Raw genomic sequence first — 144,179 nt, 5'->3', positions numbered from 1 at the left:
TGCACATGATATAAATGGTTTCTTATAAGAACACCCTTAGAGATAAAACCATTTCCTTTATGATGCCAACATACAAATCACTTGAAGTACTCTGACATACAGCTTCAGTTTCCATGATGTTAATACAAAATAATGAATCTGTGAATAGAGCCTTGCCATTGAAAACAATAAACATTCCATACAAGATAACAAATACAAAGCCTTTAAAATATGAGATATTATTACACCTCCTGAGGTATATCATGTAATTCTTTGCAACATGAGGTTGAAGTGTTTTGCTTTCTTTGTATCCCAATTGTGTGGAATAATATATTATGGTACAGCCATTTAGTTTAGATGTTGGTGGGACTTTCCTTAGTTGTCCTATTTTCTCTTTGTTTAGCTCAAACATGGCTTGCTTGCGTAGGGCACAATTTTCTTTTGTGTATGAACTATATCCTCCATGTTAAATGTAGAGCTCTCTCCAATTTCTTTACAAGTTGAGTTGTTGGCATATATTTGTTCCACATAGGCATTAACTTTAGTAGAGCTCTCCTTGACTAGATCCTCCACTTGCACATACCATGGATCCTCCAAATAGAAAGTCAAGTACTTTATCCAAGACCATATGGATATGCTAAAAATTTCCCATCAAAATGTTTGACAAGCACTGGATAGATATAAGAAGTGTGCTAATGAGAAACATCGGCTAATCACTTTCATGGAAGGTGAAGAGGTATTTGTAATTATTCTAGAACCTTTAAAAATTCTAAAAACTAACCTTACACCTAATTTATCTCCCATTTATTGTGGCCCATTCAAAATACTCAAGTGAGTTAGAGATATGGCCTACAAACTTTTTTTACTTACTCACTTTTGTATTCATCTGTTTTTTCATTTAAATCATTTATGCAAATGCTTGCAAAAACTTTGATGTTGATCTGTCCCAATGAAATGCTTTGCATTTGGCTTTCCATTGGTCCGTCATTGGAACATCAATTCTTACATACTTTTTAATAGACTTGCGATAAAAACCTACAGATACTAAGAAAATTTAGAGCTCTTTCAAATTTTTAGAAGGCCATTTACGGATGGTTTCCACTTTGAATTGATCCATATGAAGGCATGTAGTTAAAAATTTATGTCCCAAATAGTGAATTTCAATCTTCAAAAAATAACGCCTAGATTCTTTAACATATAATTTGTGTTGCCAAAGAAGATCAAACACTTGCTTTAGATGTTGTAAGTGCTCTTCCTCAGATGCACTGTAGACTAGGATGTCATCAAGAAAACCAATGAGAAACTTACCATGATACGGTTTCAAAACACTATCCATGAGCATCATGAAAGTAGCTAGCATATTAGTTAAACCAAAAATTCATAACATTCAATCCTTGTTCTGAGAGCAATTTTAGGTATATCAACGTCTAATTCTTACTTGATGAAACCTTGACACCAGATTTTTTTTTTTGAAAATATGAGCATGTGTGAGTTTATCAAACAACTCATCTAACCTTGGTAGAGCGAATACTTGTGCTTGATAGTAACCATGTTAAGACCACAATATCCTATGAATATGCACATACCCTTGTCTAGATATTCCACCACTCAACGTGCCAACCATAAAGATTCCTTCCTAGCCTCTGCTGTCGCAACATACTCAACCTTTGTAGTGGAGGAGAATGTGCAATTTTGAAGACATGATCTCCAAGAGATAGCTCCTCCATTACAAAAAAGAAAACATAGCAAGATGTAGACCTCTTGTTGTCTACATTCCATGCATAATCCACATTTATGTCTCCATACAACAATGCTCTCTTTTATAAGAAAAATAATTGAATGTTCCCTCGCTTATTTCTACATAAAATTAAGCATGTGGTGGCTCAAACCTAGATCAGAGTGATCTCGCCTGCACCAAGATCCAATGGTGAGCTCCGAAATGGCTGCCTACTTTCCAATGCACTAATGCTTGGATGCCACAAAGTGAGTGATCTCTACAATGAGCTCCTTGCATCAAAGCAAGCTCTTATATGAGTTGTGAGTGCATGGTGAGGATATGTGTGTGTGTACAGAGAGGAAGGAGATGAAAAGAGGGAGACACTTTCTTGGTGGAGTCTGATTAGTGAGCAATGTCTTACTCACTCCTTATTGTATTGATAAGGAAGAATAGAGTTAGAGTTAGTAGTGTTGTGGTTCAACCCAACTTGGATGGCCATGTAAGTATGAACAAGATGTATGCTCATTTAAAGGTATCAAAAACCCAAATCAAACTTCCTCTTTTTGTGCCCACTAGGAAATCCATAAGCTTCCCCAATAGCTAGTATCAGAGATTTGGCAAAATCCGCTTGCTTCTTAGTGCGTGCACCACCTACTGACAGCCCTAACATCCAATCAAGGCTTTGGATAAGGATCTGTAAAAATTGATTAAAAGCTTAGAATCTTAGCTTTGGGTACTAATATATTTGGTAGATCTACACATTATGGGCTCTTTTCAAAGGCATTAAAGTAGGAGAATCAACAATAAGCAAGATTTGCAAAATCAACCTGGGCAAGATCCAAGGGGAAAATTGGCTAGCTTCTACATAATTTTCCATTGTAGGAAACAATAAATTGTTGTAGCGTTGGAGAGGGGGAAACACTACGCAATGCCTCACTATAGCCCAGGGTATACACAGTGCCCCAATCCACTAGAGTTCACCTTCAAAACTCAACACTATGCGCAAGCAAACCACCGCCTACACACAACCGTATGCACACACACTTTGCAATGCACCAAATTGACCCAATCATTCCACTCTGCCCAATTCACAGCCTTCCACACGCACACAGCCTCTCTCTATCTCCCTTTGCATGACAAACCTTGGGGGGTACACACACCGACCCATGCCCGGAAACACACGCACACAACCAGAGAAGAGAAGGGAGAGGGGGGAATCAACGCCAAGAGATAGCAATGATGGATTCCTTGCATACACACAATCATTTACAACCAATTCCCTACCGGCACAACCCTCGGCTACAGAGCATTATGGCCAAAAAGTCTAATGGCAAAAAAGCCCTTTCAATATCACGTACATCTCCTTTTATAGGAGTGGCTAAAAGACCCAAAAAAAGAAAATAATGGGAGCTTTCCAACTCGTGCACTCAAATTTGAGCTCATTTTAGAATTTTCCTTGAATTGCTTGCATTTGACCTACTCCTTTTGGAAACCCTTGCATGGTGGAGACTTCAGTATGTTTGGTCGCTTGGAATACCCGCTTTGGATTGCCCTCTAGGCCCCTTGAACTCGCCCTTTGGGCCCTTTTTGCATATGGGGCCCCCCTTGGGCTCTCTCCCTCTCATTGCCATGGAACTGCCCTCTTTCTCCCTCTGCCAGCTATCACAAGACACCCCCCTGGCACTAGCGATATCGCTAGTTGGGGGGGGGGGGGGGGGGGGGGGGGGGGGCTTTGCCTCAAAAAACCTGGCCCCTATGGGCGTGTGTGAACTGCCCCAACCACGAGTGCACCACCATGTCATCAACTGCATAGAGCGCCGACACCGACTAGCAACCACCACCTCTGGGTGCCGTCACCAACCCAAACCACCACCGTCGAATGACTATGCCAGCGCGCATGGCCAACACAACGAATCAGCGAGACCGCCATCGCCACTAGGTGGGGGATCTCACCCTCACTCCCTTGTACACTTTCCTACTACCTCACGCTTCCAGCCTTATACCCTGCGACATGCTTCCCTATCAGAAAGCTTTGTTTGCATTGAAGCAATCTTCTCATGCTTGGTATGAGGAATCTTACACTCATTTTGTTAAACAAGACTTTTGAAACACTCCAATTGAGAGCACTTTGTATGGCAAATGCGAGGGTGATGTATTTGTCATTGTTGGTTTGGATGTAGATGATTTTACTGGTCCGAATGAGACACATTACTAAATTTGAGGCTGAATTGAATGTCACTTTCAAAATGAAAGACTTATGGATTTGCATCATTACTTGGGCATACAATTTAAGCAGTATGATGGAGGGATTTCTTTGTGTCAAGAAAGATACATAGAAACATTAGAGACTTACCAAGCACCAAGAAAACTTTACCGAGCGAATACAAAAACCGAGCAAGATTCAAGCAGAACACACACACACACACACACACACACACACACACACACACACACACAGAGTAACACTTTAGTGAACACTAACTAACATCATTTCTTAATAGCAAAGTAAGTCTCCCATTTGGTTTCATCAAGAACAAAACATGATACTTTAGCATGAATTACACTCGTCATTGATGAAGGCATGATTCTTACATGGTTTGTCAAATGTTTGGACATTGTAATATGGATCCTGCACCATCCTTCTAGCCTTCTCCTCAATGTATACATGCAAGTCACTTCAATGAAGTAGAAATTAACACATCAAAGTAAATCAATTGACTTCAAAGAGTGCAAATAAAGTTCTTTCAAAATCATTCAAAACCGCATCAATAGCTAGCTAATTGCTCTCAAAAATTGCGAATGAATATATGTAGCTTGCAAAGGAAAAATATAAGTTACAGAAGGCACTCAAAAAATAACATGTCCATGACTAAAACAAATTAAAATGCCTACAAATGATCGGATGGGTCTATTCTCCTCATCCACCAAATCTGCAAAAGTCGAGGCCTCCTACTTGTCTTTCCCTCTAGATTGGGGATGAAGAAGAGGCAACATAAATGTTGAAATAAAAGCTTGATCACCATCCAATGATGCACAAGCACGTCCCAAACAGAGGCCTGCTTTGAGCGGAGGAGGAGTCCCTCAACCAAGCTTCAAACAAAGGCCCTTTGGCCAACACAAAATCTCCACAAGACTAGCTAAGAAAGAAGATATATGTTGCATACATCTGTGGCATGCAAGCCCAGAATCCACGACTATGTAAGTAGACTCTGGCAAGTAGTTTTGCATGATGGTATATGTAGGAATAATCCCCATACTACAAAAACATAGCATGCTCTTAACAAGGTAAATTGGAGGTGGTGAACCATGCCTATGGATGAAGAATGGCATTGAACTGTCACGCTACAAAGAAACATGATAAATATCTAGAATGACATAAATTAATCATTCTACACACAAGGTACTAAAAATGAAATCAACCTTCTAATGATCTTTGTCAATCAACACTTGTCATGTTACGTGCAACCTTTGTCTCGTGTTGCTTCCCTTTATCACATTGGGTATCCCTTTGTGCATTATCACCAAATGTGTTAGTAGTTGTGGAGGGATATAATGTCCTCTATGCATTGTGGATCTCCCTCTCACAAACAAGCACATAGCCTTGATCGATGTCTATCCACCAAGGACAGTGATCCATCTCCAATCGTATTGGATGATGCATAGTGCGAGGATATATGCTATCCTTGCTATCAACACCCACCCATATCATGCAAGAAAAGGGAGGACTAAAATTTAATCAAATCATTTAAACTTGAACACTTAATTTTTTTCTCAAATTTAAACATGGCTTATACTTGAACACCTGCTTTTGGTCATCTTTAAACATGGAATATAAACACCTAATTTTGTTTAACTTCAAAGATGGCCATATGATGCATTATGGACCAATCATGCTAGCCTTCCGGGACATTTTTGTAAACTATACCATGCCGACGTGGAATAGTTTAGGTCAGTGCCCCCGAATGGTTGCTATTGGAGGTTGGATAAACGGGTGATAATTTGAGGATGATAGGATCAATAAGTGCTTAGAAATATTATGATGGAAGGATTGATCAACTCTTGATATATCCTTTGTCGTGCTCATGCTTTTATCTCAAGACACCACCCTAAATAATCCCACACCAATGTGGGATAGTTTAGGGCAGTGCCCCGAGATTGTGGCATGAGCAGGACAAAAGGGATAGTTGTGCAATTCTCTTAATAACAGAACGGAGAGCCTTTGCATTGCGGGTTATTCCACCTTAAAAAATTCGAGTTCAAAGAAAAGCAAACATTAAAACCTTGATAATTCTTCACTCTCCCTAATAACTCTCATCTAGGGCATGGCCCTAAACCATCCCACATTGGCACAAGACCATCAAGGGAAAAATCCAAGCAAAGGTGCTCATTCTCTCAAAACATTAAGGACCCTCATGATCCATTCTCTTAAAACATTTCAAAGCAATTAACCCCTGGTCATGCAAGACATATGCAACGATAAATGCATTCGAAGTTTAAACAATTCTTCTACCCAGCATGTGCAACAACTCTTAGTCTTTCTCTAGAGCCTCTACTCATATTGTTAGTCTTGCCACAAGCCTTCAACAAGGTCACAAAATTAGTGCAACGAGTGGCTCCAGAGTTCCTCAACAATACATGGCTTTGCTTTACCCTATCCCAGGACGACGCGGAACAGATTAGAGCCATGTCACAAAACTGATATGTGAAGCTACGTTTTTGTTTTTCAAGCTCCATAGACAAAAATAATTCTGCCATTAGCCCTCCTGCGCCGACACGATATTGATTAGGGCCATGTCACAATTTTTTCAAGTGGAGTCACTCAAAGGGGTCTACAACCACTTTGTAAGGATTCCCAATTTCTTGGAAGTGGATGTTGGCCTTTTGGCATTCTTCAACCGAGACGCTATCCACTGAATCTTATGCAAATGGGTTTTATGCCCTTAACCCTCTCACGTCGATGATTCACTGAATAGGTCCACGTCCCAATTGATGTGCATTGCGCAAACTGCGCCAAGTACAGTGTATTCCAATGGGCAAAGAAGTGTTTAGGAAAGGTTTTCCTCGTCTTAGAGAGCGTCTAAAGTCACCACCAACCTAACAAATTGTTTTTGGAGGCCCGCTTGAATTGCTACTCCGGGGAAAAGAGTCGCTTCCGTGTCCTTGAGGATGGCTATGTTCGCTGGCACAACACCATCTAGAAGGTTATCCTAAAGTATATCAAGCTTTGGAGTTTCTAAAGGACATCCCCCCCAGCGATCTGTGCAATACAAGTTGCAAACCCCAATGCCCATTGTATGTACGATGTTAATTGCACCAAGATAAAGATCATTGTACATCAACACTCAATAAGAGACACCATTTGTGCTGAGAGAGAGAGAGAGAGAGGGTAGACATTTTGATGCCTAATCTCAATCTAATGAGGCTATGCAAGAAAATCATGTTGGGTGTCTCTTCTAGGGTCTACATGAGCTTGTTATTTGGTTTCATGCAAATTATTAGCTAGTAGTATTTTGTAGTCAATAGACTTTTGTTTGGAATTGTATCTACTTGTGCTTGCCAGCTAGTAACATGGTGTGTGCGCCATCCATTCAAAGTTTATTTCAGTTTTGAATGAATGTATGCTAGCATATTTTTTAAATTGAGAGAGAGAGAGAGAGAGAGCAGCTAATAGACTGTCCTTGTCTACAATTGGCAGCCAATTTTTTTGGAGCGTATGGGATTGATGCTTGCAAACTGGAGTGGATTCTTATTTGGAAGACCATCTTGGCAAAAGGAGTCCAAAGGGCATCTATGGGAAGGCACCCTTAGCCTTCACGAGCCGGTTGAAAATCAAGATTAGCACCGAGTTTGATGCATTATGCACATTGATGTTGCACATTGCTCTTGCTGTTGCAAGAGTCACTTTCCAAAAAAAATAGGACTAGACAACGTGCAATTGAATAGGCCTTTATTGCTACTCAAATAAAAGGTCGTAGCAGCAATGTAGCCACTTCTCATGGTTCTTCTACGAGTGGTAAATCACCTATTCTTAATGCTTCTACTAGCAGCAATTCTACGAGTGGCAGCAATGTAGCCACTTCTCATGGTTCTTCTACGAGTGGTAAATCACCTATTCTTAATGCTTCTACTAGCAGCAATTCGTTTGGGAATTCTAGTGATAAGGGTAAAAAGAAGATGCATTGCCATTATTGTAAAGCTAATGATCACTTGATCAAGCAGTCTCCTAAGTAAAAGGCCAAAGAGGCTAGTTCCACTGCAAATGCTGGTTCCACTACAAATGTAACTATTGTTGATTCTTCTGTGAAAGGAGTGTGATGCTGATGTTGATGTAGAATGGGCTTTAAGTGCAGTGCACTTATGATCCTAATGTCCATGATGCATGTTTATCAGTTTTTGCAGATGCTCAAGTGTGGTACTTTGATAGTGTTGCTACAAAGCAGAATACCTCTCATCGTGACTTTTTTACCTCTCTCAAGGATGTCCCTCATGGGAATTCAGTCACTTGTGCCTACAATGCCTCTTATCCAATCAAGGGAGTTGGAAAGATTATTCTTACTGCTACAAATGGCAATTATTTCACACTTGTTGATGCATTATATGTACCTGGGATCAAGAAGAATCTCATTACTCCAGGCATGCATGGGTATATTCTCTTAAAGTGAAGGCCAAAGTATTTATGTGCTCTAAACAATTTCTAGCTATGGCTAAAAATGTCTCGAAATGTACTATGGACACCCTCTGTTCCGTTGATCGAGGGTATATGTCTCATGAATTAATGCATCTTTGGCTAGTCATGGGATAAAACACAAATGTATAGTTCCTTCAAAATGCTATTACTGAGAAGAAAAACATGTGACCTTTGGAAATGGCACGATGTATGGTCAAAATTCAAGCTTTGTCGCATTTGTTTTGGCTTGAGGCCATCATGTGTGCCACTTATGTACTAAACAGGTGTCCTACAAAAGCTTTGCAGTCTATGACTCCATATGAAGCATGGCATGATAGAAAGCCTTCTATTGAGCACATGCGGGTTTTTGGCTATTTGGCATATGCTTTGGTGCCACAAACGCAACGTAGGAAATTGATGATAAGGCTGTATTTTTGTCGATTATAGTGCTGAAAGCAAAGGTTACAGGTTGTATCATCCACAAACAAAGTGTATCTTGGTCTCACGCGATGTTGTGTTTGTGGAAGATTCTGTTTAGCCTTATTGTCATGTACTAAAGAGAGTAATGTAAGCTCATAGGACATTTATGGCACTTTGTTGCCTCTTTTCAGTGGTGGAAGCTCGAATGTAGATTCCAATGAGAAAATGTACAGCCTATGGGGGTTTCTGAAAATGTTACAGAGATCAGTCTATTACTAATGTATATGTTCATGATGTACTTGATGACGAAAGGATTGAGAATGATCAGGCTAGAGGTATGCCTAAATGGCTGGTGCATATTTTGCGTGACAATAAATTGGATGCACCCTTGTCTAGTCATACTCGTTCAGGTTCTTGCCATGTATCTTATGCATCAGATTGTTATGCTTTGGCTGTGTCTAGCTTACATGATGTTGAGGAACCTCTTTGTTAGCAGTTGGACATACCCAATGGAGAATGATTGCTCGGCAGGATATTATTTTTTGTAATTATTCTTTAATTGAGAAAAATCGTCATTTTACCTTTGTAAATAGTGGGGCTTGCAGAAGCTTCCAGATTGTATCCCATTTTTGACATTTAGATTGAGTAGATGGTTAAATTGGAACATCAGGGTTTGAGATTGTAAGGTATTTATACCACTTTTGACCTTAATGAGAAGACCTTTTGTCATTTTTAAAAGTTCTATTGGTGTGAGTGAGCGTACTCTGTGTATGAGGGAGAGTGAGAGTTTTATCTTGACGCTACGCGCGCATCGGTGGTCGAAATCGAGTGCTAAGAAGTGCAGCGTGTTGCCCCCGAGGAGAGCTACGCACCAATATCTACATTGCGGGTGTACGCCCTGGCTTCGCGAACTTGACCCACGAGCAACATCTGGTGATTCGGTGAGCATACGTTGTCTATTTTTTCATTTTAGCATATCCACGCGTTCGCATTGAGTAGAGCTACACATTAGGCACTTTAGTTTTTGGAAATGACGACCTGCGAATTTTGACCAGACATCCTACGTGATTTTGCACCAGGTGTTTAGGGTTGGGATTTTGGTTCATGGACCTTAGGGAGAGCGACCTATTGGTGTTAATAGGGTCTCCTTCAAGTTCTGTGGTGTTTCGAGAAGGTTTGATGGGTATTTGGCTCTTGAAAGCGTTGTAGGAAATCTCCTCTTATACACTCTTGAAGGTTGTAGCTTAGACATTGGGTAGAGACCTCTGTAGGAAGTAGTCGAGAGTCGGTCGAGTGTAGGTTGACACCCTATGCTTGCTTCCACACGCTTGCGGGTTGAGCTTCGTCCTTAGCTGACAAATCTTGTTAGGTGAGTTCTCGCTGTGCTGACGTCCGTCGCGGCGTATCCGCCAACATTGGTGCCGCTGTCAGGGACGAAAACCCTAGGTAGGTGACCGAGACTAGTCCTTGAGGATAGGGATTCTCTGGCTTTCCAGAGTCTCATTTTACATTAAGATAGGATCAGAGGATGGAGGACTCTCTAGGTCTTAGGAGGAGTTTAGGGAGCGAGTGTCTGGCCTAGATCCTTCAACTTAGGTAGACTCAAGTAGACTTAGATAGTTTTCAGGTATTAGTTAAGTTGTGGTGTAGAGAGTAGGAGTTGGAGTGGTAGAGGTGGTGGAAGGAGAGCTTGAGAGTCCGGAGAGACCAGGAAGCAACCAAGACACCAATATCGCCATCTCACATGATGAGTAGGAGTAGGGTAAGTAGGACATCATGATTTCTAATCCGGGGCACTTCATGCATGTTATACTTGATGTTAGGTTCATCACAAGGTTGTAAAAGACGGAAAAGAGTGTTTAGAAGCTAAAGTGAAGTTCAAAAGTTTATGTGAGTGTTTCTGAGAGAGCTGCAGAGCATAAGGAGTACTTCTGTCAGAAAATAATTAAATTTTAAGCCAGGAGACATCCTACGCGTAGGATGTCTACAGGGAGTTATGGTGGAAATTTTGAAAATCTGAGTTGACGGATTTATCCTATTTTCACCTGGAAAGTGGAAGTTTGACCATATCTTGACAGGATAAGGCCAAATAGAAAGGAAATTTCCAGACATCCTACCCAAATTGTGCCAAAGGCATTATTTTAAGACCAAAACCATAGGATGGCTACATGAGCATGATCTGCATGAATTATTGAGTGCCTGAGGAAGGTTTCATCTCAATTGGGTGAGAAAATTGGATTTTAAGCAGACTTTAGCATCTTTGACTAAAAAGGGCTAGGATAGCTAAAATTGGGGTCTTTTGAAATCCAAACTAAAATCTAAGCATAGCACTGGGTTGCTGACATCAAGGGGAAGCTATGGCTCAAGTTTGGGGTCAAACAAATCATATAGACATGCTATGCGTAGGATGTGTTCTGTGTGATTTAGCACTCCAATCCAACTTTGAGCATACCAAAGTGATCAGCACCTTAAGAGGAGTCTGTGCTTTGAATTTGAATCCATATTGAGCAGTTAGACATGCTACGCGTAGGATGTCTACTGCATGATAGTGAAGTGAAAAACTGACTGTAGGAATAGCAGGGTGTTGTATAGCTTGAGGCAAGCCTCCTAGTCAATTTTGGTCCAAATTGGAGTGGATTTGACTGGTCAGACCAACACCAGGATGCTGGAACACATTTCTGATCAATTGACCAGCTTATAGGAGTCCAAATCAAAAAGTAAAAACAGCTATGGACTCAGCACATCAAGGGGAATCTATAGTGCAAAATCCAGGCAAAACTGAGCAGGTAGACATCCTACGCGTAGGATGTCTATAGGGGCTTAGTGAAGAGAAAAGATGACTGAGGACATAGAGTGATGTTCCAATTGACTTAAGATTTCCAGAACTTCTTTCAGAAGTGAAATTGGACCTTGTTTGACCTTTTGATGGAGCAAAGACGGAATTAAGACTTTCCCTTTAAATTGACCAACATTCGAGGGAAGTACAGTTCCAGATTAGCAGACCTAATCAAGAACATCCGAAGTGTATAAAATATAGTAGTGGTTGAGGTTAACCCTCCAGTTATACCAATCATTACTAAGACCACCTCTAGCGGTTAAATGCTTTGATTCGATTGCCAAAATTAAACGCTTGTGTACAGGTATATTCAGCGGCAAAGCAAGAAGTTGTGCGGAAACTGATCCTTTACCAGGTGAGTGGTTGGATTTGTGATAAATTGCATTGCTAAGTTTGATGAATTTAAGATCAAGAAGGCACATTCTTAGAGGTCAAAAGGTGGCAGGTGATCAGGGTAGTTTACTGTCCACCGAGGAGAGTGTAACTCAGGTAAGGCTAGATCCATTAGCACCGATTATTGAGGAGGGTAGTGATACTGACACTTCATCAGATAAGTCCTTCTTCATGATGGGTAGTCAACAGCCAGGAGGTTTCTCCAATGAGGGACCAATGCTAGGAGGAATCACCTCCCAAAATCCTCTGAACGATTCCAAGTTCACTATAATCTTCTTACTAGAAGGAACAAACTCTAGGGGAGCCCTAGTTTATTCTGACTATCGAGGACGCAAGTGTATTTGTATTGAGGAAAGACCTACTCAGAGACTGGAGATAATTTGAGTCTATGATGATGGAGATAGATTCCGAGACGAAAAGGGGAACCACTATCTGATAGTTAGTAACCGTGAGGATTACAACAGATATGGAGATAACGTGGCAAAAGGAAAAATGGTTTCAGAAACTCAAGAACCGCCTCCAAACATTGATCGACCTCGATCTCTTTTTATGTATGATAAGAAAACAACCAGGGTCTACCTATAATGAGAATGTGGGAATTTACAAGCATGAGAGCGAGGGAGTAGTCTCTTATTTTCGATGCAAAGAACCCTACCCAAACAAATTAAGCAAAGACAAGGTTCTTTACTTATTCTCTTATGAAATTTCTATGGGGAAGGATATCATTTCTGTTGATAGGTACGGGCGAGAATACAAACGTATTCTCCTAGAGGAGGTAGAAAAGGCAACGGTTCCAGAGACATCAACATATGCCCCCGAAGAAGTGCCAATGGTTACCTATACCCCTAGCAAGTCGAAAAATCCATTTTCAGAAGAGTACGATGCGACCTCACATTCTAACCGACAACAGACATTCAACTACCAAAACCAACCAGCAACCCAACCATCATTGCAGGCATGGCTTCGACAAAGTGCAGCATTAGAACAAGATCGAAACCAAGATGGTTATCCAGCCGCATGAGGGCTAAGGGATTTACAAGAACCACCACTCTATTCACGGTATCAAGGAAAGAGTAAGCCAAAAACTAAAGGGTCAACAGAGCCTGGAAGACAACCCATAGAACGAGTTCGAAGAGATGAACCATGTCTTGCAAAAACCATCAGAAATTATGTTTTAGGGGCACCTCTGGGAGAGGAACCCACCCACTACCGAAGGCCAGAGGAGGTATATCGATTGGGACGAGGAGAACCAATGATGAGATTTGTAGACCATTGTAGAATTAGACCTCTCAGGTGCAAAAATGGGTAAACAAGAAATTCACAGGAAACAGAGATCCTAGGGATCATGTAGTAGCCTTTGTGCATGTAATTAGAGTTGAAGAGGTGTTAGACTTCCCTACCCAATTTGCAAGGTTTGGACTGACCCTAGAGGAGGATGCTGCTAGTTGGTTTGACTCTGTGGAGCGTAGATACTTTGAGTCTATGGAGGAGGTGTTTGACGAGTTTATTGAGGAATTCTCACAAAGGGGAATAGCTCATAATACAGTCTCACAAATCCATAAATTCAAACAGAAAGAAGGGGAATCTGTGCGAAAGGCAGCCCTACGACTAAAAAGATATGTCAAGTTCTGTCCTGTGGAAGAACTGCCAACTCAGTCCAGACTTATGCTTATATTTATTCAAGGATTGAGGAATGCAAATCTCCAGAAGGACTTACATATGAAGAGGAGCACGACGTTAAATGAGTTAACTAAGGAAGCTCTTTACCTTGTAGACAATTGTGCGGTCTACAAAGAGGGTGAATTCAAGGATCTTGACGACGATTCATCCCCACAACAAAGTGGAAGCAAGTCCGCTAAGACAACACCCAAAGGAGAAGTAGCTGTAAGCCAGGAGAAGCTTGTAGAAGAAGTGCTAAAAAAGATTAACCTGTATGCCAAACCTCAGGCTAAACAGCCAAAGTGGTGTGCTATTGAACAAAAATGGACAAACCATGTGACGGAGAAATGTTATTATAACAAGGGATATGTGAGAGAACGACCTTATGCTCCCGAGGCTCAGGTAGCATCTCCTCAACTTCCACCGATGCCTAGGTATCAAGTAGGCAGCCTACCAGGACCTGTAGGTGTAGAAAGACCACAACCAGTGCTGGGGCAGCAACCACCCCTACCAGGATTACGACCAGTCGGCATAAGATACACACCAACAGTAACCACTCCAGAGGAGAAGGCTTTGGTACCTATGCATGCATATTATGAAGATCCCAATGGATATGCTGCAAATCCTCCCTATTATCCACCGGAAGAACCCCCAACGCCAAAACCTTGGAGCATGATGGGAACTGCAAGACCTCCAACAGCTACACAGGCAGCGGGAGAAGGAAGATATAGCTTGGATGAACGAACATTTTTGTTCATAGCCAATGGAGACATGGGCGGGTAGAGACATGCATACCAACAAAGAGGAGCTCAAGGAGCACCTCAACAGCCTAAGGGCCCTTGCTACAAGTGTGGTGGAGACCATTGGCTAAGAGACTGTCCTCATGATGAAATCATTAGAGTCAACACATATTGCACCGAGTGTGGAATTACTCATTTTGATTCCTGATTGCCCTAAGAACCCGAGAAAATGAGCAAAAACTACCTTGAACATGCTGGAAGCAGTGCCTTCCAATGGAGGGTCATAATACGAGACAGTAATACCTATCCAGGCAGTGACACGAGCCTAAGCTCAAAGAATGACGAATGAATCCATAGTTGAAGAGCCAAAAACCGATGCCCCAAGTTCAGAAATGAAAAATCAGAGAAGCACTTGGAAAGCTATAAAGGCGCGTATGAAAGCCAGGAGAGAACGAGAGCAAACGGCTCTATCCGAGGAGTTAAAACACACAAAGGATAGATTAGAGCGGTTAGAGGATCTAACTAATCTAAGCTCACACACTGCGGCAACCATAGCACCCAAGGAAATAGCAGAACCAAAAAGTGCAAGATCAGGAGGATCAGTGTTGGCAGAAAAGGTAAATGAGCAGTTAGACACACTCTTAGAAGTATACGAAGCCAGACTCAAAAACAACCAAACCCAAGAGCAAAGATGGATGACTTATCCATATGCCGAAATAGAAAAACAGAGGTTGGAAATGTGTTGAAAGATTTTGAAACAGCCCAATCATTGATAGAAAACCCACTTGGTAACTTCCAAGTTGGCACGAAGTACCAGCTCCAACCCCTATCAAACCAACTTTAGAGAAACAAGTAGACACAAAGGAGGGACTCACGACTGCCTCTAAGTCTCGGAGAGAACCTATTATAGTTCCAAATACAGCAGATGAGACAATTGATGGTTTTCAGCCTAAAACATTGGTAGAAATGGGTAAGGATTGTAACGGTCTAGATGACCTGTGGAAGAAAATCCGCGATGCCAACGAAGCTAACAGGGTGAGCTACCAAATGAATAGCACGAAAAAAGAGAAAAATGAGATCTTACCTCCCATTGAAGAATTTGAGGCAAGATCACAATTGAACTTTGATATGCATTCACAAGGGGGAGACCAGGGATCAATTAGTTTAGGGCATAGCCAACAGACTCGCTAAAAACTCTACCCTCTTACCTAGGGGAGTATGAAGCCAAGCCTGAGGTGAGAGCAATCCCATCTCAAATACTTTCTTCTAACAGAGTGATAGATTCACAAGGATTGATTGAGTTGTTGTCCACCCCTGTGGCATGCACAATCACATTAGCCAAAGTCCTAAGGCTACAGCCAAAACATGTGGACCACCGTAGGAAAATTCTTAGAAAAATTTGGAGTAAAAGACCCCACCTCGAAGCTTCAAGAAGGGATCAGAGAATTGGACAATCCTCAACTAAACACTAGGCCAGTACCTTTAAACAAGGTTGGAGAATATTGCGAGGGAGAAGATGGAAATACCACACTACTAGTAGAATTCCAAGGAGTAGTTTCCAAAGCTATTCTTGACAGTGGAGCAGGAGTCGCTATCACCACCAAGGAAATCTGGAAAAAATGGGGAAACCGGCTTTGAGAGCTACCATAATGAAATTGCAACTGGCAGATGGGTTCATGGAAAAGCCTCTAGGACTTCTAGAAAAAGTAATTGTCACCTCGTGCAGAATCGATACATTTGCAATAGTCGATTTCGACAAAAAGAACAATTACGAGATCATCTTGGGAAGACCATTCATGAGACAATTAAAGATGGTCCAGGATTGGGGTTACGACCACATATACCTCAGACATGGCGAGACTACAACCAAAATACACCTAAAAGACCATAGTTACAAAGATGTGAACCCCATTACAAAATTTTGCGATAAGGACGGCTGTGATGTGCTACCCTAGTACATGGTAAGCCTTATACCAGCAAAAGATAAGAATGTAGAACCACCAGAACAAGAAGAGTTTTATAACACCTCTGAGCATCTGGAGGAAAATAACGATGCAGATAACGAGTGTTCAAACAGCTCAAGCGAGCGTGGGGAGAAAACAACAAATATCAAGTTTTATGGTTTTGCCAATCAGCACCCTAGACGCCAGGAACGCTATAGGAAAAAACGAGCAAAAAAAAAAAAAAAAGAGAGAACCTGATGCTCAGGATAAAAGATAAAACTCACTATCTAATGCTTGTCAAAGCAGAGGATTGTGTAAAAGACCAAATATCGGGAAGATTCTCAAAAGTTCTAGGGGAAGGAACGCAAGAGGAAATAAAACAAGTACGGAAGACTAAAACAAAAACAAAATCAAAAAAATCTCAACAATCAAAACAGAAAAAACGAAAGACCCAGAGTGGACCAAAATGGAGCGTAAAAAGAAATACCAAGAACTAAAACGGTCGTTACGAGAGATATGGACTACTAAGGAAGAAAGTGATGGTAAGGAGGAGTCAGAAAATGGAATCATGAATGTACCATCCCACTATCAAAAATTCACCATCCAAGAAAGAAAAATCATAATGACACCACCAGTCAGGGAAAGAATAAACCAGGAATCTTACGATAGGCCGGAAAATGCAAAACGAATAGACCTCGTTGCACCAGGCAAAAAGCCTTAGCCGGTCTATATAGCAACTGATTTAGAGCCTGAAGAAGAAGAACTGTTAACACAACTTCTCAAGAAGTATAAATATGTGTTTGCATGGTCCTACAAAGACCTCAAAGGAGTTGATCCGTCGATATGCCAACATACTATTCCGTCAAAATCAAATGCCAAACCTAGCAAACAGCGTCCTTACACATATAATGACACATTTGCTAAACGAGTCAAAGAGGAGATTGACAAGTTGATGGATCTTAATTCATCTATGAAATCGAACGTACAGATTGGGTGTCACCCATTGTGGTTGTCCCCAAAAAGAACGGAACGTTGCGAGTGTGTGTGAACCTCAAAAAGGTAAACGCAGCCACAATAAGGGATAATTATCCCTTGCCGATCACAGAACATGTACTTGAGAGGGTGGCTAGGAAACGGGCTTATTCCTTTCTAGATGGCTTTTCAAGGTATAACCAACTGGCAATTACAATAGAGGATCAACACAAAACAACGTTTGCCACAGAATGGGGAATATATGCGTATGGATTTATGCCTTTTGGTTTAACCAATGCCCTAGCTACCTTCCAAAGGTTAATGACTCATGCGTTCAAAGAATACCTGAGAATATTCTTAGAAATATATATGGATGATCTCTGTGTCTACACTCTTCTACGAGAAGAACATATTGACCATTTACAAAAAGTATTTGAGAAGTGCAGAACATATTGAATCTGTCTTAACCCGAAAAAGTGCATTTTTATGGTTAGGCAAGGCCGCATCTTAGGACATAGTCTCAAGAAATGGCATAACCACTGACCTAGACAAAATCAGAGTCATAGTAGACTTGCCCAGGCCTACTAATGCCAAACAAGTACAATCCTTCATGGGACACTGCGGATATTATCGAAGATTCATATATATGTATGCAGTCATTGCACAACCTCTGTATCGCTTATTAGTCAGTTTCAACTGGACTGAGGAGTGTGAAACTTCATTCCAAAACCTTAAGGAAAACCTTGTATCAACACCTGTCCTTAAAGCACCGGATTGGAAAAAGATATTCCATGTTCACATTGATACATCTGCATATGCAATTGGGAGTATTTTGGCTCAACCTGGAGACGGAACAATGGATTTCCCAGTTTGTTATGCAAGCCGACAGTTAAATAGTGCAGAAAAGAACTACACAAAGAGAGGGTTAGGAATGATTTATGCTGTAAAGAAATTTTGGCATTATTTGCTTGTTCGTAAACAAATTTGTGTTCTTCACAGATCATCAAGCTCTTTTGTATCTAGTAAATAAACCATGCAATACTGGGAGAATTGTACGCTGGTTTATTATATTGCTAGAATTTGACTTCACAGTGGTAGTAAAAAAGGGTAAAACTCATCTACGGGTGGATCATCTTTCAAGGGTGCAAAACGGGGAAGCTCCTGAAGGAGTAGACGATGACATACCTGATGCTTATCTTTTCAATATTGAAATGATACCCAAATGGTCTCAGAAAATTGTTAGCTTTCTTTCCTTTGGAGATACATTTGATAACAAGGAAGACATATCCAAACAACAAACAATTCGACAAACAAAAAACTTCCAGTTGATTGCAGGACGACTGTATCATCTAGGCTCGGACCAGATTCTACGGTTATGTATAAATCCAGAGGAATTCAAGTGTTATCTTGAAGAAGCACACGTCCAGGATTATGCATTTCATTGTTCAACAATGAAAACACACTAGAGACTGAAACAATTAGGGGTTTATTGGCCAACTATGTATGCTGACACACATGCTTATGTTAACAATTGTACTATATGTAGTGCTAAACGACCAGTGGATCACGCGACATTGTTTCAGGTAAATATTGCACCTGCATGGAGTCAATATATCATTGATTTCTTACCAACAAGGACATTTCGTGAAAACATAACAAAAGCGCGGAAAAGGGCTATAGAATTGGAGGGAAATGCTCGAGGATAAGCAACTTCAGCTTGTCAAAGTTCACACCACAGAAAATCCTGCTGATCTACTTACAAAAGGACTTCCCTCAGAGAGCTTTGCGCATTTTCGCAAGCAGTTAGGTGTAGGGTAGTACATCACTTCTTACATCTCTTGTATATTAGCTTGCATAGTAGCTTCTCTCACACTTAAAGTACCACATTGGACTTTAAGTGGGAGGTTGTTGGGGTATAAAGCCCAATGTGGTCGCCCAGGTAAGTGGACGGGCCGCCAGGTATGTACACATATTCTTTTGTTAAAACCTAATAAGAACTCACTATGCTCTACACATTACAGTAGAGCGAGTTCACCATATCGTCGTGCTCTTCTTCTCACACTCTCTCTCGCGTCGCACTTCCGCTCGTACTCTCCTTCAGCGTATATATAATGCACGGGGGAAAAACCTCCTAAAGAGGGAAAAAATGCCCCAGCGGTCCTAGTGTGTTCACACACATCACTACCACATGTATATGGTAACAATTTTTCCCAAATAGTCAGAGAAATTATGGATGAATATAGAGATAGTGTGACAAGAAAACACAGCATTGCACTAAAGGCCTTGCAGGATGCAATGGAAGAAATTTTGGTTCAGCTATTTCATGATGGAGTTGCCTGTATGGCCCATGCCAAGAGGGCCACTTTAAAGGCCACCGATTTAGGTTTAGCCATTAACTTGCAAAATGATAGTTACCGCTATAAGCTTTAGATTATGCCATTGTAACCATACTTTTTGGAAACATGTAATTATTTCATATAATATCAATCGATTGTCTTGTATTATATGTCTCAATTGCACATGTTAAGTGTTGCACTATACATGTGCACTATTCCCTAGGCTAAACACTAATGTTTATGAGACTTGCGTGGTTGCCTAGGACAAGGCATCAAGGGGCAGGGAATGTTATAAATGAGAGTTCTTATATTATAATGAGAGAGATTAATGAATGAGCAAGTTTGTGTATATTCATGTTTATCCCTCTCTCTCACGCCCTCTCTCTAACGACCAACCTCTCTCTCTCTTCCTCCTACTACACATGGAGATCCTGCTATGCATCTCTATATAGAGATGGAGCGGCTTTTAGATGACTCAAGATGGATGGCGAGGCGGTTACACCGGCTAGGTGAAAGCCATTTTCATGCTCATGGCGCGAGTTCAATTCACGATACAGTGCTCAGTAACAACTTAAATGCGACTCACATTTGGATCCCGAAACCAAAGCAACAGGAAATCCCTTCAGTACAACCAACATCGACATGCAGACATACAGTACATATGAAACCGGCAAACCGATCAATGTGGGTGCCAATCAGCAACACAACAATGACAACCGCAAAAGTAGCAATAAATCTACAAAAACCTCCAAAACAAAGCTACAAATGGAAAGCAAAAGAGACAAAGACTCTGGCCAAATCCGCCACGACAATTCTCTCCAAGGAGACAACCATGGCCATGTCGATAGTAGTGGCACACAAAGCGACTTTTGCAAGAAAGACGATCAAACAGAGAGCTGTAGAGTTACAACTTTTACTTGCAAAGAAAATCCGCCAACCAAATCAACAACAAGCAGGAAACCTCGACGGTGAATGCCAATAAGCATCTTCCTTATTCCCTCCTCTTGCACAGCATTGATTTTTCCATGCGTTGACTGAGTATGCATCATATAGTGCCACATTACACGGCCAAGCATTAGCACAATTTTTAACCCATGCATGGCACATACACCGAGGCAATACCTTGTTGTCAGGGAGGACTCCGGCTAGAAGGGGGGAGGCATTCTCACCCAATGGAAAAAAGAGCAAAAAGGGGGCATGTTTTCGACTATTTTAGAGGGTTGTCATTTGATTGCAAAATTTTCTGGACTAACCTAAGTATGTATGCCCTTATACAACATGAATTTACAAGTATATGGGGCCAAACGCCAAATCAAGCCCCTAGGTGTGTGTATATAGGTAAAAAATAGCCATCTTTGGGGCAAAATATTGGTAAAACGGAGAAATCCGCCATAAAAATTGCATGTGAGTGTATATAGTGTTTTGCGGTGATGTTTTTGAGTTATTATGATTTTTGGGGATTTTTTGGATTTAATTTGCTATTTTCTTTTTAATTTTACTAATTATCGACATAAAAACTTCAAAAATATAAAAAGCAGGTGAAATACGATCGTAATGAAAAACAAAAAATATGGGGATAATCAGTGAATATAGGACAACCTATGATACAATGGGGGTGCAATTATGTGAATGAAGCGGAAAGCGTGTTTTGGCCAAATTTTGACCGAAACGTCAAATTTCTCAGAAACTGGGAAAATGGAGTCCAAATCAAGAAATTTTCGAGCCTAAACCGCATCTCGCAAGAAGTTGGGAGCACATGTCAAATTTCATGGAAAGTGGTTCTGGGACCCCGATTATAAGATTTTTTCACTTCATTTAAAGCTCATTTCTACTATTGCCTTCTTGAGAGAGAGCTCTTGCCACCTAGAGCGAACCGGACTTCCAGCGGCTTCTACGACGCGCACGACCACCCGACAGGCTCCATACATGAGAGGTAGGCTCACCACCTTGAGATTTTCGCGTATGTTTGATGTTTTGTCACGGAAACTAGCGTAGGGTTCACAAGGGAAGCGAGCAGTAGAGACCTACAGGTAGAAGTGGCCACCTAACGACTAACCCAAAATCAATGAGGCTTCATCGGCGGCTTACCCTAGCATAGGAGACCACTCTTGGATGCCCAAAGGCGGCGGAAAACCATTGGGAAAAACCCTAACTTCTAGAGCCCTGCAAGAGGCCACCAAATGGTAAATCGGTGGAAAGGCGTCCAAATGCTACCAAAACTCATGGGTAGGAGCATCTCGACATGCTCTACAAGTCTATATAGCCCACATGGCCATAAGGCGACCCAAAGCGGCACTAAGCTTCAGAAACGGCATCAGACACACAAAGCGTCAACTAGCTCTCACGGCCAAACCGCGTGTCCGTTTGCTACCAAACTTCACGAGCGGCTTTCCTAAACCATCAACAACCAAGTCTTATGGTGGTAGACCACCACAAGTCATCGACGACATGTAAACGCAACCAGAGTGATAAATTGCCAAACGGAGCTTCGGTGAAGCCAAAATCAACAAAAACCATATGGCAAGGATCCCCAAGGAACCGTGAAGCTATGGAGACTAACATCAAGAAATTTCATCGCCGAAAAGCACTCCAAGAGTCAGAAAACGGCTAGAGGCTCTGAAATCCAAACAGGGAGTTTCTATCTATCTATTTGACTATTTTGTTGAAATAGGGCTTAAAAGGAACTCAGGGGGGCTCAGGGCAGGCACCAGTAGCACTTCTCATATAACTTTCATCAGGAGACATCCTACGCATAGGATGTCTCAAGGCCATATCTGGGAACCAAACTCAACATCTCATTTCACACACAGCTTGTGAATAGCTTGTACATGCTAGCCACCAAGTTTCATCACATTTGGACAAAAGTTGACCTCATATGCATCAGAAAACGGAAAGTCAGAGCATAGAGGCAATACTGGGTCATAGACCTACCAAAACTAGTCCAAATCACATGAAACTTGCACAATATACTGATGAGCACATTGCCAAGCTAACTGTGGGGTCAGATGTGAAAATTGATGAAATAGACATCCTACGTGTAGGATGTCTAAATGACATATTTGACCTCCAACTGGTATTTTTGAGTTCCAGATGTCTTTATAACACCTTCACAAGCTCATGTATCAAATTTCAAGCCATTTCCATCACATTTCGCCCCCAAAACCTCCAAGATGCACTTTTTGAGCCTAAAAACACTACACATGCTCTTAACAAAACCAATGCTTATCCAAATCAAAATCTAAGAGCAGGGCCATGTTCGACATGCTAAGGGCTACCCCCAAAATCTAAGAGTAGGGCCATGTCCGACATGCTAAGGGCTACCCCCAGAACCAACTTCAAGTCATTTTGATAAAATAGACATCCTACACGTAGGATGTCTCCAGTGTCATTTTAACCTTCTGTGCAAGAACTGACTTCATGGGAACCATTTACATGGTGCAAGAAGCATGTATATCAAATTTCAACCCAATTGAATATCATTTTCCACCTGTTGAGGACATCCTACCCAATTTGTGAGCCAAAAGTCTAAATCTACCCAAAATTGCACTTTTTGATGCCCAAACCACATTCTAATGACATAGCCATGTTGCCCAGGTCAAGGGCCACAAGCCTGGCAAGTTTCACCAAAAACAGAGAAGGTAGACATCCTACGCGTAGGATGTCTACATGATATTTTTTTAGCCAGAAATGTACCTTGAGCAAATGCAGAGTTTCCCTAGTTCCTTTTGAGTTTTATTTTCAATTTTCAAGTCATTTGGGTAGTCAGAACTCAGTTTATCAGCTAATATGTAAAAAACGCTAACTTTGGACTACTGAGTGCAACAGGATCCATGGCAGCCGCAAAATCACCTGCAAAGAAAAAGAGGATGACCATAAAGGACTACTTAGAAGAAGTGGAGCCTTTTGTGATCCCAGAGGGAACCCTAAAGCCCACAAGCACATGGACTCAAGATGATCTGCTAGAGACCAATGATCTGAGAATCTACCAAGGAGTATTCAAAGATCCAGAAGGAAATGCAGTGGAGCTACCCATGATACCACGAGAGCTCAATGAATTTGTCAGGAGCAAGATGGGGGATTACTTGGAGAAGCTGGATCTCCACAACTACTTTGAAGCTTTGCCATCGGGGATTGATATTAAAAGAGTGTGGGAATTTGTAACCACAATCAAAGAAGATGGAGTGGCCCGAGTCATAGATCTGCAAGGCAAGCCTGATACAATGATTTTCATCACAGAGAAGGTGGTGGCAGCCGCATTTGACATCTCAAACAAAGGAGACAGTGTGACAAAGAGGCGAGATGAAGTCAAGGTCTACTCGGAAAAGAAGAATAACTACACATTTGAAGATATTGCAAACCCGAAGGTGGCTATCATGAGTCATCTATACAATCAATACTTCCACATGTGTACAAAGCGGCCACAGAAATTCAGGATGCCACCTGGAGCCATTGCCACCACTTTAACCTGGGCAATGCAGAAGAGCAAACCAAAAGAGATAAATTATGTTGCTTACATCCACAACAATCTTGTGAAGATGAGGAACAGAAACCCCACCTATATTGTACCTAGTGAGCTGATAACAAAAGTTGTCTATGGAGCATTGCACGCCAAAGGAAATTGGCCTCTACCTCCCTCACAAAATGATTGGCTAAAGCTGAAAGATGACAAAGAAGAAGAACCTCCCAAAGCACCCATGGTAGCCACACGATTGAAGCGCTGGTTAGAGACCGTGCTAGAAGAGCCACCAGAGTCAAAGAAGGGAAAGAAACAAAATCTACAAGTGCCAATCAAGGAAACCAAGTCACAGAAAGCGGCACGGCTAGAAATACTGATGGAAAGTTTCAGAGCCGAGAGAGCACTAAAAGGAGATTTAAGCGAGTTGTAGAAGCCATCCCTTGAAGCCATGTCGGGATCATCTTGAAGGGTTCACCGGGATCGGTTCAAAGATTATATCAAAAACTTTGAGATCTTAGATGCTACGGCGGAGAATATCCTGAATATCCCATTTACAAAAGAAGAAGAAGTGGACGAAGTGAGACGGCAGCTGCTAGAAGAGCAGGAAGGCCAAGAAAGAGAGAGAAAAACCAAGGCGGATCGAGATTTCAAGAAAAAGCAACCAACTCCATCGTCAAGCCGGGAATCCAGCCCACCCCCATCACCACCTCCTCTTAGCCCTCCACAAACCCAACAAAAAGAGGAGCTGAACAGAACTGATGAACAAAAGGATTCCAAGCAAGAGAAGAACAAGGAGGAAGAGCAGAAGGCAGAATCTGAGACAGATGAGCAGCCAGATCCAGAAGAAAGAAACTTTAGAATATTTCTTGATCTACTAGCTGCTGGGTACTCTTGAGAAGAGGCAGCTACTGTAGCTTTTGAGTTGGTAAGCACAAAACCCAAGGAATATTTGTAGAGCCTTCGGTTAGTAGCGTTGAAGGAGATGGCCATTGATACAGTGGACCTACAACCACCAACCAATGATTGGGATGTGGTAATGCAAAAGCTAGCCGGGCTCAGAGCAAGATCAATGGCCACTGAGAGTGAGATTGATAATCTCAAAACAAATGAAGTTCTTATCAAAGCTGAAGTGGACTCATTGCAAAAATAGGGCCAAGAAAGCATAGAGAAACAAACAAAGCTGCAAGCCAATCTGGACGCGGCATTACAAAGATGCCAAGAGATGGAACGACAAAATCAGGCAGCCGAACACAAGCTTCAAAGAGCAGAGGAAGAATACAAGAAAATCAGCAAGTCACTGACAGATGCGGAGAAAGAGAGGGACAATCTGACTCTACAACTTGCTAATGAGTCCAAAGAGGTGGAAACCTTGAGGAATGCCAAAGAAAAGGCCGAGATAGAACATGAGGCAAGCCACGATGAAGTGATCGAGCTAAAAGATCAAATGAAAGTGAAAGATCACACACGAACTGTTGCAGAGAAGCCAACCCATTTGGCTCAATTACCCGAAGCTGCCAGGCTTAAAGGCAGGCAAGAGAATGAGTGAGCAATACATGGTGAAAACCATAAGGGGCACCATTAAATTGTTCACTGGCTCGCCTGACCTATCTTGCATCACGCTTAGAAAATCTGTAAAACCCTTCTGGCGGTTTTTGAAACCTTTAAACCTGGACAGGCAACAGACAGTATCTTTTTCTTCCAAGACACATGCAGATGTGCATATGATCTGTCTGCTCAACCTTCTCACGAGGTGATACATGCACTTTATCAGAGAATTATGTCTTTGCCTTCTTATCACCTCCAAGCCTTTGAAGATGCCTTCTACACCGGCTTCTTCACCATCAACACAGAGATATTTGGCCCGACATTACTGGCTTAGCATGCGCGATATGAGTCCCTTCTAAAGATGCGCGAAAGCCTCCACTAAAGAAGCAGCTCTACTACCATGTCTGGGACGACATGAACTAGGAGGGGGGGAGTGTTAGCAGCTGGACACACCCAACGGAGAATGATGGCTTGGCAGGATATTATTTTTTGTAATTATTCTTTAATTGAGAAAAACCGTCATTTTACCTTTGTAAATAGTGGGGCTTGCAGAAGCTTCCAGATTGTATCCCATTTTTGACATTTAGATTGAGTAGATGGTTAAGTTGGAACATTAGGGTTTGAGATTGTAAGGTATTTATACCACTTTTGACCTTAATGAGAAGACCTTTTGTCATTTTTAAAAGTTATGTCTGTGTGAGTGAGCGTACTCTGTGTACGAGAGAGAGTGAGAGTTTTATCTTGACGCTACACGCGCACCGGTGGTCGGAATTGAGTGCGGAGAAGTGCAGCGTGTTGCCCCCAAGGCGAGCTACGCACCAATACCTACATTGTGGGTGTACGGTCTGGCTTCGCGAACTCGACCCACGAGCTACATCTGGTGATTCGGTGAGCATACGTTGTCTATTTTCATATTTCAGCATATCCACGCGTTCACATTGAGTAGAGCTACACATTAGACACTTTAGTTTTTGAAAACGACGACCTAAAAATTTCGACCGGACATCCTACGTGACTTTGCACCAAGTGTTTAGGGTTGGGATTTTGGTTCATGGACCTTAGGGAGAGTGATCTATTGGTGTTAATAGGGTCTCCTTCAAGTTTTGTGGCATTTTGAGAACGTTTGATGGGTATTTGGCTCTTGAAACCATTGTAGGAAATCTCCTCTTATGCACTCCTAAAGGCTGTAGCTTAGACATTGGGTAGAGACCTCTGTAGGAAGTAGTCGAGAGTCGGTCGAGTGTAGGTTGACACCCTATGCTTGCTTCCACGCGCCTGCGGGTCGAGCTTTATCCTTAGCTGACAAATCTTGTTATGTGAGTTCTCGCTGTGCTCACGTCCGTCGCAGCGTATCTGCCAACACTCTTTCTTTTGATGAAGCACAAAATTCAAAAAATTGGATGGCTGCCATGCAATCAAAATATGATGCACCTATAAAAAATGACACATGGAGTTTATGTGATTTTCCTCTTGGCAAAAAGGCCATTGGTATGAAGTGGGTTTACAAGTTGAAACACAAGCCAGATGGTGAGATTGACCGCTATAAGACTTGACTTGTTGCAAAAGGTTATGCACATCAAAAAGGTATAGATTATGAAGAGAGCTCCCACTTGTTGTATGACTACTGAGCATTTTCTATGTGCATTGGAAGCTCATTTTGGTTGGGGTGTACATTAGTCAGACATTGTTACTGCTGAATGGTAACATATTTGAGGAAGTTTATGTAACGCAGCCTCGCAGTTTTGTCAAGAAAGGACAAGAGGTTAAATTGTGCAGATGTAGGAAAGCTTTGTATGGGTTGAAGCAATCTCCTCGTGCTTGGTATGAGAAAGATGACACTCATTTGGTCAAATGAAGCTTTCGTAATAGTCCAACAGAAAGCACATGGTATGTAAAGCATGAGGGGTTGTCTATGTGGATGATTTGTTGATCATTGGACCAGATGAGAGATATATTTTTGAATTTAAGACTGATTTGAATGCTAGTTTCAAGATGAAATATTTGAGGTTGTTGCATCATTACTTGGGTACACAGTCCAAGCTATGTGATGGTGGTATTGCTTTGTGTCAGAGAAGTTACATAGAGACATTGCTATGTAAGTTTGGATTTGAGGATTACAAATCTATTGCCACTCCCATGGAAACGGGTTTAAAGATGAGTCTTCATGATGCTGGTGATCCTGCCAATGTCACTCTTTACCAAACTGGTGTTGGCTGCCTCATTTATGTATGAAACACAAGGCCTGATATTTAGTTTGCAGTCTCACGGGTCAGCAAAGTCATGCATAGCCCAGGGTCTAAGCATTGGAAATCTTTCAGGAGGATTTTTTGCTACTTGAGTGACACTTTACATCTTGGCTTGTTTTATCCCAAGGGGGGATCATTGCTGCCAGATTTACATGCTTTTTTGGACTCATATTAGGCTGGTTGTTTTGACACACGAGTGTCCAACAAGTGGTTTTTGTTTCATGCTTGGTAGATCACGCATATCATGGTTGAGCAAGAAGCAACCTACTATGGCCACTTTCAGTTGTGAGGCTGAGTACAGGGTAGTCTTCACAGCTACGGTTGAGTGTGTATGTCTTAGACGCCTTATGGCTGATTTGGGTGTTGGGCAGGACACTACCAACACTATCTTTTTGACAGCCAGAGTGCATTGGTAGTTGCGAGGAACCCAGTTTTTCATGCTCACACAAAGCACATTGAGGTGCATTACCACTATGTCAGAGAGAGGATCTTAGCGGGAGAGATCAGCTTGGCTTATGTGCCAACACATGACAACCTTGTAGGTCTTTTCACAAAGGCATTGTCTTGTGAGAAGTTCAAAGCTTTTTGCAAAGCTTTGGGCTTACTCCCCTTTGTAGGTTGATCATGTCCTTAGGGCATGGTACTTCCCTATACTCTATGTGTCAGCTCTTGTTCACCACATCACCCAGAGGGGGGATTTGTTACCATATACATGTGGTAGTGATGTGTGTGAACACATTTAGAACCGCCGGGGCACTTTTTCCCTTGCGAGGAGGTTTTCTCCCCGTGCATTGTATAAGCCCATCACTCTAGGGCTATCTTATATTTCCATTGCACACTAAGTAATATACTCTCTGTTGTGTTCCTTGCTCTTCCTTCATCTTCTCCAAGTTGTGTGTGTTTTCTTGCAACCCTAATTCCAACAGATGCAAAGTGTAGTGCCTGGAGTCCACTCCAAGGTACATATACAACATGATAGACCATGAGACACCACCCTTTTCTCCCCAAGCATTTAGAAAATGCAAAGTATAGTTCCTAGAACTTAATCCAAGATGCACAAATACACTTCCTAAAGTTATACATTGCATTACAATCACCAAACCGATTATAGTGTGTCTTCTCAAAAAAAAATGAATACAAGTGCACCATTTATTGGCAACATGCCAAGACTGGGAACCCATCAAATAAATAATCATCCATGAGAGATCATACAAAAAAAAATTGTAGAACCATAAAGTAATAAGAAAATCCCTACTCCATTGAGTGGACTCCATCTTTGAACCAACGACTTCAAAATAAGCTTCATTGTTTTGCAAACAAGGATCAACATTCTTCAACAAAAAATCCTTTGTTTGGACAAAAACTTCTTCAAAAATATTGTGAGCTTTGGCTTCAATTTGGAATGATATGCTTTCAACAAGAACATCCCACAACATTATCTCCATGTTATTAAGAGAAACTTCATTCTTCCTTGACGCAATATGGAGTTCAAGCCACCAAACATAATCTCCTTTTAGGCTTACAATGAGAAAATTCCATAAATTCTTTGCATCATCATGCACAAAAAATAAGTATTAGTTTTCTCAAAATCACATCACCACCACCTTTCTAGCATGGATAAGTGTACAAGCCCCATCATGCTTTACATAGGCACCAATTGTGTAGATAAATACATATATCCCATCACACAACATTGCCTCAAGCGAACATTCATTTAGCATACCATTAGTTTATGCAATAGGCTGATTTACACACACCACATTTTGTTGCTTCAACATTTCATCATGAAGCATCTCATTTTGTTTAGTCGCTACTTCAATTCCATGTGAGACATTATTATCTTCTTCCATTGCAAGAGAATTTACAAAAGCATTGATGACATCATTTTCTTCATCATCAAGAATTGAGAGATTATTTTCATCATGATTTTTCTTCGATGGCTCATCCCAAAGCTCATCAAAGCATTCACTTACTTTAGAGTTGCAAACATTAATTTCTCATCCATCTCGTGATAATCAACAAACAAACCCATGTCATCATCATCATTTACGAGATTAAAAATATGCAATTCTCAAAGAAAAAAAAAAGATGAAATTTGACCCAAAATGCTTTGGTTGATGGTGCCAGATGTGAGTACGGGGATACTCAAGGACTCTCCTTGGCTCATAGGGTCCTCTCTCTTTGCTCCAATCTCTATCACATTCCTACCATTCCTATGTTCATTATGGTCATCATCATCACTTGAGTAATCATCTACCCCCTCTTCGGCTACAATATGCCATGCTCTCAACACTTTTTGTTTAAACCTTTGTCTATGAAGAAACTCATGCAAATGCTTTGCATTTTCTTGCAACTCTGTATCAAGTTCAGTTGCCTATGAGTGTGAGATGTGTTGTCATCATGCTTGCAAAACCATATGTATGCTCTTTATAATGCATCGACAAAGTTGTCTACCCATGCCTTGGGTTTATGCAATTTGTTGTGTACAATGTCATGTTTGAGTATGTAATATTGCTCCAAAAGAGTTAGTGAGCAATGTCGTGCTCTGTGGTCTTCATGATCACCATTAAGACGAGGGCATATTTTGGCACTTTTTCCATTTGTGATTATTTTCCCCGCAAAAAATGCAAGGTTGCCTACATTTTTTCCCATGGCGTCATTTTACATCGATGATGTATTCAAAATAATATAACATACACACGAGTTTTGCAACGAAAAAAATTTCAGACGCAAGGTTTTTTAGCATGCCCTGCTAACGGAATTCGTACACATATTTCTTCTTCTTTATCATGTACAAGCTCCATGGCGAGAGCATGGGAATTGCCTTTTAAAAACTTTTAAAAAATGTATGCCTCACAGCCAAAGACTCTGAGATGCTTGTATGAGGGCATTTTGCCTGACCATACCATCTCTGCCAGTGAATCCTTCTGCAAAACCTTGCTAGGAGATCTATTTATAAGATGAACAGCTGTTGATACAACTTCAGCCCAAAACCCATTTGGCAGTTGTGCATTAGACAACATACTTCTGACCTTCTCTTGTATGGTCCTATTCATCCTCTCAGCAACACCATTTTGAGGAGGATTGTAAGGAGCAGTAAGTTCACGTTTTATACCTTTTGACTCACAAAAGTCCTGAAAGGCACATACTCTCCACCATTTTCAGTGCGTAAGCATTTAAGCTTCTTGCCACTCTGATTCTCCACAAGTGTCACAAACGTTTTGAAAACACTAAACGCTTCATCCTTGTGCTTGAGAAAGTAAACCCATACTTTCCTCGAGTAATCATCTATAAATGTCAAAGAGTAAGAAGCTCCCCCTAGAGATAGGCTAGGCATAGATCCACACAAATCACTATGAACAAGTGCCAACTGTGTATCTCTTCTACTGCTTCTATGCTTATGTGGCTGCTGTGTTTGCTTACCATACAGACAATGTTCACATAATTCAAAATCATTAAATGAAAATCCAGGCAAATAACCAGAACGAGACAAGATTTCCATTCCCTTCTTGGACATATGTCCTAACCGGATATGCCACAAAGAAACGTTCTGTTGCTCGGTTACATTGATTACATTTTTAGAGACATTTGATACATAAATCATGTAAAGTCCTCCAGACTTTACTCCATGTGCTACTGTCATAGAACCCTTGGATATCTTCCACACGTTTTGTCCAAAAGTGGTGATGTAGCCAGCATCATCAAGTAAACCTCTGTTGATCAAGCTCTTTGTAATTGCGGGAACATGTCTCACATTCTTCAGCGTGAAAGAAGAGCCATTCTGAAACTTCAATTGAACATCTCCAACACCTAAGATCTCACATGCCTGCCCATTGCCTAGCCGAACATGATCTTTAGTGGTCACATAAGAGGTAAACCACTCCTTGTTTGGAGACACATGAAGTGATACCCCTGAGTCTATAATCCAGTCACTCAGTGCATTTCCATCAAATGCTGTAAGAAGAGCTGAGTCCATTGTATTCTTCAAGAATTAGATGTCTCGTGACACTAGACTGTCATCCTCTGCAACAGTGCTTGTCACATTTATTTCTTGAATCTTCACTGAGGACTTGTTCTTCTCACCATGGTCTTCAGCTTTCTCTTTGCCTTTTTCTACTTTCCATTCTCTGCAGTCTCTTTTCATGTGACCCTTCTTGCCACAATGGTAGAATTCTATGTCACTCTTGCCTTTAGCACTGCGGGACTTGCTACGAGACTGATTCCTCTTTCCACCTTTGTCCTTTTCTTTGGTCCTTCCCCTGAAAACTAAGGCTCTTCCTTTGCCTTTGTCCATTGTCTTTCTGTTGGTTTCTTCAGTAAGCAGACTGCCTTCTACACCTGCTATGGTCAAACCATCTAGAGGTGCAGAATTACTCAAAGCTGTGCGAAAAGTGTCCCAACTTTTCGGTAATGTGATCAACAGGAACATAGCTCTAACAGGTTCATCAAACTTGACACCTTGAGCTGACAACTGACTGTAGATGGTGTTGAATTCATTCAAATGATTGGACATAGGTGTCCCTTCTTTCATCTTCAGGTCAACAAGCTTCTTAAGCCAGTATACCTGTGAAGTTGCACTCTGCTTCTCATAAAGATCACTCATCTTTGTCCATGCTTCATAAGCCGACATCTCGTCTGCTACATTGAAGTAAACGCTTTCTGCCAAAGTCAGCATAATGGTAGAAAGTGCCAATTCATCCATTTCGCTCCATTCATCTTCGTCCATATCTTCTGGTTTTATCCCCTTGAGTTTTATAGGTTTTATCTGCTTCTTTTGTACCAACACGTGTCAAATCTGCTTCTTCCACAATGGGAAATTGGTTCCATCCAGCTTCTTGATATTGTAAAGAGCAGTGTCCTGTGATCCAGCCATAACTATGCTTCACAGTAGTTTACTTTCCTAGGAAAAATTCGGCAGAGTTTCCCCTGTAAACTGACCTTTGAACCAATATCAACCTGTCAAATGAACCAAGAAAGCTTCAAATTCTACAGAAATTTCGACAGAGTCTCCTTTGTAAAATGGCTCTGGTGTACTCAAAAACAGACCAAAAACAGGTCAAAAAACCACTGTCTCTGTAACACTGTAAGCTGTGGGTAAACTTGTCCTGCACCTGTACTGTCTCTCACTGTCCTGTCACTGTCCTGTAATAAACATAGACTGTGACAATGCCTCAACGGCAGTAAAGCAAAGATGCAATCCCAACTGTCTAACTCACAGTCAATACATCCTAGCTGCCTATCTAAGGGTGCTCGAGGGATCGCTCCAAGACCTGTATCACCGAAAGAATCTCAACATTCGAGAATCCCCCAGCTCAATAAAACCTCACTCGACCCTCAACAAAGGCTGCAATAAATCTGACAATACATAGACTTCCCACAAAGTCATACATCCACAAATTTCCCACTATATGTTGTAACCGCTGCGACGGTTGTTTGCTGCGTGACTCACAGCCAGCAAACCCTCAATAGACATACATCATCTCTGACAATACATCCCATGTGGAAGTACCTGCAATGTCAGGATGAAATCTAGAATATCAAGCAGCAAACACAAGCTACCTGATTAACTAGTGGATGTCGCCTACAGTCTGTGTGTAGGTGCGCCCGTATCGTATGTGACACGCCTCCAAGAACTGTGAGCCGTCCTTCGTTGTGTAGACAGCCACAAATCAGCACTCTGGAAGTGCAGATATCCTCAGCACTTGCAGTCGTAGGCTGAAACCCCAAATTTGCAGAGTCCGATCTGCACCCGCCGAGACCACGTAGTCGAAAATGGTCTACGCAGAACTTTGTCGAAGCCGAACGGTGGCCGAGATGACCTCAGAATGAAATTCTAAGAACACCAAGTCCTTCGGGCTTACCCACAGGATTTGGGGCCGTGTCTTCGCCTGTCAAATCTCACTCCAATCTGAGCAGGTGACTCTAGCTTTCTGCAATGCTGCCCCGAGCCTTGATCTGAGCTCTAATACCAGTTGAAGGAGTACGAACAGAAGTGCGATGCGAGAGAGAGTGCGAGAAGAAGAGCACGACGATATGGTGAACTCTCTCTACTATAATGTGTAGAGCATAGTGAGTTCTTATTAGGTTTTAACAAAAGAATATGTGTACATACTTGGCGGCCCGCCCACTTACCTGGGCGACCACATTGGGCTTTATACCCCAACATACGCCCATCACTCTAGGGCTATCTATCTTTCCAGTGCACACTAAGTAACACACTCTCCATTGTGTGCCTTGAGCTTCCTTCGTCTTCTCCAAGCTGTGTGCATTTCTCTGCAACCCTAATTCCAACAATTGGTATCAGAGCAGGTTGCGTCCTCTCGGGCTTAGTCGCCAGCTGCTCCAACACACGCCTGCTCACTTTCTCTGATTTCAATGAGCTTTGGCAAGCGCTCGTAGGTCGACAAATACTTCGGGAATGCTCTTAGAGGTCAGTCTGCTCAAATTTTTTATTCGGGCTCATTTCGGCCTCCGTTTCCACTCCAGGTAGTACTGCACAGGCTATTTCGTCATTTTGTGCAGAATTTCTATCAGTACCTTTTTTTTCATAACAGGTGCCTTATAGTCTTCTATGGTTTTTGCTATATAGCACAGGTTGTTCCCGCTCCGTTTCTCCTATTTTCGGACAGTTTTCACATCAAGTGCAGCATTTACCATGGCTGACAACAACAACACAGATGTGTTCAAGATGTTTGTTGTTGAGGACAGGCTGGATGGGGACAATTACCCTATGTAGGCTTATATGATTCAACACGTTTTTGTGTCAAAGGGCATCTGGAATATTGTTCAGGGCATTGATGTACGTCCTGGTTCTGAGGATGTAGGCGATGTTGAGGATGTTGCTGGTCTTGCTGCAAGCATTGCTGTTGTTAGAGTTGTTTTGTCTACGGCAGAACAAGCTCATTGGGATGTTAAGGATGCGCAGGCTCATGCATTGATTGTGTTGTCTATGAAGCGCACCATTGTTCCTCACATCCGTTCAGCAAAATCTGCAAAACAGGCTTGGGATATTTTGGCTAGTCTTTATGCAAGTCGCAGTGAGGCTAAAATTGCTTTGCTACATAAAGAGCTCGAGTCGAAGATTATGCATGAGGAAGATGATATGGACACTTTCCTTGCTACTGTCAAGGATATCAATGAGCAACTTATTTCTGCTAGAGAAGTCATTTCAGACAGTTCCCTTGTGCAGACTGTTCTTGATGCCTTACCAGACTTTTGTTAGTACTTGGAGACTTATGACCCAAGAAAATCCATAAGTTGTCAAGTTTGATGCATTATGCACATTGCTGTTGCAAGAGTCACTTTCTAGAAAAAACAAAACTAAACCGCGTATAGTTGAATAGGCTTTTATTGCTTCTCAAAGAAAGGGTGGTAACAGCAATGCAACCACTTCTTATGGTTCTGCTGCGAGTAGCAAAACTTTTGTTCCTAATGCTTCTGTTGGCAGCACTTCGTCTGGAAATTGTGGTAATAAGAGCAAAAAGAAGATGCGTTTCCATTATTGTAAAGCTAATGATCACTTGATCAAGTCGTGTCCTAAGTTGAAGGCCAAAGAAGCTAAGAAGAAAGAGGGTGGTTCCACTGCAAATGCTGGTTCCACTACAAATGCAGCCATTGTTGAGTCTTCTGTGAAAGGAGACTATGTTACTGATGTTGATGCAGAATGGGATTTTAGCGCAGAGTGTACTTACAATCTTGCTGTCCATGATGCATGTTTGTCAGTTGCTGCAGATTCACATGTGTGGTATTTTGACAGTGGTGCTACAAAGCACATTACGTCACATCGTGAATTGTTCACCTCTCTCAAGTCTGTCCCTCATGGGAATTCAGTCACTTGTGCCAACAATGCCTCTTATCCGGTTCATGGAGTTGGAAAGATTGTGCTTACTGCTGCAAATGGCAGTTCCTTCACACTTGTTGATGCACTTTATGTACATGGGATCAAGAAGAATCTCTTATCTGTATCCGCACTTGGTAGACTTGGACTTGTAGTCAAATTTGTGGATGACAGATGTACAGTTCATGATCTCAGTTTTGGTGATGAAATTGTTGCATCTGGCCTCTTGTGTTGTGGGTTGTATAAGCTCACTTTGTATGACAAGTGTGGACAAAATTTTCCAAATGCTGTTGCAGATTCAAGGGCTATTTCAAATGCAAAACTTTGGCATGCACGTTTTGGTCATCTGAATTTTGCCAGTTTGCTGCGTTTGCAGAAATCTGATATGGTTGCTTCTTTGCCACCTCTTGAAGCACCTATCAAACATGTTTGTGAAGGCTGTATTTTGGGTAAAATGCAGCATTCTAAGTTTCCAAAGGATGGTTCAGTTCGGGCCACATGCAGGTTGCAGCTTGTGCATAGTGATGTTGTGGGCCCATGCAAACTCCGTCCTTGGGCAATTACCTATACTTCATGACTTTCATTAATGATTACTCCAGGTATGCATGGGTATTTACGCTTAAAGCGAAGTCCGAAGTTTTTATGTGCTTCAAACAATTTCTGGCTATGGCTGAAAATGTCTCGAAATGTACTATTTTCACCCTCCGTTCCGATCGAGGGGGGGAGTATATGTCTCATGAATTTAATGCATTTCTGGCTAGTCGTGGGATAAAACACCAATGTACAGTGTCTTATACACCTCAGCAAAATGGTGTTGCTGAGAGGAAAAACAAGTCACTGACGGAAATGGCACGATGTATGGTCAAAAGTCAAGCTTTGCCGCATTCTTTTTGGCTTGAGGCCATCATGTAGGCCACTTATGTACTAAACAGGTGTCCTACAAAAGCTTTGCAGTCTATTACTCCATATGAAGCATCGCATGATAGAAAGCCTCCTATTGAGCACATGCGTGTTTTTGGTTCTTTGGCATGTGCTTTGGTGCCACAAACACAGCGCAAAAAATTGGATGATAAGGCTGTCAAATGTATTTTTTTTGGTTATAGTGCTGAAAGAAAATGTTACAGGTTGTATCATCCGCAAAAAAAATGTATTCTAGTTTCACGGGATGTAGTATTTGTGGAAGATTCTGTTCAGCCCTTGCTGTCATGTACTAGAGACAGTAATGTAAGCTCACAGGACATTTATGACACTTTGTTGCCTCTTTTCAGTGGTGGAAATACGAATGTAATTTCCAATGAGGCAAATGTACAGCCTATGGGGGTTTCTGAAAATGTTACAGATCAGCCTATTACTGATGTGCCAAAATGGCTGCTGCACACTTTGCGTGACAGTAAATTGGATGCACCTTTGTCTAGTCGTACTCGTTCAGGCTCTCTCCATGGATCTTATCCATCAGATTGTTATGCTTTGGCTGTGTCTAGCTTACATGATGTTGAGGAGCCTCTATCTTTTGATGAAGCACAAAATTTAGAAAATTGGATGGCTGCCATGCAATCAGAATATGATGCACTTATAGAAAATGACACCTGGACTTTATGTGATTTGCCTCCTGGCAAAAAGGCCATTGGTACGAAGTGTGTTTACAAGTTGAAATGCAAGCCGGATGGTGAGATCGATCGCCATAAGGCTCGACTTGTTGCAAAGGGTTATGCACAGCAAAAAGGCATAGATTATGAAGAGACTTTTGCTCCCACTTGTCGTATGACTAATGTGCGTTTTCTATGTGCATTGGCAGCTCATTTTGGTTGGGATGTACATCAATCAGACATTGTTACTGCTTTCTTGAATGGTGACATATTTGAGGAAGTTTATGTAACGCAGCCTCGCGGTTTTGTCATAAAAGGACAAGAGGACAAAGTGTGCAGATGTAAGAAGGCTTTGTATGGGGTTGAAGCAATCTCCTCGTGCTTGGTATGAGAAAGCTGACACACATTTGGTCAAACCAGTCTTTCGTAACAGTCCAACAGAAAGCACATTGTATGTAAAGCGTGAGGGTGATGTATTTCTCATTGTGGTTCTTTATGTTGATGATTTTCTGATCACTAGACCAAATGAGAGACATATTGCTGAATTTAAGGCTGATTTGAATGCTACTTTCAAGATGAAAGATTTGGGGCTGTTGCATCAGTACTTGGGTATACAGTTTAAGTAGTGTGATGGTGGTAATTCCTTGTGTCAGAAAAGTTACATAGAGACATTGCTATGTAAGTTTGGACTTGCGGATTGCAAACCTATTGCCACTCCCATGGAAACAGGTTTGAAGTTGAGTCTACATGATGTTGGCGATCCTACTGATGTCACTCTTTATCAAACTGTTGTTGGCTGCCTCATTTATGTATGCAACACGAGGCCAAATATTCAGTTTGCAGTCTCACAAGTCAACAGATTTATGCATAGCCCAGGGTCTAACCATTGGCAAGTTTCCAAGAGGATTTTCCGCTACCTTAGTGCCACTTTACATCTCGACTTGTTTTATCCCAAGGCGGGATCATTGTCGCCAGATTTACATGCTTTTTCGGACTCAGATTGGGCTGGTTGTTTTGACAACGAGTGTCCACAAGTGGTTTTTGTTTCATGCTTGGCAGTTCATGTATATCATGGTTGAGCAAGAAGCAACCTACTGTGGCCACTTCGAGTTGTGAGACTGAGTACAGGGTAGTCTTCACAGCTACGATTGAGTGTGTATGGCTCAGACGCCTTATGGCTGATTTGGGTGTTGGATAGGACACTGCCAACACTATCTACACTGACAGTCAGAGCGCATTGGCAGTTGCGAGGAACCCAGTTTTTCATGCTCGCACAAAGCACATTGAGGTGCATTACCACTATGTCAGGGAGAGGCTCTCACCAGGAGAGATCAGCTTGGCTTATGTGCCGACACAGGACAACCTTGCTGATCTTTTCACAAAGGCATTTTCTCGTGAGAAGCTTGAAGCTTTCCGCAAAGCTTTGGGCTTACTCCCCTTTGTGGATTGATCATGTCCTCAGGGCATGGCACTTCCCTTTACTCATGTGCCAGTTCTCGTTCACCGCATCACTCCAGGGGGGATTTGTTACCATATATATGTGGTAGTGATGTGTGTGAACACACTAGGACCTCCAGGGCATTTTTTCCCTCTTTAGGAGGTTTTTTCCCCCGTGCATTATATATACGCCCATCAGTCTAGGGCTATCTATCTTTCCAGTGCACACTAAGTAACACACTCTCCATTGTGTGCCTTGAGCTTCCTTCGTCTTCTCCAAGCTGTGTGCGTTTCTCTGCAACCCTAATTCCAACAAAAGTGTGCTGTTGAAATAATAAGCTCTAGGTCTTTTGTATTTTGTTATCTCTTGAAGAGCTAAAGTTCTTGTCCTTTATCTCTGTTTCTTTTGAGTGGCTCGTGGCGGTGGTGGATGTGGCTATTGGGCCCATTAAGGAGGATAATTCTTATAAAAAAAAATTTGCCTTTGCTTTTTTCTTTTCAGCACAGTACTTTAGATGTTGTGGGATCCTTATAGGATTGGAGCTCTCAGCTATAGCTTGTTGGGCAACTCGTGCGACTCCTCATTTTGCCTCTATTTTTGCTTTTAAATTAGCCTACCGGGCTCTCTTAGCCTCTACCCTAGCTTCTTCCTCCTGTTCCAACCTTCTTCTCTTCTCTTCCACTTGAAGCCTTTGCTTCTCTTGTTTTGCTCCTCCTTTCATTTCTCTTTCACTCTCTTTAGTCTCTTTGCTTCTCTTTTCTTTAAAATAGGGTCATCAAGAATGACCTTGCTAACTTTGTTCTTCTTCATGCATGAGGAAAACCTTTTGTTGCATGCACTGCAGGTTGGGTTACTTGTGGTTCACTATCTCTACAACTTGCGTTTGCAATTGCTGGAATTCTCTCAGTCTTAGAAAAGCAATCAATTCGACTGAGTGAGAGCAACGACACGAGAATTACTATTTTGTTTGAGTGTCCTTATTCTCACAAGAAGATTAAGAAAAAATTTCATGTAGGAAAATGGAGTCTTTTTCAGTGTTTTTCATACAAATGCATAACATCATGAGCTGAAGCTCATGATGTTGAGGTGAGTCACAATGTGGGAAATATTGTGAGAATTTGTCCAAATCTTCTTGTGGATCTCAAGAGCAGTTAAATGAGGATACAAATTTTGCAGCGTAGTCATGATCCATTGATAAAGTACGTGAGTAAACAGAATTTGTGTTATCTTGAGTACCATTATGGTGTCTGTCAACGCTAGAGAAATCCATCAACAAAATTCGAAACAATTTTGCATCGACCAAAACCTTTTGCATTGTGAAAAGCTCAAAATAGAGTGATGACGACTGCATTTGCTGATGCGCTGACCTGCTGATGGCATGAGTGAGAGGAGACGGACAGTGCGGCAACTACAGAGGCTGCAAGAGACGTTGGCTGCAACTGGGAGGGAGACAGAACGGGTACTGAGGTCCGGCTTCACAGTTAGGCTATTGAGGCATTTTCTTAGGGTTGTTGTTTTTGTCATGCCGTTGCGTCGGAGTTGTGTCATGCTGCTTGTTGTTTCTTGTTATACGAAATGTCATCTGCAGTTTATTAGGACCAGACGTGCGGCTAATTAGCACTGATTTTAATGATATTTGCAGGATGTTCGGAGTTTGTAGACAGGCATTGCTTCTCGAACTTGCCGGGCTCAGGTGGGATGTGGTCGTTGTAGCTCGGGATGAGTCAAGTGTCTATGACAGTGACTGTTGCAAACTCAGTAGAGCTCCTATACTTCATCCAGATTGCAGATTTCGTGCTGGTGTATTACATAGCTGAGAATGAGCAGCATAATGGTTGCTTTTGTGTATACTTGCCGATGTGGGATAGGGTCCGCTTTAAATTTAAGATTCTTCTCAAGTTTTATCTTAAGTGCTTAGGAGTTCTATTATGCTTTACGAGTGCAATTAAACAAATCAAGCTTGTATTCTTGTTCTTTTTTCACGAGATGTCTCGTTTGTTGCTTGGACATCTTGAGATGTTTCAGATAGAAATAGAGAAGACTGAGCAGGCTTTAGATACGAATGGGATTTGGTATACAAGATAAGTTGTGATGATGAACACATGCCAATTATGGATTCATGGCATTATTTGGTTATTTGCTTTGAGCTTATGGTTTAAAAAAGGTCTGAATTTTTCTTGGCAGTCAAAGAAAATTCTTCATGTGTAAGATCTGATGATTTTTGTTGTGTTAATGCAATAACTAATGTATCGCTTTGGAACCTTGCGAGTAGTTTTAAAGACCGCATCGATGTAATTTTTTTCTCTTTCTAGCTTTGGGCCACGTAAATAGTTATAATGGAAAAATATTCAAAAATAATTTCGGCTTTCGAATGTTTTTCATTCGACTTTATTTGTGTTTTTTTAGAAATATTATGATGGTGTAAAGATGTTGGTAGATAATATTTCAAAAAATTGAAAATGCATAGTATGTTAATTTCACCCTTTTTTAATAGATTGTTACCTTGATTAAGACTAGTGTGATAGAAAAAATTATTTAATAATAATTAGATTTTCAAAAAAAGGATATTAAGTGATTAAACTATTTTGATTCATTTATAATAGCTTAATAATTGCTTATAATTTAAAAAGCAGTGTTGAATTTAAAACATCATTCTCATATTTTTAAAAATTACCATAATTAAAATTTGAGTTTTCAATTTTTCAATATTTTCAAGTTAAAAAAAGCTTTTAAAAATATGTAATCATGAAAAAGAAACGTGAAGTTATTTTTGCCTCTTCTTTTCTTGATAATTGTATACTAATCATGAAAAAGAAATGTAAAGTTAATTCTGGCTTTTTTTGTTGATAACCGTATACTACTTGCTCTTATTATCACTACTCTCTACTAAAGCTGTCCATGTTGAACGTGAGACATTTACTCTCCTCATCATAGAAAGATACGACCTTTATCTATTCTCTCCCTTCTTTTCCTATATAACAAGTACTCTTATGTACAACGACTGTGCTATTCTACCAGTTCTAAGTTTCTCTGTTGAAAGCTTTGTGTTTAAGTAAGGTTGCTTTCACCTACCTCAATGGATATTCCTGTGGATGGTTAGTATATGCATTTGTTTCATTTTATGAGTTGTGATGAGCATATGACTTAGAGCATTGACATGAGCAATTTTATGTAGATGTAAACTTCGATGATTTTTCATTGGGTGTGCCACCAGACTTAGAATCACCTACAGTGATTAACAAAAACCTTGGTAGTCAGAACAATCCAGCTGCTGTCGTGTCACCTTAGCTCGAAACAAAAATCAATCATCCGAATCTCCGCTTGGCAAGAAACTCAGCTCTAGAGGAAAACTGAACAAGGCTTCATCTTTAGCTATAAAAAAGGCTTTGATTTTTGTTAGAGGTAAAATTCACAGCTTGTTTATATGATTAGACTTTATTCCCTTACTTATCTAATGCTTTTTGTTAGGTAAAGCTTCTAGATGCTTGGCAAATTCCTCATTCTCATCTTCTTTGATTAAGAACACTTCATAAGGGAAAGAGGAGCTTATTGTTGAATCTTTCAACTCACAATTGACCATAACCCTTGCTTTGAGAAATTTGGCAATTTTTTAATTGTCTGAGACTGCAAATTTTAGGTTTGCTCTAGAAGGAAATTTTTTAATTGTCTGAGACTGCAAATTTTAGGTTTACTGCTGAATCTTTCAACTCACAATTGACCATAACCCTTGCTTTAAGAAATTTGGCAATTTTTTAATTGTCTGAGACTGCAAATTTTAGGTTTGCTCTAGAAGGAAAAGTCCTTTGTAAGTACGGCACTTACAAAATTCCCAAGTCCAACTATGGTAGATATCTACGCGCTGATCTTCTTGACAAAGAATCTCGCCATACAGTAACCTTTGTTGTGACTGAGATCTATCTTTCAGAGTTTATTGAGGCCTTTGCTATGAATGACTTTGTTCGCCTTGAGGGTGCATGTATAAAAAGGGCTTTGCCAAGGACGGTGGAACTTGCTTGTGGGCTTTGTATGCAGATGCCACGACTTTGGTTGTCAAAGCTGAGCCTTTTGGCTGATGTCTTCAGCTTTATCCTGATATGAAAATCAAAGAGTTGCTCTCTCAAAGCGCAAGTGCTGCTGAATTTGTTTCAACAGCTGCTTTCATTGTTGTCAAAATAGAGAATACTGTTAGAAGCGATGGTACTCCTAGCTTTTGTTTGACTATGGCGGATAGACCTTCAACAAGCGACTGAGCTAGTGTGAGTGTTGACTAAGATTTTGTGCAACACAAATGTATCTTTGCTCATGTTTGTATGTTGATGGCAGCTTCTCTTTGTTCCAACACAACGGCTTGACTATCAGCTCATGGTGAACGAAGTGAAAGAAATTGGATACTACTCATGTGTTGTTCATAACATCAATGTGTTCAAGCACCTCTCAAACACCCTTAGTGTTTTTGATGCTACTATCTTGTGCCCGTGTAACATTTAGTGGTCTAAAAACTTATGTGTAGCGGAAATTACCATGAACATAGTGGGCATTTCATTAGAATAGATTCCTAATGAGAATTACAAGAGTGCTTGGGTGGAGAGAGCAACAAAAATCATAACACCTAGTTAGATAGCATCAACAATACTTTCAAAAGAGAGAAAAATTAAGCTATTGACAACAGTTGAGGACCGGATTTGCATGGAGCCGGTCCCCCCTCCAAAAGGTTTTGTATTATGGTTTCTCCCATCAAGAGAGACATTGTACAATACAATTCTTTGTGTTCCTTCAAGACTAGCTAGTGCAATGAAGATGAAAGCTTCATGCACTAAGCAAAACACTTAGTAAACACAACTTTAATTATCCCCGTTCTCAGACCCAAGACCTCACACACCTTCGAAGATGGTGAGAGCTAGCACGGTATGAGAGTAGATTGAGAGGAAGAAGGAGTATCTTACGAGAAAGATGTACATCTCCTCACATAATCACTCATATTAGCATAGATTTAGCTTAGTAATTAGCTTGGTAGAGAAGATGAGCATGCTTTAAAGCTTGGCTCTTGGTTGGATTTGCATCCACAAGACAAGAGTGTGTCGATGTAGGCTTCTATCTCACAAGCTTGGAGTAGGTGATGAGCTCTCCATTAAAGCTTGGGAAGAGATAGTCTTCTCTTTCTTCACACATGAGATTGTGTGAGTGTGTGTGTGTGATAATGCCTTGCAAAAATCAGCCCCCTCTCTCTCTCTCTTGGGCGAGCCCCCTTGCTATTTGCTCTTGCTCCAGCCTTATTGGCTCTCCCCAAGTCAAGCCAATGACCATTAAGCAGCATAAGTGATAGCCTCTTGACATGTGTCCCCCTTTCCCCTTTTGTGAGAGCTTTAGGTAATTTAATAATTAAACTAAACTCTCATTGGACCCCTTTGACTCCTGGCCAATAGGAATCAAGCAAGCCATTGGGCTCCTGAATGCTCATTGGACCCCTTGGGAGACTGTCCAATAGTCTTCTAGGAGACTTATTTCTCATTGGTTCTTTTATTAAGTGTTTTTAAATTAATTAAACTAGATTTACTCTAGCCTAATTCTCATTGGTCCACCTCCAAGGCCATCCAATAGGAATTGGGCACACCTTGTGGGCATCTGGGCTAGGGAGCTGACATGTGTCCCTAATTCCCTTTGTGTAAAGGAAGCCTGTGTGTGTGTGTGTGACTTTCTCTCTCATCCCCTAGAAGAAGGGCTCGCCCCCTCCCATGTAGGGATATGCAAAGACTTTATTTCACACACACAAAGCATCCAATTCCCCTAGGTTTGACCTTTGGACATAACCTTTGAATTTTGGAACCTTAGCATTTTAGAAGTCTTAATGGGCTGAACCTTTAGCCCATTGTTGCACTTGGCTCTTTTGAAGATGGCCCCCCCTTTGGATCCCTATTTTCCCTCCTTTGGATCCCTACGGTGGCTGGTCTGCTAGCTTAACCAATATTCTAGCTTTTTCTCCCCTGGCACTTCCCCATATTAAATGATCAGTTTAATATGAGAAAATCATTTAGGAGAATTAGATATTGATTATTATGACATTACCTCTCTCTTGAAATCATAGTCGTCCTCGACTATGGTGTAGAGAAGATAAAGCATATTCATGAGTCCTTTTCTTAGCGGGTAGAGGATCCCTATGTTACCCTACGACATCATTCCACAATGGATGACTAGTCCATTTGGCACTTGAGAGCCTGAGGCTGCCGCAAGCATGTCTGCACATTAGTCCTATCAGTCTTCCATAGTAGAGTGACAAGCTCTACTTGGTGTTTGGGAGACGTCGTCTCCGCAAACTTGATCTAAGCATGCATACTACTTCATTTTTGTGCACAATAAAGAAAAAGAGAGTCTTATAAGACAAAAAAAACTTTGTTCATTTTTAACATTTTGTACATTTGCTTACTCTTGGGAAGCATTGTAAGCATTGACAAGGTTTAGGTTATCCTTTAATTGTATGCCTTGCATCCATCTAGCATCTTCAAAACGATAATTCTTAAACTTAATAAGATATTGTCGGATAGTCTTACCGCCTCTTAATACCTTGTCTTCATGTCGGAGAATGGACTTGGGCTGCAGCACCTCCTCTTGGTCCTCGATCTCTGATGGGTCTTCAATAGTTGGTTCTTGAGGTGGCTCTCCTTTGTAAGGCTTTAATAGGCTCACATGGAAAGCATTGTGTATGAGCCAATGATTGGGCAACTTGAGTTGATAGGCCATCTCATTGATTGGCCTAAGAATCTAGAAGGGACCATAGTACCTTTTTGCTAGTTAGCATAGTGCTTTTAGTGGCCCGTAGGATTCTTGCCCGTCGTGTGCCTTAATCGAGCCTTGGGAAACTTTAACAAGACCCAATCGTTTTCTTTAAAGGCTTGGGCTCTTCTATGCTTGTCAGCAGCAACCTTTTGCCTTTGCTGTGAGATAGAGATAGCATCCTTAATCTTTTGAAAAGATTCTTGTAGGTCTCGGCTATACTCATCTGCAGCGAAGATCTTCTCATGTACCTTCAGTAGCAAGGGACTTTTTTATCTTCCCTCAATTACCTCAAAAGGTGCTTTTCCAGTGGAAGTATGTACAGTGTTATTGTAAGCATACTCCACTAAGGGTAAGTACTTCTCCCATTGGGATCTTTGATCTACTTCCGTTACATAGGCTTTTAGTAGATCGAGAATTGTTAGGTTGGCTATTTCACTTTGGCCATCCATTTGTGGATGATAGGCCGAAGAGAAGTTTAGCCTTGTTCCTAAATTCTCAAAGAGACCCTTCCAGAAATTATTGGTCATTCTAGGATCTCTATCCGACACTATAGACATTGGCAAGCCATGGTACTTGAAAATTTGTGAAATGAAGAGGGTTGCCATTTGATGGGCTTTGATAGTCTTTTTGACAGGTATAAAATGAGCTTGTTTACTGAACCTGTCTACTATCGTCCATATTCCCGTATTCCCATGGATAGACTTAGGCAATCCAAAGATAAAATCCATGGATATGCTCTCCCATGGTGAATTAGGGATTGGCAAGGGTTGAAGCAATCCAAGTTGCTTCCCTGTATCAAATTTTGTCTTTTGGCAAACCACACATTTAGAAACATACTCTTGTATGTTCACTTTCATGGTAGGCCAATAGAAATATGTTTCAATTCCCTTTAAGGTAGACTAAATCCCTCTATGCCCCGCATACGGTGGAGCATGAGATTCATACATTATTTTCTCACGTAGTGAGTTAGTAACGCATAGTCTATTGCCATAGAGAAGATAACCATCTTGTAAAGTAAATGGTTCTTCTTTCTTCCCTAATGCAAGGGCTGAAATCACATCTCTAAAATCGGGATCAATAGCGTACTCATCTATCATTGAAGATAGATCATTGTGAGTTGCTATGGAAACCGCATTCACTCTCGGCCGTCTTGAGAGTGCATCAGCGACTTGATTATGCTTGCCAGCAATGTGAGCAATATGAAAATGAAATTGCGAAAGGAAATTTGCCCACCTCATTTGTTTGTCGGAGAGCTTGGTCTGCGTCATGAAGTACTTAAGACTTTGGTGATCCGTTCTCGCAGAATGAAAGGAGTTCCCAATAAATAGTGCTTCCATGAGTCTAAGGCATGTAGAACTGCAAGGAGTTCCTTTTCATATATGCCTAGAGCTTGCTCAACAGGGTCGAGTCTTCGACTCTCATAGCCTATGGCGTGCCCTTCTTGGAGTAAAACAGCTCCAAGGCAACCACCACAAGCATCACATTGGACCTCAAATGGTTTTGAGAGATCCGGTAGTGTAAGCACAGGTTGAGAGATAAGCTTTTCTTTTAGCTTTTCGAAAGCATTGTTCTCTTTAGCAAACCATGTATACCTAACGCTTGTCTTTGTTAGTTCATGTAATGGTCCCGCAATTTGTGAGAACTTTTCTATGAAGCGTCTATAGTATGCACACATACCTATAAAGCTTCTTAGTTCATGAAGATTCCTTGGTTTAGGCCATCCTTTTGTTACCTCTAACTTTGATGGATCCATTTAGATGCCATCTTGAGAGATAATGTGACCTAAATACTGAATCTCTTGCAAGAAAAAATCACTTTTCTTTCGATTAACATAAAGTTTATTCTCTCTCAAAACTTGAAATATTACCTGGAGGTGTTGCTTGTGTTCATCTGATGAATTAGAGTAGATGATAATATCATCAAAGAACACTCCAGTGAAGGTTCGATGAGGCCTGAACAGCTTCTCCATCAAGCGGTTGAATGTGGTTGGTGCATTGGTCAAGCCAAAAGGCATGACAATGTATTCGTAAAGACCAAATGTTGTGCGAAATGCGGTCTTTACAATATCTTGATCAACTATCCTTATCTGATGATAGCCACTTTTTAGGTCAATCCTACTGAAGTAGGTCGATCCTTGTAGCTTATCAAATAGGTCTTCCACCCGTGGAACGGGAAACCTATTCTTGATAGTGATCCTATTTAGTGCTCTATAGTCGACACACATACGATATGTGCCGTCTTTCTTTTGCACTAATAACACCGGTGAGAAAAATGGAGATGAGCTAGGCCTAACCATGCCCTTCTCGACTAACTCATGCACTTGCCGCATAATCTCCTCTTGTTGAGCTTGAGAAACTCTATAAGGAGGTTTGTTAGGCGGTGAACTTCCTGGAAGAAGTTCAATTGCATGGTCATCATTACCTCGTTTAGGAGGTAGCTCACAAGGGAAGCCGTCAATAAAAACATCTTGAAACTCCTTGAGAAAATTGGATAACTCTAATTTCTTTTGGTTGCTTTTATTTTCTTTTGCTAAAGCATTAGGTTCATTTTGAGAATCTTTAACAAAAATCATGTACACGGAAATAGAGCTCTTTATTGACTTGTTGAAAGCTGGTGTATGTACAATGGGGATAGTGTTACCCATTTCCTTAGCATCTATATACATGTCTTTTTCCCTGAACTTAAAGGAGATTCTCCTTTCAGGAAATTTAACATCGGCAGCCAGGCGGTCAAACCATGGTGCCCCTAGGATTACATCCTCATGCTTGAGAGGAGAGATAAAGAAGTCCTCTTTGTCCACATAGCCTTGGACATGAAGCCTCAATTTCCCGATTAAGGGAGTGACTGAAGCTTCTTGCCCCTTGAAGGCACTGTCTGCAGGTAGGACATCTCCCATCTCATAGAATTGTATGCCTAGCTTGGTGGCCAACTCTATAGATATAAAATTGTGAGTAGAACTAGGGTCAAAGAGAATAAAAGCATCATGTTCTCTTACCTTTCCCCAAGCATGGCATAGAGGAGATCCTTTGTGATGAGTTTGGTGAGTCTCCTCCTCTTGGATTTCAACCAAGGAAGCTCTAGGAGGGTCTTGGCGGTTGTTCTTTTGGGGACAAGCGCGGTACGCATGCCCTTGTTCGCCGCACTTGAAACACCGGTTATCCTTGCGATAACGCTCAAGCTCTTCAGGAGAGAGTTTGTTCTTACCTTTGTAAACTCCCTTCTCTTTAGCTTTGTTGGAGTTTCCCTTAGGAGACTTTTGGACATTGTCCTTTCCCTTAGGCTCATTGGAACCCTTGTTTTCCGGGGGCTTATTATTTCTTTTAGCCCCCATTTGGAAATTGATTCGTGAGGCCAACATAGTATGGTGTATTACCGCCGATATGGTACGTGGCCTTTGGGAGTTGACATACTCCGCCATTTCTTCGGTTAAGCCCGCACAAAATTGTTGCTTTTGCTTTCCAAAATCCAACTTTTTGAAGACAGTGGCTTTGAGTTGTAGGTCCCAAAACTTGTCTACATATTTGTGGATGGATTCATTGGGAGAGAGCTTTAAGCTTCGCCATTCGGTGAGTACTTTGTCTTTGGCATCGGTGGCCAAAAACTACTTCATAATGGAAGCTCTTAAAGCTTTCCATGTTCATGGAGCTTCACCGTTGGCTCGTAGGCTAGACCACCATTGCCTGGCGGACTTTTGAAAGTGCATAGCTACATGGCGTATCTTAGAGGACTCCGTGAAGCCCTCATCTCCAAGCACCGCATCAAATTGTTGGATAAACGCCAAGACTTTGTCCGTAGCACCAAAGGTACCATCATAGGTAAGGAAGGAGATGCTCTTCCCTCCCTCTTTGAATTTCTTTAGCTTGGATGACCTCTTCCATGCGGCATAGGATTTCCTATGGCCTCTTGTTTTTTATGGTTCAAAGGTTGCACCATCACTTTCTTCAGAAGGTGAAGAATTTGAAGAAGGTAGAGAAGAGGGTGACCTCTTTCTCGCCTTTTTCTTGTCTTGATCTTCGTTGTCTTCACCATCACTTTCATAAGAGGAAGAGGATGAAGAAGATGGAGAAGAGGGTGTCCTCTTTATCGCCTTTTTCTTCTCTTGCTTTTTATCATCCCTCTTTGAATTATGGCGTGGAGAAGAGTGCAATGGTCTTCTCCGCTTTGGTGGTGATGGAGAGCGTTTAGCCCGCCGTCTTCGTGGAGCCATCTCCATCGAGGTGGCGGGAGACTCACTTCTTTCTCGTTCCTTCAGTGAAGGCTCTTGAGTTCTCCTTTGGGAAGGAGATGCATCATCAAGAAGTAAATTCTTGAGCCCTTCGTACGGATTCTCTTCTTCTTCCCGAATCGGAGAGAGACCTCTTTTGGTAGTCTCACAAGGAGGCTTCCTAGGTGTTCTCTCGTCATGGTGATGAGCTTGGAGAATCCCGTGAGCACGGAGTTGCCGTTGCACTTCGCTTTGGAGAGATGGATTGCCCATGGCTTGTTGAAGCCTAGAAACAAGATAGCTAACAAGCATTGAAGCATCATTAGTAGCTTGCTCATGAGCAAAATCAAAGTTATCAACATTAATTTCACTCTCTTTACTATTGTCAGCCATTCTAACAACTTTTAGGTGTAAACTTTTTAGGTGTACTTTGGCACTTCAAGCCCTAGTTACTACTCCTCTTTACCCCTTTAGAAAAAACACTCAAGCTACTGTACCCGCGGCTCGAATACCATTAATTGCAAGGAATAGAAGAGAGGGTCTTTCGACACCAAAATAGCACCGGCTCCTGTCAAGCTTCTAATAGCTCAATAGTGGTTAAGCCGTAGGCAAGCCCCGTAGGACTCCACTATTAAGACCATAGCTCTCGACGGTGATGTCCCGTTAACTGCATGAAGGCAGGCGCACTGCAAGGCTGAAAAATCCCTATTCTACTTACTCACAGGCAATTAATAATACCAACCATTTATAGCTAGCTTGAGGACCTCCCTTCTTGAGCAAGAAAAGAGAAACCTTTTGCTATGATACCAATGTAACATTTAATGGTCTAAAAACTTACGTGTAGCGGAAATTAGCATGAGCATAGTGGGCATTTCATTAGAATAGATTCCTAATGAGAATTACAAGAGTGCTTGGGTGGAGAGAGCAACAAAAAGCATAACACCTAGTTAGATAGCATCAACAATACTTTCAAAAGAGAGAAAAATTAAGCTATTGACAACAGTTGAGGACCGGATTTGCATGGAGCCGGTCCCCCCTCCAAAAGGCTTTGTATTATGGTTTCTCCCATCAAGAGAGACATTGTACAATACAAATCTTTGTGTTCCTTCAAGACTAGCTAGTGCAATGAAGATGAAAGCTTCATGCACTAAGCAAAACACTTAGTAAACACAACTTTAATTATCCCCGTTCTCAGACCCAAGACCTCACACACCTTCGAAGATGGTGAGAGCTAGCAGGGTATGAGAGTAGATTGAGAGGAAGAAGGAGTATCTTACGAGAAAGATGTACATCTCCTCACATAATCACTCATATTAGCATAGATTTAGCTTAGTAATTAGCTTGGTAGAGGAGATGAGCATGCTTTGAATCTTGACTCTTGGTTGGATTTGCATCCACAAGCCAAGAGTGTGTCGATGTAGGCTTCTATCTCACAAGCTTGGAGTAGGTGATGAGCTCTCCATTAAAGCTTGGGACGAGATAGTCTTCTCTTTCTTCACACATGAGATTGTGTGAGTGTGTGTGTGTGTGATAATGCCTTGCAAAAATCAGCCCCCTCTCTCTCCTGGGCGAGCCCCCTTGCTATTTGCTCTTGCTCCAGCCTTATTGGCCCTCCCCAAGTCAAGCCAATGACCATTAAGCAGCATAAGTGATAGCCTCCTGACATGTGTCCCCCTTTCCCCTTTTGTGAGAGCTTTAGGTAATTTAATAATTAAACTAAACTCTCATTGGACCCCTTTGCCTCCTGGCCAATAGGAATCAGGCAAGCCATTGGGCTCCTGAATGCTCATTGGACCCCTTGGGAGACTGTCCAATAGTCTTCTAGGAGACTTATTTCTCATTGGTTCTTTTATTAAGTGTTTTTAAATTAATTAAACTAGATTTACTCTAGCCTAATTCTCATCGGTCCACCTCCAAGGCCATCCAATAGGAATTGGGCACACCTTGTGGGCATCTGGGCTAGAGAGCTGACATGTGTCCCTAATTCCCTTTGTGTAAAGGAAGCCTGTGTGTGTGTGTGACTTTCTCTCTCATCCCCTAGAAGAAGGGCTCGCCCCCTCCCATGTAGGGATATGCAAAGACTTTATTTCACACACACAAAGCATCCAATTCCCCTAGGTTTGACCTTTGGACATAACCTTTGAATTTTGGAACCTTAGCATTTTGGAAGTCTTAATGGGCTGAACCTTAGGGTTTTTTTAGCCCATTATTGCACTTGGCTCTTTTGCAGATGGCCCCCCCTTTGGATCCCTATTTTCTCTCCTTTGGATCCCTACTGTGGCCAGTCTGCTAGCTTAACCAATATTCTAGCTTTTTCTCCCCTGGCACTTCCCCACATTAAATGATCAGTTTAATATGAGAAAATAATTTAGGAGAATTAGATATTGATTATTATGACAGCCCGTTTCCTCTCTCTTTGGCTGTTGTCTTCGAAGAATACTTGCTAAAACATGTCTTGAACTTAGGCTTTGGGAAAAAGGTAATTGTTGTGTGTGCATATATTAATCAAGAATGCATTTATGTTCACTTCATGTTCATTGTTAAATTCATAGGTGTTCGGAACGCTGGAGATTGTGAATGTGAATAGCTTGGATGTCGAGTATTCATGTGGTATGTGCAAAGGTCTCTAAGCAGCCCGCGTTGCCCGCTAAAATATATCCCCAAGACGGAGATCCTATTTCTGTTATTTTGTAAGGAGCTGTAGTTGATTCTGTTCTTGGATTTTCTCGTCCGTTCTTGCATCTCTTTGATCAAAGCTTTGGTAGAGTTAAAATCTTCACTCTTGAACTTCAAAAAGGTTGGCTAGTTCACTATTGACAAGGCTGGACATGTTACTGCATTCAAAGGCGTGTAGTTTGTCTCCTTGATATCAAGGTTTTACTTTTTGGGTCTATGGCATATGATCTCATTTTGCGCGCAGATGGTAGAAAGCTATATGTTGATCATATATTTACTTGTAGTTTTCCAGAGAACAAAGATGTTTTGCTAAGTTTGCTACATGTTTTTCACTTGGCCCTCTCTTTGCAATGTCTTGAATCTAAAGTTGTCGATGAAATTCTAGAACAAATAGCATTAAAAATTGATGACATTCTAAAAATTTGGGTTGACCCTTGGATTGTAGATGTACAATTATCTTCTTTTAATCAAAAAGAATTTTTGACGTCGCTTTTAGCTAGTAGACATTCATCGATGATGCTAAGTATGCACTTGGTGAGTGTGGTTTGCAAGATGTTCTTTGCAATGTGCAAACTCTACTTTTACCAAGGTGACGTTTTGAGTGAAGTCCGTTCTTTTGGTGCACGTGACTGTGCATCTTCATCCATTTGTCCAACTCTTGTTGTGTTGAACTTACATGGCTGTTTCCTATGGTATCCTTGTGGAGATCAGCCACCCAAACGTAGACGTTGTATATGGAGTAAAGAAGCTACCTTGTGTCTAACAACACTTGTCACAACTCATGATGTTGCTGTCCAAAAAAATTGCCTCTATGTTTTTGCAACTATTTCCAAGCTCCTTTACTGTCAAACCAGTCAAGACTAAAATTTACAACATGTCCAAAACATTGCAAATTCACCAAAGAAGGTCTACTGTTTCATCTAGGAGAACTCTTCTGTATGTCAAGACGATTGAGGATATCCCTACTTTCGCTTGTGCCTCGTGTGGTTCTCTAATGTTTCGTCATAGTTTGCATAGCATGTCAAAGGTGGAATTTTTGATTCTCGAGCAAATAAAATCAATGGTCATTGGTGAAAAGCAAGGGTTTCAAGTGTGTTACTCGTGCAAGACTGCGTTGAAGAAACAAGAAGAACCATCATTTTGTTTTAAAAGAGAGGTTCATTTTAATAGCAAAATACCTAGTGTAGAAAAATTGAATTCAGTAGAGAATCGTCTTGTGTCCTTGCGCATACCATTTGCACAAATTTGAGAGCTAAACTTTGAAGGTCAATTTGGTTTGCGTGGAAGCATTGTGAATGTAATGGCAGATCTGTCACGAGTTCAAAGAGTGTTGCCACGTTTTCTGATGATCAAGCTTATATCCTTGTAGAGATTAAACGTAAGCTTGAATATGATCATTCTTATCTGAGTGGCATTGTGCATCCAAACTGTGTTCTTCAGGCTTTGGTCGACGACCTTTTGGCCACTCCATTGTACATTGATCATGGTGTTACAATTGATATGTCTTGGTCATCTTCTTTCACACTCCATGTTGATCTTGCTCTTAGTCCACACCAAGAAGATGTTGAAGATGAGAGTAATCCTACGGATACTTTGGTGCATGGTATCTACTTTGCACAACAAGTTGTGGACCATAATTCACAAGTTCCAAGTATAGCCCCTTGTGAGAGATTTAGTCCTCTAAGCATTTTCGATGATGAATCTTGTGAGAAGTTGTCATTCCCAACATTGTTTTTTGGTCAAAGAAGAAAGTATCATGTGTTGGCAAAGAAAAAATATCAAAAAGTAGCACAATGGGAGCTTAAGAATGTGAATAGACGATTTGCAAGCAACATTGAAAATCTTTTCTTCAAACAATGAAAATTATTATTGCAAAAGTCCTTGGTTCCATTTGAATACGTCTACGCAAGGGCAAATTGTGTGGCAGAAAATTGCAAGCAAAAGATGTTCAAGCAAGCACTAACATTGAACAACTACTTTCGTCTGAGCTACGCTATCATGACTTTCAATCGCTGCGCACATCAATCGATTACAAGGTGAAACTTAAGCGAAATATGTTGCAATGATCCGTCAATTAAGCCAGCCAACTTCCTTTGTTACATTTTCATGTGCGGAGCAAAGATGGAACCCTTTGAAAGATTGTTTGTGCAGATTAATCCTCACATAAAAGAGTCAGACTATCCAAACAAAGCTTCATTCATTCGTGCACTTGTCTGATGCGATCATGTCACAACAGATCGATACTATGTCCATAGGTTTCAAGCCATGAAGCAGGAGTTGAAGCGCAACAATGCCATCCTTGGTGAATTAGTAGATTACTTTTTTGTGACTGAATTTCAAAATAGAGGGAGTCAACATGATCATGGATTGCTTTGGGTTAAAAATGCACCCTGTTTGATAGTGCACCAGATAATGATACAATATGTTTTGTTGACACACATATCACTACTGACATGAATGCACCCTGTTTGGCGTCCTCCCTCTCGAGAAACATTGGTGTTATATCCACCCACATTATCTCAAACAGAGAAAGAAACACTCTTGGCCAACAAAAAATGCATTGACAATCGAATGCTTGCTCTTGGACATGATTCAACTGCGTCATATAATGAATGGTTGACCTCTTTGGGTATGACTGAACAAGTATACAACCAATCCCTTTCTGTAACCATGACAGAGCCAGCACTGCTCTTGAAAAGAGATCCAAAGGACATTTACACAAACAACTTCAACAAAGAGTTGTGTCTTCTATGGGATGCAAACATTGACATTCAATTTATTTTCAATGGCCATGGCGCTACTGCATATTGCACATCATATATGACTAAGAATGAGTCAACCGCAACCAAAACAATCAAGAACATACTACAAGATTGCAAGAAAACAAATGTGCCAACGTTGGATCAATTGAAAAAAATTGGCAATGCTTTGATCAATACACAAGAGATGACATCACAACAAGCAACATATATTTCTCTTTCATTGCCCTTACATAGTGCAAGTAGACAATTTGTGTTTATCAATGCTGACTTCGAAAGCCAACGCACATTGCTCTTAAAACGAAGAGCCACATTGAACACTTTGAATCCTGATGATACAAGCATTTTTTTTTACGACCTTGTCACCAAATACACTCAGCGTCCGGATAAGCTAGCACACATATGCTTGGCTGATTATGCAAGAAACTATCAATACGTATGTGGCTCCACTCATAAATCCAAGAAACCTCGAATCATTCGGTATGCTAACTTCAATGTGGAGAAGGACAAAGAGCAGCATTACCATAAACTTTGTTTGTTGTTCCTCCCATTTATTGGCGATGAGAAAACCTTTGAGACAAGTGTTGAATGTTGGAAAGACAAATTTCCACAAACTTTACAATTATAGATGAGAATCGTCAGAAATATAGTAAGTTGGAACTTGAAGCAACAAGTACTAAAACACTTTCTTTGCCCTCATCCTCAAGATCTGAGCATAACGAGCCTTACAAATATGAGTTGGCCCATGATATTCAAACAAGAAATCACACCACAAGATCCTTGGCAACATTTTGACAATCGGCATTTTGCAATGAAGAATACCACTCACTTGTCTCCAAGTTGAGCATTGAGCAACGCTTCCTTTTTTATAACATTATGACTAGGAAACGCTTGCAACCAACTCAACCAATCCATCTGTTTTTGACTGGGGGTGCAGGAACAGGAAAAAATTTCACTTTGCAAGCAATCATTCAAGGCTTGATCCGCCACTACAATAACTCTCTTGAATTAGATGTTGAACTCCCCTCAACATTGTTGATGGTATATACAGGAAAAGCATCTTTCAACTTTGGAGGCACAACAATTCACTCAACATTTGCGCTTGCCTCTTGTCTTTCAACCAAGTACTTCTCTTTCTTCTGAAAGTCTTGCCGAACTCTTACAGCTCTATAAAAACCTCAAACTGGTTGTGTTTGATGAAGCATCTCTGATTGGAAATAGACTATTGCGGATCACAGATACAAGACTACAATCAATCAAGCACAATCACGTAGAGCCATTCAATGGACTAGATGTCATTTTCTGCGGTGACTTACGCCAAGCAAGCCCAATTCGAGACTGTTGGATATTTAGCGAGCAACAAGAGACTCTGCAATTACTATCGCCTTCGTTTTGGCAAACCCATATAAAATGCTATGAGCTGACAAAAACAATGCGTCAATGAGACGACGACTTCATTGCTATTCCCAACAGAGTGCGCAAAGCGAAATACACAAGCGAGGATTTGTTACTCTTGAATACCAACCATTGCAATAATGCCTTTGACAAATTGACAACACCCCATTTATACTTCACCAATAACTTGAAGGACTCACATAACCGCCTTGTTTTTGAGAGATTGCCTGCTCACGCATACATCATCCACGCAAGGGACAACCACCATAAAACTTGCTCAAAAAACCTTGTAGTACCAAAAAACCAACAAAACACTGCAGGCTTAGCCTCGACCTTGGATCTTAAAGCAGGAATGATTGTTGAGATTTGTGGTGGGAATATCGATATATCGGATGGTCTTGTGAATGGCGCAGATGGAATTCTGAAACTTGTGGAAAGCAAACCTCCCTCTCCTATTGCATGGACAAAGTATTCTGATCGCTCAGTAGGCTTCAAACAACGACATGTGCACCAACACCTTAACACGCTTTCCATTAATCCCCAATGGACACCAATTTTTCAAACAACAAAAGAATTTCAAGTTAGGAAAAATGCATTGAACACTGTGTCTCGAACCCAATTTCCAATCCAAGCATCAAACACACGCACTATCCATATATCGCAAGGCTTGGCAAAGAGCATAGTAGCCTTTGATCCAACATCAATAAAACTCACATGGATTAGTCTACATAGCTCTTTCTCGCATCAAAGATCCATCAAACCTCTACATTCTCAATCCAATCCAACCAACTCAAATCAAAGTCGACAAGAATGTCCTTGATGAGCTTGATCGCCTTAGCAATGAAGCCAAATGGGAATACTTCACAAAATTTCCATTTGCATACAAACACACACATCATATCATTCAATCGTTGAACATCGTTTCTAGTCAAAAATATCTCCATCATATCAAACAGGATTTGAATTTTGCAAGTTCTGACATTTTGTGCCTTCAAGAAACAAAACAAAAAAATCCTTCCAATGATCTTGCACCAAAGTTTAATCATGTCCGTCACCACAACAAAATAGGTGTTTCAATCTACTACAAGACTTGCATGAAGTTGCAATCTGCAAACACACTGCTTGCTCGAGGAATAGAGATCATTCAAGTTGTCTTAGGCATCCATGAACACCTTGAATGGGAAATCATATGCATCTACAAATCTACAAAAACCTCATCAGCCTCGTTGGTGTCACAACTCCGTACCTTGCTACAACAATCACATCCTAGACGAATGAGTGTTGTTATGGGGGACTTTAATGCAGACAATGACCCCACAAACAATCAATATCATTACTTGGAAAGAGAGCTCCAATCACATGGCTACACACAACAAATTCATGATGTAACCATTGTGTACAACTCAAAACTCGATCATATTTGGATTAAAAATCCCCCTACATCATTCATAGTAGGCACACGGTTTTGCTTTTGGTCGAATCATTCATCCACTCATCTTATGATTCCTAAATGGTTCTAATCACTCCCTTCCTCCCTCTCTACCCCCTCTCCCCTCCATCCCTTCCTCCCTTCATCTCTCCCTTCCCTCATCCTCTCCACAAAAAGAAACCATGATTCCATACGTTATGCTTCCCTTTATCCTATCAAAATACCACTTTGATACTCTACAATCCTTCATTGCGGTCAACATTTTCTGATGTAATCTGCAAATCACTTTCTCTATGGATCAATATGATTACCATCCTTACAGTTTTCTGTTTCACTTTCATGTTCTTTATTTGTTTCCTGTATGGGCAGGCCTTGTGATTTTGTCACTTGTTTTGCATATGGACACGACTAACACACAACTAGAGCTCGTTTGTTAAGGCTTCCGGAGGCACTTTTACCTTTAAGTGAAGGGCAAAAATAATTCTACCCTTCAAAAGAAGGATAGGATATTCAAGTAACCCTTATAATTTTTGCCTAAATATAGCTTAATGAAGGATAGGTTAAAATTTACCCTTCAACTTAATAATAAGGACCACCCTTCAAAAATGAGCCTTGGTAACACAACCATAGCCACCATCCAACAACACCTCCTACCTAGGTCCTACATTTGAGGATGTAAACATGCATATGTAAGACCGAACGTCCCATACCACTTGCTCTCACTTCATCGAAGTGACCTCGCGCACACCTAGCCTCATGAGCTAACTACTAGCACTCTGCTAGTGGAGATCGTCGACTACAACTAAGGCTTTGGCCTCATTTTATAAGTGGCTGGCAAGTTCACATTTACCCACCCGGACACTAGTAACATCCTAATGGTTTCATAGAGTAGGTCCCCTCTCATGTGATGGGGACATAACAAGCATCCACTACTTTGGAATGCTTATGTGATAGATCGATAGGGCAGCCAGCTTGGGGAGAGCACGCACATTGCTTCAATTGGATCAAAGTGCTTCGACTTAATCAGAATGCTCCAACATCTTTACATAGCTGGTTTGAGCCCTCCTTGGCCGGTGAAGAGCTTATTGGCCCTACCTATAGGATCCACCAATATGATACTTGTATGTGGTAGATTGATACAGCTATTCTTGCTAACTAGCATAAAATCATTGGGGAATAGGCTACTCTGCCCTCTACGCTCTCTTCACAATTCTTTTGGCAACCGCTTGTCGCTTGTGACTCTTGTTGCACAAATTGGTCATCATGGCTATCACCAAATAATTACATTTGAAGGTGTGGTACCACTCAATCTAAGTCTGGACGTTCCTGGCATCCTATTCGCATGAGTGCTCCTAGGGGTGGCTCCGTTGTGTTTACCTAGTTTTCACCACAAAGGAGGTGGCGTTTTGCAGGTCATGGATTTGGGGGGGACACCCCCACCCCTCAACAGAGTTGGTTTGGGATCTTTGTCAGTGGCAGTGGCCTTGTATGCAGATTGATGGAGCGCATGTCTCTTTCTTTGAGTACGATGTTTCCATTAGGAGGCAAACCTGCTTGAGGGCTTAGCACCCTCCTAACCGTCCACGTCAATCAAAGCTATGGTCAGACCAACACATGTCATCTCTACTGATTTTTCGGCCACTTCTGGCCATGCAAATGGAGCATCACAGTCAGCCGCCAAATATGCTATTACATATTCATGTTTGCACATGCAAACCTACCTCTAGGCATTTTTACAAGATGCACTGGCCATGACCCAGCTTGCCAGCAATGTACTTACAGCAAGAGTCCTTGTGCCATTGTTTTTGGGTTTTGCCCGTATGCGTAGCCTGTGCGAGGGGCTGTATGTTTGCTTATTAGAGTGGGCATTCATGATGGGTTTGTAACATTGGGGGCAATTGCGTGGCTTTTACGATTTCCAGCGTCACACTCTTTTTGAGGGTTCTCTTACAAACCCTGTTTTCTTGCTCACATCCTTGAAATAGAGACAAGCCACTCTCTAGATGCTTCCACCCAATGTACATCAATCTGACCTCCATCCGCAGATGCAGTTTTACCACGATTTGTAGCATCACATTATGGACTATGTGGAAGGCTTGTTGTGCTCACATTCCAGGGTCACAACCTTCACCAACATCGACCACCTTGACAGTTATGTGGACAGAGATGCTGCATACTCTTCGCAGCCAGCAGGATACTTCAGCAGGCTTGCCCAGGTCAGCGAGCAGCATAGATACTTTTTCCTTTGAGCATGAGCAAGATCTTCCATTCTTTTCAGTCTGGATCAGCGACACATCACCTGGTATTGCGCACCTCAGTGATTTATTCTGCATTCTTCCAACATGCACCTTAATGCATACATAGTATTCATGCTGTACTCCACATTTTGTACTTCCTCAAGGTGATGGGTTGTACACAGTATACAACTCCTTTTACAGCGCACACACACACACACACACACACACACACAGAGAGAGAGAGAGAGAGAGAGAGAGAGAGAGAGAGAGAGAGAGAGAGAGATGAAATGAAATTAACGTCTTCAAAAGGCCATAGTGACCTATGAGACCAGAAAGTTACAAGGTGGTGGATCTAATACAAAGTCAGAGTAACAAAATAACAACAGTACAAAACAAAGATATATACTATGGGATCCTATATATATGGGATCCTAGACTGGTCGATGTGAACTAAGCAAAAAAGCAAAAATGGGCGGCTTGCTGGGATAGCTGAATCACAGGAGATCTAGCATCGGTCGTTGGCGGATCTCATCAATCTCCTCCATGGTTAGTAGTATGACCGGGCGTCGTGTATGACTGGCCAGAGTGCTCCGAATCTTCTGACGTAGACTCCGTCGATGCTGTGTAGTCCTCCACAGTCGTGGGCGCCTGGATTTCCCCAGTTCAGTCGCTCGGTCAATCAGTGTGCCTCTGGTGTGAGACGAGGGGGAGCTTTGCTGTGGGAGGGGCTCTTGCGGCTGTCCCGTGTTTGCTCTGAAGAAATCTGTGATCCGTCTTTGAGACTGGCTAGCCTCGCCACTCATGAGGCTATCTCTGTGTCTGTGCAGCTCGAGCAAGAACAAACCCAGGCATCTCTGATCCTCGTATCCCATGACTCTTGAGAGTGGTCCAAAACCCTCTCTGAACAAGCAATGGAAGCGGCCTCGTATCTCGCAGTAGGCAGGGCAGCGGCATGTATAATGCAACTCTGACTCAAGCTCCATGTCACACAAGGGGCATGTCCTGGCCTCTGTTGGTATTCCGCTGTATCTCCCAGTCTCAATCCGCAGCTGGTGAGAAGATGTGCGTAACTGGCCAATAGCACATCGTATCCCATGAGACAAGTGGGTGTCCATGTATCTGGCTCTCGTCACAAAACCATCCTCTGTAAGCTGGAGAAGGTGGTCTCTGTAGAAAGCCATCTTCGTGCCCAATTCCTGTGCTGGCTGTATCCATGTCCTCCTGGTGTCTAGCTGGGTCAGGTCTTGGCGGATGAGCTTGGTGATCTCTGACTATGTAAGAGTGAGAGATGGTGCATCCAATGCGTACTGGAATGGTGGCAGCCTGTCTATGCTGACCCCATGCACCTGAAACCATGATGCCATCTCCCCATACCAGCATGTTGTATCTCCTTGCATGGCTAACTGTCAAGAGGACTCAAGTGCAATGCGAGCATATCTGTCTCTAGGAAGTTCCCATGTGCGGTTTATGAAGGAGACTGATTTGGTGAGCGCCTCCACCACTAGTGGGGAGGGCGCTAGCTCTGCTCGGATAATGGCCCGTGGTACTCATGCCTTGGCTCTAATGAGCCGCGAGATCATAGAGACGAGAGGTTTCTCCATGTTCCCCCATCCATCTGTGCGACCCGGCCTCCCGTGGTGATCCAATGAAGGTCCCCATATCTCAGCTCCATAGAGCAATGCTGAAGCCACCAAAGTGTCAAAGAGCCAGAGCTTCGTCCAGGGCTCCTGAAACTAAACCTACGAACACGTCTTCTCCAATCTACCCAATGTTGCGTGGGCTCTAGTCAGTCTGGTCTCTGCTGCTCTTCTGAGTGAGAATGCAGGTCCGCTAAAAACCACTCCAAGGTAAGTGTAAGCATTTGTGTACTCCACAGTCTCCTGGCCGTATGTGAATGTAGGTGCTGACCTCCTAATCCACTGTGGGGTGGTAATAAACACCATAACCTTGGTTTTACCAAGGTTGACAGACAAACCAGTTTCGTGGGCAAACCTATGCAAAGCATCCAATTGACGTTGCATTCCCTCTGGAGATTCGGAGATCAACACTATATCATCAGCATATAACAAAAGTGGAATCCATGTCCCTGCCAACTGTGCACCTCTATCACCATCGCTCTCAATGTAGTTAGAAACCTCATCCACATACATACCGAAAAGAGTAGGAGAGAGCAGGCAGCCCTGCTTCACCCCAATAGTGGAGTGAACCGGTGTAGAAAGTCCCTCAGGGGTGCGTACATGCCCTACTACTGATCTGTACAATGCCATGATCCCCCAAATGAGGTCTGTGGGTACTCCCATTTCCTGTAATCTGCGCATCAATCTAGCTCTGGGTACTGTGTCAAAAGCTTTGCGGAAGTCCACAAAGCTACAATAGATCCGTCTCCCATGAGATCTGCCCTCCTCGATGATGGCCCTGAGTGTCAAGATATGGTCAAGAGTAGAGAAGCCTCTCCTGAACCCTGCTGCCCAGCTGCACGCATTCCTTCCCTCTCTGCCCATCTACTCAGCTGTTGCTGAAGAATCGATGCATATAACCGTGCCAATGTGTGTCCAATCATGATAGTGCGATAATTCACAGGCTCCATGGGGTCTCCTGACTTGAAGATAGGTACAATCGTAGATAGGCTCCAAGTGTCCGGTAGGCCCTCACACATGGCACGGTTAAACATAACTGCTAGAAGCTCTGCTAGTAGGTCTTTGGCATGCATGAATTGCTCAGCGACTAAGCCATCATGATCATATGCTCTCCCAGTCCTCATCCTGTCAATAGCTTTCTTCACCATCTCAGCAGCGGTGAAAAAAGCACATGTGTGTGGGCATGGATCGGGGGGGTTGGGAAGGGGCGGCTGTCCAGGTACTGTGTACAAAGATGATGCGTACTGACCCCAGGTCTCTGTGGAGGAAATAGCGCGGGGGGGGGGGGGGAGACTGCTCATGAAAGAGCCGCCACGCCTCACGCGAGTCCTAACTCAAGAATAGCTGGTATAGATCCTGCTCGAGTCGGGCCAAAAAAGCCCTCTTCTTCCGCCGCACCAGGCTCGGAAGTCAATCTGTGAGTGACGTCCCCCAAAAGCACCTCCCTCTGAAGTCTGGCTCTAGTCTGGCGACACTCCTCATCGTACCAGCTGTTCTGAGGCATGCTCCCTGATCGACGTCTCTGCTCAGGCTGGGTGTGTGGCTATGCCTCTGCTGCTGCATCATGTAATGTCTGTGTCAGTATAGTAGTTAGCTCCTCCAGAGGTCGCCCCAGGTCCTCAGTGCATAGGCGTCTGTAGATCCCGTCTATGTATACAGAATCCGTCTCCCGTGTGAAGTGGTAGCGAGTAGGGGCTGCTACCCGTGGCCTATGTGCTACACTGAACTAGAAGGAGATGGTCATCGATACCAGAGCATGATCCACTGCCACCCCGACCGGTCTGGGCCCAACTGTGAGATCTTGGATACTAGAGATGAGATTCGGCTGTGCCATGACATAGTCCACTGTGCTGGCTCCATGTCTGTGTGGGAAGCATGTGAAACCTCCCGCAGCAGCAGGAAATCTCTGTAGGCCATTCAAGATGGTCAATCCATGTGCGGTGCCCATGTCTATCAAGTGTCGCGCGTACTCGGTATATTCCACATCGTGTGATAGTCTGGACAGGCCCGTCTCTACAACATCTAGCTCTCTTAGCATCTCCTCTGAAGTATCATAAAACACTGTCTGGTGATGGGCAGTCCTAGCATTGAAGTCCCCTAGAATGATAATGTCACCATCTCTAGAGAACTCCCATATGTCATCATCCAAAATAGAGAAAGGGGACTATCCTCTGGGTGATGCATAAAGTGATGTACTCGGGGGAAGTAGCAAATAGCAAGGTAGAGATATCTGCCTGTCTCTGCTTTCAATCTCACCCACATGTACCTAGCCTGCTCATCCCTGCGGGCTATATGTATCAATGGCTGCAGATCCTCTCTAAATAACACTGGCACTCCCCCCGAGCCCCGTCCTCTATGCTCTGAGCGTGTCTCCTATCTGTAAGCTGTCTCCCACCTGTATCCACTGATGTGAGGCATGGATTTCCCAGGGGCCTGGTGTGTCTCAGAGTAAAAGATGATGTCTCTTCCAGTAAAGCTATCCTCAAAAGCACCCACTATCAAGACGCATAGATCCATTACAGTTCCAGGCAGCCACTGTGAGTGTGGTCCCAAAAGTCTCGCACCGTCATGTGGAGCGTCGCTCTAGTATTACCACTCTTCCATCTCGGTAAAAGGCAATCTTGCCTTTTCCCCTTGCCGCTCTAATCTCTAGCATTACTTCCTGCATATGAGTGATCTGCGAGAGGGTGAGATCATCCCCGAGAAAGATGCCCGTCTCTTTAAGAGTTTGTCTTTTCTTCAAGAAAGACTTCTTCTCTCCATGGAGGGAAACAGAGGATAAGTGCTCCTTCTTTTGAGGTTTCCCCACTGCTTCCATTTTTCTTTATGTTGCCCACTCTCCATGCTCTTGTGTGCGTCGGCTCATGAACCCCCATCAAGGCTATGAGTTCTTTTACCTCTTCATCCACATTGCCTTTGTCTTTAAGACCGCAAATTCTCACATGTAAAGCGCGCATCCGTCTTCTTTGCTCCTCCTCTAGTGTCTGATTAATGATAGTGGGTGTGGACGTGGGCGTTATCTCCTTGCCTTTTCCTTTCTTGGCCACCTTGATCCATTTCTCGGCTTCATCCGCCTTCTGTTGAGTTTTGGTAAGAACATCCACCCAAGAAGTCGTCATTTCTTTGTGTTGCTCTTCTCCCTCTTTGATGGCCCGTACTTGCTCCTTGATCATGTTGATTTCTTCGATTACTGAGGGTTGCAGTTCGCCCTCTTCCAGTGTGTTTCTCGATCGTGCTTCGGCGAGATCTTTCTTGACTGACACAATCTCTTCATCCTGAGTCGTCACTTGGTCTTCTAGCGTATTTATCTTGCTCTCTTGGATCAGCACGCATCCTATGAGCATGTTTATTGTGCCCAAGAGATTGCGGTTCATCTTGGTAATGGTCTCCGTCATTTCCTCTTTGCACTTTTGAATGGCATCCTCTAGGGGGTCGGCTTTATCGTTCAGCTTCCTCATGCTTGATCGCCGTCCGAAAAAGAGCCACTAAGCGCACGTGTGCATCCACATTAGCAACAGGCGTGGTAGCTAGGCGAGTGGGGGAACGCGAGGAGGTATGGCAAGGGGGGGGTAGCGATAGAGTACAGTAGAGAGAGAGAGAGAGAGAGAGAGAGAGAGAGATGAAAAATGAAAAAATGCGATAGTATGGGCGAGAGAGAGAGAGAGAGAGAGGGGGGGGGGGGCAAGGGGGGACAACGCCGCGGGGGGTAGGGGGGAGAGAGAGAGAAGAGAGAGAGAGAGAGAGAGAGATGAAATGAAATGAAATGTTATATTAACGTCTTCAAAAGGCCACAATGACCTATGAGACCCGAAAGTTACAAAGTGGTGGATCTGATACAAAGTCAGAGTAACAAAATAACCTAACAACAGTACAAAACAAAGATATATACTATAGGGTCCTAAGTTGGTCTATGTGAGTCGAGCAAAAAACTAAACAGAATACTGGGCGGCTTGTTGGGATAGCTAAATCACAAGAGATCTAGCATCGGTCGTTGGCGAATCTCATCAATTTCCTCCATGGTAAGTAGTCTGACCGGGCGTCGTGTATGTCTGGCCAGCGTGCTCCGAATTTTTTGTCGTAGACTGTGTAGTTCTTCGCAGTCGCGGGCGCCGAGAGAGAGAGAGAGAGAGAGAGAGAGAGAGAGAGAGAGAACTCAAGATGCATATGCCAGATCATCACATGCTGTGCACAAGCTGAAATTCCCTCAACATACACCCTCCCTCATCACCAAAAGGCAAATCCAACAAAGCAAATACAAAAGCCTGTTAAGCTGTTGGACAGTTTCTATTCAGCCATTAGACTGGAATCCAGAAACCCCTAGCAAAAATGACTCTGCAACACCGACCAGCATTTTTATGATGATCAATAGTGAGAATTCTCGTGCTCTAGTCAAACATCTCCACAATTATTAAATCCAATGAGACCATTATGATACAACAAGCTTCCATGAAGTCTCCAGTTCAGGGATTACATGCTCGAGATTGACATTTTAGACCATGAATTTATATGAAAACAACAATAATTACATCTTGTACAAATGCCTATAATGCACATGGAACAATGAAAAGCATGGAAATTGGGATTTTATCCTGCAAAGACACCTCTAAAAATGTAGAGGCATGAACAAAGAAGCAGATGTGCTCTCGACCAAGGTTGCCCCAATAACATTGTCTCATCCAGGCACAAAATAGTCCATCTTTTCCACTGGTAGATTCAAATCAGAAGTCTCGACCTGCCAAGAAGAAACAAATGAAGGGTAAATCAACACAATTGACTAGAGGCTTGCTTCAATCTTTGCAAACAACTCACACAAGAAGCTACCATGGACAAAATAGAACATCTTGTAGACGGAGGGCACTCACTTGATGAAATGGTACAAACACAAACGGAGCGAGGCCCCTGCGATGTGATACAGCTGGCACATCTGGATTATGACTCTCATTTTCTTGCCAGCCCTCCACTGCTTCAAGCACCTCTTCTTCATGACCTTTTAGTTCAGTTTCCTGTATCCCACTTGTTACCAATGCTAAAAGATCCAACCGATTGTTGGCACCCTGTATGGTACTGCGAACCCTGTGAATAAAAAAGCAGAATGTCACGTCACCTCAAGTGGTGAAAACTCTTAAGTTCCGGCGTTTTCAATGATTCTGACATCACCTTTGGAAAAAAGAGGAAATCAACAACAGAATGCGCACACATTCCACAAGGACGACTTTTACATTACCTCATTCGAATTCTTACTACCGTTCTCAAACCCGGATAGAAGGTAGTAGCCTCTACCTAAGATTCACAAAATGGGGATTGAGATGGCGTTTATTTCCCTTTAAAGTCTCAAAAAAGCATAAAATGACCCTACCTGATTGTGATTGAGTGTATAACGCCCTTCGTAAACACCATCCACTTTGGATCCTTTGCCCTGCAAGGACTTTGCTACCTCCTTCAGTTTATGAGGAGAAACCTGAAAACAAGCACAGGAATGAGATGTTACACTCCTGACCCATTGCTTATTGCCAACTCTTACATAAAACAAAGTACTTACTTTATAGAGAAACTTTCCACTTGGATAAAATTTTATATATCTATAGTAGCAAACCTGCAGCAAATTTAGCAGTCAGTGGCTTGGTTAAGTGTCCTCAATATGTAAAACAAAAGTAACCCACTCATATTTGCTAGCATGCATACAAGGTAATGAATACTCTGCCTCCTACAAACAGAAAACTACCTACAAGATCAGCATTAATTAGGAGCCATAAAAGCAACATCACAATCAACTTTCAAGTAGCTTCGATACTGCCAGCATACAAGAAAGGCTTGGGCCTTAAAAACTTGAAACAACAATCAGTTCAATGAGAGCTTCTCATTAACTGTTCCTTACACATCTAAATCTTCTCTTATCCCAACACTCAGGTTTGCAAAATCAATTTAACCACCAGCATGCAGAATGTTTAGAATTTCTAGACAACAAGAGGACTTGAGGAATTAGAAAGAGATTTAGTATTCTGGTCACAATATCCTTGTAAGGCATTGGACGACTACGGGCACACACTTTTCAAGGCAAACAGCTTCCATGATCAGGAAGATACTTCAACAAAAGGAGGATATTTTACTATCCAAACATCCAAAGAAACAAGTCTTAACTCTTCCAAGGATCCTATTTTGATGAGAGACACTCACATAGGCATCAGCACCAAACAAGACCCCTTCCACAACCTCCATTGAAGGTACCCAAAGAAGAAACACATCCACTTTTACATCCACACATATAGCACACATCCCCACACCAAGTCATTCCATACACATACCTACACACCTCACCCACATACATACATATACACTAGCACCCATTTGTCACTTTCAAGAGGAGTCACAAATTGCTGACGTTCAAGCCACTGAAGAACAGAGCCAACCTGCAGATCCCAGCCGAGGGGCCTAAACCCTAAGAAGAAGAAGCAGAAGAAGCCGAAGCAGCAGAAGAAGTTTACCGACTTACAAAGTCTTGCCGAGTGGCTCTTCTTTTTTAAGGAAAGAGTTCCCACCAACTTATGGGACCCCTTCCGATGGGGCCCAAATGACATGAAGGCATTAAAATAAAGCAAGCCCACACACACATGCAGAGAACTGATGACAAGGCAACTGTACGGATGTTCAGTCTGTTCTTTTCTGTTGGCACGTGGTGCCCGTCTCGTGGCAAGGAGGATGTGACTTGAGGTGGGATTCTCAACCTTGAGGCGGCGTTGAGGACTCTCATCAAAGACAACAAGACGGTGACCACCTCCAACATTGGATGCTCATTCATCTTCATCTTCCCCATAGTGAGAGATGCCAGATCCTCATACAGGATCTATGGCAGCTACATTTGAGAGATATGGATCACATCTACACAGCCTTTCCACCAAAGGTGTACACAGTACTACAGAGATGGGTTATTGACTACACTAGAGGACAGTTTAAACAGAGACATGCTACATGGACACCTACGTGCAGCACAGTGCCAGAGTGGCGATTGGACGGCTCAGAGTGTCATCACACAGTTTAGAGATTGGGCTGGCTGAATTGCACACATCCCCAGAGTGCAGAAAATTTGCAGGCTATGAACAGCAGAGGTAGAGAGCGAGGAGCACTATGTATGCAGATGCACAGCTGAGTCTAGCTTGCCTTCAAACTACTTTGTGTCTTGGGATAGCACATTGTCTACGGGTTTTCTACTAGACAAGCATGTAGTTTTTCACGTGATGCCACGTCGTGATTTGTTTTGCTCTTTCTCTAGTGGGAGACTTGGTTGTGTGCAGTTTGTTGATGGTTCAGCATATGACATAGAGGGTGTTAGAGATGTATGCATGTCTTTACCTAGCGGTGCATTGCTTATGCTACGAGATGTACGTTGTCGGGGATATGTGTTCGAAACGTGAGTCGGGACAGCGTCAGGCTGCTGGCTGTGGGAAAAGTGAGAGCCAAGAGTTTCCACGCCTACGCACAAAAATTGCTTGAAAATTGGTAACACTGAGCATACGAAGTCGTTACACTCCTCTGTTCACAGAGCAGCCCACACCCAGAGATTTGATGGAGTACAGAGATCAGTCACAGCTCGAACGCTTCCTACTTGAGATACAGAGACACAAGAGTCACTCCTCCGGTCGCCCATTACCTCTAATTGAGGACAACAGTCGCAGCTCATAGACTTCTTCCAGCTACTGCACCCCTAGAACCACCTAGAGAGGATGACACTAGCAGGCAGAAGTTGTTCGGTCTCACAAGAGACCTCGAGCACTTGGGTACTGTGCCAAGGCTACATCCCAATCCTATTCTCCGTGGATTTTTCACCCCCTACCAACTCATGCATGATACCTACACCCTCATTTTGGCACTCAACATAAATTTTTCCACCTTCAAATTTAGAGCTCCATCCCTCCATCAACACACCCATGTTCTTTCAGCTTTCAATTCATACTGTACTAACTTCTCTTGTGCCTTTTGAACTTTTTCTGAATAGCCAGAGGGCACACACGCATACATTGATTGTCTCATAGGCGGAGTTTGACCTCTAGAAGACATTGATAAAGCTTTCTTTCTACCTTTCTTTCTCTCTGCACGCTTTGCTTATGCTCGAGCTTGGTACACCCAGGATTGAATTCATTGTACTGCGTGGACAAGAGGATAAGGGAAGTTTCAAGCTGAAGTCAAGAGTGGTGAGAGTATTGTGATCAGGGATACAAAGGCCTGATATCATAGCAGCCAGGTACCTAATGATACTTTAAATACAGAGATGTATTTGAAGTATCGTGTACAATACGTATGATAAAAGAGGCTGATATATAATACATCAGGTTTTTTTACAAAATCAAATTTTCGTAGAAGGGGTAGTTGTGAAAACTCTATTGGAGTCGAAAACTGAATTGCTTTTTAAACTTATGATGTGAATACTCATGAAAAAAGATTTAAGCATGTCCACAAAATGCATTGTACTCATCAAACTTTAAAGGCAAAAGCGAAACTTGAAATGCTTCGTGGTTTTTTCCAATGCTATGTATGATACGTTATGAAATGTCAAGTACATACTTTACTTTACCAGAAGTATGCATATTTTGGCTACTATGCCTAAAATGTGTGGGTGAGGACATATCTGACACACGAGTGATACATGTTTATGCTATTTCCCTCCCATGGGGTCCACTTATCCTAGGCCACACAGACTCGGTCCCATATTCAGTCGTTTTCAATGCTTTTATAGAATAGAACCTTTCAGAAGGATCATTATAAAGAATCTTCGGATGTAAACATTGTCTGACGAAAATCATCACCCTAGAAAAACCATGGGCACCAATGTACATAAAACAAAATCCTGCAAAAAAAGACAACAAACTAGCAAACTCATGTTGGTTATATTCATGCCATGACTATGTCTGCTATACATGTATACACATGGTACCAGGTCAGTTTCCATTTTGTAAAGGTTACAAAGACTTCACACATTCCAAGCACTTCACTGAAGGAATCTGCACAAGCATGCATGCACGCACACATACACCCACCGCAAAATAGAACAAAACACTAGCCAGAATTTATAAGTCTACTCACCAAATGAACTGGATTGGTCACTCTCCATTCAGCCACACCTGTCCTTAAATATGTATTGCGGCTGACAAAGATTCCTGTATAATGCCAAAGCATCACCAGAAAAGAACTTAGCATAGTGATGAGTAACAAGTTTAGCAAGATGAAAAGAATTATAGGCATACACCCACGCATCCTCTACAACATCTACCATCACAGCGAAGACGAGGCCTCGAAATCCACATATTGCGCCATGAGCCTCCATAGAATGATTGTAGCATTGAAAAATTTTCCTCCACTCCAAACATCTACAGGTAATGTAAGGTACGATATAATAAGCTTACATTGTTTGCTACAGCTTAATGATTCTGCAAAAGGCCCTCCTCTTACCTGCCATGTACTGAGACAAGCCTTCTGCCACAATACAGGATTGCGAGTGGCATAGCGCCATTTTCGGCACACACATCCAGCACAGCCAAGAGCATATGGGGGCAGTCGAATAAATACCTGGATATTTCAGAAGAACTGTCAATGTTCTTAAAGGTTGAAATACCAGGCATTAGCTTGATGACGAATTGGATACACAACAACGTTGTCATTTACCTCAAAAAGCAAATCATCTGAAAGAACTTGATGTATTAAAGCTGGATCAACTGCAGGGGGTTTGCTACTGAGGCTACCAAAAGGTGGTACTGGTCGTATTCTTGTTCCATAAAGACCTGAAAAGCGAGCAACATAAGCCATAGCTATTATAAGATTGATGACTAGAGACTACTCAAAAGAGGACAAACAAAAAATAGGGTCTTCTGTTTCTCAGACAACCAGCAATTAGATTTTTTATATTAAAAGTTGAGGAAATTGTATGTCCGAGTAAGAACGCGTTCCAGAATGATAGAAAGAATGAGCTTAAATGCAGCGCTGCAAACGAGTGTTAAAAATGTTACATAAAATTAGTCTCTGGATGGTACCTCTCCTCCCACCAAAAACTTATCCTTACTAACAAAATTTGTGCCAGCTTCATGCTTGGCAAAAAATCTGCTGGTTGGTGTATCCAAAGAAATTGAGAACCAACTGTCAAAGACAAGAGAACTAGAAGCATTTTTTCTCAGCTTTAAATGAACCATGAACCTCAGCAAAATGCAGACACCCCAAAATCTGGGCAGTGTCCAGAATTTAAATCCAAAATAACCATATTAGGTAGCCGTTAGCTATGACTAAATAGGATCAACCAAAGCTAATATAAAATAGCATACAAGACCAAGTGACAACTAGCAGCATGGCCAATCCTCATGTGCTGCCCTCTCAACAACCGTGTCATTACCAAGAGTTGACGTAATCATCCTCAATCTCAAGATCATCGTCATCCTCATCATGGTCATTATTAACAGCATATTTTAGGCCTATACATGAAGACATTGCTGATGTTGAATCATATCATCTTCATCCTCATCATGGTCATTATTAACAGCATAGTTTAGGTTTATACATGAAGACATTGCTGATCTTGAATCATATCATCACCACCACCATAATTATCATTGAGTTTACAAGTAACCTTAGTGTTGAGATGTTTTATATGAGGTGCACAAATAATGAAAAGACCCTCGCGTTTTTTAATCTCAGCAACAAACAGTCACATGAGAAAAGAAAGAGCTGCTCTAAACAGCCCAGATGCTCAGAGCCGTAGGCATGCTACCACAAGTATAGATTGCACAATTTCCAATCAAATATGCCACCAGAGCAACACCTGAACACAATAGAGATAATGTTGGTGGTCACTCCTCTAAATCAGTAGTCTCATCAATTACACATCTCTACTGACTACCACTTCAAGTCTGTCTAGATCAACAGTGGTAGTTCTCTCATTTCCAGCCTGTCTTCTCCATTGTTTTGCCCACCCTGTATTGCCAGCTTTGTCATAGTTATTGCCTCTTGGTGTCTCCAGGCCTTTAATTACGAACCAAGGGCCCACTCTCTGCATGCTTCCGTTTTAGAGCAGTGTTACCGACGTTATACTGAGTTGAAGCAATATAAAGAAATACCGAAAGGGGCGCCATCGTTTGGGGCGAGTGCTCTCTTTGGGTGGAACTGCCACTCCGTGTCTCAATATGCAATGTTTCTCTTTCAATTCAGTTGTTTCGAAGCATCTAAAGTCTGTTCATTATGTTCTTTACCGTTGGCACATTGTGCCCTCCCATTTCAATGGTAACAGAGCACAATGGCTTTTCCGGATTCTATAGAGTACCTGCAGTTTCTTCTCGACGAGCTTCGCGACATCCTTTCGCGGCAGCCTCAGCAGAATCTCCCGATGCTGCAAAGTTTTCAATAGTTCTTGAATTACATGTTGCCCCGCCTAATGCCCCAAGTAGTACCACTTCCTCTGGCACCAAAAAGTACAAGAGCTTCCAACCGACAACCTACTCATCTTTCTGTTCCAAGTTTTTAAGAACATGGTATAGCCGTCTGACCTTGATTCGATGCAACCGCCTCTGCCACCGCCTCCCCCACCACCACAGCCACTTGGGTACAATGGTTGGAGCCCTTATGAATATCCCTACTATCCATACCCAGGGTACGCACCGAACCAAACAAAAGATTTCAAGGATGGTGGAACGATAGTAAAATTGTTACAGGCTTGGACACTCCAAGCGAGAAATCAATAGCAACACATGAACAGAAGCTACAAAATCATTGAACTTGACGAGAGAGAGAGGAGAGAGAGAGAGAGAGAGATAAAATGAAATGAAATGTTATATTAACGTCTTCAAAAGGCCAAAGTGACCTATGAGACCAGAAAGTTACAATGTGGTGGATATGATACAAAGTCAGAGTAACAAGATGACAAAATGACAAAATAAAATACTATGGAATCCTAAACTGCTAGGTGTGAACTAAGAAGCTAGCTGGGATAGCTAGATCACATGAGATCCAGCATCGGTCGCTGGAGGATCTCATCAATATCCTCCATGGTCAGTAGTCTGACCGGGCGTCGTGCATGTCGGGCCAAAGTGATCCAAATCCTCTGATGCAGCCTCCGTCGATGCTGTGTAGTCCTCCGCATTCGTGGGCGTCTAGATCTCCCCAACTGGGTTGCTCAGTCGATCAGTGTGCCTCTGGTGTGAGGCGACGAGCTCTGCTGCGGTAGTAGCTCCTCCGGGTGTGCCAGTGGCAGCTCTGAAGAAGTCTGTGATCTGTATCTGAGACTGGTTAGCCTCTCCTCTCATCAAGCTCTCTCTGTGTCTGCGCAGCTCGAGCAAAAACAAACACAGGCATCTCTGATCCTCGTACCGCATGACTCTGGAGAGTGGTCCAAAGCCCTCTCTAAACAAAGCAATGGAAGCGGCCTCGTATCTCGTAGTAGACGGGGCAGTTGCATGTGTAGTGCAACTTTGTCTCGGGCTCGATGTCACATAGGGAGCATGTCCTGGCCTCTGCTGGTACTCTGCTGTATCTCCCAGTCTCGATTCGCAGCTGGTGTGAAGATGTGCATATCTAGCCAACAGCACATCGTATCCCATGAGACAAGTAGGTGTCCATGTATCTGGGCCTCGTCACAAAACCGTCCTCCGTAAGCTGGAGAAGATGCTCTCTGTAGAAATCCATCTTCGTGCCCAGCTCCTGTGCTGGCTGTATCCATGTCCTCCTGGTGTATAGCTGAGTCAAGTCCTGGCAGATGAGCCCGGTGATCTCGGACTGTGTAAGAGTCAGAGAGGGTGCATCTAGTGATTACTGGAAGGGAGGCAATCTGTCTATGCAGAACCCATGCGCCTGAAACCATGATGTCATCTCCCCATACCAGCATGCCATGGCTAACTGTCGAGAGGACTCAAGTGCAAGGCGGGTATATCTGTCTCTGGGAAGTTCCCACATGCGGTGTATGAAGGAGACAGATCTAGTAAGCGCCTCAACCACTAGTGGGGGGGCAGCTAGCTCTGCTCGGAAAAAACCCCATGGTACTGAAGCCTTAGCTCTAATGAGCCGCGAGATCATAGAGACCATAGGCTTATATATATATATATATATATATATATATATATATATATATATATATATATATATATATATATATATATATATATATATATATATATATATATATATATATATATATATATATATATATATATATATATATATATATATATATATATATATATATATATACCTAGATGAATCCAGGATAAACCCAGATTCACCCTTGAAGGAGAGTGCAAGGTATAGCCCCATGGTAGTCACCCACAAGACAATATAACCATCAGCTCCATCATGCATAGTATTGACTAAATACCACGACATCCCCACTAACATCGTCAGTGCCCAATAGTGGGTGTACTAACATATGCTCCCCAGCACAACACACACCACACGCACACACACATGAGCATACATCAACACAAAGTTCAACGTGCTGAGTTTCTGTCATCACTCCGGAGATCAAGGGCAGACTCAGCCATAATGAAGCCTAGCACTAAAAGAAGCATTAAATCGGAAAAATTAGCACAAAAATGAGGTAGTTGATAGGGCATACGCACCACAAAAGATAGAAAGAATTAGCACAATATCAACCGGTCGTAACTCGGACGAAAACTTCACAATGTCAAGTCTGCATGTCCGCAATACGACTAAAGAATATACCTAGATGAATCCAGGATAAGCCCATATTCACCCTTGAAGGAAAGTGCAAGGTATAGCCCCGTGGTAGTCACCCACAAGACAATATAACCATCAGCTCCATCATGCATAGTATTGACTAAATACCACGACATCCCCACTAACGTCGTCAGTGCCCAATAGTGGGTGTACTAACATATGCTCCCCAACACAACACACACCACACGCGCACACACATGAGCATACATCAACACAAAGCTCAGCGTGCTGAGTTTCTGTCATGACTCCGAAGATCAAGGGCAGACTCATCCATAATGAAGCCTAGCACTAAAAGAAGCATTAAATCGGAAAAATTAGCACAAAAATGAGGTAGTTGATAGGGCATACGCACCACAAAAGATAGAAAGAATTAGCACAATATCAACTGGCCGTAACTCGGACGAAAACTTCACAATGTCAAGTCTGCATGTCCGCAATACGACTAAAGAATATACCTAGATGAATCCAGGATAAGCCCAGATTCACCCTTGAAGGAAAGTGCAAGGTATAGCCCCATGGTAGTCACCCACACGACAATATAACCATCAGCTCCATCATGCATAGTATTGACTAAATACCGCGGCATCCCCACTAACGTCGTCAGTGCCCAATAGTGGGTGTACTAACATATGCTCCCCAACACAACACACACCACACGCACACACACATGAGCATACATCAACACAAAGTTCAGCGTGCTGAGTTTCTGTCATGACTCCGGAGATCAAGGGCAGACTAAGCCATAATGAAGCCTAGCACTAAAAGAAGCATTAAATCGGAAAAATTAGCACAAAAATGAGGTAGTTGATAGGGCATACGCACCACAAAAGATAGAAAGAATTATCACAATATCAAGTGGTCGTAACTCGGACGAAAACTTCACAATGTGAAGTCTGCATGTCTGCAATACGACTAAAGAATACACCTAGATGAATCCAGGATAAGCCCAGATTCACCCTTGAAGGAAAGTGCAAGGTATAGCCCCGTGGTAGTCACCCACAAGACAATATAACCATCAGCTCCATCATGCATAGTATTGACTAAATACCACGACATCCCCACTAACGTCGTCAGTGCCCAATAGTGGGTGTACAAACATATGCTCCCCAACACAACACACACCACACACACACACACACATGAGCATACATCAATACAAAGTTCAGCGTGCTGAGTTTCTGTCATCACTCCGGAGATCAAGGGCAGACTCAGCCATAATGAAGCCTAGCACTAAAAGAAGCATTAAATCGGAAAAATTAGCACAAAAATGAGGTAGTTGATAGGGCATACGCACCACAAAAGATAGAAAGAATTAGCACAATATCAACTGGTCGTAACTCGGACGAAAACTTCCCAATGTCAAGTCTGCATGTCCGCAATACGACTAAAGAATATACCTAGATGAATCCAGGATAAGCCCAGATTCACCCTTGAAGGAAAGTGCAAGGTATAGTCCCAGGGTAGTCACCCACAAGACAATATAACCATCAGCTCTATCATGCATAGTATTGACTAAATACCACGAGATCCCCACTAACGTCGTCAGTGCCCAATAGTGGGTGTACTAACATAGGCTCCCCAACACAACACACACCACACGCACACACACATGAGCATACATCAACACAAAGTTCAACGTGCTGAGTTTCTGTCATGACTCCGGAGATCAAGGGCAGACTCATCCATAATGAAGCCTAGCACTAAAAGAAGCATTAAATCGGAAAAATTAGCACAAAAATGAGGTAGTTGATAGGGCATACGCACCACAAAAGATAGAAAGAATTAGCACAATATCAACTGGCCGTAACTCGGACGAAAACTTCACAATGTCAAGTCTGCATGTCCGCAATACGACTAAAGAATATACCTAGATGAATCCAGGATAAGCCTAGACTCACCCTTGAAGGAAAGTGCAAGGTATAGCCCCATGGTAGTCACCCACAAGACAATATAACCATCAGCTCCATCATGCATAGTCTTGACTAAATACCACGACATCCCCACTAACGTCGTCAGTGTCCAATAGTGGGTGTACTAACATATGCTCCCCAACACAACACACACCACACGCACACACACATGAGCATACATCAACACAAAGTTCAGCATGTTGAGTTTCTGTCATGACTCCGGAGATCAAGGGCAGACTCAGCCATAATGAAGCCTAGCACTAAAAGAAGCATTAAATCGGAAACATTAGCACAAAAATGAGGTAGTTGATAGGGCATACGCACCACAAAAGATAGAAAGAATTCGCACAATATCAACCGGTCGTAACTCGGACGAAAACTTCACAATGTCAAGTCTGCATGTCCGCAATACGACTAAAGAATATACCTAGATGAATCCAGGATAAGTCCAGATTCACCCTTGAAGGAAAGTGCAAGGTATAGCCCCATGGTAGTCACCCACAAGACAATATAACCATCAGCTCCATCATGCATAGTATTGACTAAATACCACGACATCCCCACTAACGTCGTCAGTGCCCAATAGTGGGTGTACTAACATATGCTCCCCAACACAACACACACCACACGCACACACACATGAGCATACATTAACACAAAGTTCAGCGTGCTGAGTTTCTGTCATGACTCCGGAGATCAAGGGCATACCCAGCCATAATGAAGCCTAGCACTAAAAGAAGCATTAAATCAGAAAAATTAGCACAAAAATGAGGCAATTGATAGGGCATACGCACCACAAAAGATAGAAAGAATTAGCACAATATCAACTGGTCGTAACTCGGACGAAAACTTCACAATGTGAGGCTTCTCCATGTCCCCCCATCCATCAGTGCGGCCTGTCCTTCCGTGATGATCCAATGAAGGACCCCAAATCTCAGCTCCATAAAGCAATGCATGTTAGGTGCAGCGGAATGAATGTTGTATATTCTCAAGATTAGTGATTTATATTTGCTCAAGGTTCCTTTTAGTTCTTAGGGAAGGAGAGAGGCTTCCGTCTTAGGGAGAGTGTTGTGATCACGAACGAAGTGAGTGGATATTGTGCGTGCAAGTGTATGAAACTGAGAGAAGGAGAGAAAAGAGATACGACACCCGAGAGGTTGTAAAACCCTCCTCCGAAGGCCCCACTCTCGTCGGCGAGGGTGGTCTACTTTGATTGCACAAAGGTGTACAATGCGTATGCAATGGACTAATTCAACTTGGACTATGCCGATGACGACGACTGTGATGATGACGACGACTTAGGGCTGAAATCTGGGATCTTCTATTTGCTGAATTTCATGGCTGTTTCGGGGCTGAAAAATGACTGTTTTGGCTGCGTTTTCATGGGCTAAGGATGGGGGAACTTCTGCAACCAATCTGGGGCTCTTCTGCTGCGATTCATCTGCTGAAAAACCTGCGTTTTTCAATGCTGAATTGCTGATCCAAAAACGCTGAGATTGCAGATGTGCTGCTGCATTTTATGGCTGAAAACGCTGGGTTCAAAAACGCTAAGGCAATGGGTACTTCTGCTGCAAACGGGATGGATCTGCAACCGCTAGGTGACTTGGGGGATGAGGGCGATCAAGCCAAGGCTGAAATCACCATGGGATCTAGTACTGATGAGGAAAGGCAAAAACGCTACCAGGCTGAAGTTGATGGCGATGATGCAAGTGAGGAAACGCTGGGGATTTGCTATTGCCGGCGGTGAGTGCAAGAGAAAACGCTGGGCTGATATCTGTATCAAAAACGCTAGGGTGTCCTGAGGTTATGGCGAGGTTGGGAGTCCAAAAATGCCAAGGTGCTGAGGGGGTACTGCTAAGAAGTTGCCTGTTGAGCGGGAAGCTCCTGGTGCCTCTTCTGCCAGAAAGTGCTAACTTGGGTTTGCTTATATATTAACTTAGCAAAATTGCCCTACCTACTTTTGTTGGAAAGTCACTTAAAAATAATAAGTGAAAATAACCAAAAATAGGGAAAATAGACTAAATGCACTGGAAAATTCCCCTGACTGAATCTGATGGATTCTGAAGGGAATACTAATGATCATGCTGTGTGCAACCGGAGGATATGCATCTATTGCTAAGTGACTGGGCATGCACGGTCTACGAATAGACTCACAAAAGTGCCAGATCACTACTAATCTAGACTTGACTGGACTGACTGAACCCTGTTGTGGTGTAGCTTGTCCACGGACACATAGGGTTGGGATGTGTCACGTGACATCCCCTCCTTTTCAAAGTGAGGTACTGGTACCGAACTGTATGGCGTCGACGGAGATCGCCAATAGCATCCGGAATCCTGGAAGGGACTCTTTGCCGGCCCACTCTGCGGTGTGGGTCAAGCGGTACTTGAACTTCATAAAGGTCTGCAACGCTTGCTTCTTTGGGCCGCTCCGAAAGCGACACAAAGTCTTTTGTGGCTCCTTCCTTGCTTCAACTTCGTCTAGAGACCTCCTTCTTTCGTCTTCAAGAATTTCCATGGCTGAAAATTCCTGAAACCATGTCCAACACAAAACCATGAACATACCCATTCCATGTAAAGTGAGTGGAAAAAATCTCGTCTTCCTCAAAGATTGTGCATGCAATGTAGATGAACATAGGGACGAAGTGTCAAACCGTTCATCAAACACATGCAAACAATGCGATCGAATCTTTCTGTTTGATCGAAATCAATCAACTGTGGCAAATCCCAATGGAAATGCCCATGCTTGGTGCTCATACTATCATGTGCTCGTTCGGAAACTATGTCATGCCAAGGAAGAGACATGGAATGTGACTTCCTTACATACAAACTTTTCAACTTTTCATGAACAATCCACATACATTCGTGCTCATCCATGAGAGAAACGTGCTCAACATACAATATGTCATGCCTAGGAAAAGGGATCACATAAAGATGTTGACTAAAATACAGGAAACCGTCACGAATGACACTCGAACAATGCGTGTGTATCAATCATGCGAACACATAATACTTCCTGTGAGGGTTCTTTGGACCAAGGCTCGAGAGCCAAGATCGCTTCTTCGGATCTATCGAATCTTCTTGTGGGGGATCTGTGGACCTCGACTCGAAAGCCAAGATCGATTCTTGGTGATTGATCGAATCTACAACGAGGTTAGCTTCGCTAGAAAAAGCAGCAACTAACACATCATCCTTGTGAACAATCACATCTTCTTCATGCAACTCATCATGCTTGTGAGAAATCACATCTTGATCATGCAAATCATCATGCTTGTCATTGGCATCCAAATCATCATGCTCATCATTATCATTCAATTCATCATGCTTCTCATAATCATGCAAGTTCTGTGTGTCATGCTGTGGAGAAAAAGAGATTGAGAGAATCTCCTCTCTCATTCTCTTCTTCTCCAAAGCATGATACACAGGATTTGCATGATTGTGTGAAGCCTGCTGATTTGAATAATGATGATAAGCATGATGATTTGAATGACAATGATTTGCATGATGATTTGAATGATATTTCTAAGTATGATGATTTGCATGATCAAGGTGTGATTTCTCACAAGCATGATGAGTTGCATGAAGAAGATGTGATTGTTCACCAGGATGATGTGTTAGTGGATGCTACCCTCGTTGCAGATTTGGTCAATCACGAAGGATCGATCTTGGCTCTCGAGCCTAGGTCCAAAGAACCCTTACAGAGAGTATTATGAGTTCGCATAATTGATACGCACGCATGGTTCGAATGTTTCATTCGTGATTGTTTCCTGTATTTTAGTCAGCATCATTATGTGATCCCTTTTCCTAGGCATGACATATTGTATGTTGAGCACGTTTCACTCATGAATGAGCACAAATGTATGCGGATTTTTCATGAAAAGCTGAAAAGTATGCATTCAAGGAAGTCACATTCCATGTCTCTTCCTTGGCATGACACAGTTTCCGAACGAGCACATGAAAGTATGAGCACCAAGCATGGGCATTTCCGTTGTGAATTGCCAGAGTTTATTGCTTTAGATCAAAAGAGAAAGATTCGATCTCATTGTTTGCGTGTGTGTGATGAACGGTTTAGCACTCCATCTATTGGTTCATCTACATTGCATGCACAGTCTTTGAGGACGACAAGAGTTTTTCCACTCACTTTACATGGAATGGGTATGTTCATGTTTTTGTGTTGGAAGTGGTTTTAGGAATTTTCAGCCATGGAGATTCTTGAAGAAGAAAGAAGCGTGACTTTAGACGAAGTTGAAGCAAGGAAGGAGCCACAGAAGCCTTTGTGTCGCTTTCGGCGCGGCCCAAAGAAGCAAGCGTTGCAGACCTTTATGAAGTTCAAGTACCACACGACCCACACATCAGAGTGGGCCGGCGAAGAGTCCCTTCCAAGATTCCGGATGCTATTGGCGATCTCCCTCGACGCCATACAATTTGGTACCAGTACCTCACCTTGAAAAGGAGGGGATGTCACGTGACACATCCAACCCTATGTGTCCGTGGACAAGCTACAGCACGATTAGGGTTCAGTCAGTCCAGTCAGTCTAGATTTAGAAGTGATCTGGCACTTTTGTGAGTCTATTCGTAGACCGTGCATGCCCAGTCACTTAGCATAGATGCATATCCTCTGGTTGCACACAGCATGATCATCAGTATTCCCTTCAAGATCCATCAGATTCAGTCAAGGAAATTTTCCAGTGCATTTAACCTATGTTCCCTATTTTTGGTATTTCACTTATTATTTTTAAGTGACTTCCCAACAAAAGTAGGTAGGGCAATTTTGCTAAGTTTGTATATAAGCAAACCCAAGTTAGCACTAAATGGAGAAGAGGCAGCAGGAGCACCGCTCAACAGGCACCTTCTTAGCAAGACCCCAAGAACTTCTAGCGTTTTTGCTCCACACCAACTTGGCTAGCGTTTTTGGACAAGACATCACAGATCAGCCAGCGTTTTGCATTTACAGAGCCACGGCGACAAGACCACAGCAGATCAGCCTAGCGTTTTTGCATCTGCAGAATCCCGGCGACAAAAACACCAATTTCAGCCCCTAGCGTTTTTGCATCTGCCAGCAACCTCAGCGTTTTGAAGATCTATTGCGACAGAATCAGCCCTAGGATCAGCGTTTTTAGTTTTCAGCAGTCAGACATCGCAGATCAAGTCCCGAACCTCGCAGATCTCACCTTCCCGCAGCAGTTCCTCGCCGCACGATCAGTTTCCGCAAGGTTTACAGTTTCAGCCCCGAAAACGCAGATTTCAGCATCTGCGTTTTCAGACGTCGTCGTCGCATCGTCGTCATCGACATCGTCACCAACATAGAGTCAGAACTCAACAGATAGAAGATTGCAGATTTCAGCCCATAGCGTTTTGGACAGCAGTAGAAAGATTGCAGATTTCGACTTCGTCATCACCATCGTCATCGTCGGCATAGTCCCAGGTTGCATCAGTCCATTGCATCGTCGTTGTACCACTTTGTGCAATCAATAGTAGACCACTCTCACCGACGAGAGTGGGGCCTTCGGAGGAGGGTTTTACAACGTCTCTGGTGTCGTATCTCTCTTCTCTCTATCTCTCAGTCTCATACACTTGCACACACAATGTCTATTCACTTTGTTGTGATCATAGCATTTTCCATTAAGAACCGAAGGCTCCCCCTTCTATAAGAACTAGAAGGAACCTTGAGCACAGTTCGGAGCACTCATCTTGAGCAAAGCGTAAACAATCATTCCGCTACACCTAACAGGCAGCAGAGGGGGCACTCGATTTATGCTGGGGGGATGCTTCATTGAGAAACCTGTCACAGGTTAAGAGCTATGGAGTGCTTGCTTTCCTCTCTATGTACAGTGTGGTGCTAGGAGTGATGACCTGCACACTACACACTGCTCTCTCTCTCTCCCCTACGTGCAGTTATGTGATGCCCTACAAGAGGGTTCTTCATTTGACTGATGTACAGCTGTGTGGTTTCATGCTTTTGTGCTGAGGCAAGAGCCTCCTTGAGCAGGAACAGGGGTAGCTAACTGCTACTCCAAAGAAGGCACCGGTAAGGGTCATAACCTCACTGTACAGGTGCGTTTTCAGCGCTGTATATGTGGTGTAAATTGACTGTTTTTCAGCCATACGGACGCCAGAACCATTGGGAATGCCAGAGGACAGTTACGGGACTGTTTGGGGCTGAAAACAGGGTAAAAACCAGTAAATACAGCAAGCTGAATTTACTGTTTTTGGGCTAGTGCAAGTGAGATCCAGCAGGGGAATTGATTTCACGCAAGTTTTGGGGCTGTTATGTTACCGAAATTTGGCCAGATCAGGTAGTATCTAGTGTGATACAGGTCAAGGATTCCCAGGACCTTACTTTGTAATTTTCCCTCTCAAAGAATAAAGAAATACAGAAAGGGGCGCCAATTTTGGGGCCTACAGGTTGTCGGCGTCCGCTCGGGGCATTCTAGCTTCCGAGCCGTGTGTGTTCAAGTGTTAATTCCCGTCGCAGGTTCCCTTTGCAAAGTGCTCTGTGTGTGTGTGTAAAGTAAAGAATTTCGGGTGAAAGCCAACGCCTACCGCCCCACGGGCCGGTTTCAAATGCAACTCTGATTGTCGCACAAAGGACAAGTCGTAGCAGTCTGGGGAAAACACAACTCTTCCAATAATCTTCGTAGCCATATGGCCTCACAAGCAACATAGCAAGATGCTCTGTACTCCGCCTCTGTGGAAGATAGCGCAACGGTGGGTTGCCGTTTATTGCTCCATGAAATGGGTCCCGAGTCGAGTGTGAAAACTACTCCTGTAGTGGAGTGAGGAGTATCTGAATTTCCCGCCCAATCTGAATAGTACCAGCCAAGTAAGGTGCAACCCTTGGAGCGACCATAGAACACACCATGGTCCAAGATGTCGCTGATGTACCGCAAAGTATGTTGGGCACACTGCCAATGTCGCTAACGAGGTCGGGTGTTAAAGAAACTGAGGACAGAACTGTGTAACAGATGTCTGGTCAGGAATAAGTCAGCCATACGAGCCATATGGCCTCACAAGCAGCATAGCAAGCTGCTCTGTACTCCGCGTCTATGGAAGATAGCGCAACGGTGGGTTGCCGTTTACTGTTGGAATTAGAGTTGCAGAGAAACGCACACAACTTGGAGAAGACGAAGGAAGCTCAAGGCACACAATAGAGAGTGTGTTACTTAGTGTGCAATGGAAAGATAGATAGCCCTAGAGTGATGGGCGTATATACAATGCACGGGGGGAAAACCTCCTAAAGAGGGAAAAAATGCCCCGGCGGTCCTAGTGTGTTCACACACATCACTACCACATGTTTATGGTAACAAATCCCGCCTGGAGTGATGCGGTGAACGAGAGTTGGCACATGAGTAAAGGGAAGTGCCATGCCCTAAGGACATGATCAGTCCACAAAGGGGAGTAAGCCCAAAGCTTTGCGGAAAGATTCAAGCTTCTCACGAGACAATGCCTTTGTGAAAGATCTGCAAGGTTGTCCTGTGTTGGCACATTAAGCCAAGCTGATCTCTCTTGCTGAGAGCCTCTCCCTGACATAGCGGTAATGCACCTCAATGTGCTTTGTGCGAGCATGAAAAACTGGGTTCCTCGCAACTGCCAATGCGCTCTAACTGTCAGTGTAGATAGTGTTGGCAGTGTCCTGTCCAACACCCAAATCAGCCATAAGGCGTCTAAGCCATACACACTCAACCGTAGCTGTGAAGACTGCCCTGTACTCAGCCTCACAACTCGAAGTGGCCACAGTAGGTTGCTTCTTGCTCAACCATGATATACATGAACTACCAAGCATGAAACAAAAACTACTTGTGGACACTCGCGTGTCAAAACACCCAGCCCAATCTGAGTCCGAAAAAGCATGTAAGTCTGGCCCCCCTTGGGATAAAACAAGCCAAGATGTAAAGTGCCACTAAGGTAGCGGAAAATCCTCTTGACAGCCTGCCAATGCTTAGACCCTGGGCTATGCATAAATCTGCTGACCTGTGAGACTACAAACTGAATATCTGGCCTCGTGTTGCATATATAAATGAGGCAGCCAACAGCAGTTTGGTAAAGAGTGACATCAGCAAGATCGCCAGCATCCTGTAGACTCAACTTCAAACCTGTTTCCATAGGAGTGGCAATAGGTTTGCAATCCACAAGTCCAAACTTACATAGCAATGTCTCTATGTAACTTTTCTGACACAAGGCAATACCACCATCACACTGCTTAAATTGTATACCCACGTAATGATGCAACAGCCCCAAATCTTTCATCTTGAAAGTAGCATTCAAATCAGCCTTAAATTCAGCAATATGTCTCTCATTTGGTCCAATGATCAGCAAATCATCGACATAAAGAACCACAATGAGAAGTACATCACCCTCACGCTTTACATACAATGTGCTTTCTGTTGGGCTGTTACGAAAGCCTCGTTTAACCAAATGAGTGTCAGCTTCCTCATACCAAGCACGAGGAGATTGCTTCAACCCATACAAAGCCTTCTTACATCTGCACACTTTTTCCTCTTGTCCTTTTATGACAAAACCGCGAAGCTGCGTTACATAAACTTCCTCAAATATGTCACCATTCAAGAAAGCAGTAACAATGTCTGATTGATATACATCCCAACCAAAATGAGCTGCCAATGCACATAGAAAACACACAGTAGTCATACGACAAGTGGGAGCAAAAGTCTCTTCATAATCTATGCCTTTTTGCTGTGCATAACCCTTTGTAACAAGTCGAGCCTTATGGCGATCGATCTCACCATCTTGCTTGCGTTTCAACTTGTAAACCCACTTCGTACCAATGGCCTTTTTGCCAGGAGGAAAATCACATAAAGTCCATGTGTCATTTTCTATAAGTGGATCATATTCTGATTGCATGGCAGCCATCCAATTTTCTGAATTCTGTGCTTCATCAAAAGAGAGAGGCTCCTCAACATCATGTAAGCTAGACATAGCCAAAGCATAACAATCTGATGCATAAGATGCATGGCGAGAGCCTCAACGAGTACGACTAGACAAAGGTGCATTTAATTTACTGTCACGCAAAGTGTGCACCAGCCATTTTGGCATACCTCTAGCCTGCTCATTTTTAGCCCTTTCCTCATCAAGTACATCATGTACATCTGCATCAGTAATAGGCTGATCTGTAACATTTTCAGAAACCCCCATAGGCTGTACATTTGCCTCATTGGAAATTACATTCGTATTTCCATCACTGAAAAGAGACAACAAAGTGTCATAAATGTCCTGTGAGCTTACATTACTGTCTCTAGTACATGACAGCAAGGGCTGAACAGAATCTTCCACAAACACTACATCGTGTGAAACCAAAATACGCTTTGTTTGCGGATGATATAACCTATAACCTTTGCTTTCAGCACTATAACAAACAAAAATACATTTGACAGCCTCATCATCCAATTTTCTGCGCTGTGTTTGTGGCACCAAAGCATATGCCAAACAGCCAAAAACACGCATGTGCTCAATAGAAGGCTTTCTATCATGCCATGCTTCATATGGAGTAATAGACTGCAAAGCTTTCGTAGGACACCTGTTAAGTACATAAGTGGCACACATGATGGCCTCAAGCCAAAAAGAATACGGCAAAGCTTGACTTTTGACCATACATCGTGCCATTTCCGTCAGCAATTTCATCACCAAAACTGAGATCATGAACTGTACATCTGTCATCCACAAATTTGACTACAAGTCCAATTCTAGCAAGTGCGGATACAGACAAGAGATTCTTCTCGATCCCAGGTATATAAAGTGCATCAACAAGTGTGAAGGAACTGCCATTTGCAGCAGTAAGCACAATCTTTCCAACTCCCTGAACCGGATAAGAGGCATTGTTAGCACAAGTGACTGAATTCCCATGAGGGACAGACTCGAGAGAGGTAAACAATTCACGATGTGAGGTAATGTGCTTTGTAGCACCACTGTCTAAATACCACACATGAGAATCTGCACCAACTGACAAGCATGCATCATGGACAGCAGGATTGTAAGTGCACTCTGCGCTAAAAGCCCATTCTGCATCAACATGAGCATCACAATCTCCTTTCACAAGACTCAACAATGGCTGCATCTATAGTGGAACCAGCATTTGCAGTGGAACCACCCTCTTTCTTCTTAGCCTCTTTGGCCTTCAACTTAGGACACGACTTGATTAAGTAATCATTAGCTTTACAATAATGGCAACGCATTTTCTTTTTGCCCTTATCACCATAATTTCCAGACGAATTGCTGACAGAGCAGAAGCATTAGGAACAAAAGTTTTGCCACTCGCAGCAGAACCATAAGAAGTGGCCGCATTGCTGTGAGCACCCTTTCTTTGAGAAGCAATAAAAGCATGTTCAACTGCACGCTGCATAGTTCTGTTTTTTCTAGAAAGTGACTCTTGCAATAGCAATGTGCATAATGCATCAAACTGACAACTTCAGGATTTCCTTGGATCATCACTCTCCAAGTACTAGCAAAAGTCTGGTAGGAATCTGGTAAGGCATCAAGAACAGTCTGCAAAAGGGAACTGTCTGAAAGGACTTCACCTGCAGAAATAAGTTGCTCATTGATATCCTTGACACTAGCAAGGAAAGTGTCTATATCATCTTTCTCATGCATAATCTTCGACTTCGGCTCTTTACGCAGCAAAGCAATTTTAGCCTCATTGCGACTTGCATAAAGAGCAGTTAAAATATCCCAAGCCAGTTTTGCAAATTATGTTGAACGGATGTGAGGAACAATGGTGCGCTTCACAGACAACGCAATCAATGCATGAGCCTGCGCATCCTTTACATCTCAACGACCTTGTTCTGCCGTAGGCAAAACAACTCTAATAGCAGCAATCCTTGCAGCAAGACCTGCAACATCCTCAACATCGCCTGCATCCTCAGAACCAGGACATACATCAATGCCCTGCACAATATTCCAAACGCCCTTTGACACAAGAACGTGTTGTCAGCCATGATAAATGCTGCACCTGATGTGAAAACTGCCCGAAAATAGGAGAAACGGAGCGGGAACAACACGTGCTATATAGCACAAACCGTAGAACACTGTAAGGCACCTGTTATGCAGAAAACGGCACTGATAGAAATTATGCACAAAATGACGAAATTGCCTGTGCAAACCTGCCTGTAGTGGAAACGGAGGCCGTAATGAGCCTGAATCAAAAATCTGGCAGACTGTCACTCTACGAGCTCATCCGAAACTTTTGTCGACCTGCGAACGCTTGCCAAAGCTCACTGAAATCGGAGAAAGTGAGCAGGCGTGTGCTAGAGCAACTGGCGACTAAGCTCGGGAGGACGCAACTTGCTCTGATACCAATTGTTGGAATTAGGGTTGCAGAGAAACGCACACAGCTTGAAGAAGACAAAGGAAGCTCAAGGCACACAATAGAGAGTGTGTTACTTAGTGTGCAATGGAAAGATAGATAGCCCTAGAGTGATGGGCGTATATACAATGCACGGGGGGAAAAACCTCCTAAAGAGGGAAAAAATGCCCCGGCGGTCCTAGTGTGTTCACACATATCACTACCACATGTATATGGTAACATTTACTGCTCCATGAAATGGGTCCCGAGTCGAGTGTGAAAACTACTCTTGTAGTGCGTATCTGAATTTCCTACCCAATTTGAATCGTACCAGCCTAGTAAGGTGCAACCCTTGGAGCGACCATAGAACACACCATGGTCCAAGGTGCCGCTGATGTACCGCAAAGTATGTTGGGCACACTACCAATGTCGCTGACGAGGTCGGGTGTTGAAGAAACTGAGGACAGAAACTGTGTAACAGTTGTCTGGTTAGGAAAAAGTCAGCCATACGAGGCAGCCAACAACATTCCTGTACTACTCCAGGTCAATCCGTGGGGAAGGATCGTGAAGCGAAATGTTCTCCCCGGGCTCAATAGGAGTGCCAACCGGTCTACAACCTATCATCTGGAATCTCTCCAGATGTACTGCTCCATACGAGGCAGCCAACAACATTCCTGTACTGCTCCAAGTCAATCCGTGGGGAAGGATCGTGAAGCGAAATGTTCTCCCCGGGCTGAAGAGGAGTGCCAACTGGTCTGCCACCTGTCATCTGGAATCTCTACAGATGTACTGCTCCATACAAGGCAGCAACCAACATTCCTGTACTGCTCCAGGTCAATCTGTGGGGAAGGATCGTGAAGCGCAATGTTCTCCCCGGGCTCGAGAGGAGTGACAACCGGTCTGTGGCCTGTCATCTGGAATCTCTCATGAATTGTCACGTGCACATCTAACCCTATGTGTATGTGGACAAGCTATCTCAGGTCTAGGGTTCAGGTCAGCTTAGGAAGTGTCTGGCACCTTTGTGAGCCTGTGAGCAAGCCGTGCATGTCCAAGCACTTAGATTAGTTACATGTCCTCTGGTTGAACACATCATGATCATCAGCATGACATTCAGTACCCATCATGAGCAAATATTTTACAGAGCATAGACCCCTTTTTCCCAAAAGACACATTTTTCACTTACTATTTAATAAGTGACTTTTGTTGGAAAAGTGAGTAGGGAAAATTGCTAAGGCAGTATAAAAGAAACCTAGCGCTAGCACTTTTGAGCAGAAGAGGCAGAAGAAGTTCCAGCAACTTGCAGTGCACCTTCTCTGCAAGACCGGCAGAAGGCCCCAACGTTTTCAGCCAACAGAAGCAGATAGCGTTTTCACTACCAGATTCAGCCTAGCCTTGCATTTTTCAGTTTGCAGACCTAGCCTTTGCAGATTCCGGTGTCAGATCAGCCCAACACATCAGCGTTTTCAGTTTTCAGCACTTAGCCACAGCAGATTCAGCCCTTAGCCTCGCATATCTCACCTACCCGCAGCAGAGCCTCACCGTACCATCGAGTCAGCTAGCATTTACAGTTTCAGCACGTTGTTTTCAGTTTTCGATCACTGACACTGTCGTCGAGGATGGCGACGGCGACGGCGACGACGACGACTCGACGACAATGTGCTAAAAACGCAGATGCTAGTCCTAGCGTTTTCAATTTTCAGCCCGTCCTCGTCATCGTCACTATTGTCGTCGGCATCATCAACAAGTCCATTGCATCTAGACCATTGTACCAGATTGTGCAATCTATAGCATAGACCTCTCTCGCCATAGAGAGGGGGACCCTTGGAGGAGGGTTTGAGAACCGTCTGGTATCGTATTCTTCTCTCTCTCTCTCTCTCTCTCTCTCTCTCTCTCTCTCTCTCTCTCTCAAAGCCTTCATTCACAGTAGCATTCACTTTGTTTGTGATCATTGCATTCTCTCTCTAAAAGAACGGAAGGCTCTCCCTTCCGTAAGTAAAAGGAACCCTTGAGCACAGTTCGGAGCACTCATCTTGAGCAATGTCAACATTCACTTCCGCTGCACCTTACATTGGTATCAAAGCTTTGGCAGTGTTCTATATCACTCAAGGAAAGAACCACAAGAAATTTTTTGCTTGTTGCGGTCGCACGTAACCCAAGTCCACTTGGGCGTGTCGATTCCTAATCGTGTTTTGAAGAGTGACAGGTAACCCAAGAAAGAAGGGCTTGTCCAACCTCCCCTTGTTCCTCTTTTCACTAATTGAGAGCGACGTGCACTTAGCGGCCGGCCAATCGACGTGAGGTGGGAAAAAACAACCTTGATGTGAGCGCAAGGCCACCAAGGGGTGCGCCCGCAGGGAAGAGTCGAGCTCGGGTGGAGAAAAGCCTTCTCAAACACTGATTGCAAGCTCAAGAACCTCAAGAGCCTCAAGAACTCGAGAACCTCAAGAACCCAAGAACCTCAAGATCCCAAGTTCCTCGAGAACTTAAGTATCCAAGATCTCAGTGTATGGTCATCACCCGAAGCGGAATGGATACTTTGCATGAAGGTGATGAGAGTGGAGCTGGAAACGAAGAATTTTCCCCACCAGGTGGATTTTTTTCCGACCCTCCCTCTTCCCCATCTACGCCACGGGTTGCAACAAATCCTATAAAGGCTTTGGTCAAGTCGATGATGGACATGATGCTACAACAAGAGGCGCAACGCGCAACCTTGGATCGCAAGCGTGATCAAGCGCGCTTGGCAGCCGAAGAAAGAAAGGCAGCTATGGAGCGTGAGCGTGAGCAAGCACGCAAAGCTCAACGCATAGCGGCCGAAGAAAGGCGAGCGGCCTTGGAATTAGAGCGTGAGGCGCAAAGAGACCAGCGCATGCAAGAGTTGGTCCTACAGGTACTCACCTCGAAGTCCAAGCCGGTCAAAGATGTGGGCAGTTCATCAGGTAGCACAAGCAAAGATGCAGACTCCAACAATCCAGTTACTAAGAAGTTGACGTTCAGTAAGTATGACACTAAGATGGATGCTAATGTTATTCATTCTTGGTTGCATCAATTTAATGCTTACTTTGCGACAACTAAGAAAACAGGAAATAGCAAAGTCTTGACAACAGCCATGTATCTTGTCACAAAATGGTGACATGGCACCGTACCCCGGGACACCCGCAATGACACGTGGCAGGCTGACCTGGCCACAGTACGGATTTCTGGATTTTATGGCGGAAAACCCGTTGACAGGCTGACGTGGCGTCCGTACGGATTTCCCATCAAATCACGGAGCTGATGACGTGGCAGCGTACGAAAATCTTGAATTTGCATTGGCTTTTTTTTTTTGGCAGCTTTTGGTCTCAGTTGCTTTATTTTTTAAGAGCTTTTGGATTATTGCTTTTGAGGCTCTGCTTTTGGACATCCCTTGTAACCAATAAATAAGTGGTTAGGCCCTCACTTCTTGGAGCATCTGGACGCAGAGTCTAAGAGTGAGCACCTACCCACTCTCTTGTACTTTGAACACAAATTAATACAAAAAGAAATACCGAAAGAGGCGCCAGTCTTTGGGGCCAATATCTCTAGGCCAGAACTACGTCGGGCCGTGTTGACTCAAGTGTGAAATTGTGAACTGTTTTGAAGTGAATCTCTGTTGTGTCGCGGTAGAATCTTGACTTGGAGTGTCCAAGTTTGTTACATATCTTACCGATGATGCCATTAATTGGTATCAAGCATGGCAAGAGGCACAGTTGGCCGCGCACCTTGAAGAAGCCGAAGAAGGCGTGCCGCTTTCTTTCAATTGGGCCGACTTCCAAGACAAGCTCAAGGTGCGGTTTATACCACCTCAATACCTAACGCGGTTGAAAGACGATTGGTGCAGTCTCAAGCAAAATGGTATGCCAATTATGTCTTTTTCTAACCGTGTTTTGCAGCTCGGCACCCAATTACGCAAATCGGATGATGAGCGCAAAGAGGCATTCCTTTACGGGTTGGACGAGTACATCAAGTTTGATGTCGAAGTACTCGTGTCACAAAGTGATGACATGGCTGCCTGCTGCTAGAAACCCTACCCCTAATTTGCTGAAACACTAACCCTAAAATCAAAAACCCTAATTCTGCCCTAAACCTTACCCTGATTGCTGACGTGGCGGGCTGACACGTGGCCTGCTGTACGAACATCAGCGTGATTTACGAAAAGCTGGGTAGCTTTTTGGCATTGCTTTTTCTACGCAAATTGTTGAGAAAGAGAAAGAGAACCCTCTTTGCTTTATTTTAGCAAGAGAGAGAAAGAAAAAGCCTCTTTGCTTTATTTATTAAAAGAAAGAGAGGAAGAACTTTTGCTTTATTTTCAAAGCTTTTACTTGAAGCTTTTGATTTCAGCTTATGGGGCTCTGCTTTTAGCAACCCTTGTAACTTTAAATATGTGAGCAGGACTCTCACAACTCAGAGCATCTGGACGTAGAGTCTGAGTGTGAGCGCCTGCCCGCACTCTTGTACTTTGAACTCAGATTAATACAAAAAGAAATACCGAAAGGGGCGCCAATCTTTGGGGCTAGGCATGGAACTCCGTCGGGCCGGTGTCGAATCAATTGTGAACTATGAACTGTTTTGAAGTGGTTATTTGTGTTGTCGTGGTAGATTCTTGACTTGCAGTGTCCAAGTCTATTATAGTGGTATCAAAGCACGGCCGATTTCTCTTCTACGGGAAATCCGATCCCAAATTTTTTTCCGTGACACCTATGGCTTCAAGCAAGGATCAGTCGACTCCCTCGCCATCCGGAGATGCGGGAAGGGATCACAACGAAGATTCGGGCAAGGAGTATGGCCCGCCTCGGCCTACTCAGATGGAGCGTCAAGAGATGGAGCGTCGTCAATTGATTGGCGATGCAGCAAAGATGATGCTCAATTTTGCCAAGGACCCAAAATTTGCAAAATATATGAGCGAGACTTCTTTCCAGGAAGTGTATGAGCAGTGGTAGAAAACCACAAAACCACCCCGAAAACCCGCTCTCAAGAAACCTCCTGCTCCCAAGAAATATACAGAGAAGGAATTAGAAGAGGTGGTTGATGCACGAACTGCTCAGTTTTTTGACGCGCAAAACAAAGCTCAAAAGCACGAAGCAGAAGAAAGGCAATGACTTCCCGGGCTTTTTGGGTCGTTAGTCGACATTTGAAAAAGCAAAGAAATAGAAGAAGCGTGTTCGATTTGACGGAGTACCCAGTTCTTGTTCTTCTTCTTCTTCTTCTTCTTCTTTTGACAATTCTTCTAGCTCATCTGACTCGAGCGAAGAAGACCGAAAAGGCAAAAAGCGAAGCAAGAAACAATGCTTTCGAAGGGGCAAGAAAAAGGCAAAGAAGTCTAAATCTCGCCCAGTGAGTGACAGTTCTACAGAGGACTCGTCTACCGACAGTTCAGACTTTGATGACAACAACTTTTATGCAAAGAAGAATTTTTACAAAGCCAACCATTATGACTTTCTAGAAGACAAAAGCAAGAAAGTCCGAGAGTTTAAGGAAGGTGGACAGTCAATTAAAGTTGACACGTTTCCTGGTTATAGAGATGCTTCGAAGGCTTTGTCTTTTGTATAGCAGTTTGACATCGCTTTCGCGGGAGGGCGTTACTCAGAGCTCTCTAAGATTCGGAGAGCTGCCTCTTACTTTAAGGGGAATGCTCGAACTTGGTGGTCCACGCTTCTATTAAGCAAGACTGCGCCAGTTAAATGGCTGAAATTCAAGAGGCTTTTTATTTCTTATTGGCTGACTCGAGAGTATGAACGCGATATACAAACTGCTTGGAACCATCTTCGGATGACCAAGAAGGATACAATGGACGCTTATTGCGAGAGATTTTGGAGCTCTTTTCTACCCACCTCTTCATTTAAGAAGATCTCGTTCAAGAACCAGATTGAGCGGTTTACCTTGGGTCTACCTACAGAGATCCGAGATCACTGCTTATTCAGGAGTTGATGAGTCGTGCGAAACGGGGTTTTGCCATTCACTCTGGCAGTCTGACCTACCCCACAAATGAGATCATGACACAAAGAGCCGAACAAACTTCAACAAATGAAAGTAGAAAAAGAAAGAGCAACCCAGAACAGAAAGAAAAGGATGCACGACCCAAGCTTACTCCTCAAGAGAGGCCTCTCTACATAAAGGAGGGGAAGTGCTTAGGATGCGGGGAAACTCGACATATCTCCGCGAAGTGCCCTAAAAAGGCACCGAATGAACAGGATGAAGAAAGGCCAGAAAGTTCTAAAGCAGCTGAGGGAAGTGGCAGAAAAGGCAGATAAAAAGCAAAACTGGTACCACATTGCGTGGTGCCTGAACCGAATCAAAATGAATGAAAGTACAAACTTTGACAGGCAAAGGGAAAGATCAGGAAGCTCTTTTGAAGGAGCCAAGGCCAACTTCTTGAATTGGCAGCTCAATTTGAAATTACGCCCGACAGGCTGAGGCCACAGGCGGAGGTAGTTTGAGTGGCACCCGTAAGGGATGTTGCCATTACACCGAGCATTGGCAAACTTTGTTTGCAATGACAGGGGTGTTTAGGACACGAGGAGTTTTACGTATCTGCCTTGGAAGGTTGTGACGTTCTACTCGAAATCCCTTGGTACCACAACAACACGTCGTGGTTGACTACCGGGCCGAGAATGTGACTTTGACAAAAGAAGGGCTCAGAGATTGTATGTAACAAACTGCTGACGTGTCAAAGCCTAAAGAATGGAGCCAACTTACAGATGTGGCCGAGGGGCCTAAACCCTAAGAAGAACAAGTAACATAAGAAGTCCTACCAACTTATGGGGACCACATCCGAGGCCCCAAGTGACAAAGATTAAAATAAAGCAGGACCTGTACACACACGCAAAACCTGATGACGTGGCAGATTTCTGAAAATTACGATGGCATGATGATGTGGCAGGTTGTACGGATTTCCGCGTTTTGCGTTAGCTGATGACGTGGCAAGCTGTACAGATTTCCGTGATTTACGCTTGCAACTTTTTGGCTTTGCTTTGGGACCAGAAGCTTTTGAATTTGAAGGCTTTTCATGTAAACTGCTTTTCAGGCCAAGGGCCGTTAAATATGAGGTTAGGGCTCATTCTCTAGCATGCTTCCTGGCGAAGGTGCAGAGTTTGGAGTATCGGCTTGTACTGTGTTGATGCAATATAAAGAAATACCGAAAGGGGCCCCAAGGTTTGGGGCCAATACTCTCTGGGGTGGAATTCCGCCACTCCGTGTCGCGTGTCGTCTATTCTCTCTTTCAGTTCAGTTTTTATTGAAGTGTTAAAAGTCTGTTAAGTCTGTTCTTTTCTATTGGCACGTGGTGCCCGTCTTGTGACATTGTACTTGATGAAATTTCAGTTTCTTTACTCACTTTTTTTTGGGAGAGAATTGAACGATGGATGAAGGTCGAATATGTTTTGACCTGAACAAAAGTATGCCAAGATTTTCTCCACACTCATGCCGATTGCTTTTCAGAGGGCCTGTCAGGCGAGTTACCACCCCTGGGGATCATACCATTGATCTGATACCTGGAAGTACGCCACCGAACCGGCCACCTTACCGTGTGAGCCGAGCCCAGAACGAAGAGATTATAAACCAAGTGAAAGACCTCTTGGAAAAGGGTCTTGTCCAGCCTAATACTTTACCGTATTGCTCTCCAATGTTGTTGGTTTTGGGGAAAAAAAAAAAAAACGGATCTTGGAGAATGTGCATCGATTATAGAGCTCTCAACAAAATCACCATCAAGAACACATTTCCGATTCCTAGGATCGATGATATACTCGACAGATTACAGGGATCCTCGTATTTTAGCAGGATTGATTTGACGAGTGGATATCATCAGGATGGACAAGATTTTTCGAGAGTACACCCTATTTGTTGGCACTTTCTTTGACAATATCTTTGTTTTCTCCAAGAATGAGGTTTTCTCCAAGAATGAGGCAAAACATAGAGATCGTCTGCTTCAAGTCTTTCAGGCATTACGAGATCACAAGTTAGTGATTAATGCGAAGAAAAGTGAATTTTTTTTTCCTACCAAAGATACACTTTTTGGGACACATTGTGTCAGCAGCAGGAGTGCAAATGGATCCGGCCAAGATAGAGACTATCCGTGATTGGTCCGATTTGAAGAATGTCCATGAAGTTAGAAGCTTCTTGGGATTGTGTTCGTACTACAGGCGGTTCATTCAAAAGTTTGCAGAGGTTGCTTCCCCTTTGCATATCTTGACACAGAAAGCAGTCCCTTTCTCGTGGGGACCCACAGAAGTGACTTCCTTTCAAAAATTGAAAAAGAATTTGACTACAGGACCAATTTTTTACTTTGCCGGATTTGCAGAAGTCATTTGAAGTATATTGTGATACTTGTGGTCGTAGTCTGGATACGGTCTTAATGCAAGAAGGCCAATGTCATTGCCTATGAGAGCCGATTGTTTTCAAGGTCAGAATTGACAGCACAAATTTGTGAGAAAGAGCTTTTGACGGCTATCCACGCTCTTATTCAGTGGCGACATTGCCTACTCGGAGCCGATTTTACGGTTTTTCACAGATGATGGGAGTTTATGCTACTTCTTGTCATAGAAGCAGCTATCGGAAAAGCAGATGCGGTGGGCAAACATCTTGTCACAGTTTACTTCCGGATTGTCCATGTGCAGGGACTGAAGAAATTTTTGGTGGCAAATACTTTGTCCCGAAAGCCGTTGGTTCTGTCTATTTCCGCGATACATCATAGGAACTTCAAGGCTATGGTCGGTCAGTACGCCACAGAACAGATTTTGCAGATGTATTCAGTTGAATACAGAAAGGGGAGATAATAGTGGACTATTCCATTTGGGATAGCTACTTGATGAAGAAAACCATGTTGTGCATTACACAGCCGTTGAGGGAAAAGGTTATGCCTGAATGCCACTGTCCGCCTTTTACAGGTCACCGCGGCATTGCTACCACCTTGAAAGGGGTAGAGAGATACTTCTTTTGGCCAAGACTCGAGAAGGATGTAGAAGAGTTTGTGCACAGTTGCTTGGTATGCCAGAAGGTCAAGTTTTCACACGCATAAAGCACAGGGATTGTTACAACCTTTTACCCATACTCACCCGCCGGTTTAGGGTTATGTCATGCCTAGGAAAAGGGCTCACATAAAGACGCTGACTAAAATACAGGAAACGATCACGAATGAAACACTCAAACAATGCCTACTGACTAATCATGCGAACACATAGTACTTCCTGTGAGGGTTCTTTGGACCTAGGCTCGAGAGTCAAGATCGGTTCTTCTTGTTTGATCGAATCTTTCTGTGGGGTTTCTGTGGACCTCGACTCAAGAGCCAAGATCGGCTCTTCGTGATTGATCGAATCTGCAATGAGGTTAGCTTCACTAGAGAAAGTATCCACGAACACATCATCCTTGTGAACAATCACATCATCTTCATGCAAATCATCATGCTTGTGAGAAATCACATCTTGATCATCATGCAAATCATCATGCTTGTCATTGTCATTCAAATCATCATGCTCATCATTATCATTCAAATCATGCTTATCATCATGCAAATCCTGTAATTCCTGTGTGTCTTGCTTTGGAGAAGAAGAGACTGAGAAAGTCTCCTTTTCCCAAATCTCTTGCATCTGTGCCTGCACTTGAGAAAAGAGTCGCAACATCTCTTGCATTCTTGCTTTGTTCTCGCGATCAAATCTTGCTAGTCTTTCTTTGTTCTCGCGCTCATGCTCACGCTCTATGGCTTCCATTTTTGCATCGTATTCACAATCTATGACTGCCATACTTTCTTCGTAGGCCTTTCTTTCTACTTCGTGTTCGAACTTGTTGTCCATAAACAACAAGTCAACTCCTTCAAAGGAATTAGTGCAATCCTTAGCGTAGATGGGAAAGGGGTAGGGTCGGAAAAACCTCCTGGTGGGGAAAATTCTTCTTCGCCTCTCTCATGCTCATCACCTCTAAGCGAAGTATCCATTCCGCTTCGAGTGATGACCATCCACTGAAGTCTTGGGTTCTTGTGGGTTCTTGTGGTCTTGGGTTCTTAAGTTCACGAGGAACTTGGGTTCTTGCGGGTCTTGGGTTCTTGGGTTCTTGAGGGTCTTCTTTTGCTTGCAATCTGTGTTTGAGAAGGATCTTCTCTTCACCCGAGTTCTGCTCTTTTCCGCGGGCGCACCCCTTGGCGGCCTTGCGCACTCACACCAAGGTTGCTTTTTCCCACCTCACGTCGATTGGCCGGCCGCTAAGTGCACGGTCCGCTCTCAATGAGTGAAAAGAGGCACAAGGGGAGGTTGGACAAGCCTTTCTTTCCTGGATTCCTGTCACTCTTCAAAGACACAATTAGGAATCGACGCGCCCAAGTGAACTTGGGTTCGTGCGACCGCAACAAGCAAAAAAAATTATTGTGATTCTTTCCTTGAGTGATAGAACACTGTCAAAGCTCTGATACCAATGTAAGGTGCAGCGGAATGAATGTTGAACTTTGCTCAAGATGAGTGCTCCGAACTGTGCTCAAGGTTCCTTTTACTTACGGAAGGGAGAGCCTTCCGTTCCTTTAGTGAGAGTGCAATGGACACAAACAAAGACGCTGAAAAACGATGAAATGCCTAGCAGATGCAAAAACGCTAGGGCTGAAAATGGTCCTGCTGCGGTGAATCTGCTAACGCTGGGGTTTCTGCTTCTTGCTATCGCCACGAGTCTACAAGATCCAAAAACGCTGGCTGATCTGGTTCAAAACGCTAAGTTTATGCTGTGGAGCAAAAACGCTAGGCCTCTTGGGCGTTCTGCTGAGAAGTTGTCTGTTGAGCAAGGTGCTCCTGCTGCCTCTTCTGCCAGAAAGTGCTAGCGCTAGGTTTCTATTTATACAAACTTAGCAAAATTGCCCTACCTAATTTCCAACAAAAGTCACTTAAAAATAATAAGGCTCCTGATGGAAATCTGATGATCATGCTGTGTGCAACCAGAGGATATGCATCTTATCTAAGTGCCTGGACATGCACGGTCTGCGAACACTCACAAAGGTGCCAGGATCACTTTCTATTCTAGACTGACTTGACTGAACTGAACCCTTGTCATGCTGTAGCTTGTCTATGGACAGGGTTGGATGTGTCACGTGACAACGAAAGACCACATGTAAAAAACTGGCCTCTCTTTCTTTCCATATAACACCTGCAAAACATACTCCAAGAAATTGAATCCCTCTCATGGAAAGAGCATACGGAGGACATACAAGTGCTTGGAGTGGCCGGCCGCAAAAAGCATCCCCATGCGCAAACGGTATGGAAAGGAAAAGCAACATACATCAAGCATCCATGGACGATCACTAGCATCACCCAGTCCACACACTAGTCCATGTGCAAAGCAATGAGAAATAAAAAAACATACCATGACCCCCTCCATTGGCTAGCATGTGCCCCCCCTTGCTCTCCTCTCTTGCTAGTAGTGTCCCATACCACCCTATGCAAGAGGGTAGAGAGCCTGTCAGGCAAGGCCATCGCAGCCTCATGAGATCTTAATGGTTTTTTGCACATTGCCATGTTGACTGCACGAGCAAAAAGAAGCTTTGATACCAATGTTAGTCCCTCACTGGGTCCATCCTACACACATGACATGACACAATCCATACTCACGCATAAACGAGCATCGAGAGCGGACATCATAATCAATTCCCAGCCATAGAGCCAATACAACCTCACTCCCAAGCCCGGCAGCCTGCAACCAACGGGTTAGCCTCTACCACAAGGGCTCGTGTTGTTAGAGTTCAGGTATCTCTCCGGATTGGTTCCCAGTTTCTCCCAGGGACAAGTGTTAAGGAGTGAGGGCTGTTTTGTGGCTGTGCCCGGCTAGTGTGAGGTAAGTTTCTCATGTCAGGTTGTGTCTATCCATGTTTAGCTTGGGTTTTGGCTCAATTCCATGGCCATTTGTGCTCTTGCAAGCTGGGAATATTATTCCCCGGCCTTGTGTTATTTTTCACCCAGCTTTCCATAAGCATCTGATGCCCTTCCCCATTTTTCCCCCCTTTTCTAGGTTGTGACGGCTGAGGGCTGGGTCCAGCAGTTTCTGGATGGTCCTATATAGGTAGGACAAGGATGGAGCCTATGTGTGTGCAATTCAGCCCCAGTTAGGGGCGCCCTCTCATGGTGTTATGTCCCGCTCATAGGAGAGGGGATCTAGCCCAAATGCCGTCTGTCACCGGCAGGTGTATTTTTCTTGTTGCCTTCCGTAAATAAGTATTAGATATATTTATTTTATTTTTACTTGTTTGTCCCAAAACCCTTGAAAAGGTGCAAGTGGACATTGCATCGCCAGTGTGAAACGGCTGCAGCCAAATGGGTTTCTCACATCGGGGATCTAGGTCGGTCAAACAGGGACTGCCCGGGCCAGTTAGCACTGAATTCTGATGAGTATGGAAGCTCGTGTGCACCAAACTGGAATTTGGGCCACTCGTCAAGTCACTGCAACTTTATAAGTTGAAAGGGGCCAGTAAATTAACCCACATTGTAGATGTTGGTCAAATGGTAGTCTTCAATGATGGTCAGGAGACCGATAGGGACGCCATGGAAGCATCTCCTAAAATTTAGGGAACTGCTATTTTTGACCGGAAAATGTGTTCGCGTCATTAGCTCTGGAATGACAAGGGGAACATTTTATTGCTCTGCTGCCAAGTCAACTGACGCACCATTTGAGATATTTTTAGCAGGGAAAGCCCAAACTCGGAAACTGGGCGACGTGTCAGCCTGTGAGCGATTCTACCACTCTGGGAGGCAAAAACGAGCTGCATATCAACAAAGGGGGCACCATTCTCAGCCTCAGGTGGATTGTAGCAGGTACAGAAGCTATGGAATGCTTACCTTGCCCTCTATGCACAGTATGGTGACGGGAGTGATGCCCCGCACGCTACATACTGCTCTCTTTCTCCCCTACGTACAGTATGTCATGCCCCACTAGTGGGCTTCTCATTTGACCTATGTACAGTTTTGGGGGTTTATGCGCGTTTGCCAAGGCAAGAGCCTTCTGAACAGGAACCGGATTAGCTAATTGCTAATCCCCCACAAGTACGCACAGTTCCATCACAAAAGATTGCGAGTTTGGAGAGTTTTCTCGCGTGAAAACTCGTCCAATTCACAGGGGAACTGTCCCATTGCGTGCGGGAGCCCTTGGGACACACGTAGGCGTGTTCGCTCCGCTAAAAACGATCCGAAACAGGGAATTACAGCTTGCTGTGTTTTTCTGCAGGTTTAGGGTTTCGCACCTAAACTGCAAGGGAACATCGGGGGAGCCTCGTGAGAGCCTTGGGATACGTGTACAGGCTTTTGGGCTCCCGGCAGTGAAAAACAGAGAATTATAGCCCGCTGAATTTCTGTGACAGCTCACCAGAAAGCTTCCAGATATCGAGGGAATCCGTCCTAGACAGGTGTTTTTGACCTACAGGGGTTTTTGCGCCGTTATGCTGTCGAAATCCGATCGAAAACCTGCGTTTTCAGCCCTCGCCAGGTTTGGACAGCTTTGTGAAAGCTTGTGCTAAGTGGTCGGATCGTCTACCTTAATTTGAATAAAGAAATACCGAAAGGGGCGCCAGTCTTTGGGGCCTACAAGGTGTCGGTCTCGTGTGCACAGTGACATTCTAGTCGTTGGACGCAACTGTGTTCTCTTCCCTTCTCGGTGCTCTGTGTAAAGTTAACAGGTAATTGAAATAGTACCGCCCTCTACGTTGTATAGGCCGGTTATATGGTTCCATCGACGGGATAGTCACTTTTTCTTCAAAAAGTGCAGCGTGGATTGTTGTGGGTGAAAGCAACACAGAGCTTGTCGATATGGCAGAGAAGAGAGACCAAGTACCTGAAGAGGGATCTTCCTCACATGGCACAGAGAAAATTCCTTCAACTCTTCAAGAAGAGGACAGATTGTTTAGAACTCAACTGCGTTGTTGCATGGACATGTTTCAGCAGTTGGCTAACAACCCAAGGATGCAGGAATTCTTACAGGCTCCGACACAGGGTTTTCAGGCTCCTACACAGGGCATGACTGAGCCGTTGCAGGAAAAGGAGATTTCCAATGCGCAGAGGACTCATGATGCTCGAGGGAAAGCCCATGTGGTTGAGCAACTAGCGGTGTCCAATGATCCAAAGCAACTTGCTTTAGCTGGACAGGAACCGTTTGTGAATGGTCAAGGGAGCAATGAACAGGCTATGCGTCAGACCCTTCCATTACCTAATACTTATCCTGGTTATTTTGGAGGTGGTTCAGTGTTTCAAGCTATGGCTGGACCTTCCACAGGTTCTATGCCATGGAATGTGTTCGGGACAATGCAAACAGGTATGGGTAACCCTATGTACGCAAACATGGGTGTCCAACCAGGTTTTCAAGGTGCCTATGGCCAGTTTCGAGTGCCTGGAACACAATTTGGTATGGCTGGTTTTTCGCAGCCATGCGTACAAAATGCAGATATGACAGGGAAAACAGTTGATGCGAGTGCTGGAATGAACACTCATGGAGCACCACTGTTACAAGCACCTGTTTATGATAATGTGGCTCCTTTGAGTCAGCCTAAGGATTACAAGGAAGGTGGGCAGGGAGTGAAGTTTGAAACTTTCAGAGGAACTGAGGACCAATTAAAGGCTTTGACCTTCATACAGCAGTTCGATGCAGCTTATGCTGGAGGAAACTTCACGGAATCTTCAAAGATACGCAAGGCTGCCACTTTCTTGAAAGGGAATGCGCTCCAATGGTGGACCGCATTGTTGAACCAGGGTCAAGCCCCAACAACGTGGGTCCAATTCAAACAACTTTTTGCGTCTGCATGGTTGACAAACACTTTTGAAGTGGATGTAATGACGGAATGGCACGAGTTGAATGCTAAACAGTGTGTGGATCTGGAAGAGTACAATAAACGGTTTTGGGAAGCATTGTTGCCAGTCACCTCTTACAGGTTTGTGCCTTTGTCAGAACAAATTGAGAAGTACTATTGCGGATTGCCCAAGAAAATCAGGGACTACTGCACAAAGACTACTGTCATGAATATGTTTCAATTGATAGAGAATGCAAGAGTGGCCAACAATCTGTCGAAGGGAGATTCCGATGGATTTAATAGCCACAAGAAAGGGGCCCAGGGCAAGCAGTTTTCAGCCAAGGGCAATGTTGCAGCAAAGCCTTCCGAGCCTCCTACAAAGAAGCCCTCCATTGAAGAAGCTGATACGTCCAAGAAGCAGTCTAAATCTTCTTCGGAACGAGGACAAGGACAAAAAAGGCATTTTTCTGGCAAAAATTTTCAAGAAAGGAAAGCTCTTAGGGAGGCCAAGAAATGCTACATTCGTGAACAGGAAGGACACTTTGCAAATGAGTGCCCACAGAAGAAGTCACAGGATAAGGATGACAAGTCAAACCATAAAGGGAAGAAGCCAAAGCCGAGTGCAGGACTTGTTCCAGATTTGGTTGGAGATCAGCCAAACACAGATGCCACGGAGCTATGCAGAGCTTGGGGCAAAGTCAGAGACCAGACAATGCTGGTTTTCTTTGATCCAGGAGCCCGTGCAAATTTCATATCACCAGAATTGGCATCAAAGTTGGGCATTCGTGCAGAGGAGATGGGTATGACAGGCGAAGCAGGTTTGGCATGCCCAGGACATTCAGAGCCTGTTACTCCCATTCTGGGAAAGCTTCGTCTGCACATTCAGAGCTATGTGGATGCGGAAGAATTTCATATTATGCCGCTTGAGGGCTGTGATGTGTTATTGGGTATCCCATGGTGTTACAGGTTGCATGCTATGGTGGATACTTACAACAAAAAGATTACCCTTGTACATAGAGGAAAGACTCATGTCCTTGATGTAAAGCTTAAAGGCGAGTCTGTTCAAGTTGTTTCTGCTTCTGCTATTTCATCTGTAATAAAGAATCATCTTTCTGCGTACTTGATCTTTGCAAAAGAAGTACCTCAAGTTGTATCTAATTTGTCTACCTTAGATAAAGACAGGTCAACTTTTTTGAGTGGTTTCAGTGATTGTTTTTCGGACTCTTTGCCAGGGGAGTTTACCTCCTGAGAGACTTGAGGATCATACTAAAGATCTTGTGCCAGGTTCTAGTCCACCGAATAGACCACCATACAGGGTTAGTGCAGCCCAGCAGAAAGAGATTATGGGTCAGGTCAACGAGCTTTTAGAGAAGGGGCTGATTCAGCCCAATTCATCCCCTTTCTGTTCGCCTGTACTCTTAGTGCAGAAGAAGGATGGTTCATGGCGCCTGTGCATTGATTATCGCGCCTTGAATAAGAATACCATCAAGAACAGGTTCCCCATACCGAGGATAGATGACATTCTTGATCGGCTTGAGGGAGCGTCATTGTTTACAAGAATAGACCTAAAGAGCGGGTATCATCAGATACGCATTAGACCAGAAGATGTCCATAAGACTGCGTTCAGGACAACATTTGGTCTCTATGAGTTTCTTGTCATGCCATTTGGTCTCACAAATGCTCCTGCCACATTTGATAGGATGATGGACAGAATTTTTAGACCACATAGAAACTTCGTGGGTACCTTCTTTGATGACATGATTGTCTACTCAAAGTCTGAAGAGGAGCATAGGGATCACTTGACCGCAGTTTTCAATGAGCTACGCAAGAATAGGCTACTCATCAATGCGAAGAAAAGTGAGTTCTTTTTGCAAGAAATTCACTTCCTTGGGCACATTGTTTCAAAGGATGGGGTACGCATGGATCCCGCTAAAGTGGAAGCAATTAGGTCATTGCCAGACTTGAAGTCCGTACATGACATTCGAAGCTTTCTAGACTTATGTTCCTATTACAGGAGGTTCATCTGAAATTTTGCTGAGATTGCTTCTCCACTCCATGCACTGCAAGGAAAAGGAGTTACTTTCAAGTGGACAGCCAAGGAAATTTTAGCGTTCAAACACTTGAAAGAGAAGCTGACTTCAGATCCGGTAATTATTTTTCCAGATCTTTCTAAACCTTTTGTGGTTCAATGTGATGCATGTGGCCATAGTCTTGGTGCAGTTCTAATGCAGAATGGCCGAGTAGTCGCATATGAGAGCAGAATTCTTTTGAAGACTGAAAGGAACTTGCAAGTCTATGAGAAAGAATTGCTGGCAGTAATTCATGCTCTCACTAGTTGGAAACACTATTTGCTAGGGGCTGATTTTGTTGTCTTACACAGACGAAGTTGTCTGAGAAGCACATGCGATGGGCAAACATCTTGTCAATGTTCCATTTTCAGATTGTGCATGTGCAAGGGAAAAAGAACGTGGTGGCTGATGCGTTGTCACGAAAGCCCCAAATTTCAGCAGTGTCAATTCCGTACCATTGTGAACTAGACGAAATGAAGACACAATATGTTGAAGATTCAGATTTTGCAAGGATCTATGACCAGCTTGTTGATGGGCAACATCATGAGCACTATATGCTTAAGAATGACTTTCTCATGATGCATGGAAAGTTATGCGTTACTAAACAGTTACGGCCAAAGATTTTGATGGAAAGTCATGCTCCACCTTATGCTGGGCATCATGGAATTGATGCGACAGTGAAAGGGGTTGAGGCATTCTTCTATTGGCCAGCTTTGCGTCAAGATGTTGACACATTTGTAAGATCATGCTTAGTATGCCAAAAAGTCAAATTTGATAGACAAAAGCAACAGGGATTGTTGCAGCCATTGCCGATCCCTGATAGGCCATGGGAAAGTATAGCAATGGACTTTATCTTTGATCTTCCAAGGACGCAAACAGGAAATGATGGGATTTGGACTATCATTTGTAGGTTCAGTAAGCAGGCCCATTTCATTCCTGTTAGGAAGAAGATAAAGCCAGAACACATGGTCAAGATATTCATGAGCAATATCTTTAAATATCATGGGATGCCTCAGTCAATTGTCAGTGACAGGGATCCACGTATGACGAGTCTTTTCTGGAAGGCATTGTTTGAGAACATGGGCACTACGCTCAAGTTCTCTTCTTCGTTTCATCCGCAAACTGATGGACAGTCAGAAGAGGCAAATTCTACTGTCTTGGACCTACTCAAATGTTATGTCTCAGAGCACAAGGCAACTTGGAAACACCATCTCCCATTGGTTGAATATGCTTACAATAACATTGTGCATACGTCAACAGGTAAGGCACCATTTGAGATAGTGGAAGGAGGAAAGAAAGTCCCGCCCATTTTGCAGACTAAGGACAAGATATTTGAGGCAGACAAGTATGTGCAAGATATGGATGAAACATATAGGAAGATAAAGATTGCTCTTAAGAAGACTCAGGCTAAGCAAAAGAAAGCTGCTGATCGTCACCGTCGTGAACTTGTATTTTCACTTGGTGATTGGGTACTTTTGCGCTTTGAAAAGGCCAGGTTAAGGAAAAGGAAAGGCAAGGAACGCTTGTTTCCTAAGCTCAGTATGCGATATTATGGTCCTTTTCAAATTTCAGAAAAGATCAGCGATGTAGCTTACAGGTTAAAGCTACCAGAAGGCTGGAAAATACATAATGCTTTTCATGTCAGCCTTCTAAGGCCCTTTGTTGGTGATGTGCCAGAGAATATGCTTGATGAGGAACAACCCGAAGTGGAAGAATTGGATGAAATCCTTGTTCCTGAACAGATATTGGCACATAAAGAAAGAAAGGTTAGAGGAAAGGTTGCAAGACGCTATTTGGTGAAGTTCAAGAACTATCCATTATTAGATGCCAAATGGATGGAAGAGTCTGAATTGCTTGATTCACCTCAGCTATTGCAATTGTATCTTGAAGCCTTTCAAATGGAACCCACAGTGACTTGATGCAGCCTTTTTGGAGCAACGCAAGAGCATGGTTCATGATGCTCAAGAGAGTAGTTAAGCAATTGTATCTACTCTTTCCATACAGCATTTAGCTAGAGAATTTTGTGCTCAAGAGTACACTAGAAGACTTCTATGCTTGATATATGTGTCGTAGCCAGGTTGGTGGGATTGTTTAATCGTCCAACGCTACATTTCCGGAAGCATGTATATCTTGGATTTCCCATCATAGAATATATGTGATATCAGGAGATATCTGCATGTATTATTGGCATGCAAGCGAGGTCGCTTGCAGTATTTCAAGGGTGGGGTGTGTCACCAGGAGGTGTATTTTTCCTGTTGCCTTCCGTAAATAAGTATTAGATATATTTATTTTACTTTTACTTGTTTGTCCCAAAACCCTTGAAAAGGTGCAAGTGGACATTGCATGGCCAGTGTGAAACGGCTGTAGCCAAATGGGTTTCTCACATCGGGGATCTAGGTCGGTCAGACAGGGACTGCCCGGGCCAGTTAGCACTGAATTCTGATGAGTATGGAAGCTCGTGTGCGCCAAACTGGAATTTGGGCCACTCGTCAAGTCACTGCAACTTTATAAGTTGAAAGGGGCCAGTAAATTAACCCACATTGTAGATGTTGGTCAAATGGTAGTCTTCAATGATGGTCAGGAGACCGATAGGGACGCCATGGAAGCATCTCCTAAAATTTAGGGAACTGCTATTTTTGACCAGAAAATGTGTTCGCGTCATTAGCTCTGGAATGACAAGGGGAACATTTCATTGCTCTGCTGCCAAGTCAACTGACGCACCATTTGAGATATTTTTAGCAGGGAAAGCCCAAACTCGGAAACTAGGCGACGTGTCAGCCTGTGAGCGATTTTGCCACTCTGGGAGGCAAAAACGAGCTGCATATCAACAAAGGGGGCGCCATTTTCAGCCTCAGGTGGATTGGCTCTTTCTCCCCTACGTACAGTATGTTATGCCCCACTAGTGGGCTTCTCATTTGACCTATGTACAGTTGTGGGGGTTTATGCGCGTTTGCCAAGGCAAGAGCCTTCTGAACAAGAACCGGATTAGCTAATTGCTAATCCCCCACACGTACGCACAGTTCCATCACGAAAGATTGCGAGTTTGGAGAGTTTTCTCGCGTGAAAACTCGTCCAATTCACAGGGGAACTGTCCCATTGCGTGTGGGAGCCCTTGGGACACGCGTAGGCGTGTTCGCTCCGTTAAAAACGATCCGAAACAGGGAATTACAGCCTGCTGTGTTTTTCTGCAGGTTTAGGGTTTCGCACCTAAACTGCAAGGGAACATCGGGGGAGCCTCGTGAGAGCCTTGGGATACGTGTACAGGCTTTTGGGCTCCCGGCAGTGAAAAACAGAGAATTACAGCCCGCTGAATTTCTGTGACAGCTCACCAGAAAGCTTCCAGATATCGAGGGAATCCGTCCTAGACAGGTGTTTTTGACCTACAGAGGTTTTTGCGCCGTTATGCTGTCGAAATCCGGTCGAAAACCTGCGTTTTCAGCCCTCGCCAGGTTTGGACAGCTTTGTGAAAGCTTGTGCTAAGTGGTCGGATCGTCTACCTTAATTTGAATAAAGAAACACCGAAAGGGGCGCCAGTCTTTGGGGCCTACAGGGTGTCGGTCTCGTGTGCGCAGTGACATTCTAGTCGCTGGACCCAACTGTGTTCTCTTCCCTTCTCAGTGCTCTGTGTAAAGTTAACAGGTAATTAAAATAGTACCGCCCTCTACGTTGTATAGGCCGGTTATACCGTCGGGATGGGCGTCCAGTGTCCGGGCAGACGTAGTGTGAACACGGCCAGTGTGGCCGGTCATTAATATAAAAGGGAGACCAAGGCCTCATTTGCAGTTATCGACCCCACTGGCAAAGTGCCAATGGTTAGCCCGCGAGGCTAGGAGTGCGCGAGGTCACCCGAGGAGGTGAGGCCGGGTGGTATGGGACGCTCGGTCTTACAGGTGCACGCCTACGTCCTCAGACGCTGGCCCCAGCACGGGGAGCTGCCGGATGGTAGCTATGGTCGGGTGGTTTGTCCGACGCGTATCTGCAGGCAGTCCGTGTGGCCGAGAGATCCTCTCTCCTCATTTGTTTCATGGTATCAGAGCCGGCTTAGCTGCACGAACGACCATGTGCACACCTACAGATGGGTTCGAGTCGGATAGTCTTTGTTTCATGCAATTTTTGATGAAATAGTTATTTAATTAATTAATTTTCTTCTCTTGAGTATGTTTGCAGGTGTAAATCAATACTATGCTGCTGATTTTTGATAAAAATCAGCAAATTGGCATTGAAAATTGGGGGATTACTTATTGATTTTACTGGTGTTTTATGAAATCGGTAAATCACTCATTAAGTGGCTGATTTTAGATTAAAATTCAGCATGTAGTATCCTCTTTAAACTTTCTCTGTAATCTCTTTTCCCTTTGTGCGAAGCATAGAGAGAGAGAGAGAGAGAGAGAGAGAGAGAGAGAGAGAGAGAGAGAGAGAGAGAAATAACTGTCTATATGTATGCCTTGGCATGAAGCTGCGTTGGAATTCTGCAGGGGACTTGGGCTCCAGGCTGGCGCTGATGAGCGTGAGGGGCACACGCATGCACGCTGAGTGCACGGACCCAAGTTGATTCCACGCATCCGATTGCTGGATCCCAGCGTTGGCGATATTTGCAGCATTCGTTGATTTTTTTTTACGCTGGCCTTGAGTTGGGTTTCAGCGCCATATGTTTAATAAATTGACCCTTTTTTAAAGGGTGCCCAGGGCACTTTGGGGTTTTTTTTAAAAAGGTATGAAACCTGCAATTTATTAAAAACCCACTTATACAAACCTGCAGAGCTTACAGAAACCTCAAATTTGCTTCTCCTGCTTCTCTCAAAAGCCTACTCTCTCTCATCTGCTCGCACTCCCGCCCTCCCGCCATCACCTCCTCGCGTTCAGACGCCCACACCGACGCATGGAGCTCCTCGAACTTCACTTTTTCGCGACCAAAAAGTGCAGAAAAGGCCCGGTTTTTGCGTGCAGATTCCAGTTTTTTCACGCACTGTCATGGATTCCTCCAGCTCCGATGTGCAGCGTGACGACGCGCCAGGTAACATCCAAATTCCATTCACACATGGATTACAAGCACTTTCCAGAGTTTCGACCAGCGTGTTACCGCTCTGGAAAACGCGAATGTTCAGACGAACCTTTGCTTGGCCTCTCTCGAAGGGGTCGTACAGGGGCTCACTTCCAGAGTTTCTACTCTCGAAAATATGGCTTAGTCGACGACTGCACGTATTTCCGAGGGGGAAACCCATCTCCAACAATTGCGGATGCAGATTGCTGCTTTTGGGCGTTCGCAGGGTGATCCGACTGCCATAATTCCGTACAAAACTACAAATTTCTCAGGTGAAGAGAAGGAGTGCACGGAATTGGCCGTAAATAACTAGCTACACCAGTGGACCACATACTTTGATCTCCATGGGGAGCATGATGAACGGAGGATTCAGACGATTCCTCTCTATCTGCGCAGTAAGGCGCTTACCTGGTGGCGTGACATGACAGAGAAGCCTACGACGTGGGCTGACTTTTGTGTGAAATTCAAGAGGGATTTCGCCAAAATGGACCCTTTGAAAGCCTATGCCAAACTGCAGAGTCTTTCGATGAAAACTCTGTCTTTTGATAAGTATATGACAGCTTTCAAAGAGGCGCTCACCTTCTGCAAGGTGGATTCTACGCACACGGTGCACATGTATCTGTTGGGATTGCATGAGGACTACCGTTGGGCCTTAATTAAGGATAAAGCCCTGACTGACGTCGAAGATGCAATGGCAAAGGCCAGGACGTTCCATTTAATAAATGGAGCGAATTATGAAAAGAAAAGAACTGCAGACCATCAATCCGGTGAGGGTGCTTCGAGGAAGCGACCCCGAATCCAGCATAAGTCCAAATCACCGCCGAGATCTTCTCAGGAGAAGAAGAAAGCCAGAAATGCTTCAATTGTTGATGCGGTGAAGAAAGGGGCTTGCTTCGGATGTGGCCAGACGGGTCACCAAATCAAGGATTGCCCTAAGAAGAAAAAGACGCAGAAACCGCAAGGCCATCCTTCGGTTCAAATTCACGAGATCTCAGGTAACTCTGATGTTGTTCAAGTTGAAATCCATCATTTAGCGCACAGTTCATGCACTAACTGTACTTTTAGCACCAAAGTGTTTGATAAGCACGATCTTCTCCGTTTCCCCGGGAAGATCAATGGTCACGACGTGACCGTACTCCTTGATAATGGAAGCTCACACAATTTTGTGGATGCAAAATTGGTGCTGAAACTGAGCCTGCGGACGCGGGACAGTGACCATGAGTATCGCGTGAAAAGGGCTCGCGGCATGGATACGGATGTATGGAATCGGATGGTTCCAGACTTGTCACTCGAGCTGGCTGATTACAAAGAGAACCTGGATTTCCACATCATGCGCCTGGACAGAGCAGATGTTATTTTAGGAATTCCATGGTTTTATGATAAACAAGACTCATTGTATATAGACTATGTGCATCACTCTCTTGTTTTTGTTAAGCAGAACATGCCTCATGTATCTGTGTCGCTTTGTAATCAGAAGTCTGTAAATAATGGTTTTGCAATACCAGTTGTTACTACTTTGAAAATGTATAAAGAAATAAAGTCTTTTGATGTTGACTTTTATCAATGTGCCATCTGCTTGGTTTGATTCATTAGTGCTTGGTACTTCTGTCACTGAATTTCGTAAAAATGTTTCATGTTCTTCTATTGAACTTGGGGATTCCGACGAATCCAACCTTATCCAAGGAATCATGACTGATTTCGCGGATGTTTTTCCCGATGATCTACCTCCTGGCTTGCCGCCTTCGAGAGGAGTAGATCATGGCATTGAGTTGGTGGCTGGTAGTCAGCCCTTCTCAAAGCAACCCTATCGGTTTAGCAAAACCGAGGAGGACGAGATTCAGCGACAACTGAAGGATTATCTCGACAAGGGTTTTGTTCGGCCTAGCAAATCCCCGCGAGGAGCGCCAGTGCTACTTTCTCGAAAGAAGGATAACACTATGCGCTTCTGCGTGGATTACAAGGGGTTGAATAAGCTCACTGTTAAGAACAAGTATCCGCTCCCACGCATGGACGATCTGATAGATCGGCTCCATGGAGCATTGTATTTTACGAAGATAGACCTACGATCAAGCTATCATCAAATACGGATCAAACTAGAAGATATTCCTAAGACAGGCTTCCATACGCGTTATGGTCACTACGAGTTTTTGGTCTTGCCTTTTGGTTTGACCAATGCTCCAGCTACGTTTCAACAGATGATGAATGATCTGCTGAGACCATTTTTAGGCAGCTTCGTTGTTGTATTTCTCGATGATATCTTGATCTACAGCCGAAGTTTGCCTGAGCACCTAGCGCATATACGCGTTGTTCTCGAAGTACTGAGAACTGAGAAGCTTTATGCTAAGGCTTCTAAGTGTGAATTCTTTAAGAAAGAGCTTCTGTACTTGGGTCACATTATTACTCACGATAGAACTTGCGTCGACCCTGAAAAGTTGGATAAAGTGCGAAATTGGCCCATTCTGAAGAATGTACGCCAAGTAAAGTCCTTTTTAGGCTTTATTGGATTCTTTCGCAAGTTTATCAAGGATTACTCTAAAGTTGCTGCTCCGCTTACGCAACTTTTAAAAGGAGGGGTGAAAGGGCAGAAGACTTCGGGTCCTCATCGTAAAGGTAATTCCCCTGTTGTCTGGAATGAGCGTCTCGACGAGAGCTTTCGAACACTAAAGCACTTGGTGACTACTGCGCCAATACTACACATTGTGAATCCTAGCAAACCGTTTGTGGTTGAAACGGACACTAGTGATTATGCTATTGGTGCGGCATTATATCAGGATGGACGTCCTGTTGCGTTTGAAAGTAAGAAGCTTTCTGACGCCGAGATGCGTTATCCAACGTATGAGAAGGAGCTTTACGCCGTAGTCCACGCCCTGAGGAAATCGCGGCACTACTTGTATGGCTCTACGTTTGTTGCATGGACAGATCATCACTCCTTGCGCTAATCTGTGATCAGAGTGATCTAAGAGGCCGGAAGGCCAGATGGGTTGAGCTTATGCAAGAGTTTGACTTTGAGATCCGTTATAGAAAAGGATCCAGCAATCGAGTTGCCGATGCGCTCAGCAGGATTCCTGAGGTTAATACCTTGTCTATGGCTGAAATCTCGACGGATTTCTATCTCTGTCTCCAAGGGCTATATCGTTCCGATGGCCATTTTGGCAAGATATGGAACGAGGTCAAAGCGGGGCATGACTCGCATACAGGCTTGGTGGTTCGAAGACCCAAGTGAATCGTGTTGGAGAGACGAGACAACGACAGTATTCCATTAGAGGTGGACTATTGTTCAGAAATGGTAAAGTCTGCGTGCCGGAAATCGATGAGATTTGACAAAGGATTTTGTGTGAATGCCACGATGTTCCTAGCACTGGGCACCCAGGCATCCAGAGAACTTTGGCTTTGGTCAAACAATATTTCTATTGGCCAAGAATGCGCTCTTACATAGAGAGCTATGTGAAGAGATGCGCTCAGTGTCAGGTCAATAAGGCAGAGCGCCTTAGGAAAGCTGGCCTGCTACATCCATTGGAAATCCCAAATGCCAAGTGGCAGAGTATTTCCATGGACTTCATCGTTGGTCTGCCTAATACTAGTAGGGGCAATGACGCTATTTGGGTTGTGGTCGATAGACTCACAAAAATGACGAAGTTTATACCAACGAAGTCGACAGTAAAAAGCCATGAGTTGGCGGTTTTATTTGTCGATCAGCTTTATAAGTTGTATGGTCTCCCAGAAGATATTGTCAATGATCGAGATACTAAGTTCACTGGCCGATTTTGGCGAGATGTCTTTGCTCACCTTCAGACGAAGTTGAGTATGTCGTCTTCTGACCATCCTGAGTCCGACGGACAAACTGAGAGAATGAATCAGACGTTAGAAGACATGTTGAGAGCCTATGTCTCTCACAGGCAATCTGATTGGGAAAGGTATCTTCCACAGTTAGAGTTTGCCTATAATAGTAGCAAGCATTCTGCTACTGGATTTAGCCCGTTCATGCTGATGTATGGATTTGAGCCTAAATCCCCAATTGTTGTTGGCTTAGAGAAAGTCAAGGAACGCCAAGCTCGTGATTTCCTGTATGAAATGCAGGAAATGCTCGAATTGGCTAAGGATAGTATAAGAACGGCTCGTGACCGAGTCACTACTTATGCTAATCAAAAGAGGTCTCCAAGGACTCTAGATGTGGGACAATGGGTCTATCTGAAGATACCCAAGGATTCCAAGACTATGCGAACCTCGTTGTAGATTCGATCAATCACAAAGAACCGATCTTGGCTTTCGAGTCAAGGTCCAAAGAACCCTCACAGGATGATTCGATCAATCACGAAGGATCGATCTTGGCTCTTGAGCCTAGGTCCAAGGAACCCTTACAGGAAGTACTAATAACTATGTATTCGCATGATTGGTCAACACGCATTGTACGAGTGTTTCATTTGTGATCGTTTCCTATATTTTAGTCAGCGTCTTTATGTGATCCCTATTCCTAGGCATGACATATTGTATGTTGAGCACGTTTCACTCATGAATGAGCACGAATGTATGCGAATTTTTCATGAAAAGCTGAAAAGTATGTATGTAAGGAAGTCACATTCCATGTCTCTTCCTTGGCATGACACATTTGCAGAAAGAGCACATGAAAGTATGAGCACCAAGCATGGGCATTTCCATGGTGAATTGCCACAGTTGATTGCTTTAGATCATAAGGGAGAGATTCGATCTCATTGTTTGCGTGTGGGTGGTGAACGGTTTGGCGCACTGTCTCTATGTTCATCTACATTGCATGCACAGTCTTTGAGGAAGACAAGATTTTTTCCACTCACTTTACATGGAATGGGTATGTTCATGGTTTTGTGTTAGAAGTGGTTTCAGGAATTTTCAGCCGTGGAGATTCTTGAAGACGAGAGAAGCATGACTCTCGACGAAGTTAAAGCATCAAAGGAGTCACAGCAGACTTTGTGTCGCTTTCGGCGGGGCCCAAAGAAGCAAGCTTTGCAAACCTTTATGAAGTTCAAGTACCGCACCACCCACACATCAGAGTGGGCCGGCGAAGAGTCCCTTCCAGGATTCCGGATGCTATTGGCGATCTCCCTCCACGCCATACAGTTCGGTACCAGTACCTCACTTTGAAAAGGAGGGGATGTCACGTGACACATCCAACCCTATGTGTCCGTGGACAAGCTACAGCATGATCAGGGTCCAGTCCATCTAGATTAGAAGTGATCTAGCACTTTTGTGAGTCTATTCGTAGACCGTGCATGCCCAGACACTTAGTGTAGATGCATATCCTCTGGTTGCACACAGCATGATCATAAGCATTCCCATCATAATCCTTCAGGGGAATTTTCCACTACATTTAGCCTATCTTACCTATTTTTTACATTTTTCACTTATTATTTTTAAGTGACTTTTGTTGAAAAGTAGGTAGGGCAAATTGAGTAAGTTTGTATATAAGCAAACCAAAGCTAGCACTAAATGGCAGAAGAGTCAACAGGAGCCAAGCTCAGCAGGCAACTTCTCAGCAAGACAAAGCCTTGGTGGACCTTCCCTCCATGCAGCAGATCCCCCTTCCACTAGCGTTTTTGGAAAGCATCTCAGTCTGGCGTTTTTGCCTAGGCTTGCATCAGTCCCATGCATCACCATTGTACCAGATTGTGCAATCATAAGTAGACCACTCTCGCCGACGAGAGTGGGGCCTTCGGAGGAGGATTTTACGTCTCTGGTGTCGTATCTCTCTTCTCTCTCTATCTCTCAGTCTCATACACTTGCACGCACAGTGTCCATTCACTTTGTTTGTGATCATAGCATTCTCTCATTAAGAACGGAAGGCTCTCCCTTCGATAAGAACAAAAGGAACCTTGAGCACAGTTCGGAGCACTCATCTTGAGCAAAGCGCAAACATTCATTCCGCTACGCCTAACAGTTGTGGCCGTGTCAGTGATCTCGTGTGCAAGAGTAGTTGGCAGTGTCAGTAGCAATCGCAATTGTGCATGCCTTGGGTCTATCCATTGGGCAAGTCAGTTCTATGCCGAACCACCCTTGGTCACTTGTATCAGCACATTGTTATCAGCATGGAGAGCCTTTCCCAGATCTCTCTCTCTTCGTGTGTGTGCGCGCGCGCACTAGTAAAAAGAGGAAAATGGTATAACCTTTCTATCACCAAGTGTGGTAGATTGATTATGCCATTTCCCTCTTGAATAATAGGTCTAGAGTTCAACTCTCCTCGTCGGATAGATCTTTAAGGTCTCTTTGGATAGTTTCCTACTACATTAAAATACTCTTCTTCTCCGGGTCGGGGGAGGGGGGGCTAATAAAAAGAGGAAAATGGTATAACCTTTCTATCACCCAAGTGTGGTAGATTGGTTATGCCATTTCCCTCTTGAATAACAAGTCTTGAGTTCAACTCTCCTCGTCAGATAGATCTTTAAGGTCTCTTGGGATAGTTTTCTACGACGTTAAAAATTAAAATACTCGTCTTCTCGGGTGTGTGTGTGCGCGCGCGCTAATAAAAAGCGGAAAATGGTATAGCCTTTCTATCACCCAAGTGATAGAAAGGGAGTTCAACACTCGTCGGATAGATATTTAAGGTCTCTTGGGATAGTTTTCTACGACGTTAAAATACTCTTCTTCTTCTTCCTCTCTCTCTCTCTCTCTCTCTCTCTCTCTCTCTCAGATGTCCTGTCTCCCTCTACCTCAGTGATCTGAAGACACATCACTCTTCTCCACATGTGTGCCTTGTTCATGTGTTTGGCATCGCAGGTGTTGATGTTTTCTTAAGCCATTTCGATGGTTGCCTCGTCCTTCGGATTTAAGGTGTGACGGTTGCTCTTTCCGATGCAGGCAAGCAGTCATTCCTATGTTGTCTTCCAGATTGGCCCTTCAAGACTGTACCATTCAGGATACACCTACTTCCCTTATCCTTAGACTGGCATGTTATCTTGTATAGGTGGATAGTCTTCCTTCTCATACTAAGAACCGGTTATAGTTAGCCCGAGCATTCTTCAAAGAGGGGAGACAGTCTTCTTGGTTCTTGTAACAAACTACTGACGTGTCGAAACCCTAATTCTGTTGAAACCTTAACCCTAAAATCAAAAACCCTAATTCTGTTGAAACCCTAATCCTAAAATCAAAAACCCTAACCCTGATTTGCTGACGCGACGCGCTGACATGTGGCTTGCTGTACGGACATCAACGCGATTTACGAAAAGCTGGCACCTTTTGGCATTGCTTTTTGGACCAAAAGCTATTGAGTTGAAGGCTTTTCACTGTAATTGCTTTTTAGGCCAAGGGCCTTTAAATATGAGGTTAGGGTTCATTCTCTGGTATGCTTCCTGGAGAAGGTGCAGAGTCTGGAGTACCAGCTTGTACTATGTTGATGCAATATAAAGAAATACCGAAAGGGCGCCAAGGGTTGGGGCCAATACTCTCTGGGGTGGAATTCCACCACTCCGTGTCGCGTGTTGTCTCTCTCTCTCTCTCAATTCAGTTGTTATTTGAAGTGCTTTAAGTTGTTCAGTCTGTTCTTTTCTATTGGCACGTGGTGCCCGTCTTGTGACAATTCTCCCAAATTTGGTTCCGGGTTCCATCGGTATATTATTATTTTCCTCTCAGATTCACCTACCGCGGGTGATCCGATTACACAAGCAGAGACTGTTGGAGAGTTATGACAGTTATCCATGGTTCGAGTGTTCTCTCTTCAGAGGGGGATATGGAGCCAACTTGGGAGTCAGTTTCCGCGGACTACTTCCTTATGGTTCTTGTGGTTCCTTGTGCAACGGGCAAGATTGACAATTTATCTCGTGGCTTTCTATAGCACCTTGTTCTTCTCTTGCAGAGCGCCCTTTCCTTGGACTTCCTGTAGCAGCTTAGAGTTTCAGACATGTGGTATATGACCGAAGGTGCAGATTTTCGATTCTTTCCTCGATGGTAGAGCACTTTAGAGTTGGAAAATGATCCGAATACTAGTATTTTATGCATTTACCCTCAGTTTTGATGCATACTCTTGGAGCGGTCACGTAGGCATCAAACGGAAAACTGTAAAACGAGATACAACTAGGCACATGGCGGAACATAAAAGACTAAATGCCAAGGTAAAAAACCTCTCCTAAAGAGAGTAAAAAGTGTCCTGGCTCTCTCTCTCTCTCTCTCTCTCTCTCTCTCTCTCTCTCTCTCTCTCTCTCTCAAACGCAAAGGAATCGAGCTCAAGAAGATGCACGAAGCCCGCAAACAAGGCAAATGGGCAGTTTACCGAGGGGGAAAAGCGGTCATCCAAGAGTTCCAAACTCCAAGCCCCGCTCCCCTCCCTCCAAACCCTCCTTAGGTTTTGTCTTTGCTTTCCTTTTTCTTGTGGATGGACCCTCAATCCTTAACTGATATGTATCCGATGCCTTCAATGGAAGAAACCATTGTACTATCATGTTTTATTTTGGTCCCATGGGTCATATTTGACCTTCGTGGACGATAATACAATCTCTCTCTCTCTCTCTCTCTCTCTCTCTCTCTCTCTCTCACTCAACTTTGACCTCTCTTTCTCTCTCTATCTAATCTGTCAAGGCAAGAAACCAAGTATATGTGATTGCCATCTGTGTGGCAAATGATCTTGTTTCACATGTTTATCCTTATCATCCATAGCAAGCTACTATTATATAGAGATAGATGAATCGTGAGAGGACTCACTCTTGGGTTAGCAAATAAGGGTTAGTGCCACCTGGAAACAGAGATGACAAAGATAAGCACATCATCCTCTATCACCGATACAAATTGAGGAGATATTGGCCAAGTGCAGCAGAAATTGTAGCAGGCCAGACAAATAACACTGGCATCAGCTTTGAAAGAGGTCTCCCTCTGACTACATCCTAGATTCACTGATCTTTATAGGATGGGTATAGACATTAAGAGAGCTCCATAGCATATAGTGATGGGTTGTCTTGAGCGCAGGGCAAATTTGTAATTCTTTTTCCAGCTCTGACTGGTAGGACATGGGCAGTTTTGTACGGCCTTTCGAGTACAGCTCTCTCTCTCTCTCTCTCTCTCTCTCTCTCATACACACACACACACATACGCGCGCGCGCGCGCGTGACGCCCCCACAACTCAGAGAGACTTACTCAGCCATGGTCTTTGTGTTTGCAAATATTGCACCTCTGTCGAACGGCGTCTGCAGGTCAGCATTGGCGCAAGTAATAAGCCATCGTGCATTTATTTTCCCTTTTAACTGATTCAAACCATTGCCGGTTATTCTCTTTTTTGCGTCTTCATATTCTTAAGCTGAGATTTTGCAAATTAAACTATGTTTTTGGTTCTATTTTCTTGCAAAATTTAACCGAAATGTTTACCTGTCACTCACACAATAACCAGCTATCTTGAATTTCTATCCGGCTCAAGGCTAAGCTAAGACACTTTTCCCGAACTCTCATCCAACCCGTCTACCACAAAAAAGAGAAAAACCGCCTTCAAAAAAGAAACAAATTTTAGGTGTTGAACCTCAAGTATTGTCTCCGAGAAGTATGTTGCAAGGCCCCTATTGCCTCAACCAATAATTTGAAGGTTGATAACGATACCAAGGAGCTATTGCCTCGACGAATAATTTGAGGTTGATAACGATACCAAGGAGGAAAAGGAGGATATATTCTTTGAGACTAACAAAAACCTTAATGGAGACTTAGCAGATAACCAAGTTGTTGTGATAATTAGTCAGCGAGAGTTGGAGCGTTGGTACAAGCACCTTAATAATAAGGCTTATGCCATGGGATTAGGCCCCTTTAGACTCTGTAAAACAGTAGATGGCTTAGCATTGGGAAACCTGAAAAATGGATGCCTCATATGTGCAATACCTCCCTAACGATGAGTATATGTTTTGCTTCGAGGATTCAGGAAGGGCCCTCAAGTTATTCATCAGGTCAATGGTTGGTGAGGAAAACCCCAATTTCCTTCTCCATGTGGCATAAAGGCTTCAACCCTAAGGGTCGTAAGCCTACAAAGTTTCTGGTGTGGGTTGACTTCCCAAATTATCCGATGGAGGTTTTTGCTTGGATTAAGTTTGTGGGTGCTAGGACAATAGCATCATTTGATAAAAGATTACTCAGAATTCACCAAAAAAGAGGAAGACAAGACAACGAATGAAGGAAATACTTCCTTCAATGATCCCAAAAGGAGTTTTGCTATAAGGACCGGAGCCCAAGGGAGAAATAACAACAATAGAAGGTACATTGGATTTTTTGCTTTGTTTAATAAGGTCTTTGATCCTACGGAGGATTTACAGGAGAATCAAAGGTGAATCTAACAATAATAACCCCATTACGTCCAATCCAAAGCATACGTCCAATCTAGAGCATGAAGGAGATGAGGAACAACAAAAGATGGATGATAAAGCTCCTTTCAATCTTGAAATTAGCAACAGTGCCTCTAATGGTTTTTCTCATTCTAATGATGAAATCATCAAGAAGAAGTATTCTAAGTTCTTATGAGAGAGGGACACTTTTTTTCAAATGGGTTTGGACAAGGATGATAGAGTGAGAATGAGCCAGCTTTCTTCTATAGCTAATCAATCACTAGATATTGTAATGACCCAAGCACGCTTTCAATATGTCGACCTTTTCAGAGGGACTCCGCAATTAAAAACACTTAGAGGGCTCTTACTCATTTTTAGAAAATAGTCAAGGATATTAGATCTCATATAGGATGGAATTTAAGCCACATGCTGACCTAGGAGACTCTAGTCCTCCCCCCCAAGAATTATTGACCTCAAAAATAAGATAAAGCAGGAAGAACTTATATATTTCTAAAGTGCACTTAACTTATATATGTTTAGAGTGCATGCTGGCCTATAGAGTTTTGGGCAACCAAAATAGATAGACTTTGCAAGCATATGTTTGACTTGCACTCAAGAAAAAGATGGTTAAGGACTTTCTCACTCCTTTGAATAATGAACAAGGTGTCTTAATTGTGGAGAGTTACAAGCTAACCTTGAGGTGGTTTATAAGTACTACTCAAAGATATACTCTCATCCTCCTCAAGGTAACCTTGAGGTGATTTATAAGTGCTACTCAAAGATATACTCTCATCCTCCTCAAAGGTCAAGAGTAGTCATTAGGCAAGAGCCAAAGTTGCATTGGTGAGGAAAAAGAACAATAGCCTCAAATGTGGCCTCCTTGGTAAATTTTCCTATGATCCAAGGGGAGGTGAAAGCAACTATCAACATTGTAAAGAAAAGTCAAACCCTTAGTAGATGGCTTACCTAATGAATTTTTTATTCAACTTCAAGATATTTTGATTCCCTTTATTCTCTAAAGTTAGGTACATAGTTAATGTTGTTATGTCCATGTGAAAGAATGTGGGAGGGACTAGAATATGTAGAGGTGTCAGGATAAGGTTCCTAAGGGCAAGGCCAAGGATCAACTGCAAGGTTTAGGGGCTCCTTAAAGGTAAGTGGCACGATCGAGGACCTACATAAAGAGATGGTTAGGAGGAGACCTCAGAGTAGTAGTCAGAGTTTCCCTTTTGTCGTTACAATGGTATTATAACAATTCATATTTTGGGGCAAAGGGGTTCATGGACCTCAAATGCATGACATGTGCATGTTCATGCAAGAAGGGAGTGGTCGAGGATGAAGGCGAGAAGAGACAGTGGGGAAGCATGGCTTCGACACACAAAGAAGAAAGATCAGAGTCGAAGTTGTTGTGGGAAGCACCTCTTGCACACAAAAAGGGCAACAATCGACCTGCACAAAATTGCAGCAAAACGGGCTCGTCACCTTTGCGTAGGCATGTTGAGCGAAACTCGTCACATACGCAAGAGCTATCTTTCCCTTCAAGGGGGCACTACGCATTTTTCCTTATCACATGGAGCCACCATGGGTTTATGATCCTTCCAGCTCACCTAATTCACTCAATGCATGAGTGGGGACCCTACGCCACCATGGGTGCGTGATCCTTCTAGCTCACCTAATTCCCTCAATGCATGAGTAAGCACTTGTAGGGTGCCTAGGGTCACCCAAGGGACTTTTTGCACAGAGTTTTGCCCCACAAAGCATGTCAGGTTACCATGGATAATTATGGCCAAGATGATTTGCCAATTTGGGCATACAAGTAAGGCTACAAGCCATGGAAGTCCATGCACAACCATGTGAGGTTCTTGACTTCAAGGAGCGAAGTCATGCACAGGAGCCAAGCGATCTAGTGACTCAACAAATTCTTGAGAAGCAAAATTACGACTGCTTTCAAGTTGGTATTAACACTAAGATAAGATCTCAATCCTATTTTATTCAAATTTCACCAACAATCAGTTTGGAGTTTTCGAACTTCTTTTCCACAACATTCCCTCCCATACAAGTGAATATAAAAAATGCTCCAACATTGATCTTACAGCTTTGATTAAGATTATTATTTATTGGACTTTGTACTTGCTACTACAAGGCGAGGACTTCAAAACCCATTAGAAATTTATTCAAGAGATCATTTGCTTCAAGCTTCTCAGGAAAGTTGGCATAAGAAGGATGACTAGATTGGAAATTTTCCATTTTTTAATGCTTTTACTACATTTTACACCTTTATTTTGCAAAGAATTTTAACTTGGTAAGCAGCTGCTTTGATGATTATAACAACAAACAAGGCACGGTTTTTTCCTATTATGATGCAATGTTGTAGCAAGGCTATTCTTTGGGGCTATTCGTACACGATGTTTATGTGCTATACGCATACGTCCTTCAGGATATGTTATGGACATCAGTACTTTCCCATATCCTAATTGCATAAAAGGGCAAGAAGCAATTCAACAGGGGTCGTGCTCTACTTTATTTTTAGACCATTCCACAATATTTTTTACACACGTCCAAAACCTTATCCTTCAAGAGGTGGAGTTGCTAGAAGGTTTGACACGTGTAAGTTCATAGCAAGAAATTTGCTTCAAAAATATTGTTCACTCACTTTCAAGGAATGTGACAGGCTCCTTTATGAGTACCAGTGTTGCTAAGGGCCTATCGAGGCATTTTTTTTCAATGCCTTAGTGTAAAGCAAGGCGTGACAACTGCTACAAATGGGAGCATGGAGAGCCCTACAAAATACTCAAAAAATAGAACACAGCAAGCCATAAACAAACAAATCTACATACCTGACGACTCACACACATCCATAATCAAGCTCAACACAAACAGAGAGAGACAGAGAGCGGGAGAGAGCGAAAGAGCACGTGCAGACGCACCTCCTAGAGCAGAGTGCTACGTTGGCATGGCGAGAGAGAGAAGGGGAGGAGAGGAGAGAAGAAAGACACGAACACTGGGTGCAAACTCCCCCCGTGCAAGAGTGACCATTTCCTTCTTGCACATATTTGATTTATAGGTTTCTTGAATGGTCAAATTGAGTACAAACTAGCCGGTCGGTCATAAATGGCCAAAGCTCATAAAGAGCACTTAAATCATAAAATGTATATAAACTATATATCCTTTCGCATAGTCCAATGACTGCTGATGCTTTTGCCACCTGTCTCAGCTGCAATAAATAGGTAAATATCAATTCCATTACATATCTCTCCATTAGAAAGCAACTGTCCTCAGTTGCAAAGATAAGAATCTGCAGAGCATACTTGTCAAAAACAATGATTAGTATATTGTGTCAAAATATCACATACTAAAAGAAAAATTTATTAAACTAAACAACATTGCTTGCCTACCGTCATCCACATACTACCTATTCTAGAGTCCCATACCACTAGAATAAGTAGTTTATGTCATAACCTGATGAATCACGATATCATTGGTCACACTCATCATTCAATAATCGATCCTCATCAATCTCAAGTTCAATTCCAATAATATTGTCGCAACAGAATAGCATCATATACCAATTCCAAAGCCAAATCCAAATATCTGGCCATTTCAAATCCAAATCCAAAAATCCTTCATTTTGTATACCTGGGTAACAAAATCATACCAGTTACAGTGGTGGCTAGCCACTGCAGCATGATTTTGTGATTGGTGTTGCCTAAATCGGTGAATCAAGATGTGTTGCCTAAATCGGCGAATCAAAATTTGGTATTGTTTAAAAAATGATAGTCGTGAATCTGTATTTGGTTGTTGTGCTGCCTAAATCGGCGGATATGCACCAACAATTGGTGTTGCCTAAATCGACGAATCTACACCTGGATGAGCATTTACACATTGCCTAAACTGGCAAATCTGTGTGCTTGTGACCAATGGACTAGATATGACATAAAAGAGAAAAATATTTACTACTTGTTCGACACAAAATTGCAGCATTCTCAGGTGAAAAAGTACTTACAAACGGTTTTTCTAGTATTCCAAAGCACCTTAGCTCTCGTGGGAGTTGTACAACATAATAACAATTTATCTCGATAGAAATTGCATTCAGTATAAGCTGAAGAAACAATGTTAGGGATGGTTAATTTTCACATTCATAAAAGAATGCAGATAAGCAAAAGATCCTTGTTGCAAACTCGTTGAGCTTGTCTCGTATGTATACAAAAAAAAAACATCTTACAAGAGAGTTGAGAAGGTGAATATTATCACAGTAGCATAGCAATCAAGTACATTGTAGTATGAGCTGATGAGAGACGATTTATAATGACGAGATCTTAAAGCAAGGACAATAAAAATAGAGATGGTTCATAATGATGAGATCTTAAAAATGCTACAGAGAACATTGCAAAAAATTGTTGCCCAGGGGTTCGTTGATATGAGAGTACGGTGGTTAGCTTTATCTGCAATAGTAATTCTCAAAGACAAAGCAGTAAAAATGATCTCCTAACAATTGTAAAACTAATTGAAGCACACACTAAATTCATTAGTATTTTAAAAGTTTGTAATGAGAGTTTGTTTACAACATAGGGATGGGAGTCAGTAGAGATTAAAGTTGTGTTGCGATAGCAATACGAAGGTCAAATAGTAGCTCTGAAAAAAAATGATGGTTCTTTAATTTAAGCAACTATCTTAATAAAATTTAAAAGAGAAAATCAATTCCTAATACATGACCTTAACCTTAACCATGGTAAAAGTGCAATCTAATTTCATTCATCATTGCTAATGGATATCACAGTACATCACTAAGTTAGTGGCTTAATGTGTGGAGAGAGGATTTTATTATTATTATTGTTATTATTAAAAATTATAGTAGATAGTTGCTTGCATAGGATGTGCATTCATATAATGGAGATAGCAATGACTTAAGGTTTTGATAGCTACAAGCGTATCTAGTCAGAGTTCTCATATGCAAGGCCTTATGCATCTTGGGAGGGAAAATTTTGTCCTAGCATACCATGATTATTCACGGTGTTTATGATCTAGGGTATGAAAACATTATTTTGTAGTGTGAGGGTCTCTTTTTCTTTCAAATTTTATAAGTTTTACATATTTCAGTAAATAAATCTATTTCTACAAGACAGACCATAGTTTCACTTTTAAAAAACAATGGGTCGGAAATGTTTTGTTGACCTATTGACAAAGTACAATGAAGGTTTGCCTCATACTAGCCTTTGGTTAGCTAAAAAATCTAAATTTATCAGTTTCAAACTATCATTTGTAAAAGAAAAGCCAGTAACAATTTCACCATCAAGAAGAAATCGATAGCGATGAGTTTCTTAACCAAATCTTTTGGAGCTACTATTGGAATTCTTTCATTGATAGCGATTAGAAAAGGCATATGAAGAAAAAAAAAGGGTGGCGAACCTCTTTGAATTGTCATCTGCATGGCTAGCATATGAAGTGCAAGCGGGGTTAGTTTTGAATTTATAAAGCTCTTAGGACAACACCAAATGAAGAGTACATGATGAGGCTCAAATTGAAGCAGGACGTAGCTACTAGGCTACTGATGGTATTTCAACTCAATGAGGGCATAGATACTTGAAGTAAAGGGGTTCAATGGATGCTTCTACCCCAATGTCGTAAATATTCACATATGTAGATCTCCCCGACAAACGTAGGACAACTATGAATACCAAATTGTAGTAAATTGGAAAGCAGCATGTTCGCCATCATGATCTACTAGTGTATCAAGGATCAATTAGTCACGAGGGCTTTGAAAATGGTAATGAGTTACTGTTGACCAAACTATGAACTTTAAGGAAGGTTGGGCGTCGACCATGAGCGACAAGCTTGGCAAAGCTGAGTTGCACCATTTAGTTGGGATGGATGGGGGTACGAAAGAGCCAGAGAAGTTGGTGAACAAGGGTCAACATAGAGAGAAAGGGAGAGAGAAATGAAATGAAATGGTATATTAAATGCCTGCAAAAGGCCAAATTGATACAATCCTTGTGGATCTAATCCAATACCCGGGTACAAAAATAAAATGAATTACAGTTAAACACTAAAACTAATATGAAACCTCATCGTTGTGAATGCCCAAGGATCCCCGACAGTGGCCATCTTTGGAGAAGGTGTGGCAGTCGTCAGTGAAGAGCTTCGTCAATGTCTATTTCTGTCCTAGGCGTCCCGGGAGAGAGAGAGAGAGAGAGAGAGAGAGAGAGAGAGAGAGAGAGAGAGAGAGAGAGAGAGAGAGAGAGAGAGAGAGAGAGAGAGAGAGAGAGAGAGAGAGAGAGAGAGAGAGAGAGAGATAAGGGAGTTATATGAACTACAGAGAGAATGTGCGATGGCCACTTGTGTATGTGTGTGTGTGTCATTGAAAAACAACAAGCTACCCAAGACTGGGCGCAGTCGACTGCATGCGAGCCTAGTTGGTGTGCCCCTTTGTGGTTGCTACGTGAGGCGTCTAGATTCCCATCAAGCTGCATGTACACCATTGCCCATGGCCTGTCTCCTCAAGCTCCTTGGTCCCTCTCTCTACAAGTCACGACTGGCACAAGGAGAGGAAGGTGAGATTGAACCTTATCCATCTGTCTAGGGTGTTCTCTCACCTGTAATCCACAACCGTGGGGGGGCACGGGTTGAGCTCATGTGTGGAGTTGCGGCGGCAGACAAGTCCAAAGAATCTACACATTCTGTGGCGTGCCCGTTTGGAGTGGAGGCACGAAATCCTTTCGTAGGGGAAGGTGAGGTTCAGTAGAGTCAGACCAGTGGAGGGAGATGATCTTGAGTAGCGAGGAGGCAGTTGTGGGAGCCGGTGAGGAAGATGAGCGGGCAAAGAAACGAAGGCCGTCAAATCCGAGAGAAATCCTATACTAAGCGGTGCAGAGTCACGACCGATGGTTGCTATTAGTTAGCATGAGTGAGAGATCAAAGAGCTGCAAATTGCATGCGCGAGGCTGCTATGGTTGGTGAGAGGGAGTTGAGTGAGAACTATGTGTGGTGCCACCAGCTAGAGATCGTGTGTGTGTACTATGTGTTTGAGCTGCCGAGTAAGGTTGGTGGAGACAGATAGCGGTGTGAACGAGTTGCAAGCCATCACCCTACATCGACTCTGCATATCAAGCTGGAGTTAAGGAAAAAAAGAGTTTTGGTTGCATGCAACTCACAGAAAGAGTGTGGGCGTATATAGTTGCATGCCAACTACAGATTTACTACCGCACATAAGTGATGAGGGCTCTTGGTGAGCAACTACCGCACGTAAGAGATGAGATTTACTGTCGCACGTAAGTGGAGAGAGAGAGAGAGAGAGAGAGAGAGAGAGAGAGAGAGAGAGAGAGAGAGAGAGAGAGAGAGAGAGAGAGAGAGAGAGAGAGAGAGAGAGAGAGAGAGAGAGAGAGAGATTTATTGCCGCCGTTTGCAGAGAAGGCATCACTTGCATGCGGTCATGTGACAAAGTTTGGCCCCCATGCTGGCACGATCCCGTAGAGTCCATCCTCGGTCGATTTTGTGATGATCGCACTCCGATCCTCTCCCCTTCAAAGCGGCACTTCCCGCTAATTCTCTGCAACGCCTTCTTCTTCTCCTAATTGAATTCCCTTTTCTTTGCTTCCTCAATATTCTACAGCCACATGCAAGGAGTCTTTGATGTGTCTTGGTTCTCCTCTTCTATCTCCTCCTATCAAATCTCTAGTTGATCTTATACATCTATCACCATTGCATACCAAACTTTTCATGTGCTAATGACTAGCGTGATGATTCATGTGGATGATATTGTGAATGAAATCTAGTGCTAATTAATGTATTAATTTTGACATAACTAGTCTATGCGTTAATACTATGTAAACTTTGCTCATAGTATAAAATTGTCATTTCTACTATCTTATTCATATATCTTTCACTAATACAAATTAATGAAGGATTAACGCCAGATTTACATGGAAAAGATAATATAAAACAAGGACGTAGAATTATAGATTTTGAAAACCAGAAGAAAACAAGAGCACTTAGCTTTTCGTTATCTGAATTTGCAATCGCTGGAGCGTAGCCTCAGCTTTGATACCACTGCTACAAACGGGAGCGTGGAGAGCCTTGCAAAATACTCAAAAAATAGCACACAACAAGCCATAAACAAACAAATCTACATACCTAACGACTCGCACAAATCCATAATCAAGCTCAACACAGACAGAGAGAGACAGGAAGCGGGAGAGAGCAAAAGAGCACATGCAGACGCACCTTTAGAGCGGAGTGCTACATCTGCACCGCGAGAGAGAAGGAGAGGAGAGGAGAGAAGAAAGACACGAACGTTGGGTGCAGTCTCCCCCTGTGCAAGAGTGATCATTTCCCTCTTGCACGTATTTCATTTATAGATTTCTTGAATGGTCGAATTGAGTAACTGGTTGGCTGGTCATAAATGGCCAAAGCTCATAAAGAGAACTTAAATCATAAAAAGTACATAAACTATATATCCTTTCGCATAGTCCAATGACTGCTGATGCTTTTCGCCACCTGCCAGCTACAATAAATAGGTAAATATCAATTCCATTACACAATTGTATGCACGACATGGTGGACTAATCCCACTCAAGAAGACCTTTTACACTTTCGCTTCAATGTAGGACACTATGTCAAGGACATCATTGACCAAATAGAGGTTGATTATTTGTTAGATGATCGACAAGGTCAATTCTAATTTCAGTTTGCAAGGTATGCACAATGGTGCATTAGTCATAAGTATGTAGGTTTTTAGTTCCGACTTTTTCACAAAACTTTTATGCATTTATTTTTCCCTCACAATTTCTATTATGTTTTGAATGTGGCTATTTTCTTTCAAGCATTTATATTGTATCGACTCATTTATGTTTGAGTCTGATTATTCTATATGCATGCAACAAATGATGTTTTTTCATATCTAGTCATGGTTACCAACCATAGCAAGTGTTTCTACATGGGTGGATTTTTAGTTAAAATTTTTTACCTTTTGCAATGTGCTTAGAGAAATTTTCTTATACAAGTTACAGACCTTATGATAGGTGACAGCTTTTGGATCTAGTTTAGATCACTCTCAATTTTCTTTTATTGCTAGAGAGCAACAAAGTGGATGTTTGCAATGGTATTTCTTCTGTGTGAAATATTGGTGGAGTGGGACATTCAATGTGTTATTGTAAAACGATACTATGCCAAATTTTCCAATTGCTTTCTAAGTACCTTAGGAGGTAGAACATTAAAAGGGTGAGTATACTTCTTGGAAAGTGTTCAAACAGATACATTCTCATTCAGCCAGGACACTAGGAGTATGCACTTTTGAGCTTAGTGTTGGATCTAGGGTGGTAGGGATGCACACACGACTCGATGAAGATGAAGAAGCTCAAGGCACATAACAGAGAGTGTATTGCTTAGAGTGAAAACAGAAAGATGAGTTAGCCCTAGAGTGATAGGTATACATACAATGCACAGGGGGGTAAACCTCCTAGTGAGGGAAAAAGTTCCCCGATGGTCCTAAGTGTGCTTGCACACATCACTACCACATATATGGTAACGAATTCACCTTGGTAGTGATGCGATGAACGACATCTAACACATAGAGTATGGGAAGTGCCATGCCCTAAAGACATGATGAATCTACAAAGGGAAACAAGCCCAAAGCTTTGAAGAAATCTTTGAACTTTTCACGAGGAAGTATCTGCAAGTTTTGCTTGTGACGACACTTATGCCAAGCTGATCTCGCATGTTGAGAGTCTCTCCCTAACATAGTGATAATACACATCAATGTGCTTTGTACGAGCATGAAAAACTAGGTTCCTCGCAATTGCCAATGCGCTATAAGTGTCAATGTAGATGATGTTGGTAGTATCCTGTCCAACACTCAAATCAGCTAAGGCATCTGAGCCATACACAATCAATAGTACCTGTGAAGACTGCCCCATACTCAACTTCACAATTGGATGTGGCCACAATAGGTTGCTTGTTGCTCAACCATGATATTCATGAATTGTTAAGCATGAAAAAAAATCTACTTGTGGACACTCATGTGTCATAACAACCAACCCAAACTAAGTCCAAATAAGTATGCAAAATGGCAGCAATAATCCCCCGAGGATAAAACAACCCAAGATGTAGAGTGCCACTCAAGTAGCGAAAAATTCTTTTAATAGCCTACCAATGATTAGACCCTAGGCTATGCATAAATTTGTTGACTTGTGAAACTACAAACTGAATATCCGGCCTCATATTGCATACATAAATAAGGCATCCAACATCTGATAAAGAGTGACATCAACAAGGATCTCCAACATCATGAAGACTCAATTCAAACCTATTTCCATTGGAGTAGCGATAGGTTTTTTGTTGTCAAGTCAAAACTTACATAGTAATGTCTCCATCTATCTTGCTTGACACAAATCAATACCTCCATACACGGCGTAAACGGTATGCCCAAGTAATAATGAAAAATCCCTAAGTCTTTCATCTTGAAAGTAGCATTCAATTCAGCCTTGAATTTAGCAATGTGTGTCTCGTTTCGGGCCAATGACTAGCATATAGTCTACATACAAAACAACGATGAGATATACATCACCCTCACATTTGACATACAAAGTGCTTTTAGCTGGACTATTACAAAAGCCTTGTTTAACCAAATGAGTTCTAGCTCTCTCATACCAAGCACGAGGAGACTGCTTCAACCTATACAAAGTTTTCTTGCATTTGCACAATTGTCCTTTCTTGACAAAGCCGTGAGGCTATGTTACCTATACTTCCTCAAATATATCACCATTCAAGAAGGCACTAACAATATGTTTGATTGATTTACATTCCAAAAAAATGAGCTACCAATGCACATAGAAAACGAACAGTAGTCATATGACAAGTGTTCATAGTCAATACCTTTCTGATGTGCATAACCTTTTGCAACAAGTCTAGCCTTGTAGCGATCAATCTCACCACATGTCTTATGTGTCAACTTGTTAATCCACTTCGTACCAATGGCCTTTGCCATGAGGAAAATCACATAAATTCCATATTTCATTCTCTATAAGTGCATCATCTTTTGATTGCATTGTAGCCATCCAATTTTTAAAATTCTATGTTTCATCAAAAGAAAGAGGTTCCTCTTCATCACATAAACTAGCAACAACCAAAGCATAACAATTTGATGCATATGATGCATGGCAAGAACCTAAACAAGTACAATTAGACATAGGTGCATCCAATTTAGCATCACACAAAGTAGGTCGTACCCATCTTGAAAATTCTCATTCATAGCAATCTTGCAAGATCCATTGGTGGAAAGGTGAGTCCATGTTGGGGGCATGGAAAGCCTCAGGTGCAGGTGAGCGATTGGAGCAGGAGCATGAGCGGCGACAAGAGCATGAGCATGAGCATGAGTCGGAGCAGGACACATTGGCCAAAGCCAGGTGGAGAAGCCACGGCATACCTCTAGCCTCTTTATTCTTAGCCCTTTCCATCATGTACTTTTGCATCAATAATAGGCTGATTTGTAACATTTTTAGAAATCCCCAGAGGCAATACATTTTCTTCATTAGAACTGGCATTAAAGTTTCCACTATTAAAAAGAGCAAACAAAGTGTCATAAATGTCATGTGAGCTTACATTATTGTCTCCGATAGATGATAACAAAAGCTGAACAAAATTCTCCACCAATACAACATCTCGTGAAACCAAGACATGTTTTGTTGCGGATGGTATGACTTGTAACCTTTTCTTTCAGGACTATGCGCAACAGAAATGCATTTGATAGCCTTATCATCAAATTTTTTTGCCTTGCATTTGTGGCGCCAAAGCATAAGATAAAGAATAAAAAACGCGCATGTGATCAATAGATGGCTTCTTGTTATGACATGCTTTATAAGGAGCCATAGACTACAAGGATCTGGTAGGACACATGTTAAGTACATAAGTAGTATACATGATGATAGCCTCAAGCCAAAAAAAAAAAGCGGTAAAGCTTGACTCTTGACCATACATCATGTCATCTCCGTAAGTGACCTATTTTTTCTTTTAGCAATACCATTTTGCTACGGTGTATACGACATTGTACATTAGTGTTTAATACCACGACTAGCTAGAAATGCATTAAATTCATGAGACATATACTCCCCCCCTCGCTTTGGACAAAGGAATCCTGTAATACATTTCAACCATAACCAAAAATTGCTTGAAACACATGACCACTTTGGACTTAGCTTTAAGGGATACACCCATCCATGCTTGGACTTTCATCATAAGTGAAAGTCACAAAGTATAGGTAATTACCCAAGGATGGAGCTTGCATAGGCCCATAGGTATCACTATGTAGAAGTTGCAACTTGCATGTAGCCCTTATTGGACCATCCTTTGGAAACTTTGAAGGCTGTATTTACCCAAAATTCAGCCTTCACAAACATGTTTAGAAGGTGCTTCAAGAGGTGCCAAAGAAGCAACCATATTAGATTTTTTGCAAACGCAGCAAGTTGGTAAAATTTAGATGTCCAAAATGTGCATGCCAGAGTTTGGCATCTGAAATAGCCTTTGAATCCACAATTGCATTTGGAAAATTCTACACACTTGTCATAAAAAGTGAGCTTATACAACCCATGGCACAAAATGGCAGATGCAACAATTTCATCATTAAAACTGAGATCATGAATTGTACATCTATCATCCACAAATTTGACAACAAGACCAAGTCTTGCAAGTGTAGATATAGACAAAAGTTTATTTTTAATCCTTGGTACATCAAGTGCATCAATGAGTGTGAAAAAACTACCATTCGCATCAGTTAGCACAATCTTTCTAACTCCGTTGATTGAATAAGAGGCATTGTCACAATTGACTATATCCTATGAGGGACAACTTGAGAGAGGCAAAAAAATCATGATGTGAAGTAATGTGCTTCATAGAACCACTATTAAAGTACTAAACATGTCACTCTACAACAACTGACATGCATGCATCATGGACGGAAGGATCATAAGTACACTCTGCACTAAATGCCCACTCTGCATCTGCATCAACATTCATGGATATGCTTAGGCTAGAGACTGATACGCATGAGTTGGAGATGGACATTGCTCTTGACAGACAGGGTTCAAGACAGACATAAGCTTTTGGCAAGCATGTGACATGCAATGGACATGAGGATGGATTCTAGGGATTGAAGTCAAGGTGTCCAGATGATTGGCATGAGTGGAGTTGACCGAGATTTGATTGAGATGGTCAGATTGGCAAAAATTGCCAAGATTGCATCAACATTTGGGAGTCGCATGTATAAGATATCGATATTGAGACCCGAGATTGCATTTTCCGTAGGTGCATTTGCAGTGGGAGTAGTCAGCCATGTAGTGAATGGTACTGGCTTTGAGCATAGGGGCACTTTGTAGCATATTATTAGATACCTACGAGTGTAGCTTTGGTGAGGAGTATGTGCTCAAATGCTCTATACTTCCTCTATAGTTCAAGCTACTTGCACATAGATTAAGTGAGCCAATGGGCATTGGTTGCTAAGGTCATACTTGTGATGGCCTTGTATAGGTTTTATACCGCTTTCTTTTGTTTTGTCCCTCACGGCCACATTGGCCTTTACATGGGAGGTTGTTGGGGTAAGCTCCATGTGGCCAATTAGGCCAAGCACACGTCCACTTCACTTATTCTTTCATATCAAAGAGCTTGCTAAGAGGGACTACAAGGTAGAGGATCAATTTGGACATGGTCCTAGCTTTGTTGGTGCATGAGGACATGGAGAGGGGTAAGAAAAAAGGACAAACAAGCAAGAATCTCTTGTAATCCTTATTATGGAGAGAGTATGAAGATGCCTCAATGAAACTTGTGCTCCTACCAGATTTTGGTCCTACAGATAACATAGATCGAGTACTAGATGGAGATGAGGTGATAGAGGAGGTTCCAAAATTCCATCTACACACTTTGCATGGAATGGTGATATAGGGTCGTCAATTTTTTTTCCTCAATGACATTTCAAAGACTATTAGACTTTAAGTGACCTTCCTACTTTTTATAAATGTCGTGTCAAAGTCACAAAAAATAAATGACTTGAATGTTCATATGCCTATATGCTTAAGCGAAGGTACTATGCAAGTGAGGGTAGGCAACTATGATCTACCTGATCATGCATGTCTTTCTAGAGGCTCACAAGTTTGCCAAGCTAGATCCTAAGCTATACTAGACTAAGACTCTTTTCTCCATTGTTGCACACACACACACACACACACACACATTAGTCATTGAGTAAATATGCTAGTAGCTCCTTCTGCCACTTATGGCTTTAGACTCTAAGCCTAGGAGCTAAAAAGACAAACACAACACACACACACACATTGTCCTCAAAAAAAAAAAAAAAAAACCTCCTAGAGAGGATGTGCTTGGGTTTGGGCGAGAACTCACACACACATTGTCCTTTAAAAAAAAATTACTCCTCTTAGAGAGGAAGTGCATGGGTTTGGGCAAGAACAGCACGTGCGCTCGTACGCACGCACACACACACAGAGTTCATTGACAAAACCTAAGAGATAACCCATATCACTAAATTTTACTATGGCCTAAAAGGTTTTTTTCTCTACTAGGTCACATTTGTAACTTTTCTCCACTTCTTAAAATTTGATAATAACCTTGAATTAGTATGTTAAGTGTTATTTTTACCTAATTAAATACAATATGCAGCCAAAATTGGTATACAATAATTAAATGGTTAGACTTCTTGGTTTCTTCCAAATGTTGCCCCCCCCCCCCCCCCCCCCCCCCCCCCCCCCCCCCTTTCTCCATGGTGGAGTATTTTACCTAAGGGATCCCTCCTTGGGCATAATTGCAGCCTTGCCATGACTTATGAAATTCTTAAGTTTAAAATTTTGATTAAGTAGTGAGTTGGTGGAGCTTTTAAACCAAATGAAAGGGGCCTACTTTGTGGTTGGTGGCCTCTTTAGTGTGAATGGGTGAGATTGAACCTCTGGCCGTGCATTCTTCCCTCTTGGCTTGTTACGCCTGTGCACCTTGGGCCTCAATGTGTAGACGGGCTCCACCTGACAGCTTCTGCTTGGAGGCGATGCCAATACGACTCTCCTTCATGGTATCGGACCTACCTTGCCAATCGAAGAAGCTCACTCAGCACTCGACCATCCTCTATATAAATGGCGAGTCTTGATACTCACTTAGCATTGTTACCCTTGCTTCTATTTGCGTCTGTATCCACTATTACAGTGAGAGGCATTAGTGCGGTGTGATATTATGGCTAAGGGAAAAGAAAAACATGCTATTGTGGAGCTGGCTGCTCCAACTCAGTCTCAGGTGAGCTTTGTCTCCGAGCAGAATGATTTAATTCTTTTACTTGCCTTACCTATTGTGTATGTTATAGGGCAATAATAATTATGTTAAGTAGTGGTTTCCCTTGACAAGGCTTCTTATGATGGTTTGAGACTGTTCTACTCACGACTAAGAATGGATTGGTCTCATATGTACTATAGACTTATTTCGGCAAACATTTGGCCTTGTTGATATAATACTATGAGGAAAATGGTTCTCTCTAAAGGCTGGTTGCTAGCTCAGTATTTTCTCCATATGGCCAGATTTGACTGAGCTAGCTGATGCGGTTTATGTCCACAATTGTTTTTATGGATGTAACAAAGGTGTATATGGTTGCTCCTAGTGATAGCTTGATGCTTTATAAGGCTCGGAGGTTTTCTTATTCATTTGTTTGATTGATAGATTTGCATGCTTAGGATCCTTTGGTTGCTCTGATATGAAGCTTGGCTTCTTATCTTTGTGTCTCTGTTCTTGGGTGTGAGATTTACATAATGATGAGCTAAAGTGTGTGCGATAACACTTTGTACATGGACCTTGTTTGCAAGGCTTTTGTCATAGATAAGTGGTGACCCCCTTGCCTCATATCTTCTCTAAGATGATCTTTTATGTCGGATGGCACACAATGCTTATGTGATAGGGCTTTGAATTGCTGCTATTAATGCCACACTCTACAAGGTTAAGAAATAGGAGTATGTGGCCCACATCAAGGCAAAGATGGTCCCAAAAACTCGTCTCTGACCCTTTCTCATAAGAACTTGTAAAGCTAAAAGTATTCCACATGCTAGTCGTGTAATAAATAAATGAACTCTAATCGAATATTTTGGCTCCTCTTTTCACAACTTAGTGTTGGAATTAGGGTTGCAGAGAAACGCACACAGCTTGGAGAAGATGAAGGAAGCTCAAGGCACATAATAGAGAGTGTGTTTCTTAGTATGCAATGGAATGATAGATAGCCCTAGAGTGATGGGCGTATATACAATGCACGGGGGAAAAAACCTCCTAAAGAGGGAAAAAATGCCCCGGCGGTCCTAATGTGTTCACACACATCACTACCACATGTATATGGTAACAAATGCCCCCTGGAGTGATGCGGTGAACGAGAGCTGGCACATGAGTAAAGGGAAGTGCTATGCCCTGAGGACATGATCAATCCACAAAGGGGAGTAAGCCCAAAGCTTTGCGGAAAGCTTCAATCTTCTCATGAGACAATGCCTTTGTGAAAAGATCTGCAAGGTTGTCCTGTGTTGGCACATAAGCCAAGCTGATCTCTCGTGATGAGAGCCTCTCCGTGACATAGTGGTAATGCACCTCATTGTGCTTTGTGCGAGCATGAAAAACTGGGTTCCTCGCAACTGCCAATGCGCTCTGACTCTCAGTGTAGATAGTGTTGGTAGCTCTTGACAATATGATCATGAGGAGCTCTCAAAGCCATAGGAGTTCTCAATTCGACCAAAAATAGCACATTTGCTAGGTGAACCCTATTTTACACAAGGTGAAAAAAATCTTCAAACCATGAGCTTATTTTTCTAGTCAACATCAATGAGTTCTTGACCAAAGTCTATGGTTGCTATTGGCCCAAATATGTTCTTTCTATCATAGAATTAAGTACAGAAAGGTGCATTTTTCACATTTTGTTGACCAATCTTTGTTGTTTCTATGTGTACACCTATCATTACCACCATTAATGCTTCCATTTTACACACTTCGGTTCTTTACTTCCATGTTTAAGCACAAAAGGAATTAAAAGCATCAAAATATATCTCTCTGAGACAATTTGGAACACACCTACAAAGTACAAAAATTGCACCTATGAAAAAGTTGGTACACACTTCAGTTCTTTACTTCCATGTTTAAGCACAAAAGGAATTAAAAGCATCGAAATATATCTCCCTAAGACAATTTGGAACACACCTACAAAGTACAAAAACTGCACCTATGAAAAAGTTGGCTTTCACAATAATATGGCCTTCTATATGTAGTATAAACCTAGCAAGTTGTTAGGTTTCATGCCCATGGCCGGTTTAGTCAAGCACCCACACATTCATTCTATTCTTTTGGTTATAATGGAAATAAGGAGTGTGAGCACATTGGTTCACTAAGCTCCACCAAACCCTGCTATATGTTTCTCCCCCTTTTCTCCTTCCCTCTCTTGCATCCTGCACATACCTCTTAGTGAGTTCTCCACCAGTGGTATCAGAGCACAGGGAGCCCGTCGGCATCCCCATGTGCAACAAGCCTAAACAGGATTGAAGTCGGGATTCTAAGCAGGAGAGAATCAAGCAAGAAGTGGAGCAGATTGGAAAGCAAATCGAAGGTAGCAAGTGGGGTTGCGAGTACCTCTACAAATGCAATCGAAGCAATACAGGTGAGCTGAGGGCAAATGGCAAGCTGTAGGTCGAGTAGCTACAGAATTTAAGTAGAAGATGGGTAGCCAAAGAGTGAAATTGGAGGAGCTTTGAGCTCCAACTTTTTGGAGGAAAGAAAAGGTAGGGGCTTAGTATTCCAAAAAGGGAGAAAATTGCACTGCATAGCAGCCTTGGAATCGAGAGAATTGCAAGCAATTGTAGTCAATAGAGCAATCATGTAGCCAGGCAAAAGTTGAGCTAGCTTTGGACGACTGAGTGTGTCTTTGTTGCACACACACACACACACACACACACACACACACACACAATATATTGACAGTCAGATACCCATATTATCACACACACACACACACACCCACACATGCACACATAATTTAGCAGTAGAACACACATACACACACACATAGAATTTGGTATACTTATATCACTCCTTGCCAATCACACACACACACACACATACATAAGTACATATAAAATATAGAGTACCAGTAACATATACAAATAATAAATAAAGCTGGACATGGTTTGAAGACAGGTTACTAATTTGTTAATGTGACAACAAGCAATTACTGCCTTGGCAGACGAATGACAAAGCAAGGATTGGAGGCGGAGGAGGACTTCAAATTGTTCATCAAGTTTTTTTATAAAAAAAGCCATATGGTTTTTTTCTTTGTAAACTAATGGATGGGGGACATGAAAACAATGTATTTCTTTTTAATAAAGCAAAATCCTTGTGTCAAAGATATTGTTTTATTTGACTTGGATTTAATGTAATGGGAGTACCCTAACTGGCTAAGATGTTATTTTTAGCAATCCGGTGAGTGGCTACACTTGCATTGAGGGAAGTAGGTGCACATGGCCAAACTCTGCAGTGCGTATACTTTCTGAGAGCAAGCATATCGTATGCAAGCCATAGAGCATATCTATAACATATAAGTAATAGCGCATAACAGTTGCTAGTGCAACCTTTTTTGCGGGCAAGAAAAACAAACGCAAGGCTCTTTGCACGCAAGGGTTGCAACCCCTTATCCGCAAGCACATACACACACACACACACACACACACACACACACACACACACACACACACACACACACACACACACACACACACACACACACACCTACTTCTCTGCATTCAAGAAGCTCGTTAGCATATTGCGTAAGCCATGGCAACAGAAAAGCTCGTGGCTTGATACACAATCCCTCTCTCTAATCACCACAAACTGTAACGGCTACATACACCAATCTTGGTAGCTAATGACAACACAAAAAGCTTCGAAACACATCGAACGGCAAGGTAAACTGCATTTTTTTTTGTACGCAGTTAAATATGGTTTTTTATATAACTTGGTACAAGCACAACAGTTTTTTTCAAACCGTATACACATGAAATGATTGAGGTCTCTAACATCACACACATAGCTGGAGATGCATGATGAATAGGAAGAATAACACGGATGACAATGGCCAACAAGAACCAGGTAATAGAGTTTTACTTTTCACTTATGGTCTTTTATGTACTTTAAACAAAGCAGTTACATTACGACTTGTCTTTTGAGAAAAAACACCATATTATAGTTGAGAGCAAGCATGAATATAGATTATACATCATGAGATATGACAACCTCCTGTGAGGTAAAAAGCATTGTTTACTTTTTTTTTTAATATAAAAAGATTGATATTACAAACAAGATGCTGCAATAAATTTTACAAATTAGAAAAATGGCTTTATATGCCCTATTATAGAGGGATTCAAGTAGATGAATCAATAAATGAAGCAACAACTAGGTCTACTAAACAAAAATATTAACCACATGTGTATAATTATTTATTGATAAGCAGGGTTATAGGCAAACGGCTAGGATGTGCATCACTCAGGACACTTTTAAGCGACAACAAATTCGGGACAAGCTCATGGCAGCAAATAATAGGCCAAAGAAAACCAAACCAATAGCAATTAGAGACCATATCTCCAAATCATGTAAACCCAAAAAAATGTTTAAAGACCATAATAGGCCATATTTACATAGGCAACAAGCTAAAGTAAACATTATCTTTACTTAGGAGTATGGTCGGGTTTTGGGATGTGACAACAATAACAAGCAGTGGGGATTGCTTGGATACCTGTCACCTATTTAGTACAAATTAGTTCTAACTAAATTGTACTTGTGGTTGGTTGGCAGTTAAAGATCCCTGCTCTCATCTGATAGGAGTTTCGGCTTAAGCTCCTATTTTGTCATGTAGCAGAGAATTTTGTAATGAATTATATATCAAGAAATTCTTCTTTACACAAAATTTTTTTGCAAACAGTATTCAAGTCTCTCAATATATGATTCTAAGTGATGGTTCAAACACACACAAAATTTCCCAAGATACCTTTGGTCGGGTATCCATCATATATTGAGAATACTTAATATTGGTATGATAATTCAAATGGTTTGTTTAATACCTATATGGTGATTGATTCAGGCTCTTTGGATCCCATCTCTCACTCATTTGGGACATGGTATAGAAGAAGACATTCCTGTTCCACCAATTGGTACCCAATGTATAATTTCTTGTTTTAAAGGAGTAGAATTCCACAAAAAATTTCTTCATTTTGAGAAACAAGCTAGTATCACCCACTCTATATCTGTCTTAAACACAGCTTCTTTCAATGACTAGCTCTCTTTACTGATTCTCTCCAGAAAAGAGAAGGATAAGCTTTTGGAGAATTTAGTACCTTCCTAGCTAAATTACCTATTATTGATACACAGGATAGCTCGGATCTTGACTTTTATTTCACTTCACTACCCACTATTGTGAACAAGCTATATTTTATCAATAACCTGCCTGCTATCTCTAGAAATTAAGCACTCAGAAAAGGTCATCAATCCTCTTCTGGACCTAGAACTTCTTGAAGAAGAAGAGAAGGAAGCGCTCAAATTTCAGCGGATGCAAACAGTTTATCCCCAAAGAGAGCAGTTTCTAAGCTCTTTTCAGAAGTAGTCCCATTACTACCACCCAGGCAAGTTGAGTTGGATGCTATTCGACTTGAACACAAGCTTTGGGATTATGAAATCTTGAACCATCGAGCACCTTTCACAATTTCCTCTCTAGGATTGCTCTGTTGCATACCTACGGACATTGTGGAGCAATGTTTAACCCTTGCTTTACATTCCAAGCATCTTTAATCACAAGATGTTCTCTTCAAGCTTAAGCAAGTCAAATTATTCTATATGGATAGCAAAAAATGTCCAAGCTCCTCAATCATTGCGCGCACCCAGGGACTTTCTCTTATGGACAGGGTAAAGGATCAAAAACGGTTTTTGAGAAACTGCTAGAATTCTTATAGACCTTTCCTCAAGTGCCAATGCAAAAGGGTGGATGCAAATTCCAATTGTTCCTCTTCTATCATTTGGTTTTACCAATTTTTGTGGTATGTATTCCAAAATTTACCAAGGTTCTTTTAATTTTCATCAAGACCAGCACAATTGTACACCTTTATAGGTTGGGTAGCCTCATTTCCAACAAAATTAAGACATGCTGTGATCATTTACTATCAGTTTTATGAGCACATGCTAGAAGCAGCTAAAGGACTAGTCCTATACACACCAGGGACTCCAGTTCTTCAAAAGCTACACAACACACCAGTATCCAACACAATTGAAACATTACTCAAACCCCGGGGGGTTCACTATGTGTAAAACTACCATATCACGTGCGTTCAAGACATGTTTGTAAAACCCCTTATCTGTGAAATTTGTTAAGAATATAATGTATCATTTTCTTTTAAAATCTGTAAGTTTTTTTCAAATTTGAGAAAATAATGCCCTTCTGTATATATATTTCTGTAAGTTTCAAGAACTTTAAATACCCTTATGTTGAACTCACGTGATAGGTTACATTTTTATTAGGTGACCTCCCCGAGACTCAAACTTCCCAAAGGCAAGGAGCAATTAAAGAAGATCACACACACACCAAGCAGCATGGCATCAACAAGTAAGAAACCAAAACAGTTCAGGATCCGAGGATTACGAAGACACCCCCAAGACACTTGAATACTCAAATACTGAAGACCAGGTACGCTCACTTACTACAAGAAATAATGGTTTGCTACATCTTGAGCTCAATATTAAGATGCATGGGAGATTTATTCATATTTTGTTTTGTAATAAATATATGGATTTTATCAACCTTAAGATTTTGTTTCAAAGAATGATAAATGATTTTCACATCAATAAAGATTTATCTAGGATGAGGACTTGTTGCGGTTGGAAATATACCAATAACATGAACCATACACTTTACAAACCAACTTCGGTATTTGCCAAAGAGTTTGATGAAACACAACCATATGGATGCTTAACTCATAAATGATCTGCTAAATTTCTAGTTGAATTTGAACCTTTTGGAAAGCATATAATTACCATAGACCTATTAGGAAAGGATTAAACCACATTCCATTAGTATCTATAAACCCGAACTCAACTATAAGAGAACTTGGCGAAGTATGGAAGTTTTTATGTCCCCTCTTGGGATGTGAAGATAGTAAAGCACATCATAATTATATCCATAGTTTAGTTAATGAGTCCTTTTTCCCAAAAATTTCTTATCATAGGCAAAACCAAACTCCATGGTACAAAATCACAGACTTAATGGATGAAATTCAATATATTTCTTTATTTATTTGTGGACTAGATAAATTTGCACAAACTCCTATATTCATATGTAAAAAATCATTCAATTAGCAGCAACAAGAAGATTAGAAACCCCTGAATTTTGTCTTCTCACTTCAAATGAGGAAGAAATTTGTCAAGCTGTAGTATCTTATACCCAAGAAATTGGGTTAGAAACACCATTGGAGTACTCACTTTCTTATCTTATCGGAAATTTTTAAATGCATAAAATGGACTTTAGATGGATCACTAATGCACATAATTGTGTATTTACTCCAGCTACAACTATAATCACTAAATTACTCAAAGGAGTAATCCAAGGATTTATGGAGTACACTAAAATAATACATACAAAACTACACACAATCTCTGGGACACAAACCAATGGATATTGGATGATCAATAATCATTATGATTTTTTGATTAATCTACCAAAACATATCACAAACATTCATTCTTTTGATGTAACATCATGTTATGAAGCTATCCCTCATAAAGGCATGCATGGATTACTTGACGTACTTATAAAAAAGAAGAGTGAAGTGATCTAGACATTTGAATACCTACATACTATTAATGAATTTTCCCTTGATAATTGCTTTACAAAACTAGGCAAACATATTTACCGACAAGAAAAAGGTATACCAATGGGATATAAATGCTCCCATTATGGTGCAATTTATATTTGGCATGGTATGATATTGAGTACATAAAAAAGTTATCTCATCTTACAAGGTATGATATGCTAAAATCCTTCTTATATTCATGGAGATATATGGACGATTTGTTATTTGCTAATAAACCCTTCGTGGTGCAATGCCTGGATCATAATAAACCTTTGTCCCATGAGGACCCCTTTACAATATACCCATTAGAAATTATTGGGATTAAAGCCACACATAAGGGATACCAAGCCACATATTTAGATACATATATCCAATTATGTGAATTTATAGAAGGAGAATATGTTA

General features: G+C 42.6%; 1 protein-coding gene across 1 annotated transcript; it reads right to left on the bottom strand.

Annotated features, from left to right (window-relative positions):
• Positions 1-66,264: 66,264 nt before the first annotated feature.
• Positions 66,265-119,861, bottom strand: FBP7 (F-box protein 7). The gene is made up of 10 exons (XM_086511269.1): positions 119,729-119,861; positions 71,533-71,648; positions 71,320-71,436; positions 71,141-71,237; positions 70,954-71,027; positions 67,418-67,471; positions 67,235-67,336; positions 67,103-67,158; positions 66,741-66,951; positions 66,265-66,610 (listed from the first exon to the last, which is right to left on the bottom strand). Exons 1-10 carry the CDS (start codon positions 119,817-119,819, stop codon positions 66,551-66,553), a joined length of 978 nt encoding a protein of 325 aa, XP_086367395.1. The 5' UTR covers positions 119,820-119,861; the 3' UTR covers positions 66,265-66,550.
• Between the last annotated feature and the right edge of the window lie 24,318 nt (positions 119,862-144,179).

Source organism: Adiantum capillus-veneris, chromosome 4 (assembly GCF_014529385.1).
Source record: "Adiantum capillus-veneris isolate H3 chromosome 4, ASM1452938v2, whole genome shotgun sequence".
Lineage (NCBI taxonomy): Eukaryota > Viridiplantae > Streptophyta > Polypodiopsida > Polypodiales > Pteridaceae > Adiantum > Adiantum capillus-veneris.
The sequence above is the reverse complement of the archived record's forward strand: the minus strand, read 5'-3'. Positions and strand labels throughout refer to the sequence as shown.

Coding starts and splice junctions, on each gene's coding strand:
- FBP7 (XM_086511269.1), bottom strand. CDS start 119,819: ATGCACGATGGCTTATTACTTGCGCCAATGCTGACCTGCAGACGCCGT. Junction 71,028..71,140: donor GCCTCGTCTTCGCTGTGATG/GTAGATGTTGTA, acceptor GGCATTATACAG/GAATCTTTGTCAGCCGCAAT. Junction 67,337..67,417: donor GTGGAAAGTTTCTCTATAAA/GTAAGTACTTTG, acceptor GCTTGTTTTCAG/GTTTCTCCTCATAAACTGAA.